Genomic DNA, 120,299 nt, shown 5'->3' with positions numbered 1-120,299 from the left:
ATTTGGTATCTAGCCACTTAGAATTTAGGACTATGCCCTGACACGGATAAATACTACGAAGCAGTGTTTATTATATTCTTGGGATATGTTATAGGAATACCTTCATTTCGTGCCTACTATTTAAGAATACTCCTTAGAGGCGAGGAAGGCGAGCACCAGCCTCCGGAGCGTGGCCCACCCTGCACTGCACGCTTCCCAGAGAAAGCAGGGACCATCTGAAACAGTAGTACCCGAAACTCAGCTTTCCCTCTTAAAAGGAACTTGGATTTACAAAAGTGCATCCGCTGTGGGAATTCTTTCAGCACCAGAAGCAAGAGCTGGGGAAAACCATTGCAGAACCCTTAACACTGCTGCTTCCATGAGCATTGATTGTGGATCCCAACCAGACGAAATCCTTGACTACGTCCATCTCTTTTCTGTAGATCATGATGTGACCTACTAGTCTGGCGGTGAGGATTTTGTTTTCTTTACGTTGAGCTGTAAGCCAACAGGATTCCCCTATTTGATTCACGTACAGGTTCCACAGGAGTACAACGCAGTGTTCTGAAATTCCCTTTCTTCTCAAGGCCATCCTTAGTCGGTTCCGGTCCAGAGTTGAATGCCTTAGGACAGTAGCATTTTGGCCTGAAACCCCACCTTTCTTATCTAATCAGACACAACAATCTCTTTCTTTGGCATGTAGGGCCTGTTATATTGGATAATCAAGTAAGACAAGGACCCACAAGTGTAGGCAACAAGTCGTAAAGAGATTAGCCCAATGTAAAACATCCCTTGATTTCTTGTCTGCTCCTTCCATGAGTACTAATTGTGGATGCAAGCAAGATGAAATCCTTGCCAACTTCAATCTTGTCACCATTTATCATGATGCTGTCTATGAGTCCAGTTTTGATGATATTTTTGTTTCCTTTACATTAAATTTAATCCATACTGAAGCTTGTACACCTGGATCTCCACCAGCAAGTACTTCAAATCTTCCTTACTTTCTGGAAACAAGGTTTTGTCATCTATCTGCCTATCATGGGTTTTCCATAAGCCTTCCTCCCATCCTGCTGCCTTTTTCTTCTTCATATAATCCAGCTTCTTGGATTATTTGCTCAGCTACACAAGGACTAAGTGAGGTGAGAGGACACATCCCTGGCACACCTTCCTGATTGTCCTTGTTCTGTTCTCCTGACTGCCTCTGGGTTGATATACAGGTTCCACATGCACACCATGAAGTGTGCTGGAATTCCCATTCGCCTCAATGCTATCTAGAGTTCCTTAGGATGGAAGCCGTCAAATGTCTTTGCATAGTCAAAAGACACAAGTGAACATCTTGGTGTTCCTTGTTTTTAGCTCAGCTCCATCTTCAGCAAGGACAGCCCTGTACCACTTCCTCTGCAGAATCAGGCTTGAATTCCTAGCACTTCCCATTCTGTATTGCAGCAACTGTTTTTTTGAATTATCTCAGCAAAATTTTATTTGTATGTGAGATTAATGATATGGCTTGATAACTTCCTCATTCTGTTGAATTACCTTTTTGTTTTTGTTTTGTTTTGAATTACTTTTCTTTTAAATAGAGACAAATAGGGATCTCTTCCAATCTGTTGGCCAAGTAGCTATCTTCCAAATTTCTTGGCATAGGCAAGTGAGTGCTTGTACAAAGCCATAAAACACTGTACATATTAGGGTTAGGGTTAGGGTTAGGAAAAAAAACACAGTACATAGAGAAACGTGTGAGTACATCAAAGAAGTTTATAACTCATTAACTTGGCACCTATTTTTTAACTGATGACTCCTTATCAGTCTTACTCAACGAATGAGAAAGATGAGGGGTCTATGTGACACCATGCAGGGTTCAAATAACATTCCAAACACTCGTTCGACCCTTAGAAATACTCACAATATGCAGTGATAAATGTATACCAAAGTTGGTGATACTTAAACATTGCGATTCAAATAAAAAGTCTTGCTCACAACTCATATTCTCCAAATTTTCCTGGATTTATTAGGGGGAATTGATCATGGTCATGGCATCTCCCTGCTTTCCTGAATTTTGTCCCCTCACCTTAGCAATTCACTGGTCAGGATTGTGTAAAATATTCATGATGGCATCTGGTATTATGTCAAGGTTCAAGACACAGAGGTCTGACTTAATGACTTTATATTTCAGGTTCTAGTGTAAGAATTTAAAGCATGTAATATAACAGCAATGATGTGAAAAGTATATACAAATATATATATATTTTTAATAATTTTATTGGGGCTTCTTCAACTCTTATCACAATCCATATATCCATCCATTGTGTCAAGCACATTTGTACATTTGTTGCCATCATCAGTCTCAAAACATTTACTTTCTGCTTGAGCCCTTAGTATCAGCTCACTTTCCCCTCCCTCCCTGCCCCCCTCTCTCATGAACCCTTGATAATTTATAAATTCTTTTTTCATGTCTTACACTGTCCGAAGTCTCCCTGCACCACTTTCTGTTGTCCATCCCCCAGGGAGCGGATTATATGTAGATCCTTGTAATCAGTTCCCCCTTTCTACCCTATCTTCCCTTCACCCTCCCGGTATCACCACTGTCACCACTGGTCCTAAAGGGTTCATCTGTCCTGGATTCCCTGTTTCCAGTTTCTGTCTATAGCAGTGTACATCTTCTGGTTTAGCTGGATTTGTAAGATAGAATTGGGATCATGATAGTCGGAGGGAGAAAACATTTAAGAACTAGAGGAAAGTTGTATGTTTCATCATTGCTACCCCACACCCTGACTGGTCCATCTCTAAGGGGATGTCCCGTTGCCTACAGATGGGCTCTGGGTCCCCACCCCATACTCTCCCTCATTCACAATGATATGATTTTTTGTTCTTTGATGCCTGATACCTGATCCCTTCGACACCTCCTCGTGATCACACAGGCTGGTGTGTTTCTTCCATGTGGGCTTTGTTGCTTCTCAGCTAGATGGCTGCTTGTTTATCTTCAAGCCTTTAAGACCCCAGACCGCTATATCTTTTGATAGCTGGTTGTGGGAAACAGAAGGATTTCTCCCAAGCTGTCTCCCCCAAATATATGCCAAACTCAGCTGCTTGCTGATCAGGGGTCATTCTCCCTAAGAGCTATCAGCCATCTAGAGCAAGCAGACACCATTGTTTATCCCACAAGTAGGTCCCACTCCCTTCTGATAAGGATAGTTGTTATCTGTTTCCTTGTAGGAGACACCAGAGAGGTCAAACCCCTCCAAGGATGACCAAGGTCAGGCTGCCATTCTAAATCTAGGACCCACCCATCTTGTCACATGTACACCAGTCTACAAATTCCTCTTCAGAGGCAAGAAAGACATGCAATGAGGTGGAATGCAGAAAGATCACAGGCTGGTGCGTGGAAAGTCTTGTGGATCCATTGGTGGTAGAGGCATCTCAGCGCTGGCAGAATTCTCCATATGGCTCCTTCGGCTCCAGGGTTCTAGCATAGTGCCATGTGTCTTACCCGCAAGCATGTCTCTCAGAGTGAGCTGTGTGTCCTACCTCCAATGAGCTATGGTATTTATCTCCTTGAGCCTCCCAATGAGCTCATCAATCTGTGACCTGACTGACAGGCTAAATTCCACCCCTTCACTCTTAAGTCTCAAAATGACAATAGATTATGTAACTACCACACTTTACAATATCAAAACAATATAATTCCTAAGTATCACGCCATGAAATCAAAACAGAGCTCCTTGAAAGAATATTAATATTAATCATTATTAATTTAATAATACTATCTCGAGTTTAAAAGGTATATTTTTATAAATGTCTTTGCTTTGAAGTTTTGTTATAGAAATCAAAGTAATTTTTCTACAGTGCATTCTTTAAATGGGCTGCCTAAATAAGGAGTCACTAGAAGCACTCTGTTTGCAGTTGAAGTTTAGAATAATCTCATAGAGGGAAAAAGGAAACCCACACACAATGCTTTCAATATTAAAAAGAAGTCTTAAAATGTGATCTCATACCTTTGGCTGATTTCCCACAAACAGACACCATCTTATTCAAAGATCATATGCCTGCTGGGTCTCTGAAATCAGTTCAGATAATAGACTTATATAGGAACATGATCAACAGACTGGAAGAGATCCATATTTGTACCCATTCCAAAGAAAGGTGGCCCAATAGAATGATCACATTATACAAGTCTATCATTTATATGCATTGGGCTACTATCTGAAAGGTCAGCAGTTTGAAACCACCAGCCATGCCATGGAAGAAAGCTGGGGCTTTCTACTCGTGTAAACAATGAGTCTCAGAAACGCACAGGAGCAGTCCTACCCGGTGCTATGGGTTCACTGTGAATCAGTAGTAACTTGACGTCATTGAGTTATTAACATCACATGCCTGTGACATTTTGCTGACGATCACTCAACAATAGTCCTGCAAATGACAGGGAGCTGTCAGAAATTCAACCCGATTCAGAAGAGGACATGGAATAAGGTATATCACTGCTTAGATGAATCTTGACTAAAAGCAGAGAATACCGGAAAAATATTTACTTTTTTCCTGTGGGAAACTAACACTGAAAGAAATATGACAAGGACTATGTTCCCGAACGTGTAACAGAGGGAATCTGGACAGCTCCTATTCCACCGCAGGAAAGCCTCCACTTTGGAACGTTAGAGGTAAAGTCCATGCGGCTTCTGTAAATATCATCACCACAGATTCTCCCCTAGCAGCTATGCTGCCTTAGAACAGATGGTTGATTCTATCTCCCTACAGGAGCAGACATTATCCCTTTGTTCTCTGTTCCCTCCATGTCAGCCAACCCCCCTCAATAGTGGATAGGCTGGTGGGGGGTTAGGGTGGGGGTGGTGCTTTATCTTCAAAGCCTGGACTCAAAATATTTGCCATCGTTCATATTTTTGGTCTGGCTGCATTACTTATTGTCATCAATCTTGCCTCAGCAGTTAGCTTTGACGTATATAAATGGGTACATAACCAAATGTAATGAAAGCTGATGGTGCCCAGCTATCAAAAGATATAGCGTCTGAGGTCTTAAAGGTTTGAAGACAAACAAGCGGTCATCTAGCTGAGAAGCAACAAAGCCCACATGGAAGAAGCACTCCAGTCTGTGTGATCACGAGGTGTTGATGGGATCAGTTATCAGGCATCAAAGACCCAGAACAAAGAATCATATAATTGTGAATGAGGGGGACGGCAGAGTGGAGATCCAAAGCCCATCTGTAGACAATTGGACATTCCCTTACAGAAGGGTGCAGTACAGCATCCATGAAACATACACCTTTCCTCTAGTTCTTTAATGCTTCCCCACCCCATTATCATGACCCCAATTCTACTTACAAATCTGGCTAGACCAGAGCATGTACTACACGGGTACAGATAAGAGCTGGAAACACATGGAATCCAGGACAGATAAACTCTTCAGGATCAATAATGAGAGTAGCAATACCAGGAGGGGAAGGGGAAGGTGGGAGGAGAAAGGGGGAACTGATCACAATGATCTACATATAACCTCCTCCAAGGGGGACAGACAACAGAAAAGTGGATGAAGGGAGACTTCAGTTAGTGTAAAACATGAAAAAATAATAATGATGTATAAATTATCAAGTGTCCATGAGGTAGGGAGGGAGGGAAATAAATGAGGAGCTGATACCAAGGGCTCAAGTAGAAAGAAAATGGTCTGAAAATGATCATGGCAACAAATGTAAAAATGGGCTTGACATGATGGATGGATGGATGGATGGATGGATTTTGATAAGAGCTGTATAAGCCCCCAATAAAATGATTTACCAAAAAAAAAAGAAAGAAAAAAACCCAAAGTGACCATATTGTCTCTATAGCTCTTTTGAATGTAATACATAAAACAAAAGGGAATTGGGGGAAACTGAAGTTATTCCCATGATGTCCCGCATAATAGATGGCAAACCTAAGGGGCTGACTACACACTTGGAGGTCAACTGCTTAGGTTATCTGCCTGTAGGTTATTAGCCATCTAGAGCAATCAGACCCCATTGTCTGTTCTACCCTAAGTAGATCCCACTCACTCCCTTCTGATAAGGATAAGGATGGTTCCCCTGCAGGAGGGCCCAAAGACACCTAAGGTCAAGGCAACTCTGGGACAACCAAAGTTAGGCTGCCATCTTGACTTATGCCTTCCTGTCACACGTATGCCCCTAATCCCTCCCCTTCCTATTGCATGTACACCCCTGGCTCGTCCCCCTCCTGTTACGTGCATCCCTACTGCACAACCCCTTCCTGTTACGTAAGTGGTTTCCTGTAATTAAAGGGGCTGGAAAGCCCCTGAGTGCAGATAAGCCTTGATTGGAAATACATTCTCTGTCTCTGTGCAGATTTGGCTCCTAAAGTCATGGTGGTCCCAGAGGAGAGCACTGGTATGCCTTATCTTGTCTGATGTCTCTAATTTTACCCCTCAGTTACACAACCGCCCCTTGGACATGTTCGATTGCGGAGTGTGGGAAACAGAAGGATTTCAACCAAGCTGTCTCTCCCAAATACATGCCAAACTTAGCTGCTAGCGAATGACTATACACTTAGAGGTCATCAGGAGTAGATCAGGGGTCATTCTCCCTAAGAGCTATCAGCCATCTAGAGCAAGCAGACACCACTGTTTATCCCACAACTAGTAGGGCCCACTACCTTCTGATAAGGATAGTAGTTACCTGTTTCCTTGTAGGAGACATCAGAGAGGTCAAACCTGCCCCAGGATGACCAAGGTTAGGCTATCGTCATGAATCTGGGATCCGCCCATCTTGTCACATGTATACCCCAATCCCTCCTCTTCCTATTGCATGTATTTCCCTAGACCACCCTCTCTCATTACCGTATTACCTATAACACAACCCCTTCCTGTGATGTATGTCCTCACCTGTAATTAGAGGGCTTGCATGTCCCCCGGAGAAGATAAAAGCCTGGGATAGCATTAAATCTCCCTCCACGTGGACCACCAAGTGGGGCTGAGGTGAGCATGCTACCATGAATTGTTTCTGACTCCATTTATTTCAATATTTCTCTTCTATCTCTCATGCTCTCTATAACTTTACTATGATCTTTACTTATTATCGCTGTATAATTGCGCCTACCAGACCCGTGATGATGTGTTAGGGGCTGGCTTCCCCTGACAGTGGAGGCTGGTACCCCACAAGATTTCAACTTGCTTGGATCCACATCAATGCTCATGGAAGCAGCAAGAAATCAAACAGTGCATCGAATAGGGTCAATCTGCTGCACAAGTTCTCCTTAAAGTGTTGAGCAGCAAGGAGGTCACTTTGAGGACTAAAGTGCGCCTGACCCAAGCCAGGCTATTTTCAGTCACGCCATATGCATGTGGAAGTTGCGCCCTGAGTAATGCAGACTACCGTATTATCAATGCATTTCAATTATGGTGGCAGTGAACACCACCGAAAGTACCACAGCCTGCCCAAAGAACAAACCAATCTGTCTGGAAAGAAGTACAACCAAAATGCTCCTTAGAATCAAAGATGGCCAGACTTCCTAAACCCGTGGGCAAGTGAGGCGAGTCCCTGGAATGGACGGGGTGCTTGGTAAGTTCGAGGAGCAGGGAAAGCGAGGCGTGGGATTGACGCAGTGGCTGCAATGATGAGTTAAAACTTCAGAACAATTGTGAAGATGGCACAGAGCTTGGCAGTGTTTCATTCTGTTGTACATAGGACCACTATGCACTTGAACTAGCTTATGGAACCTAACAACGATAATGAGCAATATGACCATAAATCCTTTTGACACCTATGGCCCCATTCTGATGAGCTCCCTCACCTGGTGGGTTTCCTTTGTCTAGTTTAAGAATTAAACGGGATTTCTGTAAAATACATTTGAATTTGTGAGCATTTTCCTTGACAAAATGGACCAATTTTGGCCATGTAAGAGTTCCAAGATTTTCCAATCACAGTAAGTGCAGTTAACAATTTTATAATCCTATCAGCATCTACCAGAACTTTCTCTTCCCTACACACATCAGGGCACATCATTTGGTGGGAGTGGCAAGACACTGGCTGGAAGACCATATAAAATGATTCACTGCCCCACAGCCACCAAGTTGGTTCTGACTCACAGCGACCCTATGTACAACCGAACACAACCCTGACTGGCCCTTTGCCAACCTCATGGTTGTTCTTATGTTTGGGCCCATCACTGCAGCCACTGCATTAATTCATCTTGTAAAGGCATCTTTTTCACGACCCCTCTACAAAGCATGATGTTCTTTTCCAGGGACTGGTCTCTCCTGACAACATGTCCAACGTAGTACATGAGCAGAAGTCTCATCATCCCTACCTCCACCCTGACTGATTCACCCTAAAACATAGGCTCTCATCTGATCTTAAGAGTTTGTTTCGCAAAACCAAATGTACTTAGCTAATTCCTCCAAAGAACACAATGCTCAGGGCTGGATGAGCGACTGAGTTAACTTCAGAAAACTGGTTTTCTCAAGCAATCGTTTACATGAGTTAGCACAACTTCCAAAGAACCCAGAAATCTGTACTCCACAACCATAAAAAAAGTTTGCCTCTCCAAGGAAAGGGTCCTTGGTGGGCAATGGATTCAAGGTTTCCTGTTCAAACGCACCAGCACTTCTCCAGAGAAAGGCAGATTCTGCCTGCTCTTGTGAGGCAAGAATGTTCTGTGTCCGGTAGTCACTAAGAGTCAGGATCATTGGATGGCAGTGGGTTTGTTTTCCCACAGCAAAAGCAAAAGGGGGAATCGTGAGGAAGCTCTTGCTGTATGCATTGCTTGGCTCTGAGTTGTACCTACATCTATTTCAACCTTAAACCTCACTGCCCTCAGCCGGTTCTGGCTATAGGACAGGGTACAGTTGTTCCTGTGGGTTTAAGGGACTGTCATGTTCTACTGGAGTTAAAAGAAAGCCTCATCTTTGCTCAAGGAGAGGCTGGTGGTTTCCAACTGGGGCCTTTGCAACTAGCAGCCCAGTGGGTAACCCACCCGCCACCAGGGCTCCTCATTCTACCTTGGTCCCTCACACTTCTTGTTAGAGCAGTCGATGTAATGGGTAGCCTATCATTCCAGTTTTCAAACCTCTCCTGACGATCATGTAGATTCGTCCCATTCTTCCAGCTGGCACAAACAACGCAGCCCGTGGTGGGACTCAAGCAATTTAACAACTGGTTCGCTGCCCTCATGAACCTTGTAAGTATAGAAAAACAATATACTGAGGAAAGTAGTTTATTATTTCAGAAGCTAATACTTAAATAAGAATAATAAGAGGTACACAAAACTAGATTATGTTATAAGAGCTTTAACATATCAATGAAAAATATTAAAGAATACCTGACAAAAACTTTAAGACTGTTATTTAAGGTGGTTTCATATGGTGTCTTTAAAAAAAATCATTTTATTGGCGGCTCATGTAGCTCATCACAATACATCCATCCATTGTGTCAAGCACATTTATACATCTGTTGCCATCATCATTTTCAAAACATTTTCTTTCTACTTCAGCCCTTGGTATCAGCTCATTTTGCCCCTCCCTCTTACCCTCCCTCCCTCATGAACCCTTGATAATTGATAAATTGTTATTATTTTTCCATGTCTTACACTGACCAATGTCTCCCTGTTGTCAGTCCCCTAGGGAGGGGGTTATATGTGATCAGTTCCCCCTATCTCCTTCCACCTTCCCCTTCCCCTCCTGCTATTGCTACTCTCATTGTTGGTCCTGAGGGGTTTATCTGTCCTGGATTCTACCCGTGTAGTACCTGCTCTGGTCTAGCCAGATTTGTAAGGTAGAATTGGGATCATACTAGTGCGGGGGTTGGGGGGTGGGGGGGTGGAGTGACGGTGAGGGGCGGTGGGGATGAAGCATTAAAGAACTAGAGGAAAATTTTGTGTTTCATCGGTGCTATACTGCTCCCTGACTGGCTTGTCTCTTCCTTGTGACCCTTTTGTAAGGGGATGTCCAATTGTCTACAGGTGGGCTTTGGGTCTCCACTCTGCACTCCCCCTCATTCACATTGATAGGATTTTTTGTTCTGGGTCTTTGATGCCTGATACCTGATCCCATCGACATCCAACAAACCGACTTTTCTGAACACATTAAATTCACCTGTGAAGAACTCCTTTCTGCTTCTGCTGAACTGACAGCAATTGCTCTGGCAATGTTTTCAGCTCTTTGAACACTTTCAGGCATTGTGTCATTCCCTCCTACCTGATGGGAATCTGTGATGCAACACAAAGCTGAAACAAATGAGTGTCACTCCCCCTCTGCTTGTTTGACACGTTTTCTCTTTACATTATAGGTTTGTTTACTGAAGTAACAAGCACAAGGGAATAAAAATGTATTTCATAAAAAGTATAATGAGTATGAGGGAGGGGGGAGCGGGGAGCAGGGGAGGGAGGGGGGAAAAAAAGAGGACCTGATGCAAAGGGCTTAAGTGGAGAGCAAATGCTTTGAAAATGATTAGGGCAAAGAATGTACGGATGTGCTTTATACAATTGATGTATGTATATGTATGGATTGTGATAAGAGTTGTATGAGCCCCTAATAAAATGTTTTTAAAAAAAGTATAATGAGTTTTATGAAATGAATGAATATTACAGGCTTAGTTCCATCTAATTTTTTATACCTATAAACTGAATGAACGTTACTATGGGTACTTAGAACACGCTGCTTGCGCAAATGAACATTAAAACAGAGTAAGCAACATAAATCTGTGGTTCTGTATTGGAGAGAACCAAGTGTCATTTTGACAACCCGGTTGTGTGAACCCAACATAAAATTGGATACCTGCTGAAGTCCACCATTAAGGACAGCCATGAATAATACTCTGGTAGCGGAAAAAGATCCTGGTAGTATAGTGGGTTGGGCAGCTAACCGCAAGGTCAGCAGTTCGAAACCAGTGACCGCTGAGGGAGAAAGAGGAAGCCTTTCCTATCCATTGAGTTACAGTGTTGGAATCCCCTGTGGGGCAGTTCTACTCTGCCCTATGGGGTCACTAGGCGCTTGACTGAATGAGTGAGTTGAGTTCGGTGAGATGCATGTTCAAGTACATCGACAGGATGATTCCAGGCGTTTAATTGCTGGTCACAAGTTAAATGATTTCTTATATTGAAACAAAATCTGCTCGTCTAATTCGTACACTGACCCAAAGAAACAAGTTAATCCACCTCTGCCACTCCACCCCTGCTTCAGAAAGCAGAATCGCCTTTCCTCCTAAGCAGTTTGCGCTTCTTTAAATTCACCGGGTCTAGCAAGCTGCAATGGGCCCGGGGTGTTGGCGCGGGTTAAGAATTGGGCTGCCAAACGCCGAGTCAGCTGTTCGAGCCCATCAGCCCCTCTCCCGGGGATGGGGGGGGGGGGGGTAAGTGAGCCGAGGCTTTCCACCCGCAGGAAGAGGCAGTTCTGCTCTGTCCCAGGGGGTCGCCGTGCCAGGCGGCCACCGTGGCGGCCTTTGACGACGAGATGCACGGAGGCACCGGCACCGTCGGGGCAGAGTCCCCCCTCCGGACCCCGGTGCTCCGCGCAGCTCGCCGCTCCTCTCCCTTCGCCTCCCCGCCGCGGGGACGCAGGACGCACGCGAGCGCCCGGTCCCATCCGAGCCGCCGTAGCCGAGCGCCGCGGGGGTGCGGGCGCCGGGTCGCCTAGGCAACGGGCTCCGCCGCGGGCTGCGGGCGCCAGGCAACCCGGGAGGCGCAGCGGCCGGCGGCGGCGGCGGGCGGGCGAGCGGGGCCGAGCGGGCCGGCGGCTCGAGCGCGCCCGTGCCGGCGTCCACGCGTCTCCAAGGGTGAGGGTCCGGGCCTCGGGGGACCCCGGGGAGGGGCTGGGGCCGCACCTTGGCCGCCCGGGCCGAAAGGGGAGGGCAGCCCCGCATGCTCTTCGACCCCGACCCGCGCCCGGCGGGGTGGTCTTTCGATTGCTGATTCTATTTGTTTACGCCGTGGCTTGGCCTGATCGGAAGGTTCCTTTAATATAGAGAGAAAAATTAATAGCCCTCTTTATTATTTGGGGTGAAAGGGGGATAAATAACTCAAAGCTGCTGCTGCTGCCGGTGGGAGGGGGGATGCGTGCCACCCTTCTGAGGCCAGAGCGCACTCTCTCCCTTGGCATCCGTTTCTCACCAAGTAGACGCCTGCCTATTTTACAGTCCCGACAGGTAAGTCTGCGCTGCTCGGGAGCGTGGGCGCTTACTACGCGCCCGTGCGCCCTGTGCCAGGCCCGGGGCAGATCGCCAGGGGGCCAAAGTGAACGCGACTTCTTGCCCTCGCCGAGGCCACGGCTCCGTGGAGGGAGCCTAAGAGGAGTTCGCGGTGATGCCAGCGGAGTTGGGGCCTGTGAATGCACAGATGTTGCCAATAGGAGCCGAGCGTCTTCTCAGAGGTGACGCTGCCGGGATGGTGGGACAGGTTCCAAAAGACAGTGCTTTCCGAAGCCAGCGGAGAAGTCTGCTTTTGTTAGTCTGGAGCGGAGGCGAGTGAAGTGCACGGTGTTCTGGGCAGAAAGAGCAGTGGGTATGAAGTGTAAGGTAAGAGTGCAGACTGGTGGGGAATCTGCCAGGATTTCCAAAAGGGCCCTGGCTAAGACGATGGTTGCGGATGCCCCTTCTGGAAGACTCTCTTTGTATCTCCTCGTAAGTTTGGAGGCGCTGGACTCGATCTTGGAGCCATCGGAGGCGGCTTTAAGCAGGACCGGTCTATGTTTGCCTAGAGGTATGGTTTTGGGGCTTTTTGTTGTCTCTCGATGACTCCCTTGTGATCTCTTCATCACGTAGCAACCACTCACTTGGAGCAACCTGAAAAATAAGTTTATTGAGCATCTACTATGCAAGCATGAAGGGGATTAGGCTCCTGTCCATATGAAGATCGTAGACTAATGAAGAAACTCAGCATCGGACCAGAAACAGTGTGATGCTAAGAGATATCCAGGGAGGAGTGGAGGAGGGGCGGCAGGGATCTTATTCTACTCCAGTTCTAAGGCCATGGAGACAAATCAGTTCAGTATATGCGACTTAAAGATCAATGTTGGAAGAGAAATGGCAGGAGCCCAGATCAGCCAGAGCTACTGTGTAGCATGTAGTTGTCCAAACCCCACTCTTGTAGTAGGCTGTGCTGGGAAGAAATGGCCAGAGCAGGAGGAGAAGGGGGAGAGAGTGGACATGAAAACAGAGGGACGCTTAGTTGGAGAAGGAAAACAAGTAAAATGTGTCTTTTGGTGAAATAAACAGAGGGGTCACGGGGCGGGAGGGGGGCCTCTGTGAGCAGTTTTGGTGGAAACGGTGGGGGAGGAATCTAATAGCAGCTTCAAAAGATTCAGTGTAATCTAGATCAGTGAGATGGGCGAGTGTGGGATGTGGGAAAATAGAGACAGTGTAGGCAGCTCAGGCAGCTCAAAGAAGTTGGGTTGTGAAGAGGGAGGGGAGAAGGCTGGAGAGCAATTAGGGAATAAGGTGAAGCGTTTTTGGTTTAATCCTGAGAGAGAGGAGCAGGTTTAGATGCTGATGCAGGCAGCCAGTGGGGCAGAGAGGCTGAGCTGCTATAGGAGATAATAGGGAGAATCAGTCTACAACTTCCCTGGGAAGGTGGGAGTGGGTGAGATCCACAGCACAGGTGGAAAGCCTGGCATTCAGTTGGAGCTTGATAGCTCCTGCCTTTTTTTGGTGGAGGAGTAGGAAGCATGCAAATTGCAGGAAAGGAGTGGCAGCCGTGTAATGCAACAATAAAACAGAAGGGACGGTTGGAAATGTGAAAAGAAAGTCACATTTTCTCTTACGGGCAGCTGGCGGACATTTATTAAACAAATACTGTGCTAAGCTCTTTCTCCTGGTTGGTTCTCAACTAAGTCGTCATTATGACAACTCCAACATAGAGTCTGTAATTAACGCCCCCTCCCAAATTTATAAATGGGAAAATGAAGGTGAAACGCTTTTTCGAGTTCACAAGGCTCTGAGTCCTGGTCTGCCAGGCTCCAGAGTGTTTCTTCTTAACCACTACCCACCCACACGAAAGGATTGTCTACTTCTGATAGGACATCTGCTCAGAAAGCGACATCTCAACAGTTGGTAGAGGAAGCGTCATATTTAATAAAAATAACACGCCCCAGACGTCTTTTTTGCAAGCCACATGCCTGTCTCTCCCATTAGTTTCCTGTGCACGGTATGATTGTGTATGTGGTGCTTACATGGGTGTGCTGTTTAAGGGAAAAAATTCAGAAAGTGGCTAAGTAACTAGAAGAGAGCTGGAAAGCAATAGCTTTATGCAAGCTATTAATAATAGTGGGAACATGTAATGGCAGGAGAGAGGACCGTAACATCCTGAAAATAAATATCTAGGGATAAACTAAAAAATAAATGTCCCCAACTTAGCCACATAGAATAATAGTTGTGTGAGGCCATGTGTGTCTGGGTTAAATGGGAGGTGGTTTTTCCACGGGGAAAAATCAGGATATTGTGGAGGGAGGGTGGGGTGAAAAGGGGGAACAGATTACAAGGATCTACATATAACCTCCTCCCTGGGGGATGGACAATAGAAAAGTGGGTGAAGGGAGACGTTGGACAGTGTAAGATATGACAAAATAATCATTTATAAATTATCAGGGGTTCCTGAGGGAAGGGATGGCGGGGAGGGAGGGGAGAAAAATGAGGAGCTGATACCAGGGCCTTAAGTGGAGAGCAAATGTTTTGAGAATGATGAGGGCAATGAATGTACTTTTAGAAGCCCCCCGGTTTGTTAGAAGATCCCTATATCATGTGGCTAGATGTGAGTAGATTACAGTGCCGCACGCCTTTGTTTTTTGTTGTTTTAATCATATACGCGGTACCTTCGTGCTCATCGATTTCGACTCATAGTGATACTATTTAGGGTTTCTGAGACTGTAACTCTCCCATGGTTAAGGGGGTTTATTAGGGAAAAAATTAACAGGGTACCACAAACCAGGATTAGAATACATTAAGGATACAGTCCTTGGTCTACACAGGTTCTCAACCTGTGGGTCACCACCCCTTTGGGGGTTGAACGACCCTTTCACAGGGGTCTCCCGATTCATAACAGTAGCAAAATTATGATTCTGAAGCCACAATGAAAATCATGTTATGGTCGGGGCGTCACCACCACATGAGGAACTGTATGAAAGGGTTGCGGCATGAGGAAGGTTGGGGACCACTGGTGAACAGCACATCTCTCCTCAGCCACCAGTCACATTTCGTTTGTTCTCAGCCACATAGTCCCTTGGCCCACGTAGTCCCTTGGCCTCTACCTTTATGGGCCAGAAAGCCTGAGACTGTCAATCTCCCTGTGAGCAGACAGCCTCGTTCTCCCATGGAGCGGCTGGTGAGTTTTAACTGCCAATCTTGCTGTCAGTAGTTCAACTCCTAACTAGTGAGATAAGTTTTGGTTTTAAATCTGTCATGGGATCAAAGGAAGACTTTTTATATCTTTCTTCACTGTCCAGTTCTTTATTTGTGCACATGAATTGCCTTTATAATCAGAAAAAGCAATATATCCTATTTGGGGAGATGAGGGGTCTAAAGTTTGAAAAAAAGAAAAGAAAAATCCTGATCTGGGCGCAGTCGCAGCGGGGAATGGAGGGAGAGGGCAGATTTCGACAGGATTTCAAGAAAAAGTGCCAAGAGAATGCGGAGTGGGAGGTGCAGCCTTGTTGGCCTTGGCCTGAAGGGGCACCAGGACTGGCGAGGCTGAGTGGGGAGGAGGGCAGAAACAAGGCTGGAGTCTTTGTTGGGGAGCTGGACTTTTTCCTGGAGGCCAAGGACAGCCATTGAAAAGAAGGGAAGTGACTCAATCAGACTTGCGTTATAGAAATAGCACCCTGGCTCCCTCCAAACCATTCAGTACACTGAAGTTAGAAGGGGCCAAATTTCCTTTTGTGCTTAGTTAGACTTGAACCTCTGGGGACACGACGTGTTTATTTCCTTTCATTGGCCATGAAGCATTAATGTTGAAAGATTTTATATCTGCTTTCCTGAAGATGCCTGGGATATTTTTAGCAGTCTGATGTAGGTTACATTGATGCAATGTGCTGATGTTTTGTCTGGTCGACACAGTCTCCTGTAAATTTGCTTGCTACCTGTTCAAGAGAAAGTAATGAGTAACTGGGAAAAAGTAGCAAGTAAGATACATAACTCATGGTAAAGAAGTTGAATGTATTGCAGACATCCTGACACACTGTTTTGGGAGGAAAGGGCCAGTATATAATAAGCAACATGCTATCTGAATTAGTACATGCTATCTGAATTAGTTCCTAGGGTCTGGATGCATCCAGCCCTCCAGCCAGCTGTGCTTCTACATTGTAGCCACTCATCTCTGTCCCCAGCGGATCCTGGAGGGAGGCACTCTGCTGCCTTAACTTTTGCAGAGACTGCCAGGTTATAAGAGCTGTATTTCCCAAAGATGCAAGCCTATGGTCCCATCTCATTCCTCGTGACAGGTCAGTGAGCTAGGGATTAGCATTCCCATTTTCAGATGAGAAAGATAAACATCAGGGGATTTAAGAGACGGTGGCTCCAGCTCCCACAGCTAATTGACCCAGACATTTTGAATCCAAGTGTTCTCTTGCTAAATTTTAAGTTTGTATTAGGGAATGCTTTGAACATGTACAAAAGGCTAGTGGTGAGGAAACCCGAAGGGACTTCAAAAAGTTCATGGGTGCGGGTGGGAGATCCATTCTCGTTTAATGTCATTTTTCCTTTTTGAAACCTCTATCATCAAAAAATAACATCTGCTCTCCACCCAAGAAACAGTATTGTGAAGGGTTAATGATCAACTTTGTGATCGTTTTTTAGCCGGCAACCTGATTACAAAAGGCGTCTGCTAAAGGGATCACAAAAAGAAAAAAAAATTCAGCCTCGTTAGCTAACCTACCAAGTAGATGAACCTCATTTCTGTTGTTTGGTGCCGCTGAGTCAGTTCTGGCTCACAGCAGCCCTCTGTACAGAAAAACGAAAACCCCGCCCGGTGCTGCCGTGTCCTCGCAAAGGTTCTTATCTTGAGCCTCTCGTGGCAGCCACGGGGGGTGTCCATCCATCATGTTGAGGGTTTTTCTCTTTTTCACTCCACGCTTCACCAAGCTCGATGCTCTTCTCCAGGGGGACTGGTCTCTCCTGACAACATGTCCAAAGTATGTGAGATGAAGGCTCACTATCCTTGCCTCTAAGGAGGACGCTCGACTTCTTCCAAGATAGATTCATTTGTTCTTCTGGCATTCCGTGGTACTTTTTAATATTCTTCACCAACGCCATAGTTGAAATGCATGGGTTTCTGATCTTCCTTATTCAGTGTCCAACTTTCTTTTCTTTTTTTTTTTTAATTTTAACAATTTATTGGGGCTCATACAATCAGTGTCCAACTTTCACATGCATGTGAAGCACTTGAAAATACCATGGCTTGGGTCAGCTGTACATGATCCCCCCATTGTAACATTCTTGCTTTTCAACATGTTAAAGAGGTCTTGTGCCGATTTACCAAATGCAGTTGCATGCTTTGATCTCGTGACTGTTGCTTCCATGAGCATTGATTGTGGATCCAAGCAAGATGAAATTGACAGCATCAATCTTTTCTCCCTTTATCATTGATGTTACCCATTGATACAGTTGTGAGGCTGTTTGTTTTCTTTACATTGAGTTTTAATTCAGATTGAAGCCTGCGGTCCTTCATCTTCATCAGTAGCTGCGTCAAGGCCTCTTTGCTTTCAGCAAGCAAGGTTGTGTTATCTGCATATCACAGTTAGTTAGTAAAACTCCCTCTAATCCTGATACCGAATTCTTCTTCATAGAATCCAGCTTCTCTGATGATTTGCTCAGCATACTGATTGAATAAATACGGTGAGAGGATACAACCCAGATGGATACCGTTCCTGATTTAAAACCATGCAGTATTCCCTTGTTCTGTTTACACAACTACCTCTTGATTCCACATGAGCACCATGAAATGTTCTGGAATCCCCTTTCTTCTCAAGGATCACATAGTTTGTGATCCACACAATCAACAAAACCCAAGTAAACATCTCTCTGGTGTTCTCTGCTTTCAGCCAAGCTCCTTCTGACATCAGCCATGACAGCTCTTGTTGCACGCCCTCTTCTGCAGCTGGCCCGAGTTTCTGGCACCTCCCTGTGTTTGTGTTGCTGCAGCCATTGTCGGATGATTGTCAGCATCCACAGATAATAGCTTCTCCAACTCTTCCCAGATGTGGTGGTTAATTTTATTTCTCTATATTCCATATGGAGAAGTCCACATGGTCCAGTCGCCTTTTGTGTTATGGAAAAAAGGGTATTTGCAATGAAGAAGTCACTGGTCTTGCAAAATTCTATCATGCAATCTCCACCTTTGTTTCTATTATCAAGACCACATTTTTCAACTACTTATTTCATACATGTTCTTAAAGAATTAGTCCTCAAGTAAGGGGCCTTAACAGGAACCTTGTGCACACACAGTTCATCCTAAATTCCTCTAGTCAATAAGGTAACCAGCCAAGCTTTGCTAAATGTCTAAATCCACAGGAAAAACAAGGATTTCATCTCGCTTACAGACTTGGCCCCTTCCTCCCACAGAGGCCAAGGGACAGAGGAAAAGTCTTCCCTCGCGATTCCATGTCACCAAGATAGCGCCCAGTTCCTTGAGGAAGCATTCCCTGGTGGTAGAATGGGTAAGATTATGTAGCCTATTGTAGAGTTTTATAGCTGTCCAAGGGTAGAGTTGACATCCACACACTTTCTGAAGTGAGTACTTTCAGAAAAGCATGCCAAGGAGTCCCTCTCCCTTTTTGCACCAGGAAAAAAAATCAGTTCGTTTGCATTTCCGTCCTGGTGGCATAGTTGACTACATACACAGCAGACTGCTAACCTTAACCAGCTACTCTGAGGGAGAGAGATGCGGCTGTCTACGCCTATACAGACTTAACATCTCAGAAACCCAGAGAGCAGTTCTGCCCTGCCCTAGGGAGCCCCTGAGCGGGGACCACCTCGGTGGCAAACAGGAGCGTAGTAATTCCTAAGTGTCCGTAATACCCACCTGGTGTGCAGATTTCCTTTCCAGTTTCATAGCTGCCTTTTCTCAATTTGCATCTGCGTCCAACAAGGACTGCATGTAGCATCTGGCATAAGAGTTTCTTGTAATCTATAGCAATTTCTCCCCAGCCCCTTGTTATTTATTTGTTGAAGCTGTTAGGTAATTTACCTTGTATACTCTCTTCTGGAATTGGCTGGTAACACCCCTTTCATGTGTTTCTTTATTCACGTAATGTTTTGGACCATTATACTTCATAGGGTCAAACGGCCCTTTCACAGGGGTCGCCTGATTCAAAACAGTATCAAAATTACGGTTATGAAGTAGCAACGAAAATAATTTTATGGTTGGGAGGGGGGGGTGTCACCACAACATGTATGAAAGGGTCGCGGCAGTAGGAAGGTTGAGAACCTCTGGTCTAATGACACCTGTTTGATCTTAAGGTTGGAGTCAGGTATTGCTAGCCTGATTGAGATTTAGGTGGGGTTTACATAGCACATCACCATTTCTGTATTCAGCAACTTCAACAACTTGCCAAACCTCCCACTGGCTTTTCCTGTTCTCCCTCCCCAGTTTTCCACCTCCTCCTTGTAGATTATGATCTTTCCCTTCACCAAAGTTAACCCCTGCACCTTCTTATCTCTCCCTTTCTTCTCTTCCTCTCCTCTCCCTGGTAATGGGCAACATTTCCTGGAATGGTTTTAGAGGCTACTACCGATCCGAGAACAACTCGACCGGGGTCTGCCCACCACCCCAACGACTATGGCCAAATGTGTCCGTTCATTTGGGGTTGTAAAATAAGTCCAGGTTTTCTGATGCCAGCTCTGTTTATTCCCACTCGCTCCGGAGGAAAGAGGCCGTTGCACATGGTCATATACTATAGAACTCGGCGGAACAAAGCCCCGGATGATTCAAAAGCCTCTGTGCTCTGTCCAACCCCGGCCACTCACAAGCCACCTCTCCTGTGCACAGGCACATCACACTAGGAGACCAACCCCCGGAGCCCCTGTCACGGACTCCGCAGAACCGCCCCTGTGGGTTTCCGAGGCTGTACATCTTTGCCGGAGTAGAAAGCCTCATCTTTCTTCCACACAAAGATGGGTGGGTTCGAATGGCTGGCCTTGCAGTAGTCAGCAGCTCAGCTCCTAAGCCTTTGTGCCACCAGGGACCCCAATGCAGGGCTGGTACCTCTGTCACTGTGTTTCCAATTGCAGATCATGACATGGTGGTAGTAGGATGAGAGGTCATTTGGGAAGGACAGGACCCAGCATGATGTTTTTAGAAAAGAGAACATGGGGGAAATACTGACATGCCGCTCATGTAGTAAGAATCAGTTTTGCTTTGTAAAATGTTTGTTTCCGCTCCCTACTTGTGTCTGAGCCATAGTGTAAAATGTAGTTCCTTTTGATGAGATGATGAAAGAGGTTTGAAAGGGTAAGATTGTTCATCACATATTCCGTTGACCACCATGAATGAGGTCTAGCCAGCTTTCCAGCCAGAGGCTCAACTAAGTTCCATATCAGCAACTTATAAAATAGTATAGTACATTAACCTACTTTCGAATTCCCTTTCAAGGCTTTTTGGGTGACTGCCAGTTAACCAGGAAATTGCATTACCCCTGCGACCTACTCCTTGAGCCGGATTGAATTGAAGGCCTGAAGGGATGGGAGCGCTACACCTGCCTGTGGGAATTTTTACCTCCACTTGCCGTTACCCTGGAGGTACCGCGGATGACTCCAGGTAGCACTGGCAGTGCTGGGAAGCATGCCAGGGCCACCGGTACAAGACGGTGGGGAAGGTGAGAAGTAAGGAGTGGGCAGGAATTCTGAGAGAAACGTTAGGCTGGCTTCTCGGGCTTGGTTGTGTTGTGGGGAGAGGGGCAGCCAGACCGCCCAGTGTTGTCTTAACTCTCATTCTCTGCTTTTATCTATGAGAGGGCTACACTGAACTCACAGACAATATTCCTGAGTAAAGGGTTTCTGAAGGAAATTAACAGATTGCAATGAAAGAGAGATGCTCAGGATCGAGTTGTTGTTCTTCAGGACTTGTAACAAAGTTCTTTCAGAGTTGCTAATAGATTCTCCAAGGGCATACTACTCCTGGTAAGAAAGGAAAAAAAAAAAAGGGAAGGCGTTCTCCTAAGGCTCAGTGGGTCAGCAAACCTCACTCCCCCAATGAAGTGCCCCGAGGCACCCTTTCTACAAGCCAGCGTCTCTCCAAAAGCACTCAACTTCATTTGCTCAGGGACTGAGAAGACCACTGTTCCATTTCATGTTCTGGACCCTGGTTCTGCTGCTGCTTCTCTGATGTCATAACTGCCTTCCGAATTCAGGAGGTTCATTGTGCAGAGGATCTCAAGGTCCAGAGGACTCGCTCCACCTCTGCCTCTTGCTGTAATGAAATATCCCTCCCCGTGCTTCTCAGAGGGCTCGTTTTAGACGTAGCAAGATGGCACGCCAGTGAATTGTGTTCACAATTACTCACTTATCAGTATCGCCCCTGCCGTCTTACCAGACCCATGCAGGAAAAGGGCAGTTAGCAGGAATTAGAGACGTCGGCTCCTGCATTCCCATGCACGTGATCACAAAGGTAACTCTAATCCTGTTACTGCTCTAAGCTCCATAGGTTTAGGACCGTGAGTGAAGGGACTGACTCATGGCACCAGTGAGAGGGCCTGGAAAATAACAAGCTCTGCCCACGTTTCACAGCGGTGGAGACGAGGGTCAGTGAGTGTGAGCGGCTCAGAATCGCAGAGCTGGCGTATGCGGCAAAATGGCACGGCGTCGCCGGATCCAGGACGTTGTTTTCTGACTGACTCTGATGACGCGTAAGTCCCAGGAACAGCGCAGTGCACCGGCTGGAAGGGCGCTTAGCACAGTACCTGGCCGCTGAGAAGTGCTCAGTTAATATTAGCCACCAGGATTCTTTCCGATTCGCGGTTTACGGTGCCGAATAGTTAATAAGCCTCTGGCCGCCTCCCGCTACCCTAAGCGCTGCAGTTTCTTTTGTCAGCTACCATGGCTCTGCAGGGATGGGGCGGTGGGGGTGGCGGGACGGCATCCTTCCCTTTGGGAAAATGATGAGCGTTACCTTGGCTTAAGGTAGTTAACAGCTGCAAGGTGTGTGGGAGAGGTTAGCCCCTGGCCAAGGCCCTTCAGATGAACGGTAGGCTGTTTGTGAGGAGGGAGGAGGACACAAAGGCGGAACATGCGTGCTTTGTGCCAGTGAGGTCACAGAATCTTGTGCACACAATTCTGTGCTATCACAGTCTCTATTTGGGGTTCTAAACTGCCTGGAGAATGGCAGTATCACATACATGTACTCACTCAAATCATGTAAAAATATGACCTGTAAATTTTCACAAACACTTTGATACTATTAAATCTGCACATTATATTTAAAATGCGTCCCGTGCTGAAATACTATGTTTACTGATTGTGTTTTACTGCTGGAGAAAAGAAAGACCATATGCTTTATTTTGAATCTGGCTACCTGAAATGTGTTTCCATGGGATTTTCATGTCAAAACCTGGGGCTTTAGATCTTGTCACTGTAGGTCAGGCTCTGGTGGGTATTCTGTTACAGCTGAAGACTTCGTGACAGAAGGCCCCCAAATCATGAGTTATTTTCTAAAGCCTTTGTGAACAAACTTGTGTAGTCAGTCAGCAAGTACACATGTTTCAAAGGCTTCAGAGGAATAGCACAGCCGGCCTTTATGTGTCAAGTGTACCGATGCCAGGGCTTGTGCCGAGCCCTGTACCTCACGAGATCCATGTTAGAAACACAGTACTCTTGTCAGATCCGTTTCACAGATGAGATCACTCTGGAGCTCAGATAGGGAGGGCGGGGAGCGAGTGCCTTCCGGAGAATGGGCCAGCACCAAGACTTTGATTGATTCCAACTCCTGCCCCAAGTCCTCCAGCATGTCCTCCCTGGCCAGGACTTTCTAGCACATCACCGTGGATACTCCAAGGCACAGCTGCGAACTCTCTAGGGTGACACTGCTTGCAAGTCTCCCATTTTCCAGCCCCTTGAAGTGCACTGTGCTCCTCAGACACACACAGCCCCCAGTGTTGCCCTGAAAAGTACGACGACCACATGTAAGAGGGACCTCACATACATGCAGAAGCCACCAAGAAGCCTGGAAAGTTAAACCTTGTGCACATAAGAAAATAATATGATGATGTTTAGTTGACGCTGACAGTCAGGAGTAGACCACCACCTTTTTTTTTTGGTAAGGTTTCCCATTGGGTGGTGGTCAGTGGGTCCGTGGAAGCACAGAGTAGACCAGCCTGTGCGACAGGATGGGGAGAAAGAAAACCGTTCACATGATGCCCCTTCTAGGGGGTCAAGTTTCAGAACGGTTAACTCCCCAAATGCCCTTTGAGTCATTTTATAATGTCATCACCGGGACTCAGTTTCGGACAAGCCCTTGTTTCCCCACTCTAGAACTCCACATTCTTCTGGGTTTTACGAGGACCTTCAACCCTGAGCATGGGGAAGGCATGCATCTCCCTAACCCCTCGGGATGTTAATGACTTTCCATTACTTCAATCACGAAGTCTTCAGCTGTAACAGAACACCCACCAGAGCATGACCTACAGTGACAAGATCTAAAGCCCCAGGTTTTGACATGAAACCCCATGGAAACACGTTTCAGGTAGCCAGATTCAAAATAAGGCATATGGTCTTTCTTTTCTCCAGCAGTAAAACACAATCAGTAAACATAGTATTTCAGCACGGGACACGTATTTAAATATAAGACAGTCCATGGAATACTGCTTAAACAAACCAATCTGCCATTCAGATCTGCTTCATGTGCAGATTTAATAGTATCAAAGTGTTTATGAAAATTTACAGGTCAGATTTTTACATGATTTGAGTGAGTACATGTATGTGACACTGCCATTCTTCAGGCAGTTTAAGTTATTTCTAATAATTTAACAAATATTTCTGGACAAGGCCCAGAGGGATGAGGACAAGTGATAAAGCACTGGGCCTGGGATCCCAGTTCATACATGCCAGGGTTCATCCCCACCAAATGTGCTTGAGAAACATGTCTCTGGGATGCAGACAAGTTCTAATTCAATAACAAAAAGCCTCATTAAACCTGAGTTTTGAGGGGATTTGCTGGGCAGTGAAATTCAAGGTGGCGAGGTCAGTTCAGACGGTGATTGTGGCTGTGAGGGAGAGGGGCCAGGTGGGTAGAGCTTTTGAAGGACACAGGATGGTCACAGGGACTTATTAGGAAGACGTTCTAAGGTAATGGAAAGCTTCTTTGATAAGCCAAAGGCCAGGAGAGGGTATGCCTGCTCATCCTTTGAGGGGAGGGAAGCTTCTCCTATAAGACTTTTGTTGGGAAACCACATCCCATCTACCTTGCAGGCCCGTTTTTCCCCCATCAGATTTCTTTTTGTTCTCAAAATGCAAATATTTCAAAGGAATATTTTGACATGGTGTAAATCAAAGAGCACAGACTTCTACAGAGAGGAGTTGGAGAGCTGGAAACAGTGCCTTCAGAAGTGGATAGCCCACGATGGAGGACGCGCTGAGATACGATAGCTTCACATTGTGGTATTTCTTTTCAGTAAAGCTTTCTGTGCTTTGATAGTGTGCTTACCTCATAGCTGGAAGGTCTCTGTGCCCAACCTTGCGTGCTCAGAGGGAACCTGACCTACTTACCTTCCTCAGGCCATTTGAATCACTCAGGACCCATCCCACTGCCTCGCAGATACATGGTGTCGCCGCAGTGTGTAGGTTTTTTGGCTTATAGACTTTGCGCTGCCGAGGTGGGCAGGCTCCCAGGTTAACAATCTACACCTGCGGTGTTTCCCTAAGATTCTCGGGGTTTGCCTTCATCTAGGCCAAGTTGCAGCAGTTTTCTTTTCCCAAGTCCATGCTTGACGTTTCCAAATGAATGGAAAGATTCGCTCTTCTGTCTTCCCCCTCTTCTCTTAGGAGTAAAAATGTTTTGTGGAAGAAGCCCCCAGAAGAAACACCAACCCCAGACTCTCATTGACCAGAAGTAGGTCATGTGTCCATTTCTGAAAACAATTCCTATCCACCAGGCAGTGCCATTGAGATTTTCTTTAGAGAAATCAGAAACAGTTGTGTTTGGGTGAGGACGGGCGTTTCTCCCTGAGTGGAGGGACTGGCTGCTGAGAATGTTTGTCAGCTAGGAACTGTGTTTGACTGCTGATAACAGAGTTTCAAATAGTAAGACATGTTCATTTTCTCTCAAAACACATTAAGCCCAAAGTAGACAATCCACTGCTGGGTGGAATCACCAAAGTGCCCTTTGAAGTCAGGCTCGCGCATTCTTCTTCTCCATCCTAACTCACAGTTGTACTCTCCTGATCACTTGTGGTCACTAGTGGACTTCTGGCTCTCTGTCCAAACAAGCTCAACCAACAAGTTCCATTTCTGTCTCCTGTCCATGATGGAGGCTGGTCAACATGGTTTCTTAGTTGGGCCCATTGCTATTGCTAACAACATAGAAATTCGCTTGCTGAGGAAGGAGCCCTGGTAGTATAGTGATTACTTGTGGGGCTGCTAACCATAAGGACAGCAGTTCAAAACCACCAGCCATTCTTTGGGAGAAAGAGGAGGCTTTCCAATCCCATAAAAAGTTACAGTCTTGGAAACCCAGAGGGGCAGTTCTGTTCTGCTCTGTAGGGTCCCTGTAAGTTGCCATCAACTTGTTGGCAGTGAGTTTGGTTTGGTTAACCCTAACCCAAACCCTATCACGCCCCCCCCCCACTGTAACTATCAGTCCACTCTTCTTAACAGAAGAAAGTGGACGTAAGCCAGACAACGTACAGTCTCCGCCCAGTAGGCAGCCAGCAATGCTCGCTATGCTCTCAGTTTAGACGTAGAGATAATTTTGATAGGTTGTCATCTTTATGTTCATGATTTTCTTAACAACATCAAACATCCTACCAAGGCATCCGATTATGTTTTATAATGATCTTTTCTACCTAACTGTGTAACGAGTTAACTTTCCATGTCAATTAATATACAGTAGAAGCTTCTTAACCAACTCAACTTTAGGGATGCTGGATTCATAGCTCTGTTCGTGCTCCAAAAACGTCCTGTTTGAATCGCCAGCTCTCTGATTGCTCTCCGCTAGTAGAGTGCTCACGATTGCATTGTCCGCACGTGGCTGTTTAGAGTTAAATGAAAGGAAAATTACTTTCTTGGCTAGTAGGTTGTTCCCCACTGTGCTAACCACTTGTGGGCTAGAGGCCACTGCCTTGGGCGGCACAGCCATAGCCTATTTCCAGCCGTTTAGAAAAGGCTGTCTGACAGTGCTGCTCCCAGCACACCTGCGTGCTGCGGTGTCACCTGCTTGGTTTTAAGGAGTTTGAGGGTTTTTTTCGAGGCAGAGATTAAAGCTAAGTTGGACCCAGTTTGAAGACAGTCCGGGCTTGAGATCTCTGTTTTGTGAGCCGTAAAACACGGGCCACCATGGCGTGGAGTGTGAGAACTAAAGGACTGAGTGTACGTGGTTCCTCAGGGCAGCGCCTCGCACATCTGAGGGTCAGCCAGACTCAGTTGGGTTTCTTCCTAAGCCTGTTTCCGTCAGTTCACTAGTTATTATGGTTACCAAATGAATGAAATCTACCATAAGCAGATGAAGGAATAAATGTTGTTTTGTGGAAAATAACTTGAATACCTTAGAACAGGGGTTCTCCACCTTCCTGATATCGTGACCCTTTAATCCAGCTTCTCATGTGGTGGGGGCCCCCCAACCATACAATTATTTTCGTTGCTGCCCCCTGTCATTTTGCTACTGTTATGAATCGGGCAACCCCTGTGAAAGGGTCGTCGACCCCCCAAAGGGGTCGCGACCCACCAGTTGAGAACCGCTGCTCTAGAAAGACCTGATACGGTAGGTAAATAAAGGTAAAGGCCATTTTTTATGGCTAAAGATTTTTTTTAATTAAAATTTTATTGGGGGCTCTTACCACAATCCATACATATAGCCATTTTGTCAAACACATCTGTACATATGTTGTCATCATCATCTTACAAACATTTTCTTTCAACTTGAACCCCTGACATCAGCTCCTCATGAGGGAGGGGAAAAATGGCTAAAGATTTTTTTAAAAAAATCATTTTATTGGAGGCTCATACAACTCTTATCACTGGCTAAAGATTTTTAAGTTTCCTGTCAAACTTAGAAGTAGAACAGATTTGAAAATGATGATGGCAACATATGTCCAAATGTGCTTGATACAGTGGATGGTTGGAGGGATTTTGATAAGAGCTGTATAAGCCCCAATGAAATGATTAAAAAAATTAGTAGAAGAGACTTATATAGATATTGAGGGGAAAGACCCGTCAAAATGTTAGACTCTGCCTTCAGACTCCTTCACCAGTGTGTAAGTTTTTCCTTTACTTTGAAGAGGTGAAACCAACCACAGCCATGTCTCCTGGGTAGAATTTGTCCAGGAACTTTAGAACTGACTCTCGAAGAAAGGAGCCCGGTGGAACCATAGTTCGTGTTCTGCTGCTAACTCAAAGGTTGACCCTTCAAACCCATCAGTTGATCTCCAGTAGAAGACACCTGGGATTCTGGTCCAGTAAAACGGGGAGAAAAAAATTAAAGCCACTGCCATTGCATTGTTTCCAACTCATAGTCACCCGGGATAGCTAGTCCCCGAAGCAGATAGCCTCATCTTTCTTCTGTGGAGCGGCTGGTGGGTTTGAACCAAAGACTAACTGGTTAGCAGTCCAGCTCTTTACCGAAACTAGGAACCCCTGTGTGGCCGTTGTCTGAGAGCTGTGCGATTTGACAGCACACAGCACCAATTCTCAGAAAAGGCAGTGGTTTTTCTTTGTTTTTTTTTAAAAACAATTTATTAGGGGCTAGGGCAGTGGTTTTTCATCAACGGTTTGGAATGAATGGACATTTGAAATGGTTAGTCTCTTTAATGGCCTTTGAAAGAGTTTTATTCTCTGTATAACTGTATTGGCCCCAATCCCATCTTGAAGAGAGCTTCAACTCTGTGTCTTTGTACATGTGTGGATTACTTGGCAGCCATTGCAATGGGTAAGACCATCAAGATGTATTGTTGGCTGTATATCTTTGTCGGTTTGAAGCACTAGAGACTGTACTTACGGTAGGTGAGTTCTTTGTAGCTAAATCTTCTCTGGTCAGAGGGATTCTTCCCCTCCTCCACGAAGGATTGGTTTTCATCTGGGAAACATTATAATATCATAAACGCTATTATATGGAGGCACTATATTCCTAATTTGGCTTTTGGGTTTAGCTCGCTTCTTGTGGGCCACTCATTTGATTTTAAGTCATGTGTAGTATTTTTGTGTTTCATACACCAGAGTTTGGACTGTCTCAGAGCATCTGGTATCAAAGGGTTGGTCCCAATGTCTTTCCCAGCACTGTTGGAACTTTTGTCTTCATAGCATTTCTCAGAAATTTCCCTGCTTGGTAGTTATTGTTGTATTCGTTTTGTCTTTGCTACTGTGAGTTTTGAGCATGCTTGCAGTCCTTTGGATTTTGAGGCCATCAATGTTGCTTAGTGCTTCATGTGTCTTTTTTTCCTTTTGTCATATGTCTTACTATTGTTTTTCAAATATAGGTTCCAACGGCTTCCCAAGGATTCAGTCCAAAATATGGATGTTAATTACTGTTCAAATCCTGCTTAAAGTCAGCTTGACATCCCACTGCACACCACCCCAGCTTTCCTGGTTATTGAATACAATTTGATAAGGTGTCGTCATCTGAAAAGTAGATACCTAGGTTATTGTAATTTATTTGATTGTATGTATTATGGCTTTTGGTTGCCTGTCATGTATTCTAAGAATCATAGCCCACCTGCATGTGTTATGTGATTAATACTGTTAGGAAGTTAAATGTTGCTTGGGAACTGAAGAGACTTGGGTACCCAAAGACCTGGTTTCCTAATAGATAGTTTTTCTCTTTGTCTCCCGCTGGGCGTGGTTACTAATTGGCTTGTTCACTCCCGGCACAGACCTGATAGTTGGGGTAACCCTACTGAGCTCAGCTCATGGAGGACTAGAGTCTTTCACTGGGCCACTCCTAGTCTGAGCTACAGGGAAGTTCAAGGAGCCCTGTGGGCGTGGTGGGTATGTCGTGTTGGCTGCTAACCTCGAGGTCAACAGCTGGACAACAGCAACTGCCCCACAGGTCAAAGATGAGGCTTTCTACTCCTGTAAAGAGTTAGAGGCTGACAGAAAAAAGAGAGAGAGAGAGAGGCTGGGAAACCCACAGGAGCAGTTCTGCCCTGACCTATCGGGTCACTGTGAGTCAGAATGGACTTGATGGCAGTGAGCTTGCTTTCAAGGTGGCGCTGTGTTTCTGGAGTGAATGAATGAATCAGTGACCCCGTCTTCTGTGTGACATAGCCATCTTCAGGAACACTTGCCTGAACCCACTGTTAGTAGAGACTCGTCTGGTAGGCTCTTCATTAGATTTCGATTCTGTGCTAGAGTAACAGCCCCCCCCCCCAAACAAAACAAAATGAAACCGGTTAAATGTAAGGTTTCAAACAACAGAGGTAGAGACTAGTCTAAAGAAACCTCCATAACCCTCCACCCAGCTTCACTTACTAACATGTTAGAGTAAATTTCGATTTGGGTTGTCCTAGGGGGACTCAGGTCAATGTTCTGGAGACCCTTTTATCAGGTGCTAAACGGGACAAGTACAAGACAAAGACGAAAGCAGCGCTTCCTCGTGAGGGAGGCCATCCGCATGAGGCCGCCACGGTGACCAGGGTCCACAGAGCCGCATGGCTACCTGTAGGACAGGAAAACCAAAGGAGTTGTCCCAGCAGCCATGCTCGCTGGCAGATCAGCAGGTTGGGCCCGCGGGAGTGGGCATGGGACAGTGGTTGTGATGCATGCAGGCCTGGACATTAGAAACCTTACAGGATCCCGCTGACCACCTCAGCTGATATACGGCTCGTCTCCTAACAATGCCGCCTACGTACATTCGTTTCCACTCAGGGCACAGCCAGGAAAGTCTCTGAAGGCGAGACTGGCCTGCCCGGAGATGTCTCGGGGATCTGTGGTCGTCCGTTTAAACACCTCTACCTGAGGGCAAAACCTTGTACATTGCCTGTTACTGGCCCGAAAGGACCGAATGAAAGCTGAATTTACGGCAAGACGCAAATGGATTTCCATTGCAGTCGGCAGCCTTCTGCGAACCCCAGTGTTGGGAATTCCAGTTCTGTATTAGGCTTGAGGGTAGAGAGAATCTGAGGACTGAGAGCGGCCTACTTTGCGGTAGAGAAATAACAGACTATTCTCTCTACCTTTTTAATATTTGAGCCTGATAAACATTTAACTCATTTACTTATTTTTCTCTAAGATGGACTCTAACCTAGTGAAGAGGCTACTAGATTAGCCTTCGTTAAACGTGGCTCTGTAGAAGGTGCTACTGACAATTATCCTGCAATAAAAAAGGAAACTGGGGCCCAAAGACACTTGCTTATCTACTTGCTTAGGTTACTGAGAGTGCCAGGTAAGGTGACATCTGAGCAGCGGGAACAGCAGTGCCCCGACACATGATGACTGCAACTTCAGTGTCACAGCTGCTAGCTGGAGGGAGTGGTCCGAGAATAGCATCTCCCGCCCCGCCCCCAGCACCTGGGCCGTTCTGTCTCAGCTAAGCCAAGTCCAGAGAACAGTTGCCACTCAGAGCTTCCTCTCTGCGGGAAAGTATCGAGTTGTGGCCGGCTGCTTTTCAACACCCTCTCCCAGAGGACAGATAGTGTCGCTACCAAATCATAGACTCCCTCGTAAAGAGTCTCGGAGTGCGACACTGTTTATGACTGTATCCCCCCCTAGGAGGTCTAGAGGGTTTTGACGGTGGGGTTTCCATCTTCTTAACCCTTCCCCAGAGCATTCCACGCTCTGATTGAGAATTTTAGACCTCTACACCAATGGCAGTTTCCGGATCCCCCGGGAACCTAAATCATGTTTTTTTGCAGTGTTCTTTGAGTGTAGGGCACAGAAAGATCGGCAGAGGCAAGATCAAGGTTCTCTGGGCGGATGAGGTAAAATTTCTGAAACCCTAGGACAGCGATTCTCAACCTCTGGGTCGTGACCCCTTAGGGGGTCGAATGACCCTTTCACAGGGGTCGCCTGATTCATAACAGTAGCAAAATGACAGTGATGACGTGGCAACGACAATATTTGTGTGGTCAGGGGGTCACTACAGCATGAGGTGCTGTGTTAAAGGGTCCTGGCATTAGGAAGGTTGAGAATCAGTGCCCTGGGAAGCCACCTTTTGATTGAAGGCCCCCTGTTGAGACTAGGATGCGGGTGCTACTGGGAGAACTTGTCAGCATTACCCAGACACGATTCAGCAGGTTTTGTTTGGAATCGATCTGGGCATGTGTGAACTGACACCCAAGTAGCAGTATTTTTGACTTGTTCAAAGCACAAGGCAGTGAATGATCCGTGTACGTCTCTACTGGATTAATTAACCTGAATCACAGTTTGCCAAAATATTGCTCATGGGCTGTGGGGCCCATGCTTCTGGTATTTTCTGAGAGGCCAGCTGATTCCTTGTTAAGAACTCTTGTTCTAAGGTTCATGATACTTGCCCCCAAATTCATTTGTCAGCCTAGCAAGTAAACACTATAATAGCAAGCACAATAAACTTTGTTTCTATTTGTAAGATGTTTGTCTCTAAAATATTAAACAGTTTAATTTATGTAACTTGTCCACACATGTCTGGAAATGAAATGCTTATCAACTAAGTTGATAAAAGGATAAAAATAGCTTTCTGAAGGAGCCACTGCCTGAGGATCAGCGGGGAAAAATGTTGAGGCAGAATCTTTTTCACCATTGTTAACCTGTAAACAACAGCATCTCCATTTGTCGGCATTTGCCTAGAGTTTTTAAACATTTTGCTCAGCTCCTAATTAAAAATAGCTTGAGTCATCTACAGATTAATTAGCCAGTTTCCCAGAGCCATAATTTCTCTAGAAAATTCATTTTCATTTCTTTTAAATGAAGATTCGTTTTTAAACATTTTGCGTTTTCCTCAGTACTAAGAATTCTAATTATGCACAACATTCATCCAAATCACACACACACATCTCAGTCGGGGAGATACAGATAAGTCGATACTGTGGGAAGAGGAAGGGCTGATCCCTGAAGGGTGTACTAAGTTTCTACAGGGTTTGTTTAAATTGGACAATCAGCTGTCATGTCCCCTGAGTACTGGAGTGATGTCAACCCAGGTCAAAAAGTCAGTGCCCAAAGTTAAATTCTCAGGACATTTTCTTTCTTTCGTTTAAACAACCACATGCCAGTGTAGGCTTGACTTCTTAAAGACTTTAATTTTTGTTGTGCAGATGGTAAAAATATTCCCTCCTTATCATCTGTGGCTTATAGCATTTTGTACATTAATACACTTCTCCATTCAAACACAGTCAACCCTCTCCCTGTCGCTCCAAGCAGCAGAAACAAGCAGGCACTGTAGCTTTATCGCAACCAAACCACATCCTGATGCCACAATTTGGTCCCAGTGGCGCATGGATTTTTTTCAATTTACTTTCCATCGATTGTTCTATTTGAATGTTTTCTTACACAACTTAAAAAAATTTTTTTAGTGTCTTCTTTTTTCTGGGACTTCAGTATATTTTGTTGGTGTTTCTTTTCCAAGAATCTTCACACAAATCCTCTCCAGTAGTCACCCTGCCAGTGTTGGGTTAGAAGATGTGCTACTTCTACTGTAAATGTCGATCTCGCTTCCACGTCTCGGTTGGAAAGACTGGCAGGGGAAACGTTGGCTCTCTCTCTGAGGCATGTTTCAGTCTCTGAGTGAAGGGGCAGTCAGAAGGCAGTGTACAGGTGCTCCTTGCTAATCATCCAAAGATGGAATTTGGAGCTAGTTTGAACCTCTGAAGGAACTTGGGGAACTCTATCTAAAACCTCAGGCACACCTTAGGCTTTTCTTTAATGTACTGGGACTTTTAGGACCAGTTTTAATTCTTTCAAACATATATTAGGCACCCATTACATGATTTGCGTTGTGTGTGGGCAGCTTACATACATTAGCTGATTTAGTTCTCTCAAAAGCACTGTGTACAGTAGATTTGATTTAAATATTGGCTTAAGCCAACAACCTTGACTTTACCCTTGACCCTCTTTCATTCTCCGGCCCCCTGTCCAGGCCACGTGGTGCATGGCCATGGCAGCCAAGCATGCCTTCGCCCTGCTGCACCTCACCGCCCACTCTTGCTCCCCCTGCAGCCTCTCTGCTTTAGGGATCCTCGTGGGCTGGTTTGTTGTTGTTGTTGTTAACGTTTTATTTGGCGAAGTTGCGTAGAGTTCCTATGACCTTTCCCCCACTTTTCCTCAGTCTTAACAGTGCTGTTGTAGAACATCACAAATGGGACACTGGTTTGATACAATCCACCACTCCTGTGGATTTCCCCACAGGGTATACATACATATGCATACATCAGTGGAAGGAAGGAACTGCAGTGGCTGCCATGGTACATGGGTTTAAGTCCAAAGCCCTGAGCCACTCCCTCCCGCCTGCCCCTCCATCCGTGTTTTTCCCTGCTCACAACACTCCAGCCAGCCCCAGCTTCCTCCCTTTCCTGGATCCCACATCCGCCTGGAATGACCTTCTCCCCAGCTCTCACATGCTGACTTCTCTGCCTTAGCTCACAGATCACCTCCTCCAGGTAGCCTTCCCTGGCCACTCTGATCCATCTAACCTGCTTCCCACTACGTTAGCTAGTCCTACAGAACTTGTCACTGCCTGAAAGTATTTCTTTGTTTATTAACTTTTTGTCAAATAGTAAATAAGCCACAGAGAACGGGGCTATTTTATTTAGTGTCTGAAATGGCCATGACACACAGTAGGCCCTCGATAAATACATCCCAAATGAATGGATCTTCTGGATGAGGACACTGAGTTTCAAAGTGAGTACGTAACTTAGCCAGTAAGTACAACTGGGAGTGCCAGGTAGCAGTTAGAAAGGCCTTAGTTTGGCTTGCTGAGAGAACTGATAAGGGCAGAGGCTGGAGAACAGACAACGAGAGGGAGGTGGTATGCTCTGAGCAGTCAGGGCGGGGGCACATCAGGATTTGCAGACATAGATTTTACTCCAGGCGTCTTGGGAGGCATGGAGGTCGTAAGCCTGGGAACATCATAAGCACCCTGTTCCGGCTTAGCTCATACTACAAGTGCACGCCGGTGTTTAGACCGAAGTCTCAGCCAGGAATGGTGTGTTTTCCCTTTTCCATTCTTTGCTCTGTGAATGTTTCTCTGTCGACCATGTTAGGGAATGACTCTGGTCCAGGCACCATTGGAATGCTACTGATGGGGAGCATCACGGTCATCCTTTCGGGAGGGAAGTCAGGCAGACTGTGGATTTGCTGGGAGGGAAAGAGGTGTAGAGTACTAGTTTAGGAGAGACAGTTTCGCAAGGTAGATGGGCAGACTATTTACTGATGATGTAATGGCTCTTCGCATGTTGCTGTCAGGTGCCGTGGAGTCGAGTCTGACCCACAGCAAACAGAACGAACGCTGCCCGGTCCTGCGCCACCCTCACAACTGTTCCTCTGCCTGAGCCCGCTGATGCAGCCACTGGGTCAGTCCATCTCATCGAGGGCTTTCCTCTCTTCCGCCGTCCCTCCACTTTACCAAACATGCTGTCCTTCTCCAGGGACTGGTCTTTCCTGACCTGCCCTAAGTAAGTAAGACGAAGTGCCTTCGTCCTTGCTTCTAGGAAGCTCTCTGGCTGTACTTCGTCCAGTACAGATCAGTTTGTCCTGTCAGCAGTTCATGGAACTTTCGATATTCTGCTCCAGCCCCACTTAAACGCATCGATTTTTCTTCCTTAGTCGGTGTGCAGTTTTCACATGTGTATGATGCAGTGGCGAGCACCGTGGCTTGGGTCAGGTGGTCACAGCAAGGTCCTAGTTCTTCAGTACTCTAAAGAGGTCCCGTGCAGCAGGTTGACCTCATGTGACACGTCTTTTGATCCATTGACCGCTGCTCCCATGAGCTGTGATTGTGGATCCAAGTTCGACAGAATCCTGGACCACTTCAGTATCTTCTCCATTGATCATGGATGGGACCTATTGGTCCAGTTGTGAGGATTTTGGTCTTCCTGACAATGAGCTGTAATCCATACTGAAGGATATACTCTTTGATAATCATCACCAAGTGCCTTAATACCTTCTCACTTTGAGCAAGCAGCATTGTGTCATCGGCATCTCTCAGGCTGTTAATAGGCCTTCCACCAACCCCGATGCCGTACCCTTCTTCATCAAATTCTTCATGTGACCCTTCTGTGCATGCTATATAATAATATTTTCTCTCTCACTACCTTTGACTCGACATCGACACACAGAGCCCCTGTAGGATGGGGGAGAACTCCTGTAGGTAAATCTTTACGGGAGCAGAAAGCCCTATCTTTCTTCTGCAGAACAGGTGGTCATTCTGAACGGCCAACCTAACAGCAGGCCAACAAGTAATCACTAAGCAACGAGGTCTTCACTAATAAGAAAGAATTGATTATATATTATTATATGCACTGTATATTATATAACATAAAATAATATCTTCATAATTGCTACCACTTCTGTGCCAGTGTTTACTCTGTGCCGGGCTGTGTTCTAAGCACCTTCCATTTGTGAACTCACTCAATTCTCCTGTGAGTTGTCAGAGGTGGTTATTATCTTCCTGTGACAGATGGGGTAACTGAGGCACAGGGAGGGTGTCATCTGCTCAAGATAACAGAGCTCCCCGGTCTGTCATCTTAACCTCTAATGTAGCCTCTGACTTCATGGGGGAGTGGGGTGGGGTCAGATCTTGGCACACCCTTTCCATTATGAAAATGTTCAAACAGGGAGAAAAATTCACCAGGAGTTGGTACCAGGCCATAGTTCTGACCTCAGGCAGAGGCCAGAGGTTGTGGGGCTGTGCTCCTAGCATGGAACCAGCCGGCTCTGGGGTGGGAAGGCCGAGGACTGGCCGTTGCTCGTCATCGAGAGGGTGTGGGGAACAAGCGGGGTCCCGTCTTTCTCACTGTCAGCCATTAGTTTAGTGGCTTGTGAATTTCCCGAGCAAGCAGAGCATCAGGCTAGCCGAGAAGTCACCTGTTTTTCTCCTTCCCGGCTGCTGTTCAGCTTCTCCTCCCAGTCCATACTCAGTCTGCTCTCTGTCCTCCCAGTCCATACTCAGTCTGCTCTCTGTCCTCCCAGTCCATACTCAGTCTGCTCTCCGTCCTCCCAGTCCATACTCAGTCTGCTCTCTGTCCTCCCAGTCCATACTCAGTCTGCTCTCTGTCCTCCCGGTCCATACTCAGTCTGCTCTCTGTCCTCCCGGTCCATACTCAGTCTGCTCTCTGTCCTCCCAGTCCATACTCAGTCTGCTTCTCTGTCCTCCCAGTCCATACTCAGTCTGCTTCTCTGTCCTCCCAGTCCATACTCAGTCTGCTTCTCTGTCCTCCCAGTCCATACTCAGTCTGCTTCTCTGTCCTCCCAGTCCATACTCAGTCTGCTTCTCTGTCCTCCCAGTCCATACTCAGTCTGATTCTCTGTCCTCCCAGTCCATACTCAGTCTGCTTCTCTGTCCTCCCAGTCCATACTCAGTCTGCTCTCTGTCCTCCCAGTCCATACTCAGTCCGCTTCGCTGACGTCTGGGTGCCAGGGTCCTCGTCTGCGTCTGTGTCACCTGGCAGCGGGGTTGTAGAGGCTCTGTGTAGAGGGTGTCTACTTAGTCAGTCTGCCTTTCTGCCGGAGTCATTCCAGTGTCTTCTCATACCTGTTTTTGTGTTTTCTTTCTTTCCTGCCCTTTCATGACTTCTTGCTTTCTTCATGTGTGATGTTTCAGATGTCATCATACATACCTTTGTCTGATCATCCCACAACTCATCTGCTCATTAGTGTCAGTGCGTCAAATGTATTATTGAGGTGGTCTCTAACTTCAGGTGGGATATATTCAAGGTTACACATTAGCGCTCTTAGATTTGTTTTAATGACTGTTCTGTCTGCAGTCAGCCCCTGGCGATGTGGTAACTGATGATTTTGAACTTCTCCATTGGCTTTTCCATATATATAGTTACTTGGATTCATGTGTATTCAATGTCACTAACAGCTTTGTGCTTCGGGATAGATCTTGGCATGTTCTTTTTGACAATGAATGTGAAGCTGTTCCTCTTCAATTTGTATTCCCTGCTTAGTAGACCATGTTTTTGTCTCATTCAAAACCACCAATACCAGTCCATTCCAGTTCACTAATACCTGGGTCATTGGTTGTGTTAGACTGGGTTGACTAGAGAAACAAATTCAGAGACACTCACAAATGTATAAGAAAGAGCTTTATATCAAAGAACAATTGTATATTGAGAAAACATCCCAGCCCAGTCCAGATCAAGTCCATAAGTCCGATATTAGCCCATATGTCCGTTACTAGTCTATAAATTCCTCTTAAGACCCACGCAACACATGCAATGATGCCGAATGCAGGAAGATCACAGGCCGGTGGGTGAAAAGTCTTGTGGATCCAGTGGCGGTGGAAGCATGTTAGTGTTGGCAGGGGCTTTCACATGGCTCCTCCAGCTCTTTGAGTGTTTCAATAGCAGGAACGTGAAGTAGAGAGAAAGTGTGGCCCGCGTCCAGGAAGAAAGAGAGGAACTTCCCAGAATCCTCATGAGAAGGCCATACCCATAAGAAGGCATCATCAGGCTGTCACCTTATTGACAGACTAGATTCTACCCCTTCACTCTTAAAACCCTGGAGTTGACACGAGATTAAGTAATTACCACTTTGGTCTTCAATTATTCCATTTTATTTTTATAACTTCCAATTTTCCTAGATTTATACTTCATAAATTCCATTTATGAATGGATGTTTGCAGCTGTGTCCATTTTGAGTCATGTCACATCATGGAAATATGAAGGTTTCAGAAGCTTTCCTCTATCGACATCGTTAAGGTCGATGCTACATTGAGGCGGCAGCTCTTCCCCAGTTGTATCTTGAAGACTTCCTAGCCAGAGGGGATCATCTTTTGGCTCTGATGCAGATGAGGCTATGTCACTATTCAGAAGGTTTTCATTGGTCAGTTTTTAAGAAGATCATCAGGTCTTTCTTCCCATTCTGTGTTAATCTGAAAGCACTGCCGAGACTTGTTCACCATGTTCACCCTGCTGTATTTGAGATACTGGTGGGAGGGTGTGCGGCATCACGGCAACAATAAGCCACAGCCTTAGAACAGGTGGGCATGTGCGTGTGTGTACTTGTGTATATATTTTTATTTTCTTTTTTGTTGTTGCTGAAGTAGTTGAAAATACATGACAGTTATGATAATCCACTTTTAAGTACAAAGCAAGTAATCGTATTTGATTTGTGTGGTAGGTACGTTCTTGGTAAATACATTGCCTTTAAAATTATATAAAAGAGCTTTATGTTTACATGTAAGAAGGCATTACATTTTAGGCTCAGATTGCTAGAAGCAGGTTTTTTTCTATTCACATGACTATCTTGGTATTTATAAGTCAGGCAAGATAAGGGGCAATTTTTGTTTGTGCAAGACTTCCCCACAATTTATGCCTAACATTCTGATCTCCGCCCACGAAATGCCGTTGTGAATGGGGAGGCAGTCAGACATTATAACAAGCTCCCAGCAAGCCTGGTGGGCTGAACCTATTCATTGACTTAAATAGTCCTCTATTGAAGGAGCTGCACAAGGGGGGCTTCACAAACTCATGGGGAAAAATCATTATCTTTTTAAAAAGTTCATTTTCAATAATTTTTGAAGCTTCCTTGTATGTGTAGTTCAAACCCTTACGATGATTCAAATCTGCATAATTCAGATGGTCGAATCTACCCATAATGCTCTTTTTTGTTTTATAACCACATCTGAGGGGGCTTTCAAAGTTCTTGGAAACCTGGAATTAAGAGATAGTGGGAAGTCTTTAAGCCCCCTTGTATGTCCTAGATGTTTATACAAAGATTCCTTCTCCACTCCCACCCCTTGTGAAAGAAATGCTGTCTAGGGCGGTTAGCCCTCCAGTGTGTCTCCCGTGGATTGATTGGAATTGACTATTTGTAGCTACTGTGCTATTCCCCGTGAAGGACCTGGAAGCCGACTCCAGGCCCACCGTGGTCCCGAATCTGTTCTTCCAGCTTGCTGGCTCTCTGTTCGCTGGAGGGACTGCAGGGCTCATCCCAATGGTGCTACTGCCTGAGGTCCTCCATCTCTTTCCTTCCCACTGCTGTCTGTCGCAGCCTACTTGTCAAGCCGTCTCAAATGCCACACTGTTCGAGAATCTTCCTCAGAGCCCTGCACCAAGGTACAATCTAAACCCCACATTTTCTCCTGATGCTAGCCACACACTGCAGGGTGTTACACGTGATTGTGTGTCTGCCTTTTCTCCCATGTGTGTTTGTGTGATAATTTTCAGGGCAGTTCCTCTCGGAGCAGGGCTTGTTCAAGATTCCAGCAGCAGAGAGATGCATCCCTCCCTAGTAATGTTGTTCTCGGCTTACCTTGCTCTCTTGATAACCGGAGTGTCCCCTCATCCTCTGGTATGTGTCCCCTGGGCTTCCCTGGTGCTGTGCCTTGCCTCACTCGGATGTCTGCATTGGGTTTAGGGTTCAGGGAGCAGCACAAACCTCAACGCCAGATCTGACGTCCACGCCTGGCCTCACAGCCGCGCAAGCCTGGGCAAATCTCTGTCAGCTCCCGCTAACAGAGCTAATGATTACTGACAGTGGCTGTACCTAGTGCCTACCTCACAGGCTGGCTGACAGTTTAAGAGAAGTTATGTGGAGTGCGTAGCACCGTTCTTGGCACATAGTAGGTGTTCATTAAACCATAGCTATTGTTAGCGTGGGCTCACTCGTTCCTTCAGGTCCTCACAGTGAGTGGTAAGAGCTTTTCAGATCTTAATTCTCTCTCTCTCTCTCTCTCTCTCTCTCTTTAAAATCTTAATTATCTTAAAGGAAATGCTTGCTTGGTCTTGGGACTTCTCCCCAGGAGCAGGCCCTAGGAAAGGCCCCGCCCATCGCTGCGGGCGCACTTCTCTGTAGAGCCCGTGACTGGGGTTTCTGTTTTAGGGCCACTTATATAATGTATACCACCTGTTATTGGTATATTCTTAGCTGCGGGAGTTGGATCATCTTCATCCCGTCTGTAAAAGAGCAAACTGTTAACCAGAAGCAGAGCTTTTCCCCTCCCGCTGACTCACTGTGACTCATCTTTCTCATTTTCCTTCCCACCGCCTCATCACAAGTCCCAGAGAGAATTCAGTCAGGCGGAGCTTTCTTCGTTTTCCAGAGTTGAACACTTGAAGCTGTCGTATGGTTCATTCCATCTCAGGAAAAGCTACAGTGCATGCCTGGAGTGCCAGTAGGACCCAGTGCTAGGCTGCCGAGCACCTCCTGGATCAAACCTCGTCCTCACGGGCACATTGCATCTGTTACCTGAAAAGGCTAGCCAGGTGCCTAAAGCACACACATTCAGCAAGGATGCACACTTCGCTCTTTGACGGTTGTTAACACTTTCAGTTCTTTGGAACCTGGGACATGTCCTCTTCTGAGGGAGAACACCCTAGCAGAGTAAGAACCAGTGCTCCGATGTCCTTAGCACATGGATTTTCAGGTGACAGATCCCGAATTCAGACAAGAGTAACAGGTAAGAGCACAGCAGACCAGGAAAATGTCCAGATCGGAATGAGTAATATTCTTGCATCTTCGCTACATCAACCTTTACTGTCAATGAGCATGCACTTCGGGGATGGACAAAGAGCTAGTGCCGTGACAGTGAACAGTATAGACTGGAGCCCAGCTGCCGCGGCCTGGTCCTCTGATGCCCGTGTCGTGTGCAGGGAAGTGCGGGTCCTGCGTGTGGACAGAGGAAGGAAGGCTTCCTGGAGGACACACCCAGGTCGAGACATGCAGAGCGAGCGGGTGTTAACTAGGAGAAGGGGTGTCGTGGGCCAAGGGGACCCTAGAATATTCCAGGCAGAAGGAGCCAGGTGTCCCAAGGCTTGAGGGGGTTGTGGGGAGAGCTTGCTCTTGGGAGAGCTACAAGTTCCAGTGTGATCAGGGCACAGCTGAGTTGAAGATTGGCAGGAGATAAATTTGGAGACCCAACAGGGCAGGATCATGTAGAACATTTTTGACTGGCTTATTACTTTGAATTCTTTTTCTTTTTTTAATCATTGTACTGGGGGCTCGTACAGTTCTTATCACAATCCACACATCCATCCATGTGTCAAGCACATTTGTACATTTGTTGCCATCATCATTCTCAAAACATTTTCTTTCTACTTGAGCCCTTGGTATCAGCTCATTACCCCCCCCCCCCCAATGTACTCCAGATAATTTATACATTTTTTTCATGTCTTACACCGACCACTGTCTCCCATTTTTCTTTTGTGGCGGCCCCCTGGGAGGGGGTTACATGGAGATCATTGCGAAGGGTTTCCCCCGTCTCCCCACCGTCAAACGAGGCAGCATTAGCCTTCAGTGAAATGCACAGATCTTTGGGTTTGTTTGTTTTTACAGACCTTGGTTTGCCAAAAGTATCCATCCATGTGGCCAACACCCAGTGGCACATGAGGACTTTAAGGTGATGGATTGTGAACAGGCCTCACCTTTGAGGGCAAGTTGCTAGTTAAGAACCTCCGAGGAGGAGGCTCCCAGGGCCAGCGCTGGAGTAGGTTAGGTGGTGGTTTGCAAGTGGTGTGGGATTTGTCTTGATTTACCAAAGAGGCCAAGGCCCCTCATTGCTGTGTAGGATTCTAAGTGTCTACACCCGGCACCGAAGGCAGTGGATTCTTCCAGGTTGCCCTGGAGAGATTCCATGAATCCTGCATTTGGAAGAAAACCTCTAGAAGTGGGGGTGGGGTGGAGGGTGGCACAGACAGGGGCTCTCCTAACCTGGCCAAACTCAGGGAATCAGCCCCTTCGGTTTTTTTATTACTATTATTATTGTCATTAGCTGCAGCACTTGTGATACACTTTCTTATCCAAGAGCAAGGGATGAAAACATGGCTGGAGTTTTGGTGGTTTCAGGGATTTACTGAAGCGAAGTATCCTTTCAGCTCTGACTATTTTCATGTCTGGAATTTGGGCCCGCAGCCAGAAATCATTTACCACGTTCCTGTGCTATTTTCGCTGCTGCCGCTGTTGTTGTTCTTAAAGAGAAGCTAATGTGGATTGAATTCTCTTCAGTATTTCTAATTAGGAAATGTTTTTTTTTCCTATTTAAAAAAATAAACAAGCAAACAACACAGTATTGAGGGATACAGGTCTAATCCCATGCCCTGCCCTATGCCCCTCCCCCACCTTTCTTTTCCTGTTCAGAAAAGTCCAAGGGACAGTGTTTGAAAGCACTTTGCTGTCCAAACCCTCAGAAGTCTATTTACAGAAAGTTTGTTTCTCATCGGATTTGTTTGTTTGTATGTTTCTCCAAAGCTTGCTGTGCTCAATAGGTAAGTTTATACATGATTCGATATATTCAGGCCTTAAACTACAGCCGTCTGTGTCTTTCTGTGTCTAAATCGAGAGCGGCCGCGCTGTGGGTTTGGGCCATCACAGAGGCCCACACAGTTTGAGCTCATGCCGTGCTCCAGAGATGCTGAGGGTTTCATCGGGAAAGCATCCTGGCTCCCGCTCGGAAATCTCTCTCTCACCCTAGTACTCAGCCACTTGTGTGTGTGGATGGATGGTTCTGTTTATTGTTCCTCATGCAAGTTTTAGAACACGGGGATAGAATATGCTTAGTGCTTGATGAAGTCTTAGAACTCAAGAGTCAGGACGATATTAGAGATCTCATCCAGTGATAAAGTAATTACTGATTACTCTCAGTCAACAACAAAACCATTCATTGTCTAAAAGAATCTTAAAATCCTCTCTCCTCATTAGCGGAGTCCGTACACATTGACATTTGCAGTCAGGTGCTGTTGGGTTGGTTTCTGTTCATAGGGACCCGGGTCCAATAGACCAAACATGCCTACCCAGCCCTGCACCAGCCTCTCACAACTGTGCCATTTGAGCTGTTTCTGTCGCCCCGGGTCAGCCCACTTTATTGAGGGTCTTCTTTCTTGCTGACCCTCTACATTGCCAAGCATCATGCTCTTCTCCAGGGACAGGTCCCTCCTGATCACATGTCCAAAGTATGTGAGCTGCCGGGTCAATAGTGGATAGCTAACCACAAGATCAGTGCTTCAAACCCACCAAGTGCTCCTTGGGAGAAAGATGAGACTGTCTGTCCCTACAAAGATTTATAGCCTCAAAATCCCTACAGAGGGTTGCTCTGAGTTAGAACCGACTTAGTGGAGTTTTAGGTTTTTAATTGGTATCAAAAAATGAAAAGGAGATTAGCAGCTTTATAACCATATAAACAAATTTTTGTCAAAATATTGAAAATTTAGGTGAATGCATGGATTTATTCTTTTTAATACATATATCAACAATTGTATAGAATATAATGATCAAGAAGCTTTAGAAAGTGAAAGTTATTCAACATGGTGAATGTAGTTAATGTCACTGAATTGTACACTAAAATGGTTAAAATGGCAAAGTTTATGTTATATTTTATCACAACTTCTAAAAACTGACCAATAAAAAGAAAACGTAAATAGTAATGTAAATATTCATTTAAATTTTGAAGCAGCCATTAGTTTTTCTACAAGGAAAACTACAAGTTTTTATGAGGAAGCTGCCCTGATAATTTCACAAAGAATTCATATTTTACAAAATTTTCCTGAAAATACTAAGGTTAGAACAAAAAAAGGGAAAAGCGATCCATGACACAAGAAAGGAGAATTCACAGGTGATTTTACTCAAGAATGTGACAAATGCTAGATTAAATATTAGCAGAGCAAAATTCAGTATTCCATTCACCATTGTAGTATCACAATCGAACCAGCTATGTGACTGAGAACAGCTGCTTTTTGAGCCCAAGGACTCTGTGCTTCAGGAATTTTGATGGGACACAGTGGTGATGGCCTATCTCTAGAGGCGCCGTGTTGTTTGGGGCCCCAGCTAAGAGGACTTCCAGGAATCCTGGGTTGACTGGAGGAACCTTCACTCCTGTGGTCACCCGTGGCTGACACTGTCATGGGTAGAACCTCAGCTGTCAGTCAGAACATCTCTACCTGCTCTCTCTGCATGGGTTGGTTTGCGCTTCGTACAGCATGACCACTACGTCCCAAGAGCAAGCCCTAATTCACCATCTAGTCATAATTCACGGAACCCTGTAGCCTCTCTTGGTTGATGGAGTTCCAAGGACCTGTCCTGATTCATGATTGGAAATGTGTCTTCTCCCCGGTTTAACACTTGATTCTTACTTTGTCGGTTTTTGCCATAGAGAGTATTTTTGTGTGTACAAACTCAAATGTATCGATACTTACTTTTATGACTCCCCGATTTCATACTAGAAAGACTTTCCTCTGTGGAAAGAAGTGCTGTATCTCTTTACAGTAATATGTGGTTTCATATTTTGCATGTAAACGTGCAGACCGACCAGGTGTCAGAAGTAAGGCTCTACTTACTACCCTCACTGTTTTCCGATGAAGAGGTAGATTCTGACTGTGAGGTTCCTGACCCTCCAGGTCTGGATTGAACGCCTGAAGCCACAGCCCCCGCTTCCCCACAGCAGGTTGGGAAGTAAACCGGCAGGATCAGGCTGTGCCCTTTTCACTCCCCCAGATCTTCAGTTACTGCAAGTTCACTGGCCTCACATGTTATGACCTTGATCTCATTTTTGGTCCATTTTAAGGTGGCTGTTTACTGATGTCATGAAAGGACATAGGCCCGTTGTATTCACAGGCTGACAGTATATAGGGATGTCTGAGATATAGTGCACGCTAACTACTGCAGGAAGCAGTTTATGATTATTTTTTAATTTTTTAAAAAAAGCAGTTTAATTGTTATCTGTTTCAAAGGACTCTCCTTTCCCATCCAGTGGTCTTTCTGCAACTCTTTGTCCGTTTATAACATGATAAGGCAGACTTGAACACAGAAAGAAACAAGCCTTCAGGATCATGATTTCACATTCTTGTCAGTGTGCCAAGCGGCTCTGGTGGCACGATGGATCAAGTACTGGGCTGCTAATCGAAAGGTCAGTAGCGTGAACCCACCAGCTGCTCCGCAGGAGAAAGATGAGACACCCTGGAAGTCCCCTGGAGAAGTGCTTCTCTGTCCAGGAGGGTCGCTATGAATCAGAATCTCTGTGAGGCCATTCTTCCATACATAAATGTCGTCATACAAACCAGTGTTCAGAATCTTACTGGCCATCAGTAGAGGTACCATGTGTCCCAGTTGCTCGTCTGCAAAGGGGAATGGATGCCAATAGAACCCCTTTCACGCGGCTGTGAGCATTGAATGAGATGCTCTGACTTCCCCGGCTCGTGCTTAGCACTAAGGAAGAGTAGGTACAAAAGCCAGACCGGGGGCATATGTGTACTCACGGAGCCGACAGTCCAGTGGGGCCCGGGGGCAGAGGGATGGAAAGAGATAGGAAACAAATTTTTCAGCAAGACAAATCGCTAGGCTGGACAGACAATGAAGGCGAAGCAGACTGGTAGATACTGGTTATCTTTGGGTGGGGCGGCTGGGAAAGCCCTCGAAAAGGGGTGATAGGAAGGTCTGGCGGACAGCGATAGTCTTGAAGTTCCTGCAAGTAGAATCATGGGCTATTTTAAGGACCTTTCTGTTTATCCTCCTAACAAGCTGCTCTAATGGGGGAGAGATAAAAATGTTACCTCAGTCAGTGTTTTCCAGTGCGATGTTAAAGTCAGTATGCCGAATCGAATATTGTTCTAATTCCCCTTCCTCCTAGGCTTCCAGGAGTCTCTTGGAAGGGATCCCCTTTGCTTGCTCTTCCTGAATTAAGTGTCTGGGTTCACCTCTTAGTTGGGAAGCCCCTTCCCCTCTCTCGGCCTGGTCCTACCTACATTGTGCAATAGGTCTGGAAGCCGCCAGTATTTCTGCCGAGGTGCAAGTGATGAACGGCCACTGGTGCCCCGTTGGAATTCGTCAGATTCAGACATCTCAGAGGCGACTGTTTTTGCTGTAAAAGGAGGCAACTTTCAGGGGCAGGCTGGCTTTCCCAGATGAACTTGTTGGCAAGGGCATGTATGTATGTAACACCTTCTGTAAGTTAGGATTGTGCTGAAGTGGGGGGATGTGCCCGAGCCCCACACCCTACAGCCTCTCCACCCGATTGCTGGGCAGTCAGACCGCCTGTACTTGCTGGGGACGGGTGTGTGACTGCGCATGGTCCGTGGGCCATTCTGCAAAGGCCTTTATCACCCTGCGCCCGCCCTACTGCGCCCATAATAAGCGTTTGCGCTCTGAGTCTTGATGGGCCAGCACATTAGAACCACACAGGGCGTGTGGAAGTGCTCATTTGTGTAACCTTTTGTTCACATACTGTACATTTGTACATTTTTACAGAGACACAGGTATTAGAGTTTCATCATGGCCATAGCAAGCCATAAAGAAAAACACCGTGTCGTTCAGACTCACCCAGACGGCTTAAGTCACTTGTCCTTTGACCGCGATTTCTTTTTATTCTCCTTTCAAACTCTGCAACTAAAAACGAAGCATCCTGAGAACAGACAACTTGTGTCAGCGAGGGGGGCCGAGTGGTTGGGGCAGGAATGTGTTTGGTGAAATTGTCCAGAAGCAGAGCACCGCTCACTTGAAGCCCAGAGATTCGTCATCCAAATATGTGCAGATTGCTGGGGCTATAAATAGTCTGAACTCAAGTAAACTGCTTCTTCCCACCGGCTGCTGCTTGGCTGTTGTACAGCGGCAAAAGCAGCCACGGGGCAGCACAGCACCCAGGCTCGGGGTCCTTGTGCTGAGCCTTGGCTCCCTGCAGGGTGGACAGCTCCCCAGGGCTTGACATGACCTGGGTCGGACGTTCATTCGCCACCCTCCTTTGGTCCCCCCTTTTCTCTTCCCACCCCTACTCAGAGTGCTGTGCACTCTACAAATGCCCCTTAGAATAGCTCCCAGCGTTGGGGGCATAGTGCTTGTGCCTTGTGCTGCCAACTGTAGGGTTGGGTGTTTGAAACCACCAGCTACTACTCTGGAGAAAACGAGGCTTTCTGCCCTCATAAATAACTGCTGTTTTAGAAACCCCCTGCCCTCTAGGGTCAGTGTGCGTTAGAATGGACGCAGTGGCAGTGAGAAGATTCCTGGCGATGGAGTCCTGGTGGTGTAGTGGTTATGTGTTGAACTGCCAACCTGTCAGTAGTTCACAACCATCAGCCGCGCCTCAGGAAAAAGACGGGGCTTCCTGCCCCCATAAAGCGTTCCAGTCGCAAGCCCACAAGGATAGTTCTGCCCTGTGCTGTAGAGTCGCTGCGAGTTCGAATCGCCTTGTTGGCAGTGAGGTTGGCTTTTCGGAAAATTCCTGGGCACTCTAAAAAGCCCCGGGGGCGCAGCCATTGACTCTGAAGTAGAATTAGCAGCAGAGATGGTCTCTCTTCCTAGGCAGATGCATGAGGGCTGCCGGTGGTGTGAACTGCCGCCAGCTGCCAGTGCCACAGGGCCGCTGCTCTGCTGTGTGCCAGCTGTGTGCCATGCCGGCAGGCTGCTGACTTTCACGAGCCCCCTGAAGACGTGGGCAAAAGGCTGAGGTTCGTGCAACTGAGCACAGTCGATGGCTTTAATCCTGACCTTCCTCTTTGTGAATCAGCTGCCTTGCCCTGGGGATAATAAGAAGCGGACATCTTGGAATTGAGGATGGATAAAGGGATAGGAGAAAGAGTGCCGACTGAAGATCAGGAGACCTGGGTTCTTGGGCAAGTTCCTTAACTTTCTCTCGGCCTTAGTTTCTTCATCTGTCAACGAGACTACTCCTTTTTATTCTGCCTCATGGGATGGGCGAGAAAACGTAAGAGCGTCTTCTGGATTATACTGGGGTGGGATGTAAAGGAGCAGCAGGATCGTGAGGGAGATCTGTGGCATCAGAGCTGCTGCGTCCTCTACTCTGGCTCAGTTTGTCATTAGAAAAATGGGAATAGAAATCTTTGCAGGAGTGTTCTAAGGATTCGACATACCATTTCTAATTAGAAATAAATGGTTAGAAATAATGTATGACATAAAAATAACAATTAAAAAAAGAAATAATGTATGACAAATGGTAACCATGAATTAAATGACAATAATAGTACATTTCATGGGACTTCATCCACTCACTAATTTGGGATTCCTTACCTGCATTCCTAGTTGTTGAGTGCTACTATAACAGGTAGACCACAAGTGGATGGCCCTAACAGACGGCTGGATCTCTTGCTCACTGTTTAGTAGACTAGAAGTGGGAATTCAGGACGCTAGCTCTAGGAGAAGGCTTCTCTCTGCTGGCTCCCAGTTTGGGAGGACGGCTCTAGTCTCCATTCAGTGTCTGGGCATTCCTTGAGATCTCCACAGGTCTTGGCATCAGTCCTCCCCTGGTGTAGGTCATTCCCAGCTCAGGGATGGATACCTGGGCACAAGGGATGTGCTCTGCTTCCGGCTCTTCTTTCTTGGTGGTGGTAACAGAACCCTCTCCCTTTTTTTAGATCTCAAAAGAGATGAACTGAAAATATGAAGGGGCTTTGAAAAGTTTGTGGGAAAATTCCATTTATCTTTTCCATTTTTACATGAACTTTTGATGGTTCCTCATACAACCCAGTCCTGCTTTATTCACACAATTGCCTCTAATGCCTCCTTAACGTAATTAAGGTGAGGCTTTACAATATGTAGGATGCACATTGATCAGATCACAAAATGTAGCACAGTTAGATAACACTGAGGATCAGAGGAGCTGACGCCAGGGGTTGAAGTGGAGAGCCAATGCTTTGAGAATGATGAGGGCAAAGAATGTACAGATGTGCTTGACACAATTGATGTATGTATGGATTGTGATAAGAGTTGTATGAGTCCCTAATAATATGTTTGAAACAAAAACACTGAGGCTCATGACCAGCCAAGTTGATGCATATTTGGGGGCGGGGTGGGGCCACCATACTTGACTCCGTAACACCTGTTGAGATTAGCCAAAGGCCCTGCCAAACGCAGACAGCAATAACCTAATGATATTATTAATAACCAATTAAAAATATGACAAATTAAGACATAAACATGATTTTAAAGAAATACTCAAGTACTGAAAGGCATCAATTTCCTACTTACCCCTGACCTTGAGGGAACCATTTCGCTTTTCTACTTTTAATACTCTGGTGGTCACCTCCATTTCTCTAAAGACTATTACCTCTATTTCTCTCTCCTTAGAAATTATTTTTGCTTTTGTCAAAATGGTCCCTGCACATAGCTTAATTTTAACTTTATTGTCTTATGGCCAAATTTTCTTTAACCCTTACAATAAAAACCCTTTGACCCTGCTGACACCTCATCTTTACCTTCCCTCTCTCCTGTTCCTCAAGTGTGCACAGCCTTGGATCAGTTAGCTGTTTCTCCCATTCCTCAAGCTACATAATCTGCTGACACAGCTTGCTTTCTCTTTAAGAAAACACAGGTTTCTTATAATCAATCCTTGCTAGAAAACGGAGTCTGATATTATTTACAATTATATTAGCATTCATGGAGACGGAATATCACGCAACACGTTCACCAGGAATCTTTTCCTACTTCCCTAGTAGGTTTACATTTCTGCTCGGAATGTCGGTCACCAGAGCAAGCTTGTGCTTAGCATTTTTAGTTCCATTCAGTCAGGGTCTCCTATCTTTCTGGGTTGACTCATTTGCAGCTGGAGGAGAAACGAACAGGTTCTTAGCTTCCTACGTCCACATGTGATGTGGAACCTCCATGCCCTCTCCAGTTTCTCTAAGCGAAGAGGAGTGGCTCACCCACGGCAGAGCCCAGGAGCCCCGGAGATCAGAAAGTACCACTTGGAGGAGACCGTGTTCCTGTACATCTCCAGTCTCATTTCTTGGGTCCAACTTTCTCAGCGTATGTGGCTCTGCCTTTCTGGCTCCCAGGCATGGCCCTCTCCTCTCTTCTTCTCCTTCCCTCCCCTCCCTTCTCCTGTCACCTTTAGTCCAGCTCTTAGACAAAACTTTTAAAACTGTTCTTATGGGAAATTTCAAGCACACATCAGACTTGGGGAGAACACTATGTTGAACCCCAAAGTCTTACCTATAATCCCATCTTCCAAGAATCATCAACCAGGGCCAGTCATGGTTCATACGTCTGTAACCGTTTTTTCACGGTCGCAACTACATTATTTTGGAGTCAATTTTAAACAGCACATCATTTCATCAATAACTAGTATGTATCTCTAAAAAGACAAGTAACCTCCTCCCCTTTTTGGTAACATAACTATACTACCATTATTACACATAAAATAACTAAGAGGCATCTCTTCTTACTAGCAAACATCTCCGATGATCTCACGGATATTGTTTTGTAAGCATACAATTTAGGTACATGGCGCTAAATCTACATTATTATGCAGTTCTTTTTTTGATTCATTTGTTTTAGATGCTACCCACTGACTTCCAAGAATGGCTTTTTCGTAAGCACCACAGATCCACTTATACCGATCCCCTCCCCTTGTCTCCCAATATCACACGTTTTCACTGACGCAGAATTCAGTGTTGTCCAGTGTTATGACGATGTAAATATTGTTTCCTGCGGAGCCAAGTCACATTCTGATTATTTTTCCTTCCTGTCTGACTCTGTTTTCCTTGGACTTAATAATAGCTTTTTCTCGAATAAACTTAATTTACCTTGTTCCTGGATTCCTTGTGTAGTGAGCTCTTATCTCCTATCTGTACCTGTGCACATGCTCCGGTCTAGCCTGCAGTGAAAGGCAGGACTGGAGTCATGATAGTGCGGGGTGAGGAAGCCTCAAGGAACCAGAGGACTATGCCCTGGCTGGCTCATCCCTTCCTGTGACCCTTCTGAGAGGGGATGTCCCATTGTCTACAGATGAGTTCTGGGTTTTTCCATGGCATTTTATGGGGTCTCTTTTTGGGAGGCAAAATAGAATGCTTGATTTTCATCTGCTATCTTAAACTTGATCCTCATACCTAGCATTGATCTTTTACCACGGGTTAGTTGCCGAAGCTATAGAAATGCCGCTGAAATGGAATGGAGGCCCTGTGTAGCCTCCCCTGGCTTTAAGAACGAAACGGAAAATCCTACCTTACCTCTGTCCAAGGATGACTCCTCTGAGGTCAGACATGCTGCCACACCCCGACTTTGTTTACCATGTCCTGACAATAGCTATCCCGCCCCAGCAGCCTGCTTCTCCGCTGTGTTTGTTCATCCATCGCAGTAGCTACACAGAGCATACAGACAATACAATTTGGGGTTGGTTGGGGGAAAGTTAACAAGTTAGGATCAGAAATGTTGGGATCCAGCTCTTGTACCTTTTCTCAGCTATACCTGCAGGCATGTCTCTTATCTAGTCCTTGGCCTCTTAGCTCCGTGGCCCCATGGCCTCTGTCCCACTTGGGCAAGTGTAATGTAGCTCTTGTAGTAATAAATGCCCCAAAGACACCCAACTCTGCTTGCCAGCCTCCTGCCCCAAAGCACTTAGCTTGACTCATTCCACGGGCCAGGAAGTCCACTGCTGTTTGTCTCGCGATCTTGTTATTGCCATCTCTCTCTGGTAGCACTCTCAGACATGTGCTGCTCGTCATTCTTTTTGTTTGTTTGACAAGCCAAAACTTTATTTCTTTTTTAAAAAACCTTTTTATTGGGGGCTCGTACAACTCTTATCACAATCCATACATCCATCCATTGTGTCAAGCACCTTTGTACATTTGTTGCCATCATCATTCTCAAAACACTTGCTTTCTATTTGAGCCCTTGGTATCAGCTCATTTCCCACTCCCTCCTGCTCCCCCTCCCTCATGAACCCTTCATAATTTATAAATTATTATTTTGTCATATCTTACACTGTCCGATGTCTCCCTTCACCCACTTTTCTGTTGTCCATCCCCCAGGGAGGAGGTTATATGTAGATAACTTGTAATTGGTTCCCCATTTCCACCCCACCTTCCCTCTACCCTCCCGGTATCACCACTCTCAGCACTGGTCCTGAAGGGATCATCTGTCCTGGATTCCCTATATTTCCAGTTCTTATCTGTACGAGTGTACATCCTCTGATCTAGCCAGATTTGTAAGGTAGGATTGGGATCACGAAGTGGTGGTGTGTATGGGGGGCATTTAGGAACTAGAGGAAAGTTATATGTTTCATCATTGCTGCACTGGCTTGTCTCCTCCCTCTGACCCTTCTGTAAGGGGTTATCCAGTTGCCTACAGATGGGTCTTGGGCCCCCAATCTGCACTCCCCCTTATTGACAATGATTTGATTTTTTGTTCTTCGATGCCTGATACCTGATCTGTTTGACACCTCATGATCACACAGGCTAGTGTGCTTCTTCCATGTGGACTTTGTTGCTTTTGAGCTAGATGGCCACTTATTTACCTTCTCAAGCCTTTAAAGACTTCAGACACTATATCTTTTGATAGCCGGTCACCATCAGCTTTCTTCACCACATTTGCTTATTTACCTGCTTTGTCTTCAGCGATCATGTCAGGAAGGTGAGCATCATGGAATGCCAGTTTAATAGAACAAAGTATTCTTGCAATGAGGGAGTACTTGGGTGGAGGCCCGATGTCCATCTGTAACCTTAATACTAAACCTATAAATATGTGCACATAGATCTATTTCCCCATCATCACATATAAATATATTTACATATGTACATGCCTTTATTTAGACCTCTATACATGCCCTTTGCCTCCTAGTTCTTTATTTCTTTTGACTTTCCTCTTGTCCCAATATCATGCTCAGCCTTCATTTGGGTTTCAGTAATTCCTCTTGGTTATATTACCTTTAATCATGCCCTACTAGGCCTTCTACACCCTCCTCACCACTGATTTGCATCACTTGTTCCCTTGTCCCTTGGTTTGTTAGCACTGCTTTCTTTTCCCCACCGCCCCCTCTACCATGTCCCCCCTGGAACTGTCAGTCCCATTGTTTTCTCCTCCAGATTGTTCATCCAGCCTGTCTTATTTAGACAGACCTGGTCATTCATTTTTCTTGATGGTCGTGATATTCTTCCCTTCCCGCTTCCAAGATGGCTTACTTTTATACCCAGTTGAATGGCAAAACTGACCAATCCCCATCTTACCTTATATGCATGCTCTCATCCAGTCAGCAATCGGAAACCACCAGCCACTCCACAGGAGAAAGATGTGACAGTCTGGTTCTGGAACGATTGACAGCCTTGACACCCTATGGAATAGTTCTGCTTTGCCCTAAAGGGGCACTATGAGTTGGAATAGACTCTACGGCCGTGGGATTGGTTCTGGAATTGCTTCCCCAGGGTACCATGCCCTGCTCTTCCTACGTCTAAAGGCCATGCTGGCCATGACCTGATTCTGATGTCACTAGTTGACCTAGAGATGACCAGGCCATGTCTGGAGGTCACACCAGAAGGCCCAGCTCTTGTAAAGCATCTGACACAGCTCAAGGTAAGAAGAGGGGACCAGTTTGTAGTTTAGAAGACGTGCTTTACCCCAGGCCCAGGCTTCCCAAGATTTTTGTCTCCATTAACTTAGGAAATATTGGTTGTTTTTTGCATGTCAGGGCCTGTACTTGGCATTTGAGAGACATGCCATTGACAGGCTGACAGGGAAGCACACAACACGTACCCATAATAGCCTGCGCTAGAGGTTCTAATGAGAGTGCTGTGGGGCCAGGCCAGCAGGGGGCGCTAATGTGGCTTAGCGGGCAGGACAGGTCTCCCTAAGGAAATGGGGTATTTTATCTGAGAGCGGGGTGCCTAGTGGGAGCTCTCCCAGCCAGAGGCAGGGTTGCCTGATTAGCTTTGTAGTCACAGAGCAGTGGCAAACAGGGCTGCCACTGGAGGGTCTTCTCCGGTTAAGAGTACCAGGCCTCTTTCTGTGCAGTCTCTTGCCTTCTCTGGACCCCAGAAATGGGGAGGCAAGGTGCCCCCCTTTCAACTCCTAAAATCAGGAACTCTGAGATCAGTCAATGAGTGCCAAGTGGCAGTGTGTCTGCCCCATAGTGGCCAAAAGGCTGCTGGGAAGCTGGTTTCAAGAAGGCTGGAGGAGGGAGCAGGGTGATGCCTGGGACCTCCCTGCCTTCACTGGGTTCACGCTTCTGCCAGCTCCCCTGCTCGCTCCCCATGGACCACACTTCCATCAACAACCAGGAGGGCCAGGGAGTGCGGCCTCAAACTATCACCCCAGTACTTTGAAACCCATCTTTTCTGGAGCTAACCCCCTTCCTGCCAGCCCTGCCAGTGGCGTCTGTCTCTGCTGAAAGGGTCAGTGTGGTGCTCTCTCCGCACCAGGAGGCCGACTGGGGTTGCAGTAAGTGCTGTGGTCCCAAGGGGCAGGAAAGCAAGCTTTACTTTTATTATAAGCCTCAGTCAATATGCTTCTCAAGAAAACATACCAGGAACAATGGGGCCCTTGAAAGCTCTTTAACTCAATGAAGAAGTGAGGCTGGAATGGCATGACCACCCAAACCCCACATTCGATTGGACGAAGATGGACTTGCGTTTTACAGGAGTGGTGTGGAGTAGAAGGTGGGTCGTGATGGGCAGAATTTCTTCATTCATGCACAGCTCGTGTGAGCTGAATGAGTTCTTCAGTTGCTCTGCATCTGGAATTCCCTGTGTCCAGTAGAGATGACAAGTAAACCTCATAAAGAGTTTTGTGGAATTCAAAAATTTATGTAAAACATTTAGGCTCTTGTGGGGCATGGGTAAACATTTTTTTAAAAGAGCGGTTTTGTGGTTTTCGGATGCCCTTATTCTAATAAAGGCCTCCTAATTCAGGCAGGCCTTGGGTGGATTGCGAGTACAGTCCCAGAGCACCGCAGTGAAGCAAATACTGCAACAAAGCGAGCCAAACAACTTTTTCTGTTTCCGGTGCATATAAAAACTATGCTTATATTGCACTGCAGCCTATTAAGTGTGCAATGGCGTGATGAAAAAGGCATGACAGGCTGTGAGAGTGTGACCAAACTGACACAGAGACATGATGTAAACACCCGCTGCTGAAAAAATCACGCCAATAACCTTACTCAACATGGGGTTGCCACGAACCTTCAATGCAGTAAAGAGTGCAATATCTGTAAAGCAAACCGGACAGGCACGCCTGCCTGTACAACAATGCTGGTAAATCAGACACAGAGCTTCGTTAAGAACCTCAGGTGCCGGCAGAGGAATAAGCTCTGGCCATAGAGCTGTCTCAAAGAAAAGTGCCTGAAGAGAAAAATGAATAATAATCTGAGTGAGTGAATATGGGAGAGACTCCTGCTGGACGGGGGAAGGGGTTAAAGGCAGCAGCGGAGTGGCCACCTAAGCCTTCCCGACCAGCTCTGGGAGCTTAAGCAGCCCATTCTCTTTGTCCCCCAGGTGCGCCAGAATTATTGGCTGCAGAGAACGACAAGTTTCTTGCAGGTAAACTCTTTACAAGGCATAGGACAAGGGGGTTAAGAATCCAGGTTGGCTGCTTGGTACCTACCCTCATGAAGGGATCACTGAAGATATATCATACAAGAACAGAGTGGGAGGAAAAAGTGGATGGTACCCAGCTATCAGAAAGAATAGGATCTAGGATCTTAAAAGCTCATCTTAAAATAAGCCGACTAACTAAAATGCCAGCAAAGCTTATGTGGAAGAAGCACACCAACCTGTGTGATCCCAGGATTGTAAATACCGTAATAACATCCACAATCCGAGGAGGTAATTGTATCAGAGCTTAAATTCTCAACACTTGAAAAAAAAATTCCAAACGCCTGGTTTGTAGATGTTCAGGCGTTGGGTGATAGTGAAAACTCAAAATCCATTTGTAGAGTCCCCACGGGGAATAAACTTCCCCTGAATTCCTTAGACCATTGATCAGCGTTGGGACTAGCCTTCCCCATAGGCAGAGCGCATCAGGAAGTTAATTAATGGACATATGGTTAGGCTATATCTGAACATTTTATCATTCGTTTTCCCCTTTGACTCATTTTTCATTTATTTTCCGCATTTTTGGATGGAGGCTCTTCTGTGCTTTGTTGTTGCTGTTAGGCTTTTTTTGGGGTATGATTTTCTTTATTTGAAATCCAAGATAGATAAATCTATAGAGACAGTAACTAAAATAATAGTTTCTTAGGGTTCTGGCAGGGGAAGTTGGGGAAATGGGGCTGATTGCAGTGAATGCAAAAATAAAAGGTTCTGAAATGGACTGCGGCGGTACTTGCACAGCTCAGTAATGCATGAAACTATGTGTGGATGCGAATTACGTGTCAGTAAAACGGTTTCTCAAAGAAAAGGATCTTGGCTGGACCCCCGACAGTCCTGGGTGAGAGGCACAGCACAGGCTCTGCCCTTGTTCTCGGCGACCCTCTGCACGCCCCGAGTTTGCGACTGTCAGGTGAGAGGTGACGAATACCTGCCACTCCTGGTTGCGGGGACATCATGAAGCGTTGTGTGCAGATGCGTGCGGAGCATGACACACGGGCCCAATCGCAAACTGTGCCCGTCAGTTTTCATAACACAAAACAAATCACAAACTGTATCTGTCGGTTATCATAAGCAAACCGAGCCCGGCAGTGGATGTGACAGCTCTGTCGACGATGGATCTGGTTACAGATGCAGAATCATTCAGTCTGCATGTTGGTGGTGGAATTGATACATTGTTGTTGTTTTACCAATGGGTCCTCCTGGCTATTTTTGTTCACACCACACAACATGACTCAAAGCACTGAGGGTGATGTCCGTGAACTGAGCTGTCAATCTCTCGGCTGTGTTTCCTGGTACCCACTGGCACTTCTGCAGTAAAGACCCAGCCTCCAGGCCCTGCAAGCTGTGTGCTGAGAACACAGGCAGCAGCTCTCGGTGGGCTTTTGCTCGCCAGCTATCCAGACATCCTGGAGAGATGCAGGGCTGCCATCTCCCGTCTCGGCATTATGGCCCTTTTCCCCATCAACCGTGGGGTAGAAGCTGATAAAACGGAATCAGAATGCGACATTGGTACCCTAACTAGGCCATTGCTGCTTATTTTGGCAAGTAGTGTATGAACTTCTAGTACGTATCAGATGTTTCATCCATACAAGAGCCTGTAGCGGAGACACTGTTGTCATTCTCAGTCTACATTGGGAAACTGAGGCACTGAGAAGTTAGGGGCCACAGTCATCCAGAGCTAGAAGGACCAGACAGGAGGGAAACCCAGGTCCATCAAGCCATTACCTGTGCTCTACATGGGTCACCAGCCTGTTGTCATTCAACACCACGTGTTCAAAAGCCTTCAGATCGGCACACTCTCCTAACAGCCTCTTTGCCTGGGTCTTTCCTAATTAAAATTACACTAATTAAAATCCTTTTTATGTCCCAAGCTCTCACAGCCTTTCCCTCATGTAGAAATAGCTGCTGCTTTCCCAATATCGCTCCAATCCCAACTTTCGTCCAAGGAGCTTTCCAGATAGGACCCGATGCCCCTTGTGTTTTGGAGGGACAGTTGAAGCCCAGGCATGTGATAGTCCTCACAGTATGGTGGGAGCAAAGCAGGTGAGCCTCCCTCAGGTCCTGTGACCTGGACCGTGTCCTGTAGCGTTGGCGTCTGGCTCTGGGCCACAGATAGCCCCGTGGCCGGGATGAGCCAAGGGGAACTGCTCCCAGTCCTGCCTGGGCTCCATTTTGTTTTAGTAAGAAGCTTAGTTTGTCCCCTCACAGAAGGGACACAAGGAGGAGACGAGCCAGTCGGGGTGCAGTATAGCACCGATGAAACATACAACTTTCCTCTAGCTCTTTAATGCTTCCCCTCCCCCCAATGTCATGACCCCAATTCCACCTTACAAATCCAGCTAGACAAGAGCATGTACACCTGTACAGATCAGAGCTGGAAACACAGGGAACTCAGGACAGATAAACCCCTCAGGACCAGTAATGAGAGTAGTGAGACCAGGAGGGTCAGGGGAAGGTGGGGGGCAGAAAAGGGGAACCGATCACAATGATCGACATATAACACCACCACCCCCCACCAAGGTGGACAGACAACAGAAAAGTGGGTGAAGGGAAACATTGGTTGGTGTAAGACATGAAAAAAATAATAATTTATAAATTATGAAGGGATTGTGGGGGAGGGGGAAGTGAGCTGATACCAAGGGCTCAGATAGAAAATGTGAAAATGATGATGGCAACATGTGTACAAATATGTTCGACACAATAGGTGGATGTATGGATTGTGATAAGAACTGTAAGAGCCCCCCCATAAAAATTTTAAATAATTTTATTTTAAATCATTAAAAAATAGAGTAGTTTGTTTTTCTTCGTGAGGATGAAGGAAGGGGCTGGGCCCAGTGTAGTCATTGTTTTGGGCAACAGCATAGGGAAGGTGTGTGGCATATGTGCAGAGCCACGTAGGAGTTCAGAGTCTTGGTTCCTAATTCTGTCTCTTTCACGTTGAGCTGTGTGACCTTGAGCATGCTACTTAATATCTCTGTCTTTGTTTTCTTACCCAGGTACAAGACATTAGTAATCGGGCCCCTGGGTGCCTAATTCTCCTAAGGGTGTTATAGTGAAGTGCTGACCTCTGTTGAATAGTAACTATATGCCAGATACACCTTCGGTTCCCGCACTTGCGCAGGCTCATCTCATTCTTCCTGTCCTCCAGTGGCCCAGGCCTCTGCGCCATTCACAGTGGGAACCGTAGCCCCAAGCAAAGAGCCCCGCCGCCCGCCCGCCCGCCGGGAGAAGTCAGGTCACCCAGCATCCAGAGCCTCATCTCTGCCTCCCCAACTGTTGCCCCAAGCCACCGTGCATGGCTCGCTGCTCCCCACCGTGCAGCAAGGCAGAGAGCTTGTGTTATCTTTCCCATCTGTAAGCAGGAAGGGCCTGCTGCCAGTCTCGGGCTCTTGCTTGTTTATCTTATCTGGTAGCTTAAGCCCCTCTCTTCATGCCCCACCAGACTTACTCAGTGAATTGTTTGGGGTTTGCTCGTCCAGCAGCAGAGGAGTTGTACCCCGTGGGAGGTCAGAGCCTCGCCATCTCCATCGTGTCCAGTGGTCACTTGAGGTGCAAACACGAGGCCTGTCCCTCTCTCAAGCTTGCCGGTAACTTGCCTTGTTGTAAAATGCCTTCTGGTGATGAGTTCCTCTGTCCCTGCTTTCATTTTAAGTCATGGAGTTTCAGAAGCGGAAGAGAGCTGAGCTGTCATTTTACTAATGAGGAAGCCGAGGTCCAGAGAGGGCGCTGACTTGTGGGGGCCATTCCCCGAGTTAGACACAGAGCAACCTGGGAGCCCCGCTGCCCTGGAGCCCAGTCCTCCTAGCAGCGGGCAAGGGCTCTTGCTGAGCCCTTCTCACGGCTGGATGTCATTCATCCCAAGTGGAAAACAAACTTCCTTACCCAGATGTTGATGGAGAAGGGGAGCAGGAAGAAGGCTTTGGGGTAGGGCGCCGCTCTCCCCTAGGGTGCACCCTACCCCACAGCAATGAACGCAGCCGCCCTGAGGCACCCTGGAGCCGGCAGCCCTGCCCTGGCCCAGGGAGGCAGAGGAAGCCTTTTGTCACTGAGGCTGCTGTGCTGAAAACTGAAGGCAGGATGTTAGACAAATGTGACGGCCTGGGTTGCAGTTACAGCCCCCGGCTCATTGTCCAGAGGAAGCGGATCCAGCTGCTGTCGGTCAGTCAGTGGGAGAGGTGGAAAGTGAGCAAGGGAGCGGGTGGTTGTTGACATCATCAGACTGAGCATTGGGTTACAAGCGGACTGACTTGGCCTGAGATGGGAAACACCCACCCAAACCTCGAGGTGCATTTCAGTTGGAGCTGAAGGAGCAGGAGGGAGCGGGAGAGACGCCTGCCTGCTCTCACCGACCTGGCCTGGGGACCCTGCCCGCATGGACATGGGGCCACCCTGAATCCAGCTTTCTTGAATTCCGCCGTGGAGTTGAATTCCGCCGTGGAGTCTGATCAGGACGGGCACTTGGGGTAACGGTTTGCTCTTGTAAGTAGAACTGGAGGTCCCGTCCGCCCCCACCCCCAGGGAGAAACAGAGCTGAGAGGCCCAGCTCTCTGGGGAGCTTGCTTTTCCAGCCTGTTGGCTTTCAAAGTGCTTATTTTTGTATTATATGTGCGCTCGCTCCCTCGTTCTGAACGTGATGGCTTTGTTGGAATCTGCCTGGGGTGAGAGCAAGGCTGTCCCATTCCAAAGCCAGGGACAAGGTATTTAAAGCTTTGGAAGCAGCTGCTGTCCTCCCAAGTGGAAGAACTAGATCCTCCCTTAGAAATCGGTGTTTGTTAACCACCTCCCCGACTTTTCTTCTTAATGTTTCTGATTACAAAAGTGATAGGACACATTTCAGACAGTCCAGAAGCAACGGATGTCGCTGAAAGTGAAGCGACCCCCGCCCCCCACCATTACTTTCCCCTAACAGTCGTAGGTGTCAGGGTGAGGCTCAGGGACAGTGAGGGTCCCCTGGGGCACTTGTCCCTTGCAGGGAGCTGCCTGGTGGGAAGAGAGGCTAGAAATCTGTCACTTTGATTCTGTGGGCTTTTGGGTTGTTTCTTCTTTTTAAAAAAAATTGCTGTCTATGTCTCTGTGAACTCCTCGGGCCTTTATTTGTAAATGGTCAGACTGTACAATTCAGCCAGCCACTTTGTGCCCAGAGGAAGGGAGGGGAGGGGACCGTGTTGCTGCTGACCGATCCTGTAATGCAGAGCCTGGGGTGAGAGCCTGGCCGAGCGTCCTCAGGCTGCCTGGACATGGAGCCAAATCGGCTGGAAAACTTTCAGCCCAGGGTCCTGGAACGCCTCCAGTTTACCAACAGCAAAAAGCTACCTAATATTAGAAGGTGTGATCCTGGGTGACCCTCCCTAAGCAAGTGTTTTCCAGGTTCCTCATCTGTATTGAAATCTGAGGGCAAGTGGGATGATGTCTGTCTGCCTGCTTCCCGCTTGGAATGACCCAGCCCACTTCCTTTCCCTTTGGGGAGCCCAGCGCTCTGAAGTGCCTGTAGTTTCTCAGCAGCGTCCCAGAGCAGCAGCCAAACGGTGTCCGTGGCTCACTGTGAAAAGGACAGAGATAGCCTTTACTTCTGAGAGTTACAGTTTCTCTGCAGGCTTGGTAGTGTGTGTGTGTGTGTGTGTGTGTGTGTGTGTGCGCGCACGTGTGCACATGCATGTACTTGCTAACCCCCCCACCAAGTACTGGGTGGAGCCTGTGTTGTTACGCTCCTCACAATCCACAAGGTCGTCAGTTGGAACCCACCAGCCTCAGAAGGAGAAATATGGGCTTCCTGCGTGGTGTCTCCTCCTGAACCCACAGGGGCAGGTCTGTCCGGTCCGTCAGGGTCACTGTGGTGGCAGTGAGTTTGAATTTTGGTAACCCCACTGTGTTAAGAGTAAACCTCTGCCTTGTCTTCCCACGTTGTCCTGAGCACTTTGACTTTGCTGGTGTGACCTGTTTGGGCAGAATCAGTGGCATCTCCGCAATTCAGTGGCTCCATGGCATGATGTCTGGGTTCCCAGGGTCCTAGGTTCTGGCAACTTAGAGGATTTTTATCTTTAAAAAAAAAAAGTCATTTTATCGGGGGTTTGTACAATGCTTATCACACACAATCCATCCATACATCCATTGTGTCAAGCACATTTTCACATTTGTTGCCATCATCATTCTCCAAACATCTGCTTTCCACTTGAGCCCCTGGGAGGGAGGATTTTTATCTTTTTTTTTTTACATAAATTAACCCATTTATTACAGGCCAGAGAGGTTTCAGATAGTGGAGCTTCTACTGGTCTTTCAATTCCTTCAGTCTTCTGATGGCAGACTTTACTGTGACAGCAGAGGTGGTATTGTAGGTCCAGGCCCCACCGGCAACTGTCTTCATGCAGGAACCGCAGTGCCAGATGCCCACGGCGCGTCTCTTCATCTTGGTTTTGCCACAGAAGGAGCAAGTGTACTTGGCATGTTGGCTGATTTCAAATTTCTTCACCATTTTCCTGAGGGAGGCGCCGTAACGGGTCCCATATTTGCCTACGATCCCAACCTTCTTGGTGCGTTTGGCCATCTTGCTGCAAACTAGTCCCGAGCCAGAGAGGCGGATTTTTATCTTTAAGGTCATCAGAAGGTGTATCTCACAGCTGTTTGTCTGAAGTCATGTGATGGCTAGTAGGTGATCTCTTAAAGCTACAGTCTTCTCCAGCAGCTAAGGCTTTGAAAGGGGGCAGGGGGGGGGCGGGCAACCTGCTGGCATGGAATACCCCCCCCCCCACATGGACAGGTGGGTAGAACAGAGTCCTAGAGGTCTCCGAGACCTTCAGACTTTGGACAATAATTTTAAAGAGGCCAGTCTCTTCATCAGGTGAGGAGATGCTGTTCTAGAGGGAAGTTACCTGGTTTTTGTGTTGCGGGAAGGCCAGGCTCCATGTACCAGATGAGGGGGGTTCTTGTTTTTTACTATGACATCAGTGCTGCTATGTCCCAAGCTCTTACTTGCCTCTTACCTTCCTGACACACACGCCACGCCTTGACAGCCGCAAGCATTTACTTACTGGAAGGCAGTCATCACTGCAGTCCTCGAGACGCAGAGGTGAAGTGACTTGCCCAAGGTCTTACAGCCAGGAAGGAGGTGATAGAGGTTCCGAATGAGGAACTGGCTTTCCCCTAAGTCCCTGACCGTCTACTGCCTTTTCCGTCTCCCTTCCTGGATCCCCTTTCCCCATCGGTGCCGTGAGGAAGGAACGGGAGGCAGAAGGCAAGAGTGGGTTTGGTTTAGATATGACTGTCTTTAGGAGCGTGTGTGCTCCAGCATGTTCTTTGCCCTGGCCTTCCACCTGCCCCCTGGTGCCCGTGTGGCGTTTGCATCTGTGTCCACGGTCCCAACAGTGTAGACCCTCTGGGATTCAGTGAGGAGCCAGAGGAGTGGAGCGGCATGTGCTTGGCCTGCCTCGTCTCCCAGCAGAGAGCTTTTACTCCCCTGGCCCTGACGCCCTGGAGCCCGATGCTTTGTAGAATGGAGTTCATTACTGCGCTCCCCTCCGAGGATGCTCCTGTGAATGCAAAAGCCTCTCAGAGCACTTAGTGTCAAACTGCAGGCTGGGGGGCTGCTGGTGAGCTTTCTCAGAACGAGGAGGTTGGTGAACACACACAGGGCCTGCCCCTTCAGTCATCTCAGGTCAGCTGCAGGGGGGCTTCTGCACCACAAGAGCCTGCAATCCTCCCTGAACTCATCCATTCTGAAGCTCCTGATGAGGCGGTTCAAGCCCACCAGCCACTCCCTGGGGGAAAGATGAGGTGGTTGGGGCCCATCTTTTGGGTTGACAGCCTTGGAAACGCTATAGAGAGCGCTCTCACTGGAATCCACTCAATGGCAGTGCGTTTGGTACAGATGCCCAGAGCTGCCGAGTTGGCTCTTGACTCTTGAGGCCAGTGATGCGATTCTTGAGACCAGCCAGCCAGGGCCCAAAGCAGGTGTGGGTGCTGTTCTCCTGGGACTGAGGCCTCGGTCTCAAGGCATCAGGTGAGGTAGAGACAGGTAGTAGGTGTTAGTGTTCTTTCAGTGAGAAAGCAGCGGATCACTCTCCGCAACTCCCCCTCCAACTCTGCTGAGACGCGAGGAGCCTGAAGTGATTCTTCTGTGGAAACCAAGCTGGAAAATCTAAAGTTCTTGGAAACATGACCCAAGGCTGAGCTCACCACCTCCTGGAGATCTCCAGCCTTGCCAGACAAGAACTCTTGAGTGCTCCTCTCTCCCAGAGTGGTTTCTTTGGAAGGTGCTGCTGTGCTGAGTGCTGAAGGCCGCCTCGGCGCTTCCCGGAGGAAGCCAGCATTTCCTAACATTGAGAGGAACCAAAGTACTCTTCCAAGAAATCACCGCTCTTCAATTTGGCTCTTCACAACTGAACCTCTGGGGCACTAAGTGATTCTTAAGAACTCCAGGTGCCGCTGAGGGAGATGAAGAATCAGTGGGGGGAGGGGAGTGTGTGTGTGGGGGTGGCTCTCATTAAGATTTAGATTCAGATTCTAAGGGGTGGAAACACATTCTCAGCAAGGGGTCAGACTGGACCCCACTGATTCAAAGCTCTGAGAGAGGAAGTGAGTGATGGATGGAGGCAGATGAATGAATGCTAGCCTGGGCTGTTGTGAGGTGAGCGGTGAGCTGCTAACCTTAAGGTCTGCAGTTCCAAGCCCACAGCCCCGCTGTGGGGATAGACGAGGCTGTCTGCACCGCCACCGTGGAAAACTCTACTGGGTCGCTGGAGTTGGAGTCCAGTTGATGACAGGGGTTTGGTGGGAAGCATTAAGGAGGCCGGGGCACTGTAGGTTAAGCGCTGGGGTGACTGCAGGGTGGGTGGTTCAGACCCATGAGACACTTCTCAGCAGAAAGCGTAGGCTGACTGCTTCCATAACCATCTGCAGTCTTCAGAACACGCTATGGTGTCGCTCTGAGTTGGAATGACACGATGGCCGTGGGTCTGAGTTTCGGTGAAAAGCTCTCTGAAAGAAATCTGCAAAAGTGCCACCAAACGCCAGACTGTCACCCGGCAGCTGGTGGAGGACCTGTCTCCCCAGGTCACCAGGAACGGCGCTGCTGATGCTCACCTTTCCCCGGACCCTCAGACTTGGCCCAGGGATTGGATGAGGGAGAAACAGAGCGACCCCTGCTGGAGCTTCTCAAGAGCTCCTGTGTCCCTTGGTTTCAGAGGAGTGAAAAGCACGTTTGCTCTCAAACTGCGGGGGCCCCAGTTCAGAAACCCAGGAGCCCCGAGTCCCACCTTGTAAGACTCACAGGTGTGATTGCCCAGCACCAACTCTGGCGTGCACGCATGCGTGCGTGTTAGGGCCCTACACTTGCCTAAGTGTAGGCCTACTAAGCACAAGGGCCGTGGTTCCCGCCCATCAGCCACCGCTCCGAAGGGGCAAGGCTGTCTGCTCCTGCTCCTCTGAACGCGCACGCTCTGGGGGACCGTGTCCACGCTCACCGTGAGTCAGGGTGGACTTGATGGCAGGCCGCTAGGCTTTGTTTTTCCTTTGTTTTGTGCTTGTGTTTTGCTTTGTTTCTGGCGGCGAGAGAGGAGCATACCCATGGAAGGAAACACGGACCAGACAGCAGCGCATACTTGAACTCGTCACCCTGTGGTTTCATATTCCTGAATTTTGTATGAGACATGGCCAGGTCAGAGGGCTGAACTCTCCCCATACCACCCCTTTGTTTGATTGCTTGTTTAGGCTCTCTGACACTTCCCATTTTGGCTCCAGAATTTTTATGTCTGACTTTGTGATGCGCTGTTGTCAGCAGCGCACAGTTGGCCTGTCGCCCATCTCCTGTCCCTCACCCCACCCCCACCCCCCACCACCCCACCCCCACCCCGCATTTCAGCGGCAGCTTTCATTGTCATTTTCCCTGGGTGGGCTTTGGGGTGCCCCACAGCCCAGATCTCATGGGAAGGAAAGCCGCCACCTGTGCGTGGCTGCTTAGAGGCGTAGCCTCCTCCCTAGGTACTTGTCCCAGGGCTTCAGACACAGCCCAACCGGCCCAACCTCCTGCTGAGAATGCGTTGGCACCCCAGGTAGACAGAATCTACTGAAGTCCCTAAGCAGCACCCGGTCTCCTTAACAGTTAGATGGACTTGCCAGCAAGTATAGGCCTGCTGCCTTCATCTACAGTTCAGAACCCTGCCTGCTAGCCACTGAGCAAGGTGCTGTGGGGACCACCCAGCTGTTAAAATAAGACTTTCACGAAGCTCGAAGCCTGAGAGTAAGAAAAGAATCTGATAACTCTGAGCGTAGGCGGTAATGTGTCCCCAGAGCTGCCGGTGTCCTGGGGAAAGGGGAGAAGCGGCGGGGCTCAAACCAGCCTTCAGTTCAATAAATACTTCAGTGACTCAGCTGACCCTTAGTGAGCAGTTAATACCCGCCAAGAGCTGGGCAAGGAGGCAGGTGGACAGTGTAATAAGACAGGCGTGGCCCGTGCCCATCTGAAGCTCACAAGGACAAGTTTGTGGACGAAGAGGGACTAGTGGGTGGGGAGAGCCTGGCCAGAGCGGGGCGCCTGCGATCAAGCAGTGGTTCAGCTCAAGGGAGGGTTCTGTTAACAGATGCGAAGAGCTGCAGTGGGGAGTGGGATGAGGGGACTTTGAATGGGGGCAGAATAGTCCAGGCAAAGGGAAGCACATATGTGAACAGGCCACGCTAGTCAGCAGGTGAAGTGTTGATGAACCAGAGGCCAGTGAGGTCCAGCACGGGGTGGGGTGTGGGGAGAAAGCAAAGGTTGAAGGAGGGTGCAGAGAGGCAGGCCTGGGGTTGGTGGTGGGTGGGTGGTGGTGATGGTGTGTGTGTGTGTGTGAGAGAGAGATGTTGGCCTTTTGGTGAGTGGATTGGCCAGTGAGAGGGGGGTAGGTGAGGAGGCTGCTGCCCTAGGTAAGGGGAGAACTGCCCAGTCTTCAGAGAGATCTAGGGGGTGGGTGGTGATGGACAAAGGAAATGGATGGCAAATTGTATTGGAGGTAGGAACCTTGTGATCTCTAAACTTTCAGCCATGGAGTTGGCTCACTCGTAGTGGCTGTAAGGTCAGCAGTTCGAAACCACCAGCAGCGCTGTGGAGAAAGAGGAGGCTGCCTTCTGTAAAGATGTGCAGTCTCAGGGAGGCTGCAGGGGCAGCTGCACTCTGTCTATAGGGTCGTTGTGAGGGCGCCCTTGAGTCCAAGCCCAGGACAGTCTGGAGCTACAGAGGTGAACATCTGCAGAGCCTGCCCCGCATGGCCGTAGACACCTACGGTGGGGTGGGCTGGCCTGCTGTGAGGGAGCGTGGAAAGGCGTTGCTTTAAAGGGATTCCCTTATTCAGCCCCTGCGTTCCAGCATTCTGAGCAAAGTTTCTCTCTGGGATGGCATAGACTCTGACTTCTACTCTAGAGGTTTCCACAGGAGGCAGGAAAAGATGATGATGGAGCCCTTTGTTCCATCCATTGTCCTACCTGCAGTTCCCCTTTCTCTCCAAGCTTCATCGCCAGGGCTCCTACTAGACTTGGGGCTGGAGACCTGAGTTTGCATCCCTGCTTCCTTGAATAGCTGGCTGTGTGACCTGAAAATGACCCTGACCACCTCTGGCCATGTTGTCATCCGTAAATGGGATGATCTCTTGAGCTGATGCCAGGGTCACTGTGAAGATGACATAAGTTCAGGAATCTCAGAGTGCTTTGTAAAATGTGAAATGCTGTAGAGATGTGTGATGCCATTATTGTTTCAGTGAAGTGTTTATCAGTGAATTGGAACGACAAAAGGGCAGAGCAAAGCATCGTCACCTGAGGAGGGCAGGTGACCTTCCAGGTACCTCTGAGATGGCAACTTTAGCATGAGGGCCGGGCCTTCCAGAGCTGCTGGGGACTGCCCTTCCCTTTCATTTCACCCACTGCGGTGAACCATTTGCCTTTCCGGTCTCCTCCATCCGTAGGGTTTGCACACCATTGTGCGGGTCACGTCTCTGTATGCCAGGCCCCTCAGATGCAGCATCTGTCTGGAGACAGGGGAGCGAGCTATGTGAGCCGAGCTGCCGCAGACTGCAAGGGATGCCAGTCCCAGCAGATGGGCCCCTCCCTGGAGTGCATCTAATTGGGTTTGGGGGCAGAATAGAATAAAGGGCAGGGAGCCCCAGAAAACAGGCAACAGTGCAGAATGAGCCCCTCCCGGCACCACCCCCAGACCTGGCAGCTCCCAGGGTGAGCCACAGGCTTGCTTTGGGGATTCTAGAAGGGGAGATGATGATGATTTTCCAGTAAAGACATTATTTACTTAAAAAAATTAATCATTTTATTGGGGGGGGGGCTCTTACAAATCTTATAACAATCCCTCGTCCACTGACTAAGTACCCTGTCAGTGTACTTTGTCATGTGAAAGGCATGCATATTGAGGACCTAGTGCACCTGCCCTGGGCGATGTGTGCTCTGGTCTGCTAGCAGACTCTGCTCTGCTCTAGCCACGTTTTTGTTCTTGTTCGTTGGGGTTTGTTTTCTCTAAGTAATACAAGTAGACATGCTCATTGTTACTAAACAAACGGAAGATCTTTAAAGGAAAAATTACAATCTCCCTCTCCCTCTTTGTCCCTCTTCCATTCTTCTGAGGGAATCACCAGTGTTGGCAGCGCGGTATATATCCTTCATACCTGTCCCCAAGCTCATAGGTAACTGGACTTGGTATTTATGTATGTGTGTGGCTATTAGTTCTGTCAAAAGGGAGATCACTTTGTCACTGAAAACCCAACATTGCCATTCTCGCCTGGGAGCCTATTTGTCTACACTTAGGTTACCATCATCTCTTTTTATTCTACTGAAAAGCCTCTATTTAATTTTCACGACTTTCTTAACTGCACCCTGGCCAATTCTCTTAGATATGTATTATTTTATATGAACTTTAAAATAATTTACTCAGTTCCTCCCCTTCAAAAAGGCAAACTATTGGTTCTCTTATTGAAACTTCATCAAAATTGGGGGTAGTAGTTGGCCTAACTGGTTACACGTTGGTACAATGGTACCTCCTCCTTTCTTCAGAGTGGCTGTACAGGTTCTCCTTGCCCTGTCTATACCATCATTTCCCCGTTAACAGCTATTTCGATTGTCTTCCGTTCTCCCTGCTCACGCTACGCTTCGTGAATAGCCTCACTTACGTGAACATGCCTGTGAGAGAAATTCCCAGACCCTGGGCTGACCTAGTTTGACTGAGCCTAGGGAAGTACACTCAGTAGTGTGTGAGCAGGTGCTGGTAACCTGTCCTTCCCAAGACTTTGCATTTACAGCCCCAGAGTGTGTTCGACCTACCCGCTGCTTTCCTTTGGTGGTTTGGGATTTCCAGACTGATTAGTCAACCGGAGAAAATCCGGAGATGCAAGCAGGAAGAAGACAGTAACCCAGGTGGGTCGTCACCCAGTTCATACCACGCGCCATGCCATTGTGCCAAATTACCTTTGTTTGAAGAAAGCAAAGAAAGGATTTCCAAACGAGATTTGCAGTTTTGAGAAAGGAATCTAATTAAAAAGGAATTTGGACTCCATGAAGAAAAGGCAGCCTGGCCTTTCCCAGAAGTTGATTAGAACTCTCTGCAGCGAGAGCCTGGATTCCATGTGGGCGCTGAGCTGCGGCTGATTCCGGCAACCGGCACACAGCAGAACAGAGCACCGTCCTCAGAGCCCTTGCTTTGGGGGCCGCCACTGCGTCAGTTCGTCTCCCCGAAGGTCGTCCTCTTTTTGCACGACTTTCTTTCTCCTTTATCAAACATGATGTCCTTGTCCGGGGACTGGTCCCTCTGATCACATGTTCAAAGCACGTGAGGTGAAGCTGCCCTCCCGCCCTCCCAGGAGCATTCTGGCGGAACGTCTTCCGAGACAGACCTGTTTGTTCTTCTAGCATATTCCCTGGTGTATTCAGCGTGCACCACCCACACCGTGGTTCAAATGCATGCTTTCATCTCTGGTCTTCTTTACGTGCTGTCCAGCTGTCACATGTCCACGAGGAGCTCGCAAATAAAATGACTTGGGGCAGGTGTATCTTTGGCCTCAGCGGCGCATCTTTGGGTGCGCTTTTTAACCACTGCAGAGAGGTCTTTCACAATAGGTTTGCAGCAGACATGTCAGGTGAGAGATTCTGAACGCTGTGTTCATGGGTAATGATCACGGATCCTAATGAGATGAAAACCTTAGAGCTTCAGTCTTTGCTCTGTGTGTCACGATGTTGCTTCTTGGTCCAGTTGTGAGGATTTTAGTTTTCTTTAGGGTATAGTTTGGCTCTTCATCAGCAAGGGCTTCAATTTCCCTTCACTGTCAGCAAGCAAGGTTATGTCCTTGGCTTATGGCTGATTGTTACTGAGTCTTCCTCTGGTCCCGATGTCATGTCTTCCTTCATACAGTTTAGCTTTCGAGATATGTTCTAGCATCCAAGGTGAAGAAATTTGTCAAGTGTGGTGAAAGGATGCACATGTTTCCTGATTTTAAAATCACTTTGTTCTTCTCGAATGACTGTCTTTTTAGGTACAGGTTCTGCATGAGCACAATTAAGGATTGTGCAATTCCTATTCTTTGTTATACAGAATTTGCTATGATCCACAAACTGAATGCCTTTACATAGTCAATAAAACACAAGTCAACATCTTTCTGGTATTCTGTTTTCAGCCGAAATCTATGAGCCATCAGCCACAGTGCCCCTTGCCCCATGCCCTCTTCTGAATCTGGCTTAGACTTCTGCCAGCGTTTACCGTGCTTGTTGAGTTTATTGCTGCAGCATTGTTGTTTAGAATTCTCTTTAGCAGAAGTTTAATGACTTGATAATCTTTCTGATGACAAGTGACCCCGTCACTCATCAGTTTATCTTCGTTTCATAGTAGACTGACTATGCATGTCTCATTCAAAAGGAACCACACTAGTCCATCTCAGCTTACGCGTGCCTAGGATATTGATCTTTATTCGTTTCACTTCATTTCTGATGACCTCCAGCTTTCTAGGTCACTGTCCCCACCCCCACATTCCTGTTATTGATGGTGCTCATGGCTGTTGCTCCCTGGGTTCGTGGGACACCAGAAGAGCAGTTTATCTCTCGCGCAGAGGACAGTGGGCTTCTTCTGTCATTTACTTAAGCAGACGGAGTGGTACACAGAAGATACTAGTAGACTTGAACGTGGTCCCAACTTTCTACCACGTTTGTGTAAAACTGCTCAGTGTGAAGCTGAATGCTGAGCTAGCGGATCGAAGGCAGGTGAAATCCAGCACCCCTCTAACAAGGGCCAGCTAAGTCGTGTGGGGAGAAGAGAGGCTACAAGTCTCTTACACTTGGTAAAGTGGGAGTCACTTGTCTAGAACTCTTGCTGTTTGGGGGCATTGCTCAGATTTCTTCTTCTTCTTTTATTTTTTGTGGGGGCGGGGTGGTGGCTCAGATTTTTCCAAGAGCTAAATGGCTCTGACATAAGTTAATGCTTTACCATTCAAGACAGCACCATAATTGGCTTTTCACCTCAAGTAATACTATTGTCCGCAAATCCGGTGAATCTTTTGAAATGCCAAGTTTGGGTAGAGAATCCACAGAGGCCCTCTGGCTCTCCATGGATGTGATTGCTCGGGGTTTCAGGCTAGAAGGCGTCGCATGCCAAGGTGTCTCGTACCTACGTGGCTCCTTTTCTTCCAGGGCTCAGGTTTTCATAAGGACACGCAGAAAGTGGGTGAACTCCTCCTTTCTTTGGAGAGCACGCGGGTCCACTCCACTCCGTGGAGAAGAGGCACCAGGGGACCATGTCCGTTCCCCTCAGCCCGAGAGGAGCACAGCTGTGTCCACGCAGCGCGGTCTAGACTCCTGCCTCGGCCAGGAGAAGCCCTTTTCATCGATGCACTTGTGAGCAAGTAGCCCTGGAGCCTCTCCCATGAACTGGGTATGGATACCAGTACAAACGTGGTAGACACGGCCTTTGCCCTCAGCAAGTTTGTCAGTAGATAGGTAACAGGTCCAGAGGGCAGGTGGGTGGGGAGCCCACTGAGGCTTGAAAGGTGAGTGGGAGCTGGTCCAGAGAAGAGTGGACAGGAAGAGGTGTTAGGCTCAGAGAGTAGTCTGGTCAGTACCCGGGGGCTAGAGAGGACCCAGTGCCCTGAGGAACTGGAAGAAGTTCCATGAACTGCTCACAGGGCAGGGGCTGAAGTTGAGTCTGGAGGTGGTGGTGAAAGAGTCTGGGTTCTTTCCTGATGGCTATGCATGGAAGTTACTGGAGAGTTTGAAGCAGAGAGACTCTGCTTCCAGTTTGGTTGATGGAGTAGTATGCGTTCCACCTCCTCCCCTAGCCTTCTCTCATCACCTCCCCTCTCAGGGCCTCTGTCCTTCCACATCTCCCCCTTGGAGAGGGGCTGGTCATGGCATTGGGGGTAACGAGGTGTGCTAGTCTGGGTACTTTAGAGAAACAAATCGACAGCAACTCATGTATAAGAGAGAGTTTTATATAAAGGTTAAGTGCACATCAAGAAAACATCCCAACCCAGTGCTGCCCAAGCCCACAAGTCCAACAGTAACCCATTAACCTATATATATGACACCAATCCAGAAAGCCCTTCTCCATCTCACAAAGTAGACACAACAATGCTGACTGCAGGAGGAACACCGAGTCAGTGAACGTGTAAGCATCTCAGCGCTTGCAGGGGTCTCCACACGGCTGCTCCAGCACCCAGGGCTGCATCGGGGCAGGTCCATGTGCCTTCTCCTTGGGGGTGTCTTGCAGGAAGTGAGCCTCGCAAGCTGAAGCAGGGAACTGCTAAGGCAGCTGCACCCTGGTGCAACCACCACAAAACAAGAGACCCGAGAACTAGAAAGGTAAGGCTCACTGAGCCATTTATCCCTCCGCCCTTCAATTAACCCCACTTGTGTTTATCGGCCAGGTTGGCACAATAAACTAACTAAACCACCAGGGTACAGCATAAAGGAAGGACGGCAAGTGGCCTTGGCCAAGTCACTTCACACTGGTAGCCTTCAGCATTCTCATCTTATTGTCTGAGGATCCCAAGTCTTAGATTTCTCTTCTCTTCGTGGATGATTTACATACCTAGCTGGGGCTTCCAGAACAGTCTCTCTGCTTTGCCCTGGAACTCTTAAGAAGACATGGCAACTCTTCCAACGACAGCTCCCCCTCTGGTGGTCAAGGACCACCACAAGGTTTGACCACACAGGGTCAGGCCGGTACTGGGGAGAGTTGTAGCTGCCGCCCCTTTGCACCGAGGGCCAGCCTGCAGGCTTGCAGCCAACTCTCCCTAGGTCCTTCATGGTCACCCCATTAAGCGGGGGAGCCTGTACTGGCAAAGGGCCAGGTGTGTGCTTGGCCACATGAGTGCCCGGGCAGAGCTTCTACAAGGACTGTTTATTTAAGTCAGATGCCCAGCCTTCTGATAAGCACTTTTAAGTACTTCTTAGGCTCATTTTCTTTCACCCTGTGCCGTCGGCATCATTCTCCTCCCCCATCTTACAGATGAGGAAACCAGGGCTCAAAGAGCTGAAACAACTTGCCTATGGTTAAGTGGCAGAGCCAGACTCAAGAGCCCGGACTAAGTCTCCTGTGCTCAGTTTTGCCCACCGGCTGGCACGCCACCTTCCGCAGACCTTTCAGACAGTGTGTCTGCCCCACAGAAATAAAGGGACAGCTCGTTGTCGCACTGCTAACGAATGGTGGAGAGCCAGTGTCAGCCTCTGACCCCTTTCTTCAGCTGTCTCCTTGTGTTGGGGCAGAAATCCTGAGATCGCTCTTTCTCTCCGAGTCACGGTGGTCCCAGGAGTTTGGAGTTGTCCAGCAACTCTGAGTTTCCTCTCAGGGGTCCCCTGTCCCCCAGCACATCTTACAGGGATCCCCCTTCTCTGTGGGTAGAGCAGAGGGTCTCGTATGGCAGGCAGCTGCCCTGGAGCCAGAACCCTCTAGCTGCTCAGCCCCGAGGCTTCTGGGCTGTGCCCGACAGTAGCCTCCAGAGGCACCAGGCCTTGAGTTCAGACTCTGCGCCCCGAGAGTCCCCTGGAGGCTTATGCTTGCAGCAACTGTGATGCGGTAGTTAGATCCCGGAACTGTTTATCCAGCCGAGGCTGGTTCAGGAAGGCCAGCTTCCCAAGGGCCTCTGTGGGAGCACAGGGGCTCTTTGCCTTGAGAAGGCAGGACTCATATGAAGACCAGGGCTGGGGTTTTCAACCAAGGGCGTATGTGTGTATTCAGACTATTTAGGGCTCCTGTCATCCTGGGCACAGCTTAGAGAACTGCGATTGCCCCAAAGCCCTTAGAGGTCATCCCGAGCCCTGGGCAACCTCTGAGCTCCTTTCTGTCCGTAGGCTAGCGTTTGGTCCTTCAAAGAGGACAGTGGTCCGCAGTTGGCCAATTTGGAGCGAGCCCTCCCCCGAGACTCATTGGATAAAGGAGGTTTGTAAACAAAGTTGACTTTCCAAACGGCCGTGTTAGCCAAGAAGCTGCCCACACGTCTGTGCTGTGCCCACGTTTGAAGCTGACACAGCAGGAGACAGCCTCCAGTGTCAGCCGGGCTCTATCAGCGGGCAGGCGATCGCTGCACGACCACGACTGCTCCGTGGGGCCGCGTTTCCCTTGGCATCAGAACCAGAGGTCGCTCAGCACAGGGTCTGCTTTGACACGGAGTCCCTGGCCCGCTCGCCCTGTTCTTGCTGCCCTGGTCAATGTGAAGGACACTTGTGCGGATCCGGCTCTCTTGGAAATGCAGGAGGCAGGAAGCGGGCAGACCACATGCTCCAAGGCCGGCTCTCTGGAGCTGTTTCTAGTTGGCAGGTCCGGACTCCCCGACTCTCATTCTGGAGAGCAGTCCTTGTCACCCCTGTCGTTACCAGGCACGGCCTGCTTTGACCCCCATGGGGAGAGAAGCCAGGGAGCAGGCTTTGGGGAGACGTCAGCTCTCTGACAGGACAGACGGAGAGCCTTCCACATCAGGACCCAGCGCTGCTGGCAGTGTGCCCTGAACTCCGTGGCGCCTCTAGGGGTGACATCGCGGTGCGAAGGGTCTGTAAACTGTGCAGTCTTTCAGCAGAAAGACAGCTTTAACATGAACAAATCCCTGCCGTTACCTGTACCAGCAGCGCTGGTTTTCGCGAGCCCAGCCTGCATGCGATAACACGCCTTCAAGGCTAAAAGTCTGCTGGTCTACACCCCGTCCTGTCCCCTGCTGCGCGGCGCCGTTACAGTCACGGTTTTTGCCGAAATCTCTGGTGTTCAAGCTACAACATTGTGGAGAACAGTTACTTGTGAACCTTATCAATAATTTTTCTTGAACCTGCGGTAATAATTAAAGGAAAATTAGGAGAGAGAAAAGGCAGCTGCTCAGTTACTGATTATGCCATGAATCACAATGTTGTAATTAAACGTAGAGAGATTTTACAAGGCAATTATGTCGCTAGTTTTCATATCTTCTAAGAAATATTACAATTGGACGGTTTGCAAAGCTATTTGTCCCCTGTTGTTCTGTGATTACAATAAACGGTATGGGAGGGGGTCCCTGGCTGGTGGGGGTGTGACCTGATGAGCCACAACGCTCGATGTCACCGACCCCAGGGTGATGCCAGGGACCGGGTTGGGAAAGGGGAAACCCAGTTCCAGTCCTGAATCAGCCCCTCGGTGGTAGGAGGACCCTGGGTGGTTCCGGCCACATCTCTGAGCCATGGATTGGCCTTTGTGAGGATTCGATAAGGCCGTGCCTCTACTCCCCCTAGGATCTCTGCTGGGGGACAGGACTGGACACCACAAACCCGGTGCCAATACCAGTACTCCGTGCAAACACCGCCACCAAGTGCTGGAACTACAACAAGCCAAACAACAAGGAAGGGACCTTCTGTAGTGCCTGGTGGGTCTCTCTGGACCCCCAGCCCCCTCCTGCACCTCCTCGCACATGCTTCCCCTCGTCCTGTCTACTCTACAGAACCTGACTTGGGCCACAGCTGTCCTTTGCCCCGCCTTCGCACACCTGTCAGCTGACAGTGAGGCCGGTTGTCAGCATGAGCCCCTGTGACCAGTGGGAGCCTCCTGAGGGCAGAGCCTGCCTTGTTTGTGGCCGGGCCCTCAGCCGGCCAAGCAGTCGAGAAAAACAAAGGGGAGGAGCAAGCAGCATCCTTACGGTTGGAGACTGTACATGTACCACCGCGACTAGCAATGCCTGGGCTCTGCCCGCCACGCCACCCAGCACCTCCTGCCAGAGCCCTTGCCGCCTGGGTCGTAGGGACTCCTGCAGCACTTGTCCCTCAGCTCATTGTGGGTCATCACACGTGTGGGCGGTGTCACCCCCATCAGTAACAGACGATGAGGGCGATGACTGTCAGCGACAGAGCACTTCCCCCAAGTTGGAATTAGCGAGGGCCCCGCGGTGATTCCGGTGTCTTTGCTGTGCTCCTCAGCACCAGCACCGGTTAATGAGGCTGTTGTGGCAACTGGAGCGTGAACCTCCTTCAGGGGCTGCATGGGGTCTCCCTCCCTTTAGATCTGTGCCTTCTAGTTCCGAGCCTGGCACGCTTGGGTTAGTGAAGTTTTGTTGAATGAACGACGGAGTGAATGATTCTTATGGAGATGCTACCTTGCTGCTTTTCCTTCACTGTGGTGTGTTTTGGGGGTGCTTGTTACCATGCTCTAGAGAAGGGACCCAGAGAGGAAAGAGCATTAGAGATGGTGCTGAGGATCTCTTACGGCCTACAAACCACCCAGTTCGAGGCAGCTTACAGCACCAGCATACTTCAAACATCTGCGGGATCTAGGTAAGGGGAGCCCTGGGGTAGGGTGCCTCAGCAGTTCAAAACCACCAGCCACTCTGCAGGAGAAAGGCTAGCTTTTCTGTTCCCACAGAGTGTTACAGGCTCCAAAACCCAGGGGCAGTTCCACCCTGTCCTATGGGGTTGCTGTAAGACATGGAGTCGGCATCGACTCAGTGGCAGGGGTTTGTCTTTTTATGTTTGGGCAGTGTGTGTGAGGAACCTGGCTTGCTGGTGGAGTGGCAGGTAGGGAGCGGCTGGCATGAGCAGCTGGAGGCGGAGCTGCTGCCACCTGGGCAGCCCCGTCTCTCTTGCATCTTGTGTCTCCAAGTTGCCCACGTGGCACTTCACGGGCTCCGTTTGGGCTTCCTCCCGGTCTGGTAGCCGCAGCTTTCCTGCATGCGGCTCCGAGCTCCACGGGCAGGTGTCCTTTCCTAACCTCACTGGGGAGTCCTGCAGGCGCCGTGAAGCTCATAGCGTGCCGTCACGTGTCAAAGCCCCACAGAGACGTCCCAGCTCACATCTGCCTTTCATACTTGGGTAAGGTGACCGGATTTTAACATTGGCAAAGCGGGACGCCATTGATAAAACTCCTATCCTGGCGAAATAGCCACATGGCAGCTGAAAACCGTCTACCCTAGCTTGGCGTGCATTCTTTCCAAAATTCGAGACTTTTTAAAAATGCCGCGGGACGTGGGAAAAATTGTTAAAAATCGAGACTGTCCCATCACAAGCGAGACGTCTGGTCACCTTATACTTGGGGTCCCTGAGGTCTGAGGCACAGGGGCCTTGCCCAGAGGCGCTCTGCCTGGCAGTGGCAGTCCTGCTGGGAAGTGATCTCATTCTCCCTGTTCCCCCGCCCAGCTTTGACAGGGGCTGTGTTCAAGATGCCAGGCCCAGCGCTCAGTCAAGTAACACCCCTACCGCGGGGAGAAGAGGGGCTGCTAAGGGCGGGTGAGTTTGACGATTGTCACGGAGCTAGAGCCTGGCGGCTGCCTTCATGACATGCACATGGGAAGGACTGTGCCTGCTGGGCCTTGTGCCCCCACGTGATGGTCACGTGGACCACCTTCTTAGGGCATGGCCGCTCTCCTGCCCTCGCGTCAGAAGCGCCTGAGTGCGCGAGGCTGGGCAGGAAGAAGGAATGGCATTTTAAAGTGGAACTTCACGGTGCCAGCATACCAAGGGGCCCTGGTGGCGGAGTGGTGATGGGTCGGGCTGCTGACCACAAGGTCGGCAGTTGGGAACCACCAGTTGCTCTGCAGGAGACAAATGAGGCTTTCTACTCAGTTTTGGGAATGCAGAGGGCCGTCGCCAGGAGCCAGAGGGCCAGGCACAGCGCTCACTTATTTCCACACTCTAGCCCAGCAGTGCAGGCTCCGTCCTTGCCCACGCTACAAGGCCCCGTGGGGGAGGCTCCATCGCGCTGCAGCCATCAGCCAACGACCCGCCATATTGCCCGCTGTGCCTGGGACCCCTCGGAGGCCTGCTGCCTGCCCCTCTGACTTTGGAGTCATTTGCTTATGTACCCACCAGACCCTGATCCTCCTGCCGATCTTGGGACCGCCAGCCCTGCCGCTACTCGAGTCAGGAGAAGCCTCCGGCCTAGCACCCAGCCCAGGGACTTGGAACCTGTCCAGATTTTGACGGGCTTGTTTCTATAACTGTGTGAGCCATTTTTCCCATAACTATCTCTCTCTGTTTTTCTACACCCACCACCACTGGCTTTGCCTCTCTAGACAACCATAGCCGAGGCAGTGGGTCTCTGTGGGGCACAGGATCCTGGTAGTGGGTGGACCTATATGGTTCTTGCCTTTGTGAAATCTGCAGGCGAGTGAAAGAAAGAAACCGAAACGACGGAACCATTAACACACATTTTTGGTCAGTGCTGTGACGAACAGACTGGGTAGCGTCACACACAAACACCCCAGGGAACGTTCTGTGACATCCCTGGTCAGGGAGGGCCTCTCTGAGGATTGGCATTTGAGGAGGGATCTGAAGGGGGCGGCGGCGGGTCTGTTAAGAACAAGGGGCAGAGAATGTTCCAGGCAGAAGACACCATCTGTGTGAAGGTCCTGAGGCCAGAGAGCATTGAGCTGGTTTGCCAAATGAGAGATCTATCTGTGGCCAAGAGGAGGGTGGACATGAGGGAGGGTGCAGGCCCCAGGCAGTGCGTGGCTTCAGGAGCTGGCAGGAGTTGGGATCTTTGTCTATCCACATGGAATAAGACAGCATCAGAGGTGAATTCCAGCAAGGAGCCATATCCGTTGACTTGCGGAGACCTTGGGTTGGGGCCCAGAGGAGGCTCCGCCCTGGGCCAGGTGAGACTCCAGAACCTGGGGGTGGACTCGAGGGGAGAGAAGGGGGCCATTCTGAGCTATCTGTTGCAAGCTGCAGGCCCTGGGTAGTGGCTTGTGTGGGGCCGAGCAGGAGGAAGCAGTGACTCTTGGTGTCCGCCTCCCTGTTGGGGGGCCTTCAGTGCACCCTGGAGAGGAGGGGGAGAGAGGGTGGGCTTGTGTCTTGGAGGCAGGGGCTTTGAAAGTGTTGTGGGCTACTTTATTCAGACTCCATGTGGGAGTCACCAACACACTCTTGAAGAGAACCGAGAGACTTGGGGTGGAGCTCTCAGTAAGGTCTGAAATGGAGGAGGAGCCTGCGTGTAGGTGATGGAGAGGTGGCCAGAGAGGTAGGTGTGGGGTCCCCAAGGGTGTGGGGTCTAGACGCCGCTGCTCAGGGGAGAGGTGGGGGAGCAAGCGGTCAGAGAGGCTGTTGGAGACAGAATGGCACTGCCCACATGGCCAGGCCACTGGGGAAGTCGCTGAGCATGTGTCTGCCGCTGGTACCATGCCCTTTCCTCTTCACCACGCAGCCTCCCAGTGCCAGGCTTCCCACCCACCTGTCTGCCTTCAAACAAAAGCTTCCTGGGCTGAGCACCATGGAGAAGCCAGACACAGGCGCCTGCCTCTGTGGTGAGCCCCGCCCTCAGCCCCCTCTGGGGGCCTGATGCTGGCCTCTAACCAGCTTCTCCAGCCCCTGCTCCCAGCCTCCCTCTTTCTGGAAGCATGTGCTCTGCGTGGAGTCCTGACTTCTCTGTTCGCCCCCCTCTCGCTGCTTCTGGCTCTCAGCACAGAGCCACTGCTCGCCCCTGAACCTGGGGCGTGCCAGCTCCCTCATCCTGTCTCGCAGGGCCCTGGGCAGCCTGCTCCCGCTCCACTCTGGGGGGTTACTCCCAGCAGACCCGAGCCCTCCCCCATGGGCTCTGTGGTCTATGCAAAATAATATCCTTTCTCTTTGGTCATTTTCTGCAAATATTTAGCATTTTTTCAAAAGAAAAAAATAACAGGAAATGACCTTTCTCGTATATTTGGAAAAACAATTGAGACTGTAATGGAATCTGTCTGGTCACTGGGACTCATAAGCTGCAGACTTGGAAGCATACGGTGGCCGTGGGAGGAGCCAGGGCCCGTGGGAGCACTAGACACAGAAGGTCGAAGCAGCTCCCTGTAGGGACCCCAGCAGTGCCCTTTGGTGTCTGGACCCCAGAGCAAGCACCTGCAGGGGTAAGCCTCTGATCCTGCCTGGAGGGAGGGTTGGGGGCAGAGTGCGAGGGCACCGCCGCCCCCTCTGGGGTAGCAATCGCAGACGTCCACACTCTGAAGGAAGGAAAGAGGAGACTTCCCTCTTTAGCAACCTGCAGGCTAGAGCTGGTTTCTGGCCAGAATGGCTATTAGCCCTGCCTGGACCACTCTGTCCGCCTCCCAGACCCCACCCAGGGCCTTCTCCTCCTGGAGGCCTGCCCTGACTGCACGGCCATCAGCGGAGCCAAGCATGCAGAGAGCCAGTCCGCCGTCCCCAGCACTGACTGCACTGGTGACACGTGGTGTGTTGACGCGAGCCGTGACTGTTTCCATATCAAATGGTGGACTCCCTGCGGGCTGAGGATGCGTCTCTAGGTTTGATGTGTGCCCAGTGCCTGGGCTCTAGAATGTGCTGGGTAGACTCTTGACAAATGGCGAACCAGTCGATACAATGTCAGCAAGGAGAGACTCAGAGCCCATCTTCCTTGTTCAAATGGGGGCCGGAGAGGAATCTGGGAGCCAGGAAGGGAATGTGGGGAGGGGGGCGAGCACCCACATTCATAGGCTCTCTGGAAGGTCCACAGGGGGACTGAGGCAGGTGGGAAGGAGATGGAGCTTTGACTCTGTTTCCTTTTCTTACCACTCACACACATATGCACGAGTGAAATACTGGAACAGTCGGGGTGGCTTCGTCGTAGAGAATGCTTAGAATGCACAAACAACTTCAAGCCACTCATCGTGCCGAGGGGTGCATGTGGTTCCATCACGAGAGGCTCCGGGTGGCACATGCTGTCCACAGCTACTAGCCTGACGGTTGGTGGTTCAGAACCCCCTGGTGGCCTGCACCCATGCCCGAGAGGCCGGTGGTATGGTTGCGCAGCAGGGCTTCCCGGGCGTGGTGGGGGCAGGGCTGGACAATGCTTTGACAATAGCATTGAGCTTCTGCTTCACTTAACAGGACCCGTGGACGTTGCCCCCCACACTTAAAGCGCATCCACAAACCGTTCCTCTGTCTACGAAGGAGTGAAATAAGGATAGCTCCCCCTGCTCGGTCAGAACCCCATCTGGTGCCTCCCAGGTCTGACCGCTAGAAGCGACATTCTGGTGTCCATCCTTGTCCACTGGTCTTGACATACAACCTGGACTATTTTCCAAAAGTAAGTGGAGTTGGCTGGTCGGCCTAGAAACCGTGGCGATGCCCCGTGCAGGCTGTCAGACCACTCGCTTCCCCCTTGAGGTTGCACTAGCTGGGTGACCGTTTCCCGAGACTTCCCTTCTCATTTGCCGTTACCTCTGAAGGGCCGAGGGTGAGGGATGGAGAATAGCAGGATCGAAGAAGACAGGAACGACGTGTCCGTGCTGTGGACGCAGAGTCGCCTGTCAGAGCCCGGCTCACTTGGAGGTGAGGCAGCCCAAGCACGCTGGCTCAGTCAGGGTTTTCCAGGGCTGGGCTGTCAGCTTGGCCCTATTCCCTCTCCGTGCCCTGCGTTGGGCAGCTGGGAAAGTCAGGCGAGCCAAGGGCAAGGGCCACCGCCCTGGGAATATGTCCTGGCATTGGTGACACTGGCCCTCTCCATGGAGCTGGAGCTAGCAGATGGGAGCCCTGCGGTGAACAGAGAAGGTGTCGCTCGGCCATTCCCATAGATCGGTGGGTGGGCAGGAAAGGATCCGGTCACTGATGGTCATTCTGAGAGTCCGATCAGTGGGGTGGCTGCTCCCTGCCAGGCCCTGGTGGAGGGTCTGGCGGGGAACAGCAGGAGCCTGCCCAGGGCAAAGGCTTTGAGCCAGACCTGCTGGAGACCAGGCAGAGGCTCCTTGCTGTTCGCACAGTGCCGACCTGCTGACAGAGAGAGGGCGGCAAATCAAGGCACAGCAGAGCTGGCACACCTGCTCAGTCGGCCCCTTCTCACAGGCAGTAGCTGTCCTGCATGTGGGTGAGGCTGGCCCACACGAGATCGTCCTGAGTCACAGGTGTGCAGCAACCTCAGAGAGCTGTTATGGCGGTTACGTCAGTGATCTTCCGGAAACCCACAACCTGCTAACCTGTAGCAACCTGACAGGACAGGGCAGAACTGCTCCGTGAGGTTCCCACGACAGAATCTTTACAGGCGCAGACAGCCTCATCTTTTTCTCGAGGAATGGCTGGTGGGTTTGAACTGCTGACCTTGAGGTTCACAGGACAGCACCACCAGGATTCCTTTGAAACTCATAAGTGCTTAATAAATGCTATTTTTACTATGGTTGTAACGGAGCCCGGGTGGCAGAGTAGCTATGTGTTGAGTTTCTAACTGCAAGATCAGCAGTCAGGACTCCCAGTCACGCTGCTGCAGGAGAGAACTGAGTCTGTCTGCTTCTGTAATGCTTTAAAATCCCAGAAACTCAAAGGAGCCGCTCTACCTTGTCCCAGAGGGCCCGTGAATCAGAACTGATTGGAGTGGCAGAAGGTGGTGTGGTTGATTCTATGGTCGGAATTTTCACATTGTGTCTCTTTTGTTGAGTCCTGGTATTGTTGCCACAGGCCCCTCCCTTGCTGTACAGCTTGGAGCAGGTCCCCCAGGGGGAGAGGCAGGATGAAACGTCTGTGCCCTGAGAAGGACCCACCTCTGGGACTTCGGGGAGTTCCTTTTGCGGTGCTATTGTTATCAGGTGCCCACTCGCCCACCTCAGTTGACCTTAGGTTCAAGCCCATCGAAGAAGGCCCCCCCCTTTTCCGCTGCCCTTCCACCTTACCAAGCATGACGTCCTTCTCCAGGGACTGCTCTCTCCTAGCCCAACGATAACAAAGTACTTGGGATGTATTATTTTGTTAGCAGTCAAAACCCAGCTCCCTCAAAACAGTAAGAGAAATAGGCAGGGCCTGCCATCTGCTGGAGCTTTGGGGGATTGCTTTAGAGAGGCTCCTGTTTCCACCTTGCATTTACCTATCCTGGAAACGGTGGGAATGGTAAGCAGAAGCCAAGCCCCGTTCTTACAAGGTCCCATCTCCCTCTCTTTCTAGTCTTCCCAGGTGATCTCTGAGTGTCCTTTTTGATCCATCCATGAAGTCTCTGTCCTGAGCTAAGTGTGGTGGGGGAGCGGAAGTCTCCAGCTGTGAGCGTCCTGTGTGTGTGTGTGTGTGTGTCCTCTACCCCATCCCTCTACCAGCACCCCCCTCCCACCCAGCACTGATTGACAGTCTTTCCAAACACTCAGGGTGCTTTCTGGACACCCCTACCATCAGTGACCTCCTGTCATTGTCTTAGGAAATGAGTTTCCTGTTGGCCCAAAGAAGTGGACACAGTTAATATTTGTTCACTCCGATGTTTTTTCCGTTAGCTTTCTCATGGGGTGAGTTGGCTTCTGTCACTGACGAGTGTGCCCCTGATGCTTGCTCTGTCACCACATGTGCCTCTAGCACGTTTCTCTGATTGGGATTCTTGTGGTGACGTGCCACCTCCTGAGGGGCTGCTGGGTAGTGCCTGACAGTTGCTACCATAGACAGTGTGCAGTCGGCGGGCTACACACACACACACACACACACACACACACACACACACACACACACTCTGGGTGTGGGCCTGCATGTGTCTAGGATTGGTAGTTGCTGAGCCCACACCAACTGCACTGTGAACCCCTAGGGGTCAGGTCAGTGGCTCAGACCACCCCTCCCACTTCCTAACCAGGGTCTCCTATCTGTGCTGTCGTATGCCACTTTAAGGAGATCCCCAGGCACAGTAAGAGATGCGAGTATCCCTCCATCAGATCCACCCTGATCTTTTAAAAATGCGATGCTGCCTGTTGACCGCTGGCAGGGTGCAGACAGATGGACAGTCTCCTGTGGGCTGCTGGGAGAATTGGGTTCACGAGAGCTGCCCTTTGGGGCCACTATAGACACCACTGTGCCACTGGAGACAGTGACACAGATGGTGCCGCGAGTCCATCCCCCCACCCCCACCCCGTCCTCTAGCGCAGCCACTCTCCTTCTAGAGATACTGTAGGGAAATCATTAGGGAGGACACACGGGTCACATGGAGACCTGGAGCTTTTCAGGAAATTCTGAGTCACTGTGACCCTCCGACAGGGCAGGACTGCTCCTTTGGGCCGCCTAGACTGCCCGTCTTTATGGGAGCAGACAGCCTCATCTTTGTTCTGTGAGGGGCTGGTGAGGGTGAACCGCTGGACCCCGAGGTTAGCAGCCCACTGCATGGGCCACCATCACTGTCTGCGTGGTGGAAAACTGCAGACACCACCACGGTCAGTTCTGGGGCTGGTCCTGGGTGCTAAAAGCAGACTAGACGGTGCGATGCTTAGTGTGACTCCAAAGGAGCGGTGGAGACATTATGGCTTTGTGCATGTGGTCTCCTCTCTCCTCTCTGCACTGTATTATCAGCCATCAAGGCGGTAGCAGTAACTTCACGCCGTCTTTCCTGCCCCTCGTCTGAGATTGAGCCCCGAGTCTCCGTGGACCTTCTCCACCTCGCCTCTGGGAGGGCTTGCTGCCATCTCTGAGTTACCCTGGCGAAAAAAAAAAACAACCCTACAAGAATCCAAAACACGAATATTCCCCACTCCACAAGCCTTGGTGGCTCTACTGGATTGCACTGTGAGCAACAAGGTCGGCAGTTCAAGCCCAGCAGCCACTCCATGGGGGAGAGATGGCGCTGTCTGCTCCCATAAAGATAGGCAACCTCAGAAACCCTATATAGGTCAACCTGGATGGCAGTCCATCAGTTGGTCTGTTTGCTTTTGTAATCTCTACTCCACCTTCCCTCCTCAGAGTGGTCCTCATCCACTGTCCATCTCAGTAAATCACACATCTCTCCACCGACGTATCCAGGTCAGCTGCCACGCTTCCTATCAGTCCTGTTGACCCACCCTCGCAGGACGTCTACAGTCTCTGTGATGGCCACCTTTCCTGCCTGCACTTCTGCGGAGGCCCCAAACTTGACCCCTGCAGGCCCTGCTGCACCCAGATCCCTCAGGGGCCATGTTAACGGTTGTGACCTGGCCCCTGCCCACCACTACAGAGTCCTCACTCCCACCCCAGCCCAGGCCCATCCATTCTCCTGATTCCCCCCCCTCCCCTCCCCCCCCCCCCCCCCCCCCGCCGCCTTCCCCTGCCTGAGGCTCTTTCCTCAGCCTGGGCCAGGCCCTTTCTGCTCCCCAGAAGACTCTGGTCACTGTTTGCACCACAGGGACTTGCCCAGTGCGGCATCGACAGCACCTGGCCAAAGCCTGGCGCCTGAAGGAGTGAATCGCTGCGGTAACTCAGAGAGAGACGCAGGGCGGTGGCCGGGAGGTAGCGTTAGGGCAGCTCTCTTGGTCCTTGGTACGGTCTTTGCTTTCTCATTGGTCTGTTGAGGAAGGGGCAGCCATTGTTACTTTGTCAAAGGCTCGGGGAGCGGGGCTGGGTCCCCTGCGTACCTGCGTCTGGCCTCACTCTGCCCCCGCCCCTCCTCCCCGCAGGCTGAGAGCGATGCAACAGGCATGATGGAGGTCGAGTCCTCCTACTCGGACTTCATCTCGTGTGACCGGACAGGCCGCCGGAACGCCGTGCCCGACATCCAGGGAGACTCCGAGGCTGTGAGTGTGCGGAAGCTGGCTGGAGACATGGGCGAGCTGGCCCTCGAGGGAGCAGGTCAGAGCCAGTGGGTCTTTGGCCTGAGTCTGTGGGTGGAGAGGCGCCAGCTGGCCTCCACGGCTGGCCACCAAGTCCCATTAGCCCCCACAGGCCCCCGGCAGAGTCCAGCCAGATACTAGCTGGCAGAAGGGGCACCTTCCGACGGGGTGTCCTGGGGCTCCCGTTACCCTTCCTCCACCCTCTCAGTCCACCCACGGGTCCTGTCAGTTCTGCTGCCGAGATCCATCCCAGGGCCTCCACTGCACCCACCGGCCCCCAGATTCCCCCTGGTCGACAGCCTGGCCCTCCTACTGTCCCTGCACCCACACCAGCCCTCCCATTCCACCCACACCACTGCCAGCAGGGTCATTAAACCTGGGCTTCCCGCAGTGGGCGATGCCGCCCCTGGGCCTGGGGTGCTGGACTGATTGGGGGGCAGCAAAATCAGAGACTGAGACTTCGTCCCGGGTCATGGGCTGTCTATAGTACACACATTTGTAGTGGCCTGCTGGGTGGCTCTGAGTGCTTTTTTTCCCTGAAAAGGAGGCAGTAGGCCAACGAGGCTTGGGAGCCTTTGATGTGGAGCTCGTGTTTGGCAGAGCAGCCTCTAGACCGGGGGGCACCGGCGGCGGCGGTGCTGCTCATGTGGGTGCCTGTTCACCTGCTCAGACGTCTTGGCTGACCAGCTGCTCTGTGCTTTCATGCTTGAAGCCCTAGGGTCCCAAATTGACTTTCCTGTATCCCCTGTCAGAGAAAAACAATTACCCAGCACTCCCTGCAGCCCCACGCTTTCACCCCATAGCCCATGACCCCGCCTCCTGGCTTGTTCCTGTACCGCCCCCGGCCCTATCACCCGCTTTGGGGAACGCAGGTTTACACCATCCTGCCCCAGTTCACAGCAGAGGGAGGCTGCCCTTACCCCTACACCCTCCAGCAGCCTGCTGCTTGGCTGGGGCTCGCCAGGCCCTCAGACTCCCTCTCGGCTCTCACGCAAACCCGAGCACAGACGCCAGGCCCCAGAGGGCCTTTCCTGCCTCAGGCACCTGGCCTCGTTCTGTTGGGCACATTGCAGGTACTCTGGGGCCACAGGCGGAATGAGCAAACAGAAGGCACACAGCACCTGCTTCAAACACCTCCCTCCCCACCCCCCCTTGCCAGCCCTTCCCTCCCTCCCTCCTGTCTGTTCTCGAGATCCAGGCACGTTGGTCAGCCCTGGGCCCTCCCTTGGGAATCTTCTATGCATGGAAGACCGCCCTGCCCAGCCCCCCTGCACTGATGAGGTTGTATCTCTGCCACATCCCTTCCCACAGTGCATTGCAGCTGCTGGCTCCGTGCCTGTCCCCACCCGACCCCCCACCCCGTGGTGGTGGTGGGGTTGTCCTAGAAAAGCTACAACCCTGACTTCTCCCCGTGTGTCTGAGAACCTGTGAGCTTGCTCTGGGCAGAGGTAACCTCACAGAGGTTGAGCCCAGTTCTTGCTGGGAGCGTGAGAACCTGCCTTCCTTGAGGGAGAGCCCCTTGGAGGAGCTAGCTCCCCCTGCCCCGCCCCCTCCACACACACAGCGGTCAGCGTTGGAGTTTGAGGCATCTACCAACCTCTCCAGCCCCCCTATGAGCAAAGGGCCTAGCACACTGCTCCCTGCTCAGCACCAGCTCCCCTCCCTCCTCTTCCTGCTCCGCATTCTCAGCTTGCCCACACCTGTTCCCCAGAAACCTTCCCTGCTGCAGGGGCGGGCCACCTCTCCTCCAGCTGCCTCTGTGGCCCGGTGCCCCCTCTGTGGGCTGGTAATGTGTCTGTGCCCGCGGTGCCTGGTGGTGTTTGGCATGTGATGGAGGGGCCCAGTCAGTCAGTCAGTGAGTGGCTGTTCACTGCCCAGCTGCCCCGTGGGGTGCTGCCAGCAGGCGTGCTCACTGTCCTCCCTCTCCCCACCTCCGCTTGTCCTCTGTCTTCCTGCCATCAGTGCCGGGAAACCTCAGTGGTCATAGCTGCTCCTCTGTGCCCCCAAAGCCTTCAAGGCCATGTCCCCCCTGAGAATCCAAGGGCCATGGCTTATGGGCATCATGCGGCCTGCCAAGGACTTCGACACTGATCACGGGGGCCCAAGGAAAGACCAGGGTTCACAGCAAGGAACTGGAGCACTAATGGTGGAATGCTTGGAGGAGGCAGGCTGGAGACCCCGCAATGAGCAGTTCCCAGGGGATTCACTGAGGGACAGGGACAGAGTTCCAGGATCCAAGCCTCGGAGGCACCGGGCGCACAGCCAGGGGGGAGAGAGGAGCCTTTGCCTGCCAGGGAGCATGGGCCTCCTGTGCCGCAGTGAATGCTAAGGGCCAAGGAGTCACAGATCACCATAGCTGTGCTGGGAAACTGGCCCTAGGGAGTCCCCAGGGTGCTGTTTGGAGAAGAGCGGGATCCAGGCTCTTCACCCCTAGCCCAGCTGGCCCAGGAGGGGTGCATGACTCTGTGTGCTGTAGGTGCACCCTACACGCACCCTTCACAGGTTGGTGGCCACCTGTCTGCTCCTCTCCTACACAGGAAGCCGCTGGTAGAGGTGAAACTGAAAGTGAGCAGCAGGGCGGGGCTTCTAGGGGTTTAAAGAGACCGTGTCCCTTTCCGGGCCAGGAGAATCCAGGCCAGATAGGGCATCCCACGTAGGAAAATGTTCCCAATGCACAGTCCGGTTTGTCAGACTCCCGGAGGGCATGGAGGACCCTCTGGGACCACGCCTCGGCTGCAGGGGCCACACCAGGACAGGAGCTGGGGGTGAGGGGTGGGGGGTGGGGGGCGTGGAACCTGGGAGGGAGGGCATACAAAAGCTGCTCCAGACACCCTCCTGCCACTCGGTGGACTCCCAAGAACCCAGGGAGGCGATCAATGTAGGTGCAAACCTCTACCCTAGGCAGGGCACTTGGCTGCAAGGGAAACTCATCGGCACGGCTGCCGGCTGTGGTGGCAGTCAGGGCTTCTCCGCCTGGTCTCGGGCAAATCAATCCCCTCACCTAGCTTTGTCTCCCTCACCTGCAGGAGCTCTGCCCAGGGTGCTGGGTCTCCCACTCCTCTAAGGGCTGAGTCTGCAGGTGCAACATGACAGTAGGGCAGCTGGGGGAGTACTGGCTTGGAACCCGGGCCCCAGGTGAGCTTGTAGCCCAGCTGGTGACATCACATCATCCACAGAGCTCTGCCCACAGAGGCTGCTACCCCGTGGGCAGAGGCCGAGCAAGGGCCTGAGACTGGGGGGCCTGCAAACAGGTCTAGCAATCTCCTCACCGCCTGTCCCGATGCCGAGACCAGCAGGCCCTGCCTGCCCCCCTCCCACGGCGGGGCTTGAGAGAGCCTGCAGAGGGGGACCCATGGGATAAAGTTGCTCTGCCCTTCCGAGCCTGGCACTACCCTTCACCCATCCCTGCTTCCAACCAAGGTCTCTGGCTGTGTGGAGTGAGGAAAACGATGGAGGCTGTCAACAGTGGGCTGCTTCCGCCCCCTCTGTTCCCTCGGCCCAGAATGCACCCCAGGCCCTCCCCAGCACCAACCCTGCTGCTGTGCCCGAGCTGGCCTTGTTCCGTGTCCTGGTCTGCCTGAGAACTCCCTTCCCTGTCCCGCTGCCCCTCAGCCATCTCCCCAGGGCGCTGTAGCAGAGGCATCGGAGGGCAGGCTGGGATGGTACTAGGGGTGCTGCAGGTTGTGGCTTGGAAATCAGAGCCCCCTCCCCCCAGTAGGCCAGGCTGACCGTCCCTCTGAGAGCCCATCTGGTGGGCCCCCAGCCCACCCTGCACTTCCTGAACAGGCCTCATGGCTCTGCCCTGCCCTGGCTGACACCCCCACTCTCTTCCTTCCAGAAGGGCAGGCGGAGGCAAGCGCCCCAGACAAGGCTGCGAGCACCCAACCTGAGAGCAGCGATGGGACCACCTCTTCCTGAGCCTGAGCCTGACCTGCGGCCCCTGCAGGAAGAGGAGTCCCGCAGCCTCGTCTGATGTCCATGGTCCCCACACCAGACTGAGAAGCCCGCCTGGGCCCACCCCCCTGACACTGTCACTGCAGGTGTCACTTATTCAGTGGGGACTCAGGCAGGGCCCTGCCCACTGCTGTGAGCAGCCCACCCAGGAAGAAGCCTCTCCCCACTGCCTCCCCCCTGGGAGGCCTGGGCAGGGACCATGTCCCGACACCACCCCCTTCTCTCAGCCCCTACCGTTGGGGTCAAGACCTTCTTAATTCCTTTTATAAGAAAATGCTTTTAAACTTTTTAAATACTTCAAACCTTTTTTTTTTTTTCAGCCAACTGGGAGGGAGCTGACAATCGATTCAGTTGTGTTTGTTTGTTTGTTTGTTTGTTTGGAAGTCATTGTAAGCTACCCCGCTGCCCATCTATGCAGCCCCCGGGGAGCTGGGCGCCGGGGGAGGAGCTCGGCATGTCCTCTTCTAGGGAAGGGGTTTCGTGCTTGATATGATCTGTGCACCTCCTGCCCTTCACGCTGCCAGAGGTGCACCTGGCGTCTGGGAATAAAGCTCTGGGCTGCAGAGACTGGCTCCTGGCGGTTTCTCCTTGAACGGCAGAAGCGGGCCGGACCTCGTTCTTCTGAAGCTCACAACACAGATGCTGTGCGGCCCAGAGGCCAGCACTGCCTTGGGCCCAACAACTGGTGTGTCCTCCTCCCCTTCAGCCTCTCCTGAAACCCAGCCCAGGAAGTGGTCCCTCTGCAGCCCAGGTAGGTGGGGGAAAGAGCCAGGGAGTGTGGCTGCTTATTTTTGCCAGTGGGCAGACAGGCTTGGGGCGTGGGGGTGGGCTCCGAGCTCCCAACCCTGGAAGGTTTAGCTTCACATTCCTGACCTCTTGGAGCCCTGCAGTTAAGCAGGAGGCCCGAGTGGGGCCTTCAGCCCCTTCCCTCGGCCCACCACACACTGCACCGCATCAGCCACGGCCATTAGTGTCTGCATCTTTATTAAGCACCAGATCCTGAGGTCCCCAGAGGAGGGGAGTGTGTGTCTGATTCAGCTGAGCCCATCGGCCAGGGCCTCGGTCCTGGCCAGGATCCTAGTGGGAGGAGCGGTGCGTCCACACTGAGGCACGTCCTCCAGCTGAGCACCACAGTCCGGCCTTTCCTGGCAGGAACCCAGGTGGAAAGTCAGTGACAACAGGGTTATGAAGACGGGCAGACAGAAAGAGCAGGTCATTCAGCTGTCGGAGCCAGAGGGGAGCTCTGAGGCTGGCAAATGGGAGACTGAGGCTGGCAGCAAGGGAATGGCTTGCCCAGGTCTCACAGGAAGGAAGACTAGAGGCAGGAGCTGGACTTGGCCCCCTGCCCGAGTTTAGGCTGCCATGGCGTCTGCCCCTTAGAACAGCCCCTGGGATGGCGCTGGACAAATTATAAGCCCACTGGGGGCTGCCACAAGGAGCCTGGTGATGGCGTGGGTTGGTAACCACATGGTCCACAGTCTGAATCCATCAGCTGCTCCGAGGAAAAAGATGTGGCTTTTTATTCCTGGAAAGAGTCACAATCTCGGAACCCCCCGGGGCAGTTCTACCCCGTCCTACAGGGTGGCTGTGAGTGTACTCGGCAGCAAGTGTGGGGTTTCTGTTGGTTTGAGGGATCCCCACCAGGGCGCTGGAGACAACAGTGGCCACCATCGTGAGTGCTCCCCAGAGGGGAAGAGCACCTTGCTAGGAGTCCCGCCGGCAAGCAGACTGAGCCCAGGCAGGCACGTACCTTCAGCGGCTAGGGAGCCAGTCCGTAGGCCTTCTGGAGCTGATCCACCAGCTCCTTCTTCTCGTTCTCGGGGAGGAAACTGGACCGCGCCGAGTTGAGGTTCTAGAAGGGCCGGCACAGCATTAGCAACACGAAAGGGGGCCCCTGCCAGCCTAGTAAGAGCCCCTCCTCTCTGCTTAGGAGGAATCATGCTCAGAGCGAGAAAGACTAGTCCCAAGGACCAGAGCAGAGGCCACAGGGCCCTGTGTTCTTGGTGACCGGCACTCCCTGTGTGGCAGGTGGGAGGAAGCAGGTGGAAAAGCCTCCTGAGAGACCAGGTAGGCCTGAGAGACATTCTTGCAAGGGCAGACTCGAGTATTTCAACCCCCCGAGATGAGGGTTTTAGCCCGGAATGAAGGTGAACAGTTTTACAGCTGGACATAGCTGGCTGGGGAGACACGGGAACAGCCCTTAGAATGCTTGAGGGCACTCGATCCAAGCAGAAGAGCAGAAGCCTGGCCTTGGGCCAGGAGGGTAGCCTGGAGCGGTCCATTGGGAAGACAGCAAGCCAGCTTTGGCTTGCCTTGGACTGTCAGGCAAACTGGTTCCTGGTCTCCAGAGAGCCTGCTCCCTGGGCGGCGTCACCTGGCCCTTGGGATGGGAGGAGAGTTCCCGGGGCCCAGAGCGCAGACTGACGCCGTTCACGGGACTCACCAGCCTCTTAAACTCCTCTTCAGTTATACCCATGTCCCGCTTGACCATCTGGTAATCGGTGTCCAGGCTGGACTTGAAGATGAGGGGGTCATCCGTGTTGAGCGAGTAGTTAGCCTGGTCATTTTTGAACCTGGACAACAAGGCGGAGGGAGGAGATGCACTTGCCCACACACGTCACTCGCGGTAGACGTGTTCGAGCTCACCCTCATTGTACAGAGGAAGCAGCACGACTTGTTCAAGGCTACAGAACTAGCAACTCAAGACGCAAGCCCAAGGTTTTCCAGGCCAGGACCACGGCTCCTGCCAGTTCAGTGCTTGCCCCAAGAGCAGCGCGGAGCCAGAGGAGGGCCTGGTGCTGAGCCAGTGGCCCCTGCAGCTACCACCCAGCTTAGCCTTCCACGTCACCGCCAACATTCCCAGAAGAGTGATCTGCAGCGTGCCCTGTCCAAGACACGCCTCAAGCCCCTGGGCTCAGCTTCTTCAAACAGCGCAGAAACGACTCGGCAAGACGTCTTACCAAGCATGCGCTTTGCCTAGTTCCGATCTCAACTGTGCAGCAGCATCTGATACTGTTGCCGGTGCCTAAGACGCCCCATCTTCCCCCCCACTTCCCCTTGATAGCAGAAACCACTCTTGGTTTTCCTTCTACATGTGCCTTTAAGGGTCCGCTGGGACTCCATCCGAGGCCCTCTTGCTCTGCATGCCTCTTGGGACCCTTGCTTCTTGAAACACCGTGTCTGAACTGTGGAGTCCCCAGCTGTAAGATGAGGTCAACGACACCTGCCGGCCTGGCCTCAGCTAGTGACCATCCGTATTTCCTTTCCACACTTGGCTTCTCCTGGCACCCAAGGAAAGGGACACGGGACCGACCAGGCCTCACCGGACGACTGCGTGCTCCGTCCCCACCTTCCAGGCTCCTGTGAGGTAGCTGGACCAGGGGCAGACCTGGAAGAGGAGGTGTGTAGGTGGGGCTGGTACAGCCCAACCCCAGGCCACACTGACCCCTATGCCCCTGGCATCCTGTTCCTCTGGCCCCATTCTTGCCATGGTCACCACCAGCCACCTCCTTGTGTGTCCTTGCCAGTCCTCGTTTCTCTCAGCCACTTGATGGCTGTTACGTCCCCAGCCCGTCAGCTCCTCCCTACGGCACCCCTCACCTCGAAATGCATGTTTCCCTGCCGCAGCCTGCTGTAGAGGACCTCGTCCTCCAAGGTGTGGTAGCCGTGGCCCACCCGCTCCGTCTTGAGAGTGTCCACGGCCTGCAGGGAAGAGGAGGGAGTGGAGGCCCAGTGGGGCAGTGGGGAGCAGGGAGGGTGTGGTCTCACGGCCAGCCGTCTGTCTCCTCACCTCCTTCACCACATTAGCCGAGCCGACCTCCCCAGCGTGCACAGTGCGGTGAATACCACTCCTCACAGCCTCCTGAAAGGGTTAAGAGCCAGGTCACGGCAGCCACTGCCGGGTTGCATTTCACAGCTAATGTCTATTCGTTAGTGGTTACACAGTGGGCCACAATGCAAGGTCAGCGGTTTGAAACCACCTGTCGGAAACTCACGGGCAGTTCCACCCTGTCTCCTAGGGGCACTGTTGAGTTGGCCGACGGGGGGGAGGGTTGGTGGTGGTGGTGGTGTGTGTGTGTGTGGTGTGGTGTGTGTGTTTGGGTTTTACTGTGGCCCTGTTCTCATTGGTGTAGTGCATCTCATTTGCAACTAATGTGATCCCCAGTCTGCAGGGGGTGTCATCGAGGTTGACACGAGACTAAACTCACTGCCACTGAGTCTCCCAACTCCCTAGCGACCACACTGCAGACTAGAACTGCCCCTCTGGGTTTCTGAGACTGTAAATCAGAACGGGGACAGAAAACCTCATCTTTCTCCCACAGAGCAGCCGGCGGTTTCAAACTGCTGACCTTGCAGTTAGCAGCCCAAGATGTAACCATTCTGTCCAGGGCTCAGGTACATTAAGCAGCACCACTCAAAACACTGTCACCGTGTTGATGCCAACTCATAGTGCCCCCCAGCCCCCGTGGGCTTCTGAGACTTTTAACTGCTCACAGGAGTAGAAAGCCCTGTCTTTCCCGAGGAGCAGCTGGTAGTTTCGAACTGCCAGCCTTGCCGATTGCAGCTCAATGAGTAACCACTACCAAGGTCACATGGCTACAAAATATGGTGCCAGCTCTAAGCTCGGACAGTGGGTGCCTGAACGCCCATGCTCCACCACCATGCTTCATCCCTCCCACTGGCCCTGAATGATGGGCAGAAAGGGGTGGGGGTGGGGGATGGCCACGCCAACTCCATCCCCATGAGACGAGCACAAAGGGCCTTTGCCGAAGTCATGCCGCAGCAAACCACTGGCTAGAGCCAGGCTCTCCATTTCATTCCTGGGGCACAACGCCTAAGCCCTGAGCTGCTAGCCTGAGGTTGGCAGTTCAAGCCCACCCGGCGACCCTCCAGGAGAAAGACTTAGTGGGGCCTGCTCCGGGTGGAACCCTATGCAGAGAGTTCTGCAATGTCGCCCAGGTTGCGGTGCCTGGCAGTCTATCTAGCAGCAGAACAGCCACGGGGCACTTAGGAACACAGCAGCCCTCATCCTCCCTGCTGCGCGTCGGGGAGAGTTCCTCCCCGGCCACGCCTCCCCCACAGTGCCCACCTCATAGGCCTTCACGTGGCCTTCGAAGAGGCTGCTGTCTGGGATGGTCTCGTCGCCAGCCAGGTCCATGCCGACCACGGTGTGCTGCCGATACTTCTTACACAGCTCCACCACCTCCAGGGACCACTCTGCGGGCCAGATGTCCCCGGGCCTTGTCACCACCAGCCTATTACAGGTTGCCCCTGACCCTCCTCCTCACCCCAACCCTGTGCAGTCACTACCCCAGGAGTCAATGCCCAGGCAAGACAGAGCCTGGCAGCAGTATGCTCCAAGCCCTGACCCCGGGCCCGAGCCACTGACCTTCAGCTACTTGTACCCCTCAGAGGGGCGCTCCTGCTACTCAGGGTACCCCGGCCCTCGGTGTCCTTTCCCTTCAGTGGGACACACCCGCTGGGCAGGGGGCAGGGCCCCGCCCCTGTAGCCCTGCAGGTGGGCTCTCCCTGGAACAGCCAGCAGAGGAAGCCATGGGCACGGTTTGACATTTAAAGGGAGGTCTCGTGGGAGGATCACAAAATGTGCTGATACCATCTTGACCGAGAAAGTGAGCATGAGATGGTGGTTAAAAGCCAGAGAGCGCACAGGCTTTAGAGCCAGACGGCCCTGGGTTCAGACCTCAGGGTTGGCAGTTTCTGACTGAAGGGAGAGAGGCGGTACTGCTTCTTGCCTCTGCTTCTTCATCTGTCAAATGGGGGCCAGCAATGGTGGTCTGCCACACAGACTGCTACATGGAGTGGGAGAAAGAAATGCGCCCTGACCACTGTGTCCCCATAGGCCCTCGAGACCGGTCCAGGCTTTTGCTCGGTTTATCTTTCGCCCTTCAAGCAGAAGAGGGAGGTGGCAGCCTCTGGATGTCTCCATGACACATTGTGTGTAACAGGTGGGAGAGGTGAGGTCACATGCCTGAGGATTCAGAGTGGGTGGCCGCACCCAGGCAGTTCAAGCCCCCGAGCTCTGGCCAATGTCCGTGCCCAGAACCAGACCTCGCCACAGGCTCAGGTTGGACTTAGCCTCCAGGAATGACCAGGCCCAATCAGAACGTGGCTCGGAGCTCTAAACGGTGCTAGGTGCTTTTGGTTCTGAGTCTCCTGCAGTCCTGAGACTCAAGCCTCCAGCACCCTGGTGAGCAAGATCATAGCCCCCAGGAAGTTGGGGCAGTCCTAGGAGGTCTCCAGTGGTTTCTAGAAGCACAAAGACTCCAGCGATGGGTGGGCTCGTGGGGACATGGGGTGGGGTCGGGTGGGGCACAGGGAAGACTAGGGATCAAGGGTCGGGTGTGGGCTGGTTGAGCACGCACTCACCAGGCATATGGCGCATGCAGCACAGGATGGACCGGACCTTGACCTTGAAGTCTCGCTCCCCCTCCTGCAGACCCTGGCTCACAAGGGACACGACCTCATCCGGGGTGAGGTCCCCTCTGCATGGGGAGAGGGGCGGGACAGGTTTGAGGTAAATGGACAGCCTAAAGGCAAACAGACCTGGCAAATGGGGGAAAGGGTTTTGGGGGAAGGGGCAAGGGGGGAGAGGTGGTTTCAACCATAGCACACCCTCCTTCCAGCTGGCTGGGTACCTCCAAACCCAGGCAGGTATATCCCAGTGGGTGATCCCACCCCTAGGTGGAGAGTACTGCTGAGTTCCGGCCTGGTCTGGTCCTGGGGACCACGGCTAGAAGGGAATAAGGCAGTGGACTGACACCACCTGGAGACCTCTAGGCTCTGGGCAGGGACAGGAGTGGGTCAGACCCATTGCAGGGACAGGTTGGAGCAAGGGCCCTAAAAGGCACCGGGTAAGCAGGTCCATGAACGTGCTAGCCTGCAGGCCTGTGTCCAGAGCGAGAGCTCCCATGGGACGGGATATACGAGGCACTGGACAGCTTCCACCCAAGGCTGAAGCATAAGCCCAGGGGGAGGAAGGGGAGCCATGTCTCTGGACAAGTTTAAGTCCCATTCTTCTGAGATCACGGGCAGGAATGCCCACCAGCGTGGCCCTTGGGTGTCAAGGCAGGGCCACTGCCACACATGCAGCACAGCCTCTTCCAGGGGTCACTCACTCAGCCTGGTTCCAGGGGATGGGCTTCACTTTGGAGTTGGCCAGCAGGTGCGGGCTATAACGCACCTCCACGTACACCACGCCCTCCTTGGCCTTCATCTCGACAAACTCATAGGCAATCCTTTTGATGGCCTCCCGGCAGCCCCTGGGAAGGGAAGGAGCCCCAGGAACAATGAAGCTGCTCTCAGCCCACCTCCGGTGCCACCCTCTCAACCCCCTCTCCCCCCAGTCCCAAGCTCTGCCCGTCTGCTGGACAAGACCCCAGACATGGGCCTTGTCAAGGATTTCATTTCACCTGGACCCACGCTCCGGGCCCGGAGCAGCTGCAGTCAAGAACGCCACAGGCACTGCATGGAGAAAACCTTCCACAAACGACCTCTCAGGGTGGTCGTGGTATGTCTAACCGTCTCGGGCATGCCAAAGGGGGCCGTGAATAAAGAAGACGGGACGAACCGCTGCGTCTGACATCTGAAGTCGGTATGACTATTTGATACACCTCCGATCACCAGCAGAACAACAAGCTCCGTCTCCGGAGAAGTACAGCTAGAGAGCTCCTTCGAAGCCAGCAGGAGGGGCTTCTCCTCCTGGGCGTGGCCAAAAAAGGGGGTTGGGCCCCAAAGAGGAAGGCTCTCAAGGTGATGGGTTGGCAAGAGTGGCCCCCACAGGGGGCTCACACAGAGATGGTGGGCCGGGCAGTGGTGTGTGCAGTTGTGCACGGGGCCACTGTGGGTCAGAGCTGATTGGTGGCACCTGACACCAGCATGGTCAGGAAGAGGTCCCGAGAGCACATGGCACTCCCGCTCAGATGTCCACTGGGTGATGTACTGTTCTGAGCACCACTGTCTACGTTCCGTTTCCCCTGGACGTCAGGGCTTCCCTGCTGCTTGCAAACACAGATGGCCTTGCTGAAAGTTGACAGCAGATTGGGGAAGCGGCCGGATGAAGAGGCAAAGAGAAGGACCACACACGGACAACTCACGCAATAGCAGGCATGTAGATGTCAAACTTGGCCAGGAAGCCTGGGAGGCTGAGCGGCTCGTCCATGCCGATGATGTTTTGTAGCTCCGCGGCCGTGTTGGCTGGGAGGGAGACCCCTCTCTTCCTGGGGACAACATGAAGAAGGGAGTGGGCAAGCCCAGGGATGCCCGGGACACACTGGGACCTTAGCAGACTATGAGACCTCCCATGGGACAGATGGGAAAACAGAGGCCCAGGAACAGACCTCAAGATGAGGAGATAGCACGTAGGAGACACAACACTCGGGTGCCATGTTTCACCTTTTTTTTTTTTAAGGGTACATTCAGAGGATCAGAAAGTGTCCCTGGCAGTTTATAAGCAGGTGCGGTGGGCAGCCTGTCAGGCTCAGGCTGCCATGAAAGGCACGCCAGATAAAGCGGCCAGACAAAAGAACATAAACTAATGTGATCGCGAGATAAAAATTAGGAGCCCAAGGTGTAAGGAAATGAGAAGATGCGGTCAAGGTGCCTGCAGGCATCCACAAAGCAAGAACACACAACTGAGGTGGGGGTGGGGTGGCCCAAGAGTCGGGACTCGGATCCAGTGTGCGCAGGGCCTTGAATAGCTGCTCTTAATGGATCATCTGTGTTCTCCGACACGGACAACCTGCTCCACAAGCCCTCTGGGGCTGCCTGGCTCCCCAGGCCCTGTGAACATCCACCAGCCTGCCCGCCTGCCCCCAGGCCCTGCAAGACACGGTGAGGAGATGGTGTTCCTGGGCAGTCCTGGCATCCAGCGTTCTCCTGGCCCCCTGCCCCAGCCTGAGCTTCCAGAGTCACCCTCAGGAACACTGACCCCAGGAAATGTGACCTCGAGTGGACTCCCACGCACGGTCCAAACCCCGTGCTCTCTCCAGACATGGGTGCCAAGGCTTTCTTCCCGGGCATCTTGGTGAATTCCTCTGCTAACAGCAGATCATGGCTGATTTTCTGTGCCACCCAGGGACCCCTTAGGCACACTGTGCCACTTGCTACATCCTGGGGCACAAATGTCACCGGGCCAGGCAGGGACAATGACATTCAGGCCTCTAGCTCCTGTATCGCCAAGTCCAGGGGCCACCATCTGCAGGGGAGTAGGGAGGAGGTGGGCATGCGAGGTCGGGTTCTGAATCTGGCTAAGAAAACCTGAGTCCCAGCTCTGCCCCATCTTTGTCACATCATCCTGGGCAGACATCTGCTCCGAACCTTCATATCCTTGTTGGCAAAGCACAGAACTGACTGTCCTGGAAGGGCATGACGAGGAGCCATGGGACAATGTACACGTCCTGAGAGATGACAGGCTCAGGAGGGTTTGTATCCCAGCTCAGGTTCCTAACAGCGGTGTGGCCTGGGGAAGGCACCTCACCATTCTGTGCTTCTGAAGTCGGGCATGTTGGGGGAGAGTGCCCGTGTGCTCTGCCTGAGGTGGCATCCCTGGGACTTTGAGCAGGGGCTGAGCTGATGGGGCAACAGCTGTTCCAAGTTCACACAGTGCTGTGAGGACAAGGGTGGGCGATGCGCAGGGACCCTCAACAGGACAAGTTTGCGGCAGACTCTGAGTTTACGTTGGAAGAGGAAGCTGACAGTGTTGCCAAGCAGACTTGAGGAAGAGGTCCGAGATGCCCCAGAGTGGGGGATCAAGGGAACTGGCTGGGAAGGGACTGCCCTCCTCCTCCCCTGTGGCTATCCTTCGCATGTGCCATAGGCACCCGCCATCCCTCAGCCCCAGCTGGCATGGCCTCAGCTCTCTCGGGCACCAGCCACACCGTGAGAAGCCACAGCCTAACCCAGTGCCCACTTTCCCTCCACCCCGCCCTGGGCACGCCCACCTCCTTGTTCCCATTACTGAGGCTAATGAGCTCTATGACCCTTTCTGGAGATTAAATCCCATCTTGGTGCCCGATAACCCATCCTAATGACCTCATTAGAGGCTTGCAGTGCTGATTGATGATTGGATGTGGGGGAAGGACAGGGTAGATTAGATAAGGAGGCTTCACCCCTGTTTAGATAGAGCCTTAATGTCCGGCTTAATAAGCCTACTAATTTCCGTTTAAGGAGCAAGCTCAGCTTTTCATGCATTCTTTGAACTAAACCTCTGCCCGGCATGGGAGAGGTTGGGGTGTGGGCACTGGAGCCAGACCACCAGCTTCCAGGCGTGGCCTTCCGCTTGCTAAGCAAGCGACTTTGCTGGCCTGTGACTCAGTTTCTGCATCTGTATGGAAAACAACCCAGGACAAGGCTGTCGGGCGGGTGGAAGTGCCCCTGTGCGTGTCTGAGACTGTCACTCTTTACAGGAAAGGAAGCCCCGTCTTTCTCCTGCGGAGCGGCTGATGGCTTGAAACTGCCAACCTTGAGGATCGCAGACCGATTCGTGACCTCGATGCCCCCAGGGCCCCATTATCCCATAAATGACAGTGGGAATGATGATGTGTGTGTAACAATAGGTACACACATTGTCATTTGTGGGAGTAGAGAGCCTCCTCTTTCCCCCGCAGAGCGGCTCGGGGTTTCAAACTGCTGACCTCATGGTTAGCAGTCCAACATGTAACCCAGGGGCCACCAGCAGCTCCTTCCTAGGGCATTAAAATGACCATTAGAAGTATGGCAAGATGAAGAAAGCTATTTGCTAGAACTTTCACAGGAAGTTGGGGGCGGGCACCCAAAGGCCTCCTAGCTCTCTCTTTTAAAAAATATTTTATTAGTTTTTGGTGAAAGTTCACACGGCATCTTGGGGTCCCAATCAGCAATTCCTATACTAGTTGCTCAGTCAGTGACTGGCTACATTCTTCACAATGTGAGAAGATTCTCAGTATGTTCATTCTGGTGGTTCTGTTCCCTTCATCTAGTCTCCCTGCCCCTCGCTAACTGCTGGGTCTCACAGCGATGGTTTCTTAAAGGAGCACAATGCTCCTGATGACATTCTTATTTCATGAGGTCATGTGTTATTTGGTTAAAAGGTGACCTCAGGTTTAGTTTTGGTTCAAGGTATTAAGCGTAGGCGTGTTCTCATTAGGAAGATGCAGGCATTTGGGCCAAGGACAGGGGATCCAGCTCTGCAGGCAACGGAGCAACCATCACACAGTAGAGGAAGCTCACAGGATCAGGCAGTCCCAGGCTCAACTCTTGGTTCTACTGCCTGCTTGTGAGGCTTTGGACAACTGCCTTCACTGTTCTGAGCCCGTTTCCTCCTTGGTAAAATAGGGTGGCAGCCCCTCCTCCTTGGGTGGTGGAAGGGTTAAAGGTGCTGAGCAGGAGATGCTCAACAAATGGTACCCAGCCTGCTTTGTGACCTACCTGCCACAAATTTTTGCTGTGTCAGAATTCAGAGCCCGGCTTAGCTCTGTGTGCTACTGGGACTCGTGTGTGTGTGTGTGTGTGTGTGTGTGTGTGTGACAGAGAGCCTTACGCACAGGTCAGACTCACTTAATAGCAGGCAGACAGATTGACAGAGGAATGGAAGACAAAGAAATTGGGCCGTGGGTCTCTCTACAGAACCTCCTTCTAATCAGAACTGGCTTGATTCCCACAGGGAAACAGGAAGGAACAGCAACTCTGGAATGTTCTAGAAGCCTCTGGCTACCACCCACGTGCTGAGGACGAAGCCTCTAATCTCCGAACTTACTTGCCATAGTAGAGGATCGTTTCCGGCTTGATGGCCCCATCGAGGTGGACGTGGAGCTCCACCTACACGGGACAGCAGAGAGGGAAGCATGAGCGCTCACCCTTGGAAATGGCGGATCCGCTCAGCAGGCTCACTTTCGCTGTGATAAGCACTAGCCCCCTCGTCCCAGACACTCACCACACACGTGTTAACAAAGCCTTCACACGCCCCCTGTCTTGTTTAATTGTTAGGGTGGGTTCACATACCACCAGCTCTGTCTCTTTCGGAGTTGAGGACTCCGAGGTTCAGAGAGGTGACATACCTGTGCAAGGCCACACTGCAAGTAGGGAAGCAGGAACACACCCCAGTGCCTTGGTTCTTCGCCACCGCCGGCGAGGGCAACACCTGAACTCTAACCCAGCACCCAGTTCTGTAGCTGGCGCTCTCAACCACAAGGCCGGCCATGAGGCCAGCCACGTGGCCCCGCCACACAGGGCAGCCACAGCCCTGCAGGAACAACCAAGCCCGAGCCGGCTCCTACTCCTGGGCGGCTCACGGGACAAAATCCAACCTTCACAACCAGGAGCGACTGTAGGCTTCCTGAATGTGGTTTGTATTTCAAAATCGGGATCCATTTTCAAAAGTGGGTGTGAATTCAGCACAGGATCTCAGGAGTTAATATGAGGCAACACACGCTCTTCTAGCAGCCTGGAAAGGGGACAAGACACTTGGCCATCAACGCCAATGTGCTTGGCCCACGCACAACTCCACTCACAGAGTGGGAGAGCCCGGGCTGTGAAGACACAGGGGACGGTTTCTCTCCCAGCTCCCCACTGCCCCACCCTCAGGCCATGTGGCTGAGCCCCTGGGTCCTTCTGAGCCCACCAGCCACTCTTACGGAGAAACACGAGGCTTTCTACTCCCCTACAGAGTTACAGCCTCAGAAATCAGCGGGGCAATTTGACTCTGTCTTGTCAGGTCACTGCAAGTTGGAATCAGCTCAGTGGCAGTGAGTTTGGGTTTTGGCTCATGGAGATCAGAAAGACTGAGTCAGCGGACACGCGTGTTCCAAGGGAGAAGTCCCCACCTCCCAGCCAGGTGTGTGCTGGGGCTTTCAGAGAGATATGGCAGGCTCTGGGTGACCATGGGGAAAGGGACTTCACCATCCGTGTGTCGATAGAAGGAAAGCTCTTTATGACATCTCCATCAGGGTGGGACCTTCTCGGGAACACGGGGTCCCAAATGAGAAGGCTGGCTGTACCGCCCGGGAGAGCAGGCATGGAGTTGCTGGCCCAGGGCATCCTGGGAGTCCTGAGATGCTGCTGGCCCAGAGAATTCTGGGAGCAGAGCCGCAGGGAGCCAACAGGGAACAGCAGCAGGACCTTGGCATAATCAGTCCTCCGGAGACTGTCCAGCTGGCGAGGGCAGCAACCCACCCCAAGCTCTGGGTCAAGTTAACCGTTGGGTTTCCTGCCAAAGTGTGTTCAATTCCCCACCCTGCCACACAGTCGGTGTTTGCAGGGGGCTCAAAGAAGCTCAATAGTGCAGACAGAGAAGCTTACAGTCCAAGGAACTGCCAGCCAGCTGTGTGAACTTGGTAGGGGATCTCCCTCTCAGGGCCCCCATTTTCTGATCCTTAACTCTCAGTGGCGAGCAGCTGGCCCATAGAGGCAGGGTGGCATGTAGTTAGAGGACCAGCTCAGGTCCTCCACTCACTCCATTTCTGGGAGGCCTTGAGAAGGCGCCTTCACTTTCTGTGCCTCAGTGTCCTCCTCTGTGGAATGGGCCGATAATACGCCTTCCTGGAGGTTAGCCTCTTCGGTGCATGGCGACCACTTTGACCCACGCTTGGTCCCTAACAATGAACCAGGCATTGGTTATTCCACAGCAATGGCGGAAAACCTTGGGCCCTTATTGGGCACTGGAAATAGAAGGCAGCCAATGGAACAAGTCCTGTTTCTGTGATACTCACAGGCCAGCAAGGGAGCAAGACATTCAGCCAATGTCGCCCTGATCATGCTCGCTCACCAACCAAGACTGTGTCTCAGAGAGCAGACAGCCTGCTGAATGAGGTTAACCAGCAAAAGAGCAAACCCAGGCAGAGGGACAGCGATGCCCCAGGGAGCCTAGGGTTGAGCTGGAATCTGAAGGCTCACGGGGGACCAACGCAATGCAGGAGAGCTTGAGGAGGAAGGCAGGAGGCAGACCCAGAATCTGCAAGGGCCCTGCAGTACATGAGAACGTGGTGCATTCCAGAGACTGCACCCGGAGCCTGGAGAGCATGCAGGGGCTGGGCCCATGGGCCCCTGAAATTCACGGCCAAATCATGAACAAGGTGCAGAGCAGGTGAGAGGAGTAAAACCCGTTTGGAGGCACCAGCAGGCCAGCTGAGGAGAGCCGACAGTGGTTGGGCCTGTGGAAGGAAGTTGGGGGTGGGGTGGTAATGCACCAGGGCAGTTCCACGGCAGCGATCTCTGCACCCAGCTCATGGGTGCTAACAAGAGGACCAAGTCCTGAGGGGGTGAGGTGGGTGGAGGCAGGAGCAGAAGGCATGCTCAATCAGGGTTGTTTGAGCTGTATTTACAAAGTCCACATGCAAGCTGACCGAGGCCATCAGACATCCCAGCCTGGAGCCCCGTGGCATGTGGATGGGAGTCACGGTCTTCCAGGAGTCCCCTTGACCAGAGCACCAAGGGGAAGGGCCGGGGAGGGTGTGTGTGTGGGCAGGGCCAGCGTGGACCTAGCCCAGCACCAGCTCGTGAGGGTTTTATAGGAGAATAAGCCCGAGGAGGAGTGGCCAGAGAGGCATGTGCGGGCAGACGCTGGAAGCTATTAAGGTGGGGAGAGTCCACTGAGCCAGGTTCCCATAGAGGTAGGAGGAACCAAACACATGGACCCTGAACAAGTATCCCAACCCTGGCTCCCACAGGAGCACCTAAGAGCAAATCCATCTTGGAAGAAGTACAGCCAGTATGCTCCTTTGAAGGGAAGATAGCAAGACTGGACATCACACAGCTTAGACATGTCATTAGGAGGGACCGGTCCCTGAAGAAGGACATCATGCTTGATAAAATATCAACAACCACAAAAACCCCACCTCACTGTCATTGGGTCAATTCTGAATCATGGTGACCCCATAGCACAGGGTAGAACTGTGCCTGTGGGTTTCTGAGATTGTGACTCTAATTCTTTTTCTCTCGGAGCGGCTGGTGGTTTTGAACTGCTGACCTTGCAGTTAGCAGCCCAACTCATCACGACTATGCCACAAGGCTCCTTGATAAAGAGACAGCAAAAATGAGGAGAACTCCCCGGGAGGTGGGCCGGCCTGGTGGCTGCAGCCGTGGCTTGAGAGCAGTAACAGCGGTGTGGGAGGCACAGGGACCGGGGAGGGTTTGGTTCTGTTGCACATGGGGTTTGCTGTGGGTTGGAACCAACTAGAAGGCCCTTACAAACCTGGAGTGCCAGCCCTCAACGTCTCAGGCAAAGATTGAAGTGTGAACCGCCCGGAGGGCCTTGGAAGGGCTGGCCCTCTGCTTCAGACAGTGCCCTGCCTAGAAGGTTCCGTGGAGCCTGACAGCTTTGCTCCACCCCACCTGGGGCTGTCACCTGTCAGAATGGGGGCAATGGCGGGGTTTCCCCCACCTCTTCCTCCTCCACCTCTTCCTCCTCCTTACTGAAAGATCCTTGGAGCCAGTTAGATGTCTGCTGCCACAGAACAGTGCCTGCCATCAGGAAAATTCTAACTTCTGACCCCGTCATGAGAAACCACAATGGGAACGTGAGCCAAATGCCACCGAGAAAAAGAGGGGACCCCATTGTAACAGAAGTCCAGGACAGACCCCTCTGAGGAGGAGGAGACAGGCGGCAGAGGGGCGAGCTGGGGCTGGGGTGGGGCGACGGGAAGGGAGGCAAGGAGAAGGGACACAGACTGGAGGAAGGGCACACACTAAGCATCGGACTCCAGAAGCTGTCGGGGGACTGGAAGGGTTCATGGTGGGAGATGAGTCCCAAGAGAACACTGGAGGGAGACAGAGAGAGAGAGAGAGAGAGAGAGAGAGAGAGAGAGAGAAATACCCACTGAAGGACTTTAATCGAGGGAATATCGCCTTTTTAAAAAGCTTCTTCGGGTCCCTGTGTGAAGAGCGCATTGGAGAAAGCCAGACCGGAAGAGAGAGAGCTAACACGGTCATCCTGAAGAGAGCACAGTCCTATGGGCAGGTCGGACCCAGAGCAGGTGCTGGGTTGGCCTTAGCTACACAGCACAGCAGGGCCTGGAAGGAGGGTCTCTGAGGATGGGTGGGGGGAGACAAGAGCAAGGGCACCTCCTTGAGGAGGGGTCGGGGGAAGGGAAGTGGAGCCAGCCTGCTTCCCACCAAGCTTCGCTTGGATGCTGCCCAGCAAGTTTCAGGAGCTACCTCCCCTTGAACTTCCAGAAAGCTGCAGTCAGTCACCTGTGGAGAAGTCTGTCAGCCTACTCTAGATATCAATGGGTGCCAGCACCCAGGTTGGAGCCTGGGCCACTGGGTGGCTCTGCTGGTCCCCTTTCAGGGGAAGTCGCCGTCACCAGCTCCTTGAGTTTCCAGGATGAGCTAGCCCGTTTGCGTTCAGCATCTTGCTCTGTCTTCACAACCAGCGAGACAGGCCCTCCACTACCATTTACAGGCAAGGATCCAGGGCAGAGTTGGTCGATGGCAGGGACAGGGTTTGAAACCAGGCCCGACTCTTAGTGGCTCCTAACCGCTCCGAGTGGTGCCTCCCTCAGGCCTCGCAAATTCCCAGAAATGAACAAGTGCAGTGACCTGTCCAGGGTTACCAAGCTGGACGGTGGCAGGGCCGAGTTGCAAACCCTGAGCCCAGTCGCTTGGTGTCTGTCCCTACCTCGCTGCCTGCTCCTGCCCCTGCCCTGCCCTCCATGGGGGCTGACTCATGATCAAGCATCTATCAGGAAATCCTTCCACCTCTGACCAGGAAGCATCCTCGGACACCAGCATCTACTCACTAAGCCCCTGCCACATGCCAGGCCCGGGAGCAGCACTGGGGCACGTATGGAGCGGCCCTTGTCTGAAGCAGGTGAGTCCTGGTGGGGCCTGCTGACTCACTCAAGCTGGTAAGTGGGGAACCAGGACTCAGTCTGACCTCTGCTAAGGTCCAGGGGTCAATTTCCCCAGCCATTCTGCCACCTCAGTCCACAGGGCCACCCAAACCCAACCCACTGCCACGCAGGTGATTCTGACTCAGAGTGACCCGAAACGGGGGATGGGAGGGTTTCCAACCCAGTCCAGGAGCAGCTGGCCTCTTCTCTTGCACGCAGAGCGACTGGTGGGCTTGAACCTCCACCTGCGGTTAGCAGCCCAGTGCTTGTCCAACAGCCTGCCGGGGCTCCTAGAGGCGTGTTTCCTTCTCCTACCCCTGCTGCTCTGGGTTCTAAGACCTTCCAAGGATTGAGGGCAAGGCTGCTTCCAATACCTGTGTACCTATGAGCCGGGGTGGGGACAAACAGGACATTCCAGGGGTCCCCTTAGGACGGCTTTGCAGATAGACAAATCTCTCCCAGCCCACTGGGCCTCGCCACTGTGCCAAGGTTGATGCAGAATCACGAGGGCTGTCCCCACTACCCTCCCTACCCTTGGCCTCCCTGTGTGACCAGAGAGGGAACTTCCCCTTCTGATACTGTGTCATGTCGTCCTCCGTCAAATGAAAGCCTCCCCCAAACCCCACGCCACCCCACCACAGAGAGCCAGCCAGACCTGCCTTCCCAAAGTCCTATGAGTCACAACCATGTAAAGGGTTTGTTTAACAGGTGGCTCTGGTGACCGAAAAACACTGAACACCTACAGAAGTGCTAATGGTGGGATTTGCGGCCGAAAGCCGCAGGGGGAAGCTTCCCAGAACCCACGGCTAGTAAGGACATGAACATCTGGTCCCTGCTGGGGCCAGCCAACCAGCCAAGTGCATTCATACCACGCCCCGTGGCTTTAACACCCCACTGTGCACAGGAGGAAATGGGGGCTGTAAAGCCATTCACCTGAGGGCTCCCGCAAGCAGTGAGCTGGGGATCCCACCCCCCAATCTGCTTAAAGCCCCAGACTACACAGGAGTGGCAGTTTAACAAAGCAGTAAACAGTCTCTAGCTAAACCTGGGCTCGTGAGTGCTGTCACTTTCTGACTGGGTGACTCTGCAAGTTCCTTCCCCTCTCTGAGCCTGTTTCCTCCGTGTAAAAGGAGACAGGACCTACTGTGAAAGGTGGTGTGAGCTCTGAATGAGTTACCATAATGCAAAGCAGCCGGGGCAGTGCCTGATGGGGCGGAAGCACTCAGAGATGAGAAAGGGAAGAACACATTAGCTCCATGTCACGGGATCTCCCTGGGCCTCAGCCTTCCCTCCCTAAGTAGGGAGGAAGATGTTTGCCTGGTCAAATTGTCCAGAGGATCCGGCACCTGGGACCCAAGACCAATCCGACGGCAGCCGTGTGACTGTTCCAACCACAGGCTTGTGATCCATCCTGCCGTTTGGGGTCTATGTGGTATCTCAGTCCCTCCTCGCCTGGAATGGGTTGCTAAGGACCAGCCCTCTCCCTGCCTCCCCGCCTCCCCACAGGGCCCAGCTCTGGGTCGCATTTGTTGGAAAGACACATGCAAACCAGGTAGGTAGCAGCCTAGGACCCTGCTACCCAAGTGTGACCATGGGCCAGCAGCCTCGGCATCCCCTGGGAGCTTGTCAGAAGTGCAGCATCTCAGACTCCACCGCAGACCTTCTGAGCCAGAATCTGAACTTGAACAGAAGTCAGGCACCTGGAGTGAGTGCTCCTGAGTCTGAGGAGGCTCGGTCTGCTCTGCCATCTTAAAATGGCTGGTCGGGTCCTGGGCCTCACTGGTGGGAGACTGGAGTGGTACCTGAACCCTGACGCCTTCTGCAGAGGGAAGCTCAAGAATGCTGGTTTGGGGCAAGGGATGTGGGAGCTAGCTCCCCTAGGTTCAAATCCCTGCATGGCTACTTAGCGGTGTGACTTGGGATCTATTCAACCTGTCGGCGCCTTTGTTTCTTCTTCTAGAAATGGAGATAAGACCACCTGACTCACAAGGTTGTGACCACGGTCAAACGGATGCAAGTATTATGTTCAGAATGGTGCTTGGAACAGAAGAATTAGCCCCCAATAAGCTCCAGCTATTAATGTTAATCATGATCATTATTAACCTCACCCATTGGGCAAGTAGGGAGTTCTACTGGTAAAGTGGCTCCGGGAGCAAGCTCCTTCCTGATTCCCCTGCCAGCTGTGGTGTAGCACAGTCACTCTCCATGATCATATGACACCAAGCACCTTCCTTCTGGGATGGTTGGTCATCCCACCCCACACACTTTGAAGCATGGCCAGGCTGAACAAGTGGACATCACCACTCTACAGGTATGGAAACAGAGAGAGGGGATTACCTGGAGGCTTGCATCAGATGAGAGGATTCTAAAAAAACAAACCAAACTCACTGCCATTGAGTCTATGCTGACTCATAGCAACCCCATAGGACAGGGTAGAACTGCCCCCTGAGTTTCCAAGACTGTAACACTCTATAGGAGTCAAAAGCCTCATCTGTCTCCCATGGAGCGGCTGATGGTTTCAAACTGTTGACCCTGAGGTTAGCAGCCCAAAGCATATCTACTACATCACCGGAGTTTCTATGAGAGGATTGGACAAGGCCCCATACTAAGGGTATGAGTTTAGTATAGAAATTTTGCAAGGATCAGATTGGCATGTATAGCAAGTTGTATAGAGGTGTTGGTAAGCACTGTCACATCATCATCGGACTGCTAACCACAAGTTGGTGGTTCAAATTCACCCGTTGCTCCCTGGGAGAAAGATGAGGCTGTGTGCTCCTTTAAAGATTTAAAGCTTCAGAAGCCCTCTCTAGGGTCACTGTGAGTCAGAATGTGGGGCTCTGGTGGCTCAGTGGGCTCCTACTGAGCTGCCAACCACAAGGTCAGCAGTTGGGAGCCAGCACCCCCTGTGAGGAGGGAAGAGAAGCCTGTTTCAATAAAGGTGTGAAGTCTCAGAACCCCCAAGGAGCCTCTCCCCTAGGGTGGCTATGAGTCAGAATCGACTCATTAGCCGTGAGTTTGGCTTTTTGTTTGTTTTTCTGCTTTTATTGGGGTGCCTGGACCCCTGAGTGGCCCAAACAGTTAAGTACTCACACAGCTACTGGTCAAAAAGTTGGCAGGTGGGACCTGCACAGAAGTGGTATGGCAGAAAGCCCTGGTGATCTGCCTCCATGCAGGAGAAACCCCGTGGAGCCGACCCTTCCCCAAAACGTCAGGGGTCGCCGTCCGTGGAGCTGACTGTACGGCACCTGGTTTACTTTTATTTTTAAATAGGGGTTTTACCAATTATTTCTCTCCACAGCTCCGATTTCATGCCCAATCTTGTGGCTTTGCCACCCTCTTGGGATTCCCATTGGGGAAGATGAGGGCAAAGGGAGTCCCCAAACATTCATTCTTAAATAAACAAACAAAATGTTCAAAGAGAACCAGGCACAAGGTGTGAAGGCGGGGATGGGGGTGGGGGCTGAGAGCTCAGCTCAGGGCTGGGCCCCAGCTTCAGGAGCCTCTCAGCAGCTGACCTGTGTAGGCTTTGGCGGTGGGGCAGGCCTAGTCTCGCGCCCCTTGTTAGTTATCAGCACCTGAGCTGCCTGTCATCCCTCACCTGTTTCTCAGAAGGGTCAGCGGAAGCCTAAGGCAGCTTACGCCCCAGTCTTTCCCACACTTCCAACCCTCTAGGTGGATCCCCAGCGCCTGGACTCGTGGGGGCTCCCCTGCTAGGGCTGGAATCCTCAGGCTGCTCCCAAGTTGGCCATGTGCACCGGGACCCTCTCTGATCCCACAGTTTCCTAAGACACCACAGCTAGAGAGGAGTGGTGAAGGGGGCCTCCCTTGGGTCCAGGGGCCATAACGTCACCCAGGGTTAGCCTCATCTGCTCCCAGCCAGGGGCGTCCTTCTCATGTCCCCTGCAGTCCTTCCCAGCCGTGCACCCGCAAACCTGGGCTTCCTGGCGCTTCCTGATTCATTGTGATGTTGGGGTGTGAAGCTGCTTCCCCTCCACAGAACAGGCACAGGCACGGGGGCCCTGTGTTGCTGCAGAGGGTCAGAGAGGCTAGCTCTGACTCACGGCTGTCCCGAGCGGGCAGTGCGGGGATGCCCAGTTGACACACGGCGAATCTGACCCCCATGGAGCCCCCATCCAGGGCAGGACCAGAACTGGAGGCCAACTCGGGGCACCTCCGCGCTGCAGACCCTCCCTGCACTTCATTGTCCCTCATTTACCAGCCCGCACGAGGGAGGGTGGGCGCCAGAACCAAGGGAAGAAAGCATCTGCGGAGCCCCGCCCCACAACCCCCCACCCCGTCGCTTCAGAGGTGTGGTGGTCTGGACAGGCACCTGCCAATCTCCCCGCCCGTCCGCCCGCCCAGTAAGTCGTTAGACTTAGAGGCCCCTGAACCCGGGATCGCAAGTCCCCAAGTGCTCACTTTGGGCAAGTTGAAGGCGGGCGTCTGGGTCATGGTGCCAATCGTGCGCTCCGGCGCGCTTCCGTCTGCAAGACCGGTGCACCTGGGCTGCGATCGCTGCTTCCCCGCGGGCTAGCAGTGGCGGTGGCCCGCCACGCTGCTCTTAACCGGGCCCGGCTCGCCGCCGCTCCGCCCCCGGGCCCGCCCGCCGGAGCCCCGCTCCACTCGGCCCCGCCCCGCCGGAGCCCCGCTCCACTCGGCCCCGCCCCCAGCCCCGGGCCCGCCCCGCCTGCCCGGCCGCACATTTCCTGGAATTGCTGCCCAGCAGTGGTGACCGGCCCGCCGTCCCGGGGCCCCGCGACGGCTGCCTGGGCCCCGCCAGAGGACTCGGGCTCGCGTTGCTTCTTTCCAGACCCCCGGGGAGCCGCCTCCCCGTGCCCGATGCTGCCTGGGCGTCTCCGGAGTGCCAGCCCCAGCTGGGCAGCCGGAGAGCCCCGCACACTGGGTCGTCTTTGCTTTGTACTGGGCCAGAGAGACGTCCGTCCGAGGATCACACAGCAGCTATGGAAATTAAGGGGGCGGGAACGGGGATCCCGGAGCCCTGGATGAGATCCCACTGAAATGGGAAGGAAGAGGAGAGGGCAGGGGACGCAGGAAATCCCCTCCACTTGAGTGCGTGCTTAAGCAATCTGCCCCGGGCAGCCAGAGGCTAGTGTAAGAAGCTCCACCCGCCAGTGGGCACCCAGGTAGATATGGAGGCTAAGCAGGTGTGGAGTAAGTAGTGTATGAGACTCAACGCACAGGCTGGTCTGGGGTGACCAGATTTTGACATTGGTAAAGCGGGACACCACTGATAAAACTCATATCCTGGTGAAATAGCCACATGGCAGCCGAAAACCGAATACCCTAGCTTGGCGTGCATTCTTTAAAAAAAATCAGGACTTTTTAAAAACACCTCGGGACGCAGGAAAAATTGTTCAGAAGCGGGACGTGCTGCCATGAATGCAATGTCCACTCAGAGAGAACCTGTAGGACGGGTAGACCTGCCACTGTGAGTTTCTGAGACGAACCTTCCTATGGCAGCAGAAAGCCCCGTCTTTCTTCTGAGGAGCAGCTGGTGTTTTCTAACTACTGACCTTACAACTAGCTGCCCAACACATGACACTACACAACCAGGTATAGATTTTTTTTTCCAGGTATAGATTTCTCTCCCCTTCTCTCTCTCACTGACATCCAGTTGATGTGACTCATAGTGACCCCACAGGACAGGGTAGAACTGCCACTTGGAGTTTCCAAGACTGTAACTGTTTATGGGAGTAGAAAACCCCGTCTTTTTCCCTCAGAGTGGTGGTGGTTTCTAACGGCCAACTGTTTGAAGCTCACTGCATCACTACTACGCCGCCAGGGCTCCCCACGTACAGCTTTAGTGGAAGCTATTTCACCATATGTCTCTGTATGTGCAGCAAACACATCTCAGTATGTAGTAGGCCATACGGGGCGGTTATGCAAACTTCTTAGCAATACACTTGGAAGGAACTGAGTGACTGCACTTTGAGGACTTCAGACACTTCTCAGGGGACATCTAGGTCGCCTGGCATGAAAGTGCACATAGGCAAGTTCTTCAAACTTGCAGGTGGCATTCTAAGACGCAACTACTGATCTCTTTCCATCCTGAGCAAAGCATGAAGAAAACCAAAGGCCCAAATGATTAATCTGAGCGAACCATCCTTTCAGAACACGGCATGCACTGTGGTGCATGTTTTAGAACACTGAAAAGCAAAACCAAATGACATGCATGTGTAAACCCCTACATTGGTTGAAAAAAAATTTTTAAGCAAGGGAAAAACAAACCAAGCCAAATTCACTACCATCAAGTCTCTTCTGACTCATAGTGACTCTCTAGGGCAGAGTAGATCTGCCCCTGTGGGATTCCGAGGCTGCAACTCTCCATGGGAGTAGAAAGCCTCATCTTTCTCCCTCAGAGTGGCTGGTAATTTTGAAGTGCTGACCTGGTGGTTCTCAGCCCAACATGTAAGGCGCTCGGTTACCAGGGCTCCATAAGCAAGGGAAAGTTATGGGTGGGGAGGGGAGCCACACAGAGGTATGTTCATGTTAATGGTCACATACTAGGGCAGGGCTCCTCAAACTTTTTAAACAGGGGGCCAGTTCACTGTCCCTCAGACCGTTGGAGGGCCAGACTATAGGTTTTTTTTAAAACTATGAACAAATTCCTATGCACACTGGACGAGTAAGCTGCTAAGCAGGGCAGTCAGCGGCGGCAAAAACACCCTGTGGGCCGGATAAATGTCCTTGGTGGGCCATGTGGCCCTTGGGCCGTAGTTTGAGGACCCCTGTTGTAGTGTATGAGTGAGTGAGTGTTCAGTAAAGTGTAGGACCCCCGATGGTGCATTGGCTAAACACTCAGCTCTTAACCAAGAGGTCAGCGCTTTGAACCCACTAGTTACCCTGTGGGAGAAAGGGGTAGCAGTCTGCTTCTGTCAAGGCCACAGCCTTGGGAACCCGATGGGGTACATACTCCATCTGACTCGCTGGGAGGCAAAATTGGCTCAACCGCAGTGGGTTTGCCACAGTACCAATAAGCCAGCAGATAAGGGAGAACAGAGTGAAGAGTGGAGGGCAACCGGCTAGAGTCAGATGGGAAGAAGTTCCCAGGCCCTTAGGGATGCCATGAAGGTAGGTCCTTCCCTGAGGGTCTGGGAAATAGTGGAGGGTTTCATGTGTCAGCTCCATTCCTTTCTTGCACGTCCCGGAAGTGCTGGCCAGCCTGGATGACGCATTGGTCAACTTGGAGGACCTGCTAGCGGAGGTTGATTAAAGGTGAACACCATGAATAAAGCACCCTAGATAAACACACTGCATTGATCCCTGACAACGAAGACGTGAAAGACAAAGTACACACCCAAACCCATAAAAAGCAATGGGAAATCTAAAAAATTAACAATAAAATATCATAAATCGATAGCTCACTTAGGAGGACATAGAAGTAGAACTGAAGCAATGAAAGAATCCGTGAAAGAGAAACAAATCCCTTCTTACTAATTTTGTTGAGGAATAACCAGGAAAAAAAGAATGAAGAAAAATGAAGAAAGCCTAAGAGTTAGTGAAACGCTAGGGGGAAAAAAAAGAATCTTTTATACATAGTAGAAATGCTACTAGATTCTGCTTTGCCTACTCATGTCTAATGGCTTGCATGTTTCTGTGGTGCTGAGTCATGTCACCAGTATTTTAAATATGAGCAGGGCCATCCGTGATGAACAAGTTTCAGAGGAGCGTCCAGACTAAGAACATACTCTTGAAACTCAAACTCACGGCCATCGGCTGAGTTCGACTCAAAGCGACCCTACAGGTTAGGGTAGAGCTGTCCCTGTGGGTTTCCAACACTTTCCTTATGGGAGTAGAAAGTCCCATTTTTCACCTGTGGACAGGCTGGTGGTTTTGAACTGTGGACCTTACGGTTAATGGCCCAACCTGTAGCTACCACACCACAAGAACATACTAGGAAGAAGGAATATGCTGTGCACTTCTGAGGGATTAACCACTGAAAACCCTAAGAATAGCAGGAGACACTATGATATATGTTATACGATGAACGGCTTCGGTTAGAAGGCACTGAAAATACAACTGGAGAAGGGCTACCTCCTCAACTGGCACATGGTGAGTAGCAACTGGGGTCTTAGAAGTTCATGAGCAGCTATCCAAGGTCCAACTGTTGGTCTCTCCACATCTGGAGGAAAGCAGATTAATGAAAACCAAAAGACGTATAGAAATAGTTAATCCAATGAACTAATGGACCACGCAAACATCAGACTCTACAACTTTGAGACCAGATGAGCTGGATGGTGCCTGGCTGCCATGTTCACCTGCTCTGGAAAGTATCACATTAGGAGGTCCTGGGTAGATTGGGTGAAAAATATGGCACAGAGTTCAAATTCGTAGAGACCAGTCTTGCTGATTAGATAGAGCCTGGTGGGATTCCTAAGACTCCGGCCCTTTGTCACTCTTTAGGCCTGGACCTGAACTCACCCGCATGCTAGAATAACCAACCACTTAAAATCAGAAGGACAGCATTTACCCGGCGGCGAAGTCCAGAGTGTTTGGAAAGGAGGAGCAATGGAAACGGGAACTCCGAGAGGAAGCAGGATAAGTGAGGGCATGGTGAGGATGGGCGACAATAAAACGTGCATACGTTATTGAGTGATCCTCTTCAGAAATGATCACCCAATGCACAGTCAACGTCTTAAAATACATATATACGTTGACTTGTGTTCATTGACCATGCATCGACCGTGTAGGTCATAACCAAAGATGGATAACATTGTGGAGAACGGGAATTTCAGGCCACTTCCTTCGGCTCATGCGGGATCTGAGACTCCCTAGGCCAGGAGGCAATTGTTTGAACAGAATCAGGGGAGGTTGCAAAGGTTTAAAAATCAAGAAAGGTGGGGTTTAGAGTTGTATCCTTTCACCATATCCGTCTGATCTGTACACGGAGCAAGTAATCCCCCAAAGTGGACTCCAGGTAGCAGAACGCAGCACCGGGGCTGGAGGAAGGCCCATGGCAACCTGTGATGTGCAGATGACACACTCTTGTTAGCGAGCGTGAGGGGGCCTCGAAAGCACTAGGTGCAGACCAAAGACCAGTACACCTCCGTGTACAGAGAACCCAGGTCCGTCCAGCAGGTCGCCACCGCGATACAGGCGCGAAGTTTGACGTGGTCCCGGATCTCTTCTCTCTTGGAGCCACAGTCAGTGTCCATGGAAACAGCAGTCAGCAAATCAAATTACATTAATTGCAATAGGCAAATCTGCCGCTCCGCTCGAGACTTCTTTAAGGTATCAAAGAGCAAAGAGATCAATCACTTCAAGGACAGAAAGACCACAGGGATTAGCAGGAAGTACCTGTTGTCACATAGAGGTAATGCAGGAAAAGAATGGGCAGTGACTGACGCCCACACCCGCCCACCCCTTTCTTAAATTTCCTAATCCTCCCCCCCCCTTTCTAATCCCTTTCTTAAACTCTCTTCTGTGACTTAGCTTGAGTGTATCACTTGCTTTCTGCCAGAGCTTTGGGTGATACAGGCTGGCCTTGAACTTCTGCACGGCAAAACTCTAGGCCACAGTGGGCCAGTGTCTCCTGAGAGCTGGAGGTGGGCTGAAGAAGGATACACACCCGCCCCACCAATTCATTATCCACACGGCACATCACTGGGCGGTGAGAACAGACAGACCCGCAGCCTCCAGCATGCAGGGAGTCTCGCTCTCTGTGGTCTTCCTGAAATATTTAGCTCAAGATACGAGGGGGCTTCCAAAAGTTCATGGGAAAGTGGTATGAAAGATAATGGAATTGTCCCATGAACTTTCGGAAGCCCCCTGTATCATCCAGCCAACCAAAACGGGAATCAAACTACCCCAGTGTGAAACGTATATATGAGTCTGGTCTCTAGTTAAAAAATAGCATTGCTAATTTAGCATTTTTTAAAATTTGTTTAAACATTTTATTAGGGGCTCATACAACTCTTATCACAATCCATACATATACATACATCAATTGTATAAAGCACATCCATACATTCCCTGCCCCAATCATTCTCAAAGCATTTGCTCTCCATTTAAGCCCTTTGCATCAGGTCCTCTTTTTTTTCTCTCCCTCTCCGCTCCCCCCTCCCTCATGTGCCCTTGGTAATTTATACATTGCTATTTTGTCATATCTTACCCTATCCGGAGTCTCCCTTCCCCCCTTCTCTGCCGTCCATCTTCCAGGGAGGAGGTCACATGTGGATCCTTGTAATCAGTTCCCCCTTTCCAACCCACTCACCCTCCACTCTCCAGGCTAATTTAGCATTTACGAGAGGGAATATACTTGTGAGGGGGAAAAATACATATGTAGAGATGAGTATGGAGTGGGGTGCAGGGGGTGGGGGTGAGTCCTGCTACTGCGGCAAAAACCAGAATGAGTTTAGCTACAGTAGTACAGAGAGTTTTTTAAATACCGAATCCATATGCCCACGGTGCTGATGGAAAATGGGAGTTGATTCCATGTGTTCGTGGAAAGATGAAACGTGGGTGGGAAAGTCAGGTGTTCTCAAGCGCCTGAGACCTATGGTCATCCTCCCTCGGGCAGAGTCCCCCATCCAGCTCTGTGCAAGGCCCGTGCTGCCTAGGTCGATGCCGAAGGACACAGATTTCCAGACAGACTTAGGAATCTTCCCTGCTGCATACACTCCTACAAATTATCTACCGCCCACCCCACGGGGCACGGTGAATCTCTCCATCAGCTCCTTAATTCTCCCATTGTGAGGGTGACTGTAACCATTCTGATGCTACATCGGCCATGATCGTGAGGCATTCTGGGGGTTCTGTTGGGTGATCATTGGACTACTAATTGCAAGGCAAGTGATTCAAGTCTATCAGCTACCCAGAGGAAGGGCGATCGGGCTGTCTGCTCCCATAAAGATTTACAGCCTTGCAAACCTTCTATAGGGTCACTGTGAGTCAGAATCTGCTCAGGGACAGTGGGTCACATTTGAGCGTACATAATTTTGCCGAATGCGTCATGTAGCTTGTCATTGTTCTCAAAAGGATCCTTTAGCTCTTACCCTAGGGTTTGGCCAGCGGTTTGGAATAAATATCTAGATTCTGCCAGGTCAATTTGACCCTTCATTTTTCCTGGTTATGGTCTAAGATCTGATAAGAAGGGACTGCTGGGAAAGGAGATGCCAAGATGATAAGTCACCTTCTGTGTGTTTATCACTTCCTGGAATGCCCTTGTGGTCAGTTACTCACCTTGAAAAGTTACCAGTCACACGTAGTTAGGAAAATGATGTAAATGTTGCTTGTCCTGAGCAATGTTGCAGTGACCTGAGCAGCCATTAATTAACCTGCCTCCTTGGCTGTTGGCTGTGCCATTTCCTGGCTTCTTAATAAAGGCCTATCTCTTGTGTTGCTCCATTTGGAGGGGCTTTCAGTGGGGCTCCCTCCCTCCCTTACACAAACCTGATACTTAGGGTGGCACCCCCACTCTATGGACAGCGATTCTCTGCCTCAGCTGGTTGGGAAACCAAGGGTCAAAGCCGACCCCAGCTGGTGAGAGGCAGAGTTGCGGCTGGGGTGTGAATTTGCAGGACCTTAAAGTCACTGGGCAGGGAGACTGGTTACCATGCTCAGGGGTTAATCAAATTGTTGGAGGTCATACCGCACCCAGAGGTAGCTCAGAAGAAAGGCTTGGCTGCCAACTCACTTCTGAAGAATCCAAGCACAGGAAATGCCACGGGGTCACTCTGAATTGGCATAACCTTGTTGTTGCTGTTGTTTGTTTGAGATGAACTGGTTTGTCACTAAAGAGTCCAAGTTCACTTCATTTTTACTCTCTCTCCACTGAGACCACTATTTAGGTTTGAGGGATGTGGAAGGGAATTTTTAAAATTTGTTTTTAAAGAAGCATATGATATGTATGTACATAGTCCATCTCAAGAAATTAAATCACCAACACTATCCTACTAAACCCCCTGTGTATGTGTTTCTTTGTCTCCCCGACCCATGCTTGCTCCCTCACTCCTCAGCAACCCAGCCCTCCCCCCACCCCACAGGCTTCCTCCTAGTTATCAGAGCCTTGTGTATTGGTGTATAAACCATATTTCTTCTTGTCTTCCCTAATAACACAGTGCTATGAAATATTTATCTTTGTAAAAGAGTCGAGTTTGCTCAGCATAATGTTCTCTAGCTTTGTCCCTGTCTTGCAGTGTTTGGTGTTGTTGGTTTTACTGATGCATGATATCCCATAGCATGAATGTGCCAGGGCTTGCTTATCCATTCCTTTATAACTGAGGCTTTTGTTTGTTTCCAGGTTTTTGCTATGATGGAAATTGCTGCAATAAACATAAGTGTGCATGTGTCGGTTCACGTTGTGTTCTTGATTTCGTTACAACGTATAGCCCGCTGGATCATGAGGTACTTGTGCTTGTATTTGTTCAAGGAAGTGCCATGCTGGTTGCCCTTGTGGCTGGACAGCTCCACAGTCCCACCGCCATAAAAAGCGCTCCTCTCACTGCATTTCTCCAGCATGTACTATCTTCTGTTTCGCTGAATTTTGCTGGAAACGTCGGTGTGAGGTGATATTGCATTTGGTTTTAATTTGTGTTTTTCTTATTGCTAACGATCATGAACATTTCCTTGTATGGTTGTTGGCCAACTGATGTCATCTCTGGTAAATTGTCTATTTATATCTTGTGCCTATTTTTTGATTGGGTTATTTGCATTTTTCTTGTTAAGATGTTGTAGTTTTCTATAGATTTTGGATACTTGTCCTTTACATGATATATTATTACTGAATATTGTTCTCAATCTCTGGATTCTCTGTTGACTCTTTGGATGAAATTTTGCTGTGCATACATGTATTTTTAGTAGGTCCCAGGTCTTTATTTTGTCTTCTATAATGGGGACTGTTTTCATTATTCCTGGCAGTGTGCCCTGTTCTCGGGTCCTTCGGTTTGCCCCTATTTTTCACGGATGGCCTTTATAATGGTGTGATTTTATTTTTCGGTCTTTGATCCACCTTGACTTCATGTTCGTACATGGCGTGAGGTAGGGGTCCTGTTTCATTTTTTTGCAGGTGGAGATCCAGTTTTTCCCACAAGACTGGATAAAAGACTCTTTCTTGCCCATTTAATGTGTTTTAGTCATTTATCCAAAAGAGTCAGAATCACCTTCATGGTGACTCTTGATCTCTGTTGACCTAAGTCAGAGGGCAGCCGGCTCTCAGGGAAGGGCCCTGGTGGGTAGGCAGAAGCCCTGGCTTCTCACCTGAGCTCTGGGACAGGGCGGGCCACTTCCCTCATTCAGCACACAGTTCCCTCGCCCTGTCTGCACCAGGCCACGAGCAAGGTGTCCACAGGGCAGCAGGGAGCCAGCTCCATCATCAGCATCCTGACGCAGTGTGACCATAATGGACATGGAGTTCCTCTTCCTCAGTGCTAGAGTCTTTCTTCCTCTGAAACGTGGAACCAGGGGTTGAGAAGTCAAAGGTCTGAAACGTGGAACCAGAGATGAGAAGTCAAAAGTCAAAGAGTTGACTGAAATGTGGAACCAGGGGTTGAGAAGTCAAAGGTCTGAAATGTGGAACCCGGGGTTGAGAAGTCAAAAGTCAAAGGGTTGAGAAGACAGGGCAGGTGTGGAATGCAGGTGACCTGGAGTTGGTTCTGTCACACCCAGCTAGGTGACCTTCCTGAAGTCCTTTCTGAGCCTCAGTTTCCTCATTGGTTGAGCATTGATAATAACACATAGTAGCTCATAAGCTGGGGAGAGCATCCTGAAGTAGTAGGAGAGGTGATGGTGACCGTGGCTGCAGGCAGGCCAATGCCTCACCCAACCACCACCATGTGGAAATGTGAAGCCAGCCTCGCCAGAGGCTTTGATGACTCAGCAAGGGACCCAAAGCTCTGATTTCAGTATTTAATATGTGTGAAGTATCTCCTGATTTCAAAAACTTAAAATGAATTAAGGGAAACATGTATTACTCCTCCACCTCTGGACTCCTCAACAGCACAGGTCCCCTCTGACTTAGGAAGGAGGACAGGAGAGGGTTTCCTCCCACCCGGACTCATCCGTTAGGATTCGTGTGATAGTTACGTTTTGTATCAACTTGCAGGCCAGGGGTCTTAGTGCTGTAGCAGCTGTTCATGCTGTCCCCCTGATGAGGCTTAATGTTGACTTAGTGACCTCCTAGAGCCAAGGGTACTGAGGAAGATGTCCAAGCTG

The 120,299-nt window shown here is 50.6% G+C and overlaps 3 protein-coding genes across 5 annotated transcripts; 1 reads left to right on the top strand and 2 right to left on the bottom strand.

Moving 5' to 3' along the window:
- The first annotated feature begins 11,609 nt into the window (after nt 1-11,609).
- Nucleotides 11,610-89,875, top strand: PKIG (cAMP-dependent protein kinase inhibitor gamma). Of its 3 annotated transcripts, XM_075528716.1 has the most exons (4): nt 59,651-59,932; nt 80,711-80,909; nt 85,198-85,369; nt 89,189-89,875. In XM_075528716.1, exons 3-4 carry the CDS (start codon nt 85,219-85,221, stop codon nt 89,266-89,268), a joined length of 231 nt encoding a protein of 76 aa, XP_075384831.1. In that variant the 5' UTR covers nt 59,651-59,932; nt 80,711-80,909; nt 85,198-85,218; the 3' UTR covers nt 89,269-89,875. The 3 variants fall into 3 exon arrangements, with proteins under 3 accessions (XP_075384832.1, XP_075384831.1, XP_075384830.1); XM_075528717.1 differs by lacking the exons at nt 59,651-59,932; nt 80,711-80,909 and adding an exon at nt 11,610-11,741; XM_075528715.1 differs by lacking the exon at nt 80,711-80,909 and having other exon boundaries at nt 59,654-59,932.
- On the bottom strand, nt 61,644-61,994 carry LOC142422366 (large ribosomal subunit protein eL43-like). The gene has a single exon (XM_075527763.1). It carries the CDS (start codon nt 61,992-61,994, stop codon nt 61,716-61,718), a length of 279 nt encoding a protein of 92 aa, XP_075383878.1. The 3' UTR covers nt 61,644-61,715.
- Nucleotides 89,876-90,271: 396 nt separating the features above from the next.
- Nucleotides 90,272-110,718, bottom strand: ADA (adenosine deaminase). Its single transcript, XM_075528714.1, has 12 exons — nt 110,547-110,718; nt 101,057-101,118; nt 97,419-97,541; nt 96,441-96,584; nt 95,692-95,807; nt 94,394-94,521; nt 93,095-93,166; nt 92,905-93,006; nt 92,628-92,692; nt 91,748-91,877; nt 91,055-91,156; nt 90,272-90,449 (listed from the first exon to the last, which is right to left on the bottom strand). Exons 1-11 carry the CDS (start codon nt 110,577-110,579, stop codon nt 91,064-91,066), a joined length of 1,068 nt encoding a protein of 355 aa, XP_075384829.1. The 5' UTR covers nt 110,580-110,718; the 3' UTR covers nt 90,272-90,449; nt 91,055-91,063.
- Nucleotides 110,719-120,299: the final 9,581 nt, after the last annotated feature.

This window comes from Tenrec ecaudatus, chromosome 12 (genome assembly GCF_050624435.1).
Source record: "Tenrec ecaudatus isolate mTenEca1 chromosome 12, mTenEca1.hap1, whole genome shotgun sequence".
NCBI classification, from domain to species: Eukaryota; Metazoa; Chordata; class Mammalia; order Afrosoricida; family Tenrecidae; genus Tenrec; species Tenrec ecaudatus.
This window is presented reverse-complemented; position numbering and strand designations above follow the sequence as displayed.

Bases quoted from the DNA above. Each gene is read 5' to 3' on its own strand.
- PKIG (XM_075528717.1), top strand. From the start codon at position 85,219: ATGATGGAGGTCGAGTCCTCCTACTCGGACTTCATCTCGTGTGACCGG. The intron at 85,370-89,188 runs GTCAGAGCCAGT...TCTTCCTTCCAG, and splicing joins GCTGGCCCTCGAGGGAGCAG to AAGGGCAGGCGGAGGCAAGC.
- LOC142422366 (XM_075527763.1), bottom strand. From the start codon at position 61,994: ATGGCCAAACGCACCAAGAAGGTTGGGATCGTAGGCAAATATGGGACC.
- ADA (XM_075528714.1), bottom strand. From the start codon at position 110,579: ATGACCCAGACGCCCGCCTTCAACTTGCCCAAA. The intron at 95,808-96,440 runs GTGAGTGACCCC...CTCCCCATGCAG, and splicing joins ATCCCCTGGAACCAGGCTGA to AGGGGACCTCACCCCGGATG. The intron at 92,693-92,904 runs GTGAGGGGTGCC...CTCCTCTTCCAG, and splicing joins AGGGAAACATGCATTTCGAG to GTCTGCCCCTGGTCCAGCTA.